At 45.5% G+C, this 122,828-nt stretch overlaps 4 protein-coding genes and 1 pseudogene across 6 annotated transcripts; 4 read left to right on the top strand and 1 right to left on the bottom strand.

Moving 5' to 3' along the window:
* The first annotated feature begins 8,412 nt into the window (after window positions 1-8,412).
* Window positions 8,413-38,503, top strand: ATP1A4 (ATPase Na+/K+ transporting subunit alpha 4). The gene is made up of 22 exons (XM_016214717.2): window positions 8,413-8,562; window positions 8,923-8,982; window positions 10,515-10,718; window positions 11,579-11,692; window positions 13,550-13,684; window positions 13,971-14,088; window positions 17,214-17,482; window positions 19,228-19,426; window positions 19,640-19,749; window positions 19,911-20,045; window positions 23,899-24,088; window positions 24,236-24,408; window positions 27,547-27,677; window positions 28,282-28,432; window positions 28,746-28,914; window positions 30,143-30,297; window positions 30,453-30,576; window positions 31,815-31,960; window positions 35,422-35,552; window positions 35,663-35,764; window positions 38,095-38,186; window positions 38,475-38,503. The coding sequence occupies exons 1-22, from the start codon at window positions 8,413-8,415 to the stop codon at window positions 38,501-38,503; spliced, it is 3,087 nt and encodes a 1,028-aa protein (XP_016070203.2).
* LOC148090947 (U6 spliceosomal RNA) lies at window positions 21,813-21,911 on the top strand (annotated as a pseudogene).
* A 3,958-nt stretch (window positions 38,504-42,461) lies between the features above and the next one.
* Window positions 42,462-51,377, top strand: CASQ1 (calsequestrin 1). Its single transcript, XM_016215650.2, has 11 exons — window positions 42,462-42,740; window positions 44,416-44,500; window positions 45,261-45,361; window positions 45,585-45,696; window positions 45,995-46,068; window positions 46,369-46,499; window positions 47,619-47,664; window positions 48,094-48,148; window positions 48,374-48,474; window positions 49,268-49,342; window positions 50,683-51,377. The coding sequence occupies exons 1-11, from the start codon at window positions 42,462-42,464 to the stop codon at window positions 50,845-50,847; spliced, it is 1,224 nt and encodes a 407-aa protein (XP_016071136.2). The 3' UTR covers window positions 50,848-51,377.
* Window positions 51,378-54,239: 2,862 nt separating this feature from the next.
* Window positions 54,240-63,401, top strand: PEA15 (proliferation and apoptosis adaptor protein 15). Of its 3 annotated transcripts, XM_087828283.1 has the most exons (5): window positions 54,240-54,314; window positions 55,929-56,131; window positions 59,742-59,915; window positions 61,102-61,257; window positions 61,412-63,401. In XM_087828283.1, exons 3-5 carry the CDS (start codon window positions 59,744-59,746, stop codon window positions 61,474-61,476), a joined length of 393 nt encoding a protein of 130 aa, XP_087684409.1. In that variant the 5' UTR covers window positions 54,240-54,314; window positions 55,929-56,131; window positions 59,742-59,743; the 3' UTR covers window positions 61,477-63,401. The 3 variants fall into 3 exon arrangements, with proteins under 3 accessions (XP_087684409.1, XP_087684408.1, XP_087684410.1); XM_087828284.1 differs by lacking the exon at window positions 55,929-56,131 and having other exon boundaries at window positions 54,249-54,314; XM_087828282.1 differs by lacking the exons at window positions 59,742-59,915; window positions 61,102-61,257; window positions 61,412-63,401 and adding an exon at window positions 56,546-59,216.
* A 1,368-nt stretch (window positions 63,402-64,769) lies between these two features.
* DCAF8 (DDB1 and CUL4 associated factor 8) lies at window positions 64,770-105,925 on the bottom strand. Its single transcript, XM_016214729.2, has 14 exons — window positions 105,739-105,925; window positions 104,737-104,810; window positions 88,775-88,855; window positions 84,636-85,306; window positions 83,572-83,712; window positions 82,575-82,669; window positions 77,559-77,669; window positions 73,495-73,567; window positions 72,979-73,036; window positions 72,355-72,462; window positions 70,626-70,756; window positions 66,846-66,965; window positions 66,306-66,422; window positions 64,770-65,714 (listed from the first exon to the last, which is right to left on the bottom strand). Exons 3-14 carry the CDS (start codon window positions 88,821-88,823, stop codon window positions 65,598-65,600), a joined length of 1,791 nt encoding a protein of 596 aa, XP_016070215.1. The 5' UTR covers window positions 88,824-88,855; window positions 104,737-104,810; window positions 105,739-105,925; the 3' UTR covers window positions 64,770-65,597.
* Window positions 105,926-122,828: the final 16,903 nt, after the last annotated feature.

The following is a 122,828-nucleotide window of genomic DNA, read 5'->3' as shown; positions in this document are numbered from 1 at the left end:
TATCAAGCATCTTCTCAAATCACAACAGCATGAAACTAGAAATCAACTACAATAAAAACATTCAAGCACATGGAGGCTAAATAGCATATTATTAAAGAATGAATGGGTTACCAAAGAGATCAAGGAAGATCACAAACTTCTTGCAAACAAATGGAAATGAACAGCAACACAAAATCTATGGGACACAGCGAAAGCAGTCCTAAGAGGGAAGTTCATAGCTCAAGAAACAACAAAAAATCTCTAATAAACTATCTAACCCTACAACATAAATAATTAGAAAGAGAACAGCAAGAAAAGCCCAGAGTAAGTAGAAGGTAGGAAATAACAAAGATTATAAAGAAAATAAGTGACATAGGGAATAAAAAAAAAATACAAAAGACCAATGAAACCAAGAGCTGGTTCTTTGAAAAGATAAAAAAGATTGTTGAACCTTTAGCCATACTCATCAGGAAACAAGGAGAAAGGACCCAAATAAAATCAGAAATAAAAGAGGTGAAGTAACAGCTGACACCACAGAAATACAAAGGATTGTGAGAAAATACTATGAACAACTACATGCCAACAACCTGGACAACCTGGATGAAATGGACGAATTCCTAGAAAAATACAATCTTCCAAAACTCAATCAGGAAGATTCAGAAAACCTGAACAGATCAATAACAACTAATGAAACTGAAGCAGTAATTAAGAAACTCCCAGTAAACAAAAGCCCTGGTCCAGATGGCTTCACAGGGGAGTTTTATAAAACATTCAAAGAAGAACTAACAACTATCCTCCTCAAACTATTCCAGAAACTTCAAGAGGAAGGAAGACTTCCAACCTCTTTTTACAGGGCCAGCATTATCCTAATTTCAAAACCAGATAAAGACACTACGAAGAAAGAGAATTACAGTCCAATATTCCTGATGCTAAAAACCTCAATAAAGTATTAGCAAATTGGTTCCAGCAATATATTAAAAAGATCATATATCATGACCAAGTGGGATTTATTCCAGGGATGCAAGGCTGGTACAATATTCGCAAATCAATAAATGCGGTACATCACATAAACAAATTGAAAGACAAAAATCACATGATCATATCAATAGATGAAGAAAAAGCATTTGACAAAATCCAACACCCATTTTTGATAAAAACTCTCAGCAAAGTGGGAATAGAGGGATCATACCTCAGCATAATAAAGGCCATATGACAAACCTACAGCCAACAGCATACTCAGTGGGCAAAAACTAAAAGTATTTTCCCTAAGAACAGAAACAAGACAGGGCTGCCGGCTTTCACCACTCTTATTCAACATAGCACTGGAAGTCCTTGCCACAGCCATCAGACAGGAGGAAAAAGATAAAAGGCATCCAAATTGGAAAGGGGGAAGTAAAACTGTCATTATTTGCAGATGACATGATATTGTACATAGAAAACCCTAAAGACTCCACCAAAAAACTAGATTTAATAAATGAATCTGGCAATGTAGCAGGAAACAAAATTAACATCCAGAAAGTGATGGCATTTTTATACACCAAAAACGAACTCTCAGAAAGAGAAACTAAAAAAAATCCCATTTACCATTGCAACAAAAAAATAAAGATACTTAGGAATAACCAAGTGTCCCTTAATGAAGGAGGTAAAAGACCTGTACACGGAAAACTATAGGACATTGAAAAAAGAGATAGAGGAAGATATAAACAAGTGAAGAATATACTGTGTTCATGGACTGGAAGAATTAACATCATTGAAATGTCCATACTACCCAAAGCAATCTATAGATTCAAAGCAATCCCTACTAAAATACCAATGACATATTTCACAGATCTAGAACAAATACTCCAAAAATTTATATGGAACTAAAAAAAGACACTGAATAGCCACGGCAATCTTGAGAAAGAACAAAGTTGGAAGGATCACAATACCAGATATCAACTTACACTACAAAGCCACTGTAATCAAAACAGCCTGGTACTGGCACAAGAACAGGCATATAGATCAATGGAACAGAACAGAGAACCCAGAAATCGACCATTATACTCAATTAATATTTGACAAAGGAGGCAAGAGCATAAAATGGAGTGAAGACAGACTCTTCAATAAATAGTGTTGGGAAAATTGTACAGATACATGCAAAAAAATGAAACTAGACCACCAACTTATGCCATACACAAGAATAAATTCAAAATGGATAAAAGACGAAAGGGTAAGTTGAGAAACCATAAAAATCCTGGTTTTTTTAGAAACTAAAAAGTTTCTGTGCAGCAAAAAAAAACAGCATCAATGATACACCTGATAAGGCGTTAATTTCCAAAACATATAAAGTACTCATACAACTCAACAAAAGGAAGACAAACAATCCAATTAAAAAATGGGCAGAGGACCTGAATAGGCACTTCTCTAAAGAATGGCCAAGAGACATATGAAAAAATGCTCAAAGTCACGTATCATCAGATAGATGCAAATTAAAACAACAATGAGGTACCACCTTACACTTGCCAGAGTGTCCACCATCAATAAATCAACAAACAACAAGTGCTGGCAAAGATGTGGAGAAAAAAGAACCCTAGTACACTGCTGGTGGGAATGCAGACTGGTACAACCACCATGGAAAACAGTATGGAGTAGTTTCCTCAAAAAATTAAAAATAGAACTGCCGTTCAACCCAGGCATTTCACTTCTAAGAATATATTCTAAGCATCCCAAAACACCAATCAGAAAGACTATATGCAACCCTATGTTCATAGCAGTGTTATTTACAATAGCTAAGATCTGTAAACAGCCCGAGTGTCCATCGGCAGATGAGTGGATAAAAAGCTGTGGTAAATTTACACAGAAGAATACTATGCAGCTATAAAAAAGGAGCTGTTATCCTTTGAGATAACATGGAGAGGCCTGGAGATTATTATGCTAAGTGAAATAAGCCAGTCAGAGAAAGACAAATATCATATAATCTGGCTTATATGTGGAATCCAATGAACAAAATAACCTGATGAACAAAATAGATCCAGAGACATGGAGACATGCAACAGACTGTTGAAACTCAGAAGGAAGGGGGGAGGCAGGAAGAGATTAACCAAAAAACTTATATACATATATGCATAACTCATGGACACAGACAGTAGTGCGGTGAAGGCCTGGGGAAGGGGCTGGAATGGGAAAGAGGGGGTCAATGGGGAGGGGAATATCTGTAATACTTTTAACAATAAAGATAAAAAATTTTAAATAAAGTAAAATATGTATAACTTTACTACCCATCAAATAGTGGAATGCAACAATAGTGCATTATACAGAAAACTGACAACTAACATTCACTAGAAAAATGATTAAATAATTATTTCAAAAAATCATGGAAGGTTATCAGTAAAATTCAACATCCATTCCTGATTTAAAATGTAATCATGTTCAGAGGAGAGAGAAAGGGATGTGCTAAGTCCAGAAAACTAATAACAACAGCAAGCACTGTTACCAGACAAGAAACCTGGCCTTGAGCAGATCTGTCTAGGGTAGTGTGTGACTTCATGCAGGAAAAATTTCACAATATGAGTCCAGGATACATTTATTAAAGTTGGGGACAGTGAAACAAGGAAGGGCTCAGGGTAGAAGAAGCAAAAGGAGAACACTTGCCCTAAACTCCAGCAGTTTGCAAATGCCATGGATGTATGGAGAAGAACTGAATTATCTGGCTTCAGGATAAAAGATGAAGGGACAGCTCTCTCTGGGACTAAAGTGCCAGCCAGCACCATTGTTCCTTTGTTGAGCCTGCAGACACAGGTAAATGCCAAATCTGAGTTTCTACTAACGGGACTAACATTGTTAGGCCCTTCCTAGTGATTCTCTGAGACTCTGCCACACCCAATTCAGGCTCCAGGCCCCAACCTCTTTCGGAGGCTAATTCACTCAAACTGCCAGCTTGGACCCACACTACAGACTTTTCTAAAATCTCTCAAAGGTCCAAAACCCACAAACAAGCACGGCTGACCTCAGTGTGCCCTGTACCTCTTGCTAAGTCATCCCAAACCAGGCACTGGTGGCAGCCCACCTACGTTCACAGCATAACCACTCCCAGGTGCCTGCCTCACTTTGAAGCTCATACAAGGTGGTCGCAAGATGGACACACTGAGGTCCCTCTCAAGAGGCCCAGAACCAACACGCCTGATGGCCAGCTTCAGGAGACACCAGAGCACTACCCAATTAGCAACACAAATGACACATCGAAAGGGTGGACTCCACAGACACCAGAGGCCCACTAAATCCAATCCCAATCCATAAGGCCAGCCCACATATAACAGCTTGTCCACTGCAGTCACAGTCAGTTCTCACAGCCAGTCAGCCTGAGGTTCAATCCCACCCACTGACATACCAACAATCAAGCCTCAACTGCAAAAGGAAGGCATAAGCAGCCCACTCAAGGGACACCCCTGGAGTACTCAGCTCAACTGACCAGAGAAACTGAGCCACTGGGCGTCATACGGCACCTACTATATAAGGCCACTCTGCCAAGATTGGAAGATGTAGCAGGTCCACCTAATACAAGAAAAAAACACAGGGAGGTAGCCAAAATAAGGAGAAAATGAAATGTTCCAAATGAAAGAACTGAACAAAACTACAGAACTAAACAAAATGGAGATAAGTAATCTGTCAGAGGCAAAGTTCAAAACACTGGTTATAAGGATGCTCAATGAACTCAAGGAAAGAATAGATTATCTCAGTGATAACTTCAACAAAGAGATAGAAAACATATAAAAGGAGATAGAAAACATTAAAAAAAAAAAAAAAAAGAACCAGTCAGAAAGGAAGAATACAATAACTGAAATGAAGAATATATTTTTTAAAAAGAATATATTAGATGGAATCAACAGCAGATTAGATGAAGCAGAGGACTGAATCAGGGATTTGGAAGCTAAGGAAGCAGAAAATACCCGATTGAAACAGATTTAAAAAAAGAATCCCAAATTCCAAAAAAATAAAGATAGTTTGAGGGACCTCTGGAACAACATCAAGTGTAACATTCACATCATAGGCATTCACATCAAACAAGGGATTGAACACTTATTTGAAGAAATAATAACTGAAGACTTCCCTAACTTAGCAAAGGAAATAAATCTATAGGTCCAGGAAACACAGAGAGTCCCAAACAAGATGTACCCCAAGAGGCCTACACCAAGACACTTCATAATTAAAGTAGCAAAGGTTAAAAACAATACAAAAAGTCTTAATAGAAGAAAGAGAAAAGCAGTTAGTGACCTACATGGGAGCTCCCATAAGACTGTCAGCTAATTTCTCAAAGAAACTTTGCAGACCAGAAGGGACTGTCACAAAATATTTAAAGTGATGAAAAGCAAGGACCTGCAACCAAGGCTGCTCTACCCAGGAAGGCTAACATTTAGAATCAAAGGAGAGATAAAGAGCTTCCCAGACAAGAAAAAGCTGAAGTAATTCATCACCATCAAGCCAAGAAATGTTAAAGGAACTTATCTAAGAAGAAGAAAAATAAAATTAAAAATATGAATAAGAAAATATCATGCCCTGGTCAGTGTGACTCAGCTGGTCCTGTGCCCTGGAAGGTTGCCGGTTGCACTCCCAGGCAGGGCACATACCTAGGCTGCAGGATCTATCCTGGTTCAGGGAGTGTACACGAGACTGGAGGCAACCAATCGATGTTTCTCTCTCTCTCCCTCTGTCCCTCTCCCTCTGTCCCTCTCTACCTACCTTCCTACCTCTAAAAAATTAATAAAATTCTTTTAAAAATATATCACCAAGAAAAAATACTGACAAAGGAAAACACATAATAAAAGCAGTGGATCCACCATCACTAAAGCTAGTACAAAGTTTAAAAGGCAAAAGTAGGAAGGTTATGTGTAATTACAACAGTGAATGAAGGGTTACGTACAAACACACACACAAAAGAAGTAAAAATTAATGACACATCAACATGTAGGGGATGAGTAAATTACAGCAATTTTAGAATGTGTTCGAACTTAAGCAACCATAAACTTAAAATGGACTGCTATAAACATAAAGCACGTGATAACCACAAGCCAACAATCTATGAGCTATACAAGAAATATAAAGGAATCCAAACACAACACTACAGGAAGTCGTCAACATAAAAGAGAGCAAGAGAATAAAATAACTACATACCAATCAATAGTTAATTTAAAGGCAAACTGATTAAATGTTCCAATCAAGAGACAAATGGATAAAGAAGTGTTATATATACAATGGGACACTGTATTCTCAACCATAAAAAAGAGTAAAATCTTACCATTTGTAACAACATAGATGGACCTAGAGGGTATTATGCTCAGTGAAGTAAGTCAAACAGAGAAAGACAAATGCCGTATGATTTCACTTATATGTGGAATCTAAATACAAAATAAATGAATAAAACAGAAACAAACTCATAGATACAGAGAACAAACTGATGGTTGCCAAAAGGGAGGGAGGTTGGGGAGCCGGATGAGAAGATGAAGAATTTAAGAAGTACAAATTGCCAGTTACAAAATAGTCATGGAGTGTAAAGTACAGCATAGGAAATATAGTCAATAATATTGTAATAACTGTGTACGGTGTCAAATGGGTGCAAGATTTACAGGGCATCAGTTTTTAAGTTATATAAATATCTAACCACTATGCTGTACACCTGAAACTAATATAATATTGAATGTCAACTGTAACTGAAAAATAAAAAAGAAATTTAGAGTCAATTCAATATCAATTAAAATCCTCACTGTATTTTTATTATTATTATTGATTTCAGAGAGGGGAAGGGAGAGAGAGAGAGAGAGAGATAGAAACACCAATGAGAGCCCTGGCTGATGTGGCTCATTTGATTAGGTGCTGCCCAAGAGGTTGCTGGTTCAATTCTCGGTCAGGGCACATGCCCAGGTTACAGGCTCTATCCTCGGTTCTGCTTGCACATCGATGTTTCTCTTTCTCCCTCTCCCTTCCTCTCTCTCTCTAAAAATCAATAAAGAAAAAATATTTTTAAAAAAAGGAAACATCGATGAGAGAGACACATTGATCGGCTGCTTCCTGCACGCCCCCTATTGGGGATCGAACCCACAACGCGGGCATGTGCCCTGACCAGAAATAGAGCCAGCAACCTCCGGATGCCTGGGACAACGCTCAGCCAACTAAGCCACACCGGCACTGTATTTTTATATAACATGATGTGTTGGTTGTGACATTCAGCTGCAAGAACGATTGGGCAAGAATATCAGAGTTTTTTACAAGTAATAATGAAGCAAATGAGTAGATTACTGTGATGCTGAAATATTTACCCTGATAGATCTTAAAACACAGCAGACCCAAGTGACGATTTTCAAAGCCACACAACTGGTAAGCAGAGGCGCTGAGATTCAGAGTCAGAACTGATTTAAAAGGCGCTGAGATTCAGAGTCAGAACTGATTTACAAGCCCAAGCAAGATCTGACCTCCTAAAACTGGAAGCACAAAGTTACTTGGTGGAGAAGTGCACCCCAGGGAAAGCGTGCCCCCACACAGAGTGCCTTCTTTATTTTTGGAATCAGCTATCTAAGGAACCTCCAAGTACCAAACCAAGGCTTTGTTCTAGGTTTGCCCTCGCACTGAAATTCTCACTGTGGCAGAACCTGCTCCAATCGCTCTCACACCCAGAGACTGAGATCTCGGTTAGAACTTTCCTGAAGCCTTTGTGATGGCAGACCGGGGTGGTTGCCACGGTGACCACAGGGCCTGTGGCTGGGGGCTCCCAGCATGTCCTGAAGCCCAGCTGGCCCCTCACTCCCACTGCATTTCCCACCTGCTCAGGGCCCTGTGGAGTCTTCATCACTAAGGCACGTAGTTACCATCCAGCTATTCCCCCGGGCCCTTACCTTCCTTCCCTCAGCTCCACCTCCTCACCCTTTTGCCTCTGGGTAACGCTTCTCACCCCTCCCTCCTTGTTCCTAACACTCCCTCTGCTCACCTCTGACTGCTGCACCCTTCATTCTCCTCACTCTCTTCCTCTTGAGTCTCCCCCCCTCTGGCCTTTGGGCTTCTCTCTTAGTTTTCTCCCTTAGTCCTCTGCTCCTCACTCCCCTTTCCCTTCCAGTCTTCCCTGTGCAACTTCTCCATTCCCCCTTCCCTTCCAGTCTTCCCTGTACAACTTCTCCATTCCCCTTCCCTTCCAGTCTTCCCTGTGCAACTTCTCCATTCCCCTTTCCCTTCCAGTCTTCCCTGTACAACTTCTCCATTCCCCTTCCCTTCCAGTCTTCCCTGCACGACTTCTCCATTCCCCTTTCTCTATGCTCTTCCCTTGGTCCCCCATCAGCTTCTCCTCCCCTCTCCACTCCCTCACACCATCATTCCCGTCGCTCTCATCCCCTCACCCCCTCTGCTCCCTTACTCCCCGCCTCTGCTTTCTTCCCATCAGTTGAGCTGGGTCAGCTATATCCAGGAACAATCATGGGGCTTGGGGGTGCAAAGGGAACAGTGACTCCTCAGGAGCAGAATCCCAGCCCAAGACCTAAAAAAGGGCCAAAAAGGGGTAAAATGAGGATGAAGAAGAAAAAGAAGAAGATAGATATGGAGGAGCTGAAGAAGGAAGTGGTCATGGTGAGAAAACCCAAAATGGATGCTGACCAAATAGCTTTCTGAAAGCACTTCCCAACTCTCAGCCTTTTTTTTTAATCCTCAGCTGAGGATATTTTTCCCATGGCTTTTCAGAGAGAGTGGACGGGAGAGAGAGAGAAACATCGATGTGAGAGAGACACATGGACTGGTTGCCTCCCACGAGCCTGCAATTGAAGTACATGTCGCTCTAACCACTGAGCCAAACCGGCCAGGACAACCCTCAGCCTTTTAGCATCTTCTCCACAAGCCTGAGCTATCCATCTTCCCCCAGTGTTTCCCCCCCTCCCCTGGAAATCACCAAGGGTCACCACCTCTCCCTCAGTGACTCTGCTGTCTTCTCAGAACGATCACAAATTAACCTTGGAACAGCTGAGCACCAAGTATTCTGTGGACCTGACAAAGGTGAGTGAAAAAGCTCCCCCTGAGGGAGGCTGTCAGGACAAAACCCCTAACTAGTGCTCTTACTCTTACCCTCCTCCCAGGGAAGTTTCACAGGCCACACACTTGGCAAAAGATGATAATGGTAACTATCCCAAAGAGAGCTCAGAATTAGATAAGAGAATAAAAGCATGGTTTACACAGCACTTTCCACACCTTTGTCCCTGGAATCCTTGGACACTCATTAGTTATCAAGGAACCCAAAGACCTTTGCTTACGTGGGTTATGTCATCTATAATTATCATATTAGAAATTAAAATTGAGAAATTTAAAAATATTTTCTAATTCATTTTAAAACAAGAGTAAACCCATCATATACATATTAGAATAAATAATAATTTTATGACAAATAACTTTTTCAAAATAAAAAGTTAGTGGCATTTTACATTTTTGCAAGCCTCTTTAATGTCTAGCTTTTTAATAAATGACAGCTAGATTCTCATATATTTTCAGTATTAAATCTGTTGCAATATCATGTATTATGTAGCCTTCAGAAAATCCCACTATACAGTCAAGAGAATGAGGCTGAAAAAGACAAACAATAATTTAGTATTACTATGAAAATTGTTTGAAGATATGGAACACCCCCACGAAAGGGTGCTTGGACCCCATGGGTCCCCAGACCACACTGAGAGCCACTGGTTTAACAGTAAAACCATATATTCTACTATTACTATTACTATTACTATTACTATTACTATTACTATTACTATTACTATTACTATTACTACTGCTGCTGCTACTAGAGCCACTATTACAGTGACCACAGATAAGAATCTTAAATCCAAGCCTTCAAAATATAAGCTCCTCTTAGATCTAGAATTTCTTCACTGGAGGGGCTTCATCTAGTAACCAAAGAGGAACATAAGAGGCTTGTCTTGCTTTTATTAACATTGTATACTTTTCAGTGGGAGTTTGGGGAGCGGCTAATGGAGATTAAAGAGAGTTTGTCTTACAATCTTCTAGTAGGTTCTACTATCATTTTCTTTCAGAGGAAAAAGTATGCATTCATGTAATTGTTTTTTTCCTACTTCTTAGCTAGAGCGCCAAAGTGTGAATAATCCATATGTTATTGACATTCTGTATTGTATCCCATTATTACATTAGCTTTGAGCATTATTTCTATATTATAAATTATCCCCACTAGAGTTAGAGCTCCATAAGCATAGGGACCATTTTTACTCATTTTTGTATCTTAACAGAGCACCAGGCCCAAGATGAGTATTCAAAAAGGTTTGTGAATCAATCCATAAACTAAAAATTCATCCTATGTAAGCATGCTAAACTATATCCTTTTTATAACACAAATTTTTAAATCCCACTTATCTAGGAAGAACTTCTAGTCTGACCTTCAGAGAACTTTATTGGTCTCTAGGCCCATCCTGGGGCTATAATGGCAGATCTGAGTTTTGAAACCAGGTTCCCCTTTGCTATAGCTGTTTTTCTTTCATTTTTTTCCATGATTTTCTACCCCTTCTTATTCCTTCTTCACACAGGGCCTTAGCCCCAAAGAGGCACAGGAAATCCTGGATCGAGATGGACCCAATACACTCACGCCACCCCCCACCACTCCAGAATGGATCAAATTCTGTAGACAAATGTTTGGTGGCTTCTCCATTCTCCTGTGGATTGGTGCCATTCTCTGCTTTACGGCTTATGGCATCCAGGTGTCTTTTCATGAGGAGACTACCGAAGACAATGTGAGTCTGTTCAACTGCTACTGCCCAGCCCCGTCTCCGCTTAGCACCTGGCACTCTTCTGCTCAGCATCCTAGCACCCCTGAAGCCCTCTGGGCAAAGTCCCTAGTGCTCCCAGGACTTTCTAAGGGAGCCCTTGGTGCCTCCTGGCTTCCCTGGTCTTTTCTCTGGAAAGCTATACCGATTCAGCTCACTGAGATACAGGGTTTCCCCTAGACACTTGCTCTCCTTTCATTACCTTCCCAACTAATCTTCAGAGCACTTTATAGTCCCTTTATCTTTCCCAGATTTTTAATCTCTTCATCTCTTTTCTCCCCATCTCCCTCACTATCTGCCCCCATCCCATAAACAGCCTTTTTAGAGGAGAATGTAGGCCTTCACGGACCTGGGATTTTGCTGGTCCCTCGCCATAGCTCAGGGTTCCTTCACCAGGAAGCCAGGGAAGCCAGCCCTGACTGAGGCTTTCCTCGGCCACTGTACTCTCCACTGAGTCCAATGGCTTCTTTTTTGCTATTGTTAATCCTCACCTGAGGATATTTTTTCCATTGCTTTTCAGAGAGAGTAGAAGGAAGGGAGGGAGGGAGGGAGAGAGAAGCATTGATGTGAGAGAGACACATGGACTGGTTGCCTCCCTCATGCACCCTGACCAGGGGGAGGGAAGAAAGCCACAACCCAGGTACATGCTCTTGACCTGGAATCGAACCCAAGGCCCTTTGGTGCGCAGGCCAACGCTGTAATCACTGAGCCACACCAACCAGGGCCTATGGTTCCTTGAACTTGGAGAAACTATTCTCCTTGCAGTTTTCTGAGAATGAAGAGGAAGAGAAGGCTCTACTGATAAGCCCTTTCTTTCCCTACCCCAGCTGTACCTGGGCATTGTATTAGCTGTTGTGGTGTTCATCACGGGCTGCTTCTCCTACAGTCAGGAGGCCAAGAGTTCCAGAATCATGGAGTCTTTTAAGAACATGGTGCCTCAGGTAAGGTTGGTGTGAGAGGATCCAGTGAGAGGAGGTACAGAATGTGGCACAGTGACTAAGTCCCTGGGAGAAATGCGTCCTACAATGAGTGAGCTGAGTGAGGCCGGCGAGAGTGAGGCTCACTTAGGTTTTTCTCTATCTGGCCTTAAAAGTACCCTGAGAAAGGCACAGCATCATCTATGAAGTGTTCTGCTCTAGAATGCATAATATGAATCTAATGAGCATAATATGAAGCCCGGAAGGAGAACATCTGATTGTTCAAAAAAGGGCAAAGGAAGTCGGAGAGGCTAGATTCTTCAAATGTCAGTGACCTTAAAGACAAAGCACAACTGTGGAAATGGTCCAGATTATTATTCTAGACTGACTCCTGTGCTGGAGGAGAGAAAAATGCTATAAAAGATGTATTGGGTCAACTGACAAACTAGAATGCAGACAGATTAAAATACTGTCAATGTGAAATTTACTGAAATTGATAACTGCATTATGATTATTTGATATCCTAATTCTTGGGAAATGAACACTGAAGTGTGTAGAATAAAAGACCATGATGTGTGTGTAACTAACCCTCAAATGGTTCAGGAATAAGTGTTTACATACACCCATATGTAGAGACAAAGAACAAGTGATGAAGCAAATGGGATAAGATGTTAATAGGTGAATCTGGGTAAAGGTTATACTGGCATCTTTGGTATAATTTTTATCCTTGCAACTTTTCTAAAAGCTTAGGTTATTTTCAGATAAAAAAAAGGTTTTTTTTAAGTACCTGGAAATAATATAACAGTAGAAAGAGGTTCCTAGGCACAGGGCTGGAAACTTGGAAAAGAACAGGTTCCCGAATTTCCAACAACGTGATCATGTTCTAGCATTATAAGCCAGGATCATCTCCTTTTGATGTGAACATAATTTCTTCCTTCAGTAAGAGCCCTGGGGAAAGGTTTCAGTAGAACGAACTATGAGTTTGAAAACTATCAGTTAGCTTTTGCTACCTAACAAACCATCCCAAGACTCAGTGGCTCAAAACAACAAACATATTATTTCTCACAATTCTATGGCTGGGCTGTTCTTCTGATCTGATTTGAATTTAGTTGATGCCGGATGGTATAAGATGACCCCATTCACATGTCTGGGGTCTCAGCTGAGATTACTGGGGCCAGCTGGGGCCTTTCTCTTTATGATTTCTCTTCCTCCAGGAGGCTAGCTTGGGCTTGTTCAGTATGGTGACAGAGGGATTCCCAGTGGCAATAGGGGAAGCCCAAGTGTGCAAGCACTTTTAAGCCTCTGCTTGCATTACGATTGCCAATGTCCTATGGGACAAAGCAAACTATAGCCAAGCCTAAGTGTAGGCTTATAGAGATAGACTCCATCTCTTAGTGGGAGAAACACCAAAATCACATTGGAAAGAGCCCTGCAAACAACAATGGTAAGAATTTGCAATCTACCAAAGAGCCCTTCAGGAATTATATTCTTGTACACCTGAAAATTATATAATGCTATTAACCAATGTTACCCCAATTATTTTATTGATTGATTGATTGATTGATTTGAGAGACAGAGGGAGAGAAATGGATTTGTTGTTCCACTTGTTTATGATTCATTGGTTGATTCTTGTATATGCCCTGACTGGGGATAGAACCCACAACCTTAGCATATTGGGAAATGCTCTAACCAAATGAGCTACCTCCCCAGGGCCCAATGTTACACCAATACATTTAGTAATAATAATTAAAAAATGACGTGTTGAGTGACAGTGTAAGAAAGTGGAGCCAGAAGGGAAGCCAGGAACAGGAGGTTGTAGGCCAGGATCACGATTAGGGGAGCAGAAAGTTTTGCAGATAACCCCATACTATCTTCCCACAGCAAGCTCTAGTAATTCGAGGTGGAGAGAAGATGCAGATAAATGTACAGAATGTAGTGGTGGGAGACCTGGTAGAAGTGAAGGGTGGAGACCGAATCCCCGCTGACATCCGGCTCATCTCTGCACAAGGATGTAAGGTGAGGGGATGTGGGAAGCTGGGGGAGGGAGAGCCAAGCATGACCTTGAGGCACTGTGGTGACCTGGGCTCAGTGAAAGAAAGTACAATCTTATTATCCAAAACCTTGAGACCTTACAAGTGAAGATCTGAGGTTAGAGACAATAAAGTACTGGTGTGTAAATTTATGTTTCTCTCTGCATGTCAGTAATGATGATTGTTGGTGGCAGATAAAGCTGTGACATATTTATAAATGAATCTTTTTTCCCTCCTGCTCACTTTACAACTCCTCCTCTTCCCCATCTCAGGTGGACAACTCATCCTTGACGGGAGAGTCGGAGCCCCAGACCCGCAGCCCTGATTTCACCCATGAGAACCCTCTGGAAACCCGAAACATCTGCTTCTTCTCCACCAACTGTGTGGAAGGTGACTATCACTTTATAAATATCCTAGATTCAAAAGCAGAGATTGAAAGGCTTCAGGAAGTCTCTGTCTTCTAAAGGTAGCAGGGCAGGTGACAGCCTGTAAGTTGTCTAAGCTCTCCATTACTCTTGAACTGATTGACCTTTAGTGAAAGGTCAAAGCCATACTTTTCACATTTGAGCAACGATGATACTAAAAGTCGCTACCCTAAAGATTTTTATGTGGATTAAAGGAATACTACACATAAAATGCTTAGCATAAAGCCTAATACATTGTAAGTGCCCTATTATTCTAAATGGTAAAGGGACTGTGCTCTATGAACTGGAAATAGCACAGAGGGAGGAAAATTATTCAGCCCTGCTAGGTTCTTCTCCTGAGGTTAACCCTCTCTTCTTACTCTTCCAAAGAGGATATGGGCACTGGAAATCTGAGTTCCCAGAGGTGCCAGTCACACTTCAGCTTTGCTCCTAGTATCTAGGGCATCCTTGAGCTGGGAGGCAGCTCTGGCCAAAGTGGTAACAATGTCAACTGATTCTTCATCTCTTCCCCTTCGGGAGGACTGCATGGCCCTCTGGACACACATTAAAATCACTATTCATGCTTAAGAATAAGTTTTTGGGTATCTAAGAAATAGCTATTTTATAATTGAATGCCTAGTATGTGTCAAGTGCTACAGATAACTCTGATTCTCACAGCAGTATACAATAGATATTATTCCTCCTTTATACATGAAAGACTAAGGTTTAAAGAAATTAAATGCAGTATTCAAGAGCACAACTCAACAGAAAAGAGAAGGGTCACAGATTCTAATGCAGGTTTGTCTCCAAAGCACATGCTCTTTCCACAGACCCTCCTCAGGAATAAAGCTTGCTAGTGACCTCTCTGGTAATAAAATTAGTTTATTTGGAATTTCCTTATAGGATAAAGTAACGTTAAGATAGAAGAGGAATCCAACTAGAAAATAAAATATAGATTCAAATAATTTTTTTTTAAATTTGATTGAACAGAAAGATGCAAATTAACAATTTTACTCCCAAAACAGTATATTTCTATTACTAAATTTTGGGAAGAAATTTGCTCAAATTTCTCCTTCCAAAGTAAATTTTTCATCAGCAAAGTATATGCTTCAGATAAGGGGAAAAGTGGATGGTGGCATTCCATCTGAGAAACAAGGATCTGGCTAGAATGGAGGAGGCTTTGGGAGAAGACTGGAGGGATCCAAGAGGTGGCCAAGAGGGTGGAGCTAGGTTGAAGGAGCTTTTGACTGTTAAACTGAGGGATTTCTGTGCAATCTGCAAACTAGTAGCATAACTTTAACCTTTATCCTAGAACTTTGTCTCTCTGCTTTCATCTCTGTAGACTCTGACAGGGCTGCTGCTCCAGGCATCTCTCTCTGGGTTCTCATGCATCTTCATGGCGGGGGGGGGGGGCAAGCTGGCATTATATAGAAGGTTTTAATGGGCTATAGGAGGCTTGGCCTTCTTTACCTTCCCCAAGGTTGACATCAACACACCCTGTCTCTAGATACATTGAGATTAGTTATTAAATCCCTTCTCTCCAAGCATGGGGAAACCATAGCAGAAGGAATGAAAATGAAGAGCTAGACTAAACTAGGGAATAGTCTGTAGATAGAGGTGAAATAGATATAGGTGACACCACACTCTATTCCCCCTAAAAATATAAAACCTTTTTAGCACCTCTCAATTATTTTAGTATTTTCCTTTCACAAAGCTCAATGAGTGCCCCTGGCAACCAGTCTGAAACTCATCTGTAGAGTACCTCAGACTGCGAGCCTTTCCAGAACCTCCACCTAACAGTGACCTGACCTGTCTGCTCTCTGCGCAGGACCCTGTTCTGAGACTCATCTAGCTGAAGGTGACTTTGGAAATATATGTTAGATGTTGTGGGAGCTGCCAGATTAGAGCAGCCTCTACAAATTACACTTATGATTTTATATCTGCACTTCTGGAGACCCTGAATTCATCTAAATAAATAAAATAAATAAACTAAAATTTGACTGCCTACTATGTACCCAGCCCTCTTCCCCAGGCTCTTTTAAAAACACTATTCCTCACAGCTTTATAGGTGCTTCCATTGCAATTTAAGGATGAGGAAACCTGCGTCTCAGAGCATTTAAGTAACTTGCCCCAGGGCACACAGCTGGAACATTAGAAAGTTGAACTCCCAGCCCTGAGTCTTTCCGATTCTAAAACATACTATTTCTATGTTACCCTTCTGAGCAATTCTGGCTGTGACTTTGATGGTAGAATTTCAGCCATTATGGTAAAGCAGGAAGAATTATTTTGAGAAAAGAGCCTTACCAGGCCCCTCACTTCAAGCCATGCAGATGAGTGGCCTGCAGCCGGGGTGTGTAAGGCCAGCCCGGCACCCCAGCGGCTCCCCTTCCGACTGGGCGGTGCTGCTGGAAGGAAGAGCGCGGGAGCCCGGCCGCACGGCCTCTGCTCGCCGGCAGGGGTCAGGCTGGCTCCAGCCAGCAGAGCAGGGAGGGGCTCAGGCCAGGGCAGGGTTGCTCACCTCAACACTGTGGACATTTGGGCAGAATAGTTATTCACTGTATGGGGAGAGGCGGGCTGTCCTGGGCTAGCAGGATGATTTAGCAGAATCTCTGCCCTCTGCCCACTAGATGCCTGGAGCAGCGCCCTCCCACCCAGTTGTGGCAACCAAAAATCTTTCCAGACATTGTCAAATGTCTCCTAGGGGGCAAATTGCCCCCAACTGAGAACCAAGGGGTTAGAGAATAAGAAGATACTGGAACATAGGACTCTAGCAGATGAGTAACCACTATTCCTGGGGATCTAGAAACTTTCAGTTACTGAGGGCAAAATAGGAAATATATAGACAATTGAAGATATTTAAGTGTAATGAAGACCTTTTCGATAGTGAAGACAATCAGGCAATAAAATTGGGTATCTCAGGAGAACTGAAATCTCTTCAGAGTTTTTTTTAGGCTAGGAGACCCTTAGTTGTATAAGCTAAATATGAGGAGAATAGAACATAATGACCTCTCAGAGGCCCTTGAGTTTCCACCTTGTTTTTGACCACTGACAGCTTTTGTATTTACCGGACCCAACATCCTTCCCAACTGAGGCTTCCCCCTTCATCCGCAGGAACAGCCCGGGGCATCGTGATTGCTACAGGAGACTCCACAGCAATGGGCCGCATTGCCACCCTGACCTCAAGCCTGGGAGTTGGCAAGACTCCCATTGCTGTAGAAATCGAACACTTTATCCATCTGATCACCTCGCTGGCCATCTTCCTTGGCATCGCGTTCTTTGTGCTCTCCATTATCTTGGGCTACGGCTGGCTGGAGGCTGTCATTTTTCTTATTGGCATCATTGTGGCCAATGTCCCTGAGGGGCTGCTGGCCACTGTCACTGTGAGTAGCCAGGGTAGGGTGGCCTCAAGGCACACAAACTGCTCCAGGGAAATGAAATCGCTAGTATCTCTTTCATTGTCTAACCTCTCAAGTGCAGAGGACCCCTGATGTGTATACAGATGTCAAATCATTTAGCTTCCAGATTACTTTTACTTTCTCCAACCATATCTTCTGGTGCCTCCTTTTCTTAATGAGAAAGGAAGTGAGTTGCAATGCAGAAAACGTTACAGGGTAAGTCTTGGGGAGTGAATTCCAGTGTTGACTGGTGAACTTGTCCAAATCACTTACCTCCAGGCCTCAATTTATCCATCAGTTTATAGAGGAAGATTAATTTAGAATCACAGAATTTTATTGGAAAGTACTCCAAAGCTCAAATAAATTCAAGTTTCCAACAAATGCTGACTATCCTGTAATAAGTCCATGGGAGATGATGATTGTTTCTAGTCATGGGAAGCCCACCCCTTTTTTTCTCAGCTCATTTCATTGTTGGGTTGCTCTAGTTCGATTGCATTGTGTTAAGCAGAAATATAATTCTGTGTTTGGTCCCAGTTTTCCCATCTGAAGAAACACAAAATAAGTCAGTTGTCTCTCTTCTACAAACCACCCTTTAGATTTTTGACAGTAACCATTATGTTCCCTCAAACTCTCCAGGTAAGAGGTGAAATAATAATCCCTTTCCTTTAGTTATATGGCACAGTCTTCAGGCCCCTTGTCCTGCTGATCACCTCTTTGGGGTATGCTTTAGTTTACTAAAATATAGATGAGAACAATACTCTGGGTGTGGTTGGACTAGCACAAAAACATCGGGACTAATGATATTATGTAAAGAAAACATAACCAACCCCATGATTAGAATTCTGCATTTACATAACCACATCCTAAGAATTCATTAGCTTTTAAAGCAAGATTTTATGCACCTGATTTTTATCAAATGTGTATGGTAAACATGACTTACGGTCAATAAAAATCTGATTTAGCCCTGGCCGTGTTGCTCAATGGTTAGTGCACCAGCCCCTGCACCGAAGGGTCTCAGGTTCAATTCCAGTCAAGGGCATGCACCTGGGTTGCAAGTTTGATCCTCAGCACCGGTCAGGTGCATGGGGGAGGCAAGCAATCGATGTTTCTCTCTCTTTCTCCCCTTAGAGACTCTCTAAAAATCAATGAAAAAAATACCATCCAGTAAGGATTAACAACAACAACAAAATCTTTTGATTTAAATGATTCCTCAACTCCTTTTTAGTGCTGCAATATTTCTTCTCAATTTCACCCTCTCCATTGTTTTTTTAAAAACTATCAGTACAACCCCCACTCCATACATAGCATCTTACACCACAATAAAAGGTTAGCTATTGATGTGGTCCTTGGAAAGACTGGAGACTTGAGGAAGGGGTGTGGCCTGAACTTGAATGAAAAGATGCTGCTGAGTAGAAAAGATGAAAGGATCATAGGAGAGTGGAGTATTTTAGGGACAATAGGGAGATCATTCTCTGTGATATCCTGGTAAAGGAATGCACTCTGGTTTTAAAACTCTGCCTTGAAGCACAAACCAAAATCACTTTCTTAATTTCATTTACTGTAGCCATAGATGGAGTTGTTGTTGTTTTTTAAGTAGGTAAGAACATAAGGGAAATTAGTACAAAAAATTTAAATAGCAACCAAAAGCATTTCAGATTTCCAAAACCCAATGTGGTGTGAATAGCCAATATTTTCTCTCCATTTATGCTCTTGCCTCTTCGTGGCCTTAGGTGTGTCTGACGCTGACAGCCAAGCGCATGGCGAGGAAGAACTGCCTGGTGAAGAACCTGGAGGCGGTGGAGACGCTGGGCTCCACCTCCACCATCTGCTCCGACAAGACGGGCACCCTCACCCAGAACCGTATGACCGTCGCCCACTTATGGTTCGATAAGACCATCTATGCAGCTGACACGAATGAAGAACAGACTGGTGACTAGTGGCATTGGTGGGCGTTGGGGGACGAGTGAGCTGAGAGGGAAAGGTGAGTTCAGGCAAAGAAAAGACAGCTGGAAAGGGAATTTGAAAGGAAGGTGTAGAGGAAAGAAGATGTCGCTGTAAAGTTTTGGGGTACGGACAGGATGGAAATAACTCCCTGCTTTAAACGCTCCTCTCTCCTGCTCACAGGCTGTTCTTTCTCCCTAGGGAATGCATTTGCCAACAGCTCTGACACCTGGTCCATCCTGGCCCGAATCGCTGGCCTCTGCAACCGGGCTGACTTTGGGACTGATCAGGAGGCCCTTCCCGTAGCGAAGGTGTCAGGCCTAAGGGGGGAGAGGGTACCTCAGTGTCCAGGGTATAACCCACCCTCTCCCAAAAACCCCTTTCCTGGCACTCAGTGATTTCCCCAGGCGCCCCCTCCCCACTCTGCCCCTTTCCTTGTCCCGTGGGCTTATTACAAAACCCCACCTGGCAGCGCACAACAACAGGGGATGCTTCTGAGTCAGCCCTCCTCAAGTTCGTCGAGCAGACCTACAGCTCCGTGAAGGAGATGAGGGAGAAAAGCCCCAAGGTGGCAGAGATTCCCTTTAATTCTACCAACAAGTACCAGGTACAGAACCAACAAAGGTAGGAGAATGATTGGGCGGAGACGGGCTCATCTTTTGGGCAAACAGGAGCTTTGTCTTCAACTCACCTCTGAGCAGTAAGATAGAGAGTGGGGCAGAGATAACCAGCGTGTGAACTAGGAAGAAGGCTCACCCCAAGGGAAGGTAGCAGGCCGGTGCGGGAGGAGCAGTGATAAAAGGGAGAGGGGCCCGGCCAGCGTGGCTCAGCGGTTGAGCGCCGACCTAGGATCCAAAAGATCGCAATTTGATTCCCGGTCAGGGCATGTGCCCGGGTTGCGGGCTCGATCCCCAGTCGGGGGCGTGCGGGAGGCAGCCGATCAATGACTCTCTCATCACTGATGTTTCTATCTCTCTCTCTGCCTCTCCCTTCCTCTCTCTGAAATCAATAAAGATATATTTTTTTAAAAAAAGGGAAAGGGGTTCAGGCCTCACCAGAGCTCGAGACTACACCGCTTGTGAAGACAGCAAGGCACAAAAGGCTCTCTTAAAGCTGATCCTTGAATGTCTTGTTTCAGTCCCTGCAGCTGTTAGGAGGCATCTCTGTGGCTATTGCGAGATGAGCCACAGCAGAATCAGGCTGGATTTACAAGACACATCCCAGGCGCGCCTCATTTCATTAGTCATCAATTTCTTTTTTCACTCCATGCCTGCAACTCTAGCAGCTGCCATTGGGTAGGCGACCAGGGGCCTCCAGCATGTCTGTAAATTTCGTTTCCCAGGAGGATTTTGTCCCTTATCCAGGGAGGAGTGGCAAGGGAAAGAGAACTGTGGCGTGAGGGACACTGGTGGCACTAACAGCAAAATCCACGAGAGAAAGGAAACGCAGTATTTCTTTCCCACGTGAGATTCCGAGCACACTTTGAGGAAGGGGTGTGGTGGAAAGGTGGGTGTGGTGGCATTGCCATGACTGGAACTCTACCAACTAAGGTTTGAGTTCTATGGGACAGTTGTGATTTGCTCAGGAGAGTGGGATTCTCTAAGTTCAGGCACTACTGTAAAGGTCAGACATGTGGGTGCACCAACAGACAAGGGAGACTCCCGAAAGTCAGTTTTGTATTTGTGTGTTAAAACACAGGTAATAGTCAATAGCCAAGATACGGAAGCAACCCAAATGCCCATCAATAGACGACTGGATAAAAAAGTTGTGGTTAAAAAAAAAAAAAGTTGTGCTACATATATACAATGGAATATTACCCGGCCCCCCAAAAAGAATGAAGTCTTATCACTGACAGCATGGGTGGACCTAGAGGGTATTACGCTGAGTGAAATAAGTCAGTCAGAGAAAGACAAATATCATACGATGTCACTTATATTTGGGATCGAAAGAATAAAATAAACAAACAAAATAGAAACAGACTCATAGATACAGAGAACAGACTGATGGTTGCCAGAGGAGAGGGGCCTTAGGGGGACTGAGTAAAAAAGGTGAAGGGATTAAGAAGTACATTGGTAGTTACAAAATAGTTAAAGCATAGGGAATATAGTCAATAATATTGTAATAACTATGTATAGTGCCAGGTGGGTACTAGATATATTGGGGAGAACAGTTTGTAAAGTACATGATCATCTAACCACTATGCTGTACAACTGAAACTAATACAAAATAATATTTTTTAAATGATAAAACTATGAGCAGAAATTAGTGTATAAACATTTTTAAATCATAAAAAAAATATTTGGAATAATTTTAAGCCAATACATTTGCAAACTTAGATAAAATTAAAATTTCTAGAAAAAAAGCGCACGTAATAGTGCTTGGGTTCACAGAACATATACTGAAATTGGAACGATACAAAGAAGATTAACATGCCCCCTACAACATGCACATTTGTTAATTATTCTATATTTTTATATTTGAAAGTTGCTTAAGAGGGTAGATCTTAAAAGTTTTCATCACAAAAAAATATTTGTAACTGAAAATAATAATAAAATAATAAAAGCTATATAGATTTCTAAAAGCCCAATTACCTATATTTTCACATTGAATACGAACAACTAAGAGTTAAAGACCCATAGTTTTTTGTCTCAGCTGGCTTGTAGTCAGTGTAATAAGATAGGTCTCTGAGACTCCAACTGCAAACTTATTTCCACTTTTTTCTGATGTTTAGTGGCCTCACTAACCAGACAGGAATTTTGTGCTAGACGAGGCCTGATTAAAGCCTTTGGTCAGAAAAAATTAAGTACCTCTCCCTCTACATGATTCAGAATAAAAGCAAAACATAGTCACATTTGTTGGAATGTCCAAAAAAATAGCAACTTTACCCAAAATGACCATGTTAGTGCTTTTTTTGAGCTATTAAATATAAAATTCAAACAGCAAAATCTTCCTCCATGGTGCACCCAGCGTGCTCAGCAGCCTACCAGCGCCCAGCTCCAGCAGGGCTTGCTTGGAGGAGGCACCAGGAAAGCCTCTCTTGCTACTTTCACTCCCTGCGGACAACTGCCTTCACTAGGGTAGTTAGGCTCCAGGTTACGAGGTGTTTCTTAGCCTGTGATCTTTTGCAAAGTTTGGTCCATTTCCCTCTCTGAGATGGAAACAAAAAAAGGAAGGGTCTCTGTTCTGATATTTCCAGATTTCTCCCATATTTTTATCTGTAATTTTCTATCAAGATGTGATTTTCCTGTGACCAAGGTAGCAGTTTATGTAGGCCTTGCTGTCATCCCCAATAATCGCCAATAAATAGTCTACAAATATGTATTAAGCACACAGAAAATTAAGCTCCTTAAACCTTTACAGCTTCTGCTTAAATAAGTTAAGGTGCTTCCTCTTAACTGCTTAAGCATATTCTGAATGTAACTGAACAGGGTTTCTTTTGGAAGTTTCTAATGGACCTTTTTTGCCCACATTACACACATGGGTTTCCCACGTTACACACACGGGTTTCCCACGTTACACACACGGGTTTCCCACGTTACACACACGGGTTTCCCACTTTGCTTCTCCTTTGGGCAGTGCAGTCTGGCCTTCTCTGCCCCAGCTCATTTCCTTTCAATGCGCTAATTTTGTTACCCAACAGGCTATGTAGCAGGAATTTCCTGTGGATCATAAAAGGACCCCCACAGATTGTTCCTTTTCACAGATCAGAGATCAAGGGAAAATGCAAAACCAAAGTTGACCTTATTTCTCTCTCCTCCTTGGCTGTTGTCTCCTCAGGTTTCCTTCACATGAATATGCTCTTCCCTCCCCCCACGAGCCGCACTGACCCTGACCCTCACATTCGACACCCCCACCTCCCCACCAACACCACGCAGCACCTCTCAGGGGACTTCATGATTTTAAGAGAGTGCAGAGGGGACTGGAATGCCTAACCTATTTTTGAATTGTGTTTCACAGTTTTTAAAGTATTTTTTGCAAATATTAACTATCAAAAACTCAATGAAGTAGGCACAGCAGATCCTTTTACATTTTATCAAAGTCACTAAGGTTTTGAGAAGTCAAATGGATTGACCCGAGGCCATGAAGCATTCCAGCTGGCTCTAGACACAGGTCTCTGGGCTCTCAGCTTTCTCTCCTGCCCACTCTGCGGCGTTTGCCAGCCCCGTCAGGTTCGCTCTCTAGGCATCGAGGCAGGGAGGAAGCAGGGAAAGTGAGTGCGCCAGCCTCTGCCCTCAGCTTCCAGCGGGGCTGCGAAGATAGAGACCAGCATGCAGACAATACCAGGCTGGAGGTGCCAGGAAAGCGAGAGGGGTGGGCGACCCTGAACGGAGGAAGGGCGCAAAGGAAATGGAGGGGCATGAGACAGGTTCCTGCCTGTTTTACCCTCCAAAACCTTTCCCTTGCTTTTTTGCCCCGACCCTGCTCTCCTGTTCCACCAACGCTTCCTCTCCTCTCCCTAGATGTCCATCCACCTCCGGGAAGACAGTTCCCAGGCCCACGTGCTGCTGATGAAGGGGGCTCCTGAGAGGATCTTGGAGTTTTGCTCTAGTTACTTTCTGAATGGGCAAGAGTACCCAATGGACAATGAAATGAAAGAAGCCTTCCAGAATGCCTACCTGGAACTGGGGGGTCTGGGGGAACGTGTGCTAGGTGAGGGGGCTGTGGGAGAAGCCTTTGCAAGAATGGTATCGAAGTGGTTCTGATTTATGGGGTGAAAAATCAAGGCTGTTGGGGTGAGCAGGATAGGGACATACATGGCTAGACAGATGACTCTTGGTCCCTTCTGTCTCTCCCCAGGGTTCTGCTTCTTGAATCTGCCTACCACTTTCTCCAAGGGATTCAAGTTTAATGTGGACGAAATCAATTTCCCCATGACTAACCTTTGTTTCGCGGGGCTCATTTCCTTGATCGACCCCCCTCGAGCTGCAGTGCCTGATGCCGTGAACAAGTGTCGCAGTGCAGGGATTAAGGTAAACTCTTGACCACCCCAGAAGCCCCACCTGTCAGGGATTGGGACAACAGCAGAATTGGTTCTTAATAATCTTGGTTTAATTAATTTCTTTTTCCTTCAGTTTAGGATTTTTAGTTTTAAGAGACTAGTGGTAAGTGTCCTCTATAGACTCCCGTCTTTCATTGAACATTAGAATCATCAAGGGAACTTTAAAAACCTGATGCCTAGGCCACATCCCAGGCCCATTACATTAGCAACTCAGGGTGAGACCCAGGCATCTGCATTTTTTTCTTTTTAAATATATCTTTATTGATTTCAGAGAGAGGAAGGGAGAGGGAGAGAGAAACGTTGATCAACCGCCTCTTGCACGCTCCCAACTGGGGACTGAGCCCACAACCCGGGCACATGCCCCGACCGGGAATTGAACCTCGACCTCCTGGATCCTAGATCGATGCCCAGCTGCTGAGCCACACCCAGCCAGGCAAGGCATCTGCATTTTTCAAAAACTTCCCTAGAGATTCCAATGTGCAAGTTTGAGAACCAGTGTCCTAGGACAATGCCTCTCAAACTAATGTGCATGTGACATTGACACCTTCTATGTTTCTACCTGATATACTGGATCCTGGACTTGGGGGAGGGCAAGTTACAGTAGGGGAGGCGAGCACTAGGTATTTAAGGAGAGTTAGAGGTTATCTGTTAGGGCTGGCTTTACCTTAGACCTTGACTGTTGGCAATTTGGGGGCAGCCTTGGCCATGCTAAGTTCAATGATTGGTCATTAGAGTGGGAGCCAAGGAATGGACATAGGAAGTTATTTTGAGTGAATTCCCTAATTACTACTAGATGTTTGGGGTGATGCAATTCTTTGCAGAGATGGCATTATTATAACACATCTGCATAGGATAACCAAGTTTTCTTGATATTCCTCAAGGATCCTTTAAGCTTCCATATCATATTGGAGATAAATGAAGAAGGGCTTCATTTGAATGACCGAGCTTTGAAGTGGACTGTTAGAGTGAGGAATAACATTGTGGATGTGATCTAAAATTGAACTCATCTGGGAATTCATGGAAGTCCTGGGTTGGCCTCGAGCTGGCAGCCAAAGCAGAAGGCCTCCATGCTTTCTGGGCCAGTCCTTGTTCTGGGCACAGGTTTACAGGTCTTGTAATTTCTTACTTCCCCTGAACTCTAGGCTGACAGGAATTTGGCAGACTTGGTGAGGAATTGTGAATCATCTCTTTTCTTATAGGAAAGTGAGAGATGTATCATGTGTGACAAAATGTAATGGACACATGGGGGGTTGTCCCACAGGGTTGGGCTTTCCAGGGTCCACTCCATCGTGGTGTTGATGAGGAACTGATGCACATTACGAGGCTGCTGGAAGAGGTCTGATAGCATTTGCATGGCAGCAAAGTTTACAAGAAATGATTGTGGTCCTGGTGTTTCCCAGGTAGAACCATATGCGCAGGTTGGAATAAATGTGATTTTTAAAAAACTAAAATAACAATATTTCATTATATTTGCCACTACCTGAGGCTCTCAGTAGTATGCTACAAGCCCAGCCTCCTCTGAGGACTGCAGTAAAGCGGTGAGGGTCCACAGTAACATGGCCAACACTGGAATGTTTCTCTCAGAGGGATCCCATCTGGGGGACAAGGGTACAAAGGAACAAGAGAGCAGCTCGCAAGACTGTGTGGGAACATCAGAGGTATAGTCAGCATGAAGAACTTAGAAATGAAATTCTTTTAATACTTGACAAATTCCAGAAACTGCTAGATGCCCTTTACCTCAAAGGGAGCCATTCTCTGTAGAACTGCGCTTCTATTGTCTGCGTGCATCTCAGCTCTCTGAAACTGTGTCCTAAGAACTCACTCGTGGGGTGACTGACTTTGTGTTTCTATTTCTCCAGCCTGGCATGGAGGTGGTACTGCCAGGAACTGCCACAGAACCGTCCATTTGAATGGCCAAACTGGGCTAGGTGCTAGGGATGTATCCGGACGATACCACACCTGTCATATAGGCCCCAGGTCACTATTGATGAGCCACTGGGAAGCTCAGGGCACTGTGAGCCTGAAAGGCATCACTGAGGGCTCAGTCTGAACCACATCTGGAATCTTCTAACCTTCTGTGAAGTTCCCTCTCACATCTTCACCAGTTATTCCACACTCCACAGCCAAGCGTGGTGAGGATCCAATGCCCCACAACCAAGCCGGGGTGCTGGAAACCAGTGGTGTGGGGAGCAGCTCCTAGTGTGACCCTCAGTCTCTGGAATCACAGCTTAGTCACACTTTGTCATCTTCCAGCAAGCCAGGGGTGCCAATATGGAATGATGAAGGCTCAGAGGAAAGCTTCTGAAAGGCTTATCTCCATTCTCTGAAAGTAAATAGACTGACTTTTCCAGGACCTCTGTTCCTGAAAGCAGCTGGATCATTCAGTCACAGTCAGATAGTTTCCTTCTCCCCCCGTCAGGGCCTGAAAAATGGGGTACTTGGGAACCATGGGCATTGTTTGTTGATGGTTTACTACGTGCTAGGCATTGTGCTAAGGCAGGAAACTTAACAAGGAGTCCTAGACATGGCCCCACCTCCCAGCGCTCCCAGCAGTGTGGGAGAGAGACATGTAAGCAGTCATCATGCGGCAAGTAGAGAATGCTAGGAAGGGACGGAGTGCGGACACCTGATCTTTGGGAAGGAATGGGACTAGGGCTGGTAACAGCTATGCAAAAAGGGGCTGAAATTTAGGGGTACAGGGGGGCAGTGGGGAAAAGAGAGGAAGAATGAGGATCAGAATGCACCTGGGCCTGAATGAAACTTTGTTCGGCAGATGGATTATTGCAGATGTTCCTTTATCACCACTTTGTTCAATGTGTAGGTGTTTCTGACTTTGAGCTTCTGAAGCAATTAAATGAAATTCTGAATATAGAAATACATCTAAATTTCTGATTTATTCCTGGAAAATCTAAAACCCAAATTGTCTTATGTTTTATGATCTAATGATCCTGACCCACCCCCAAGAGTTGAAGCACAAGTTCTTGGGAATGAGCTACTAAAACTTCTATGCAATGAAAGCAGTGACCTGTTAATTCTTAGAGAGAAAGGTGAGGGATCCAGGACTTCCTTGAAGATGATTCTACTCCTCTGCTCTCCCTTCCCAACCCAGGTGATTATGGTAACAGGGGATCATCCCATTACGGCCAAGGCCATTGCCAAGGGTGTGGGCATCATCTCAGAAGGTTCTGAGACAGCAGAGGACATTGCTGCCCGGCTCAAGGTCCCTGTCACTGAGATCAGGTGAGACTTCTAAAGAACTCAGATCTGCCGTATTTTCTGCTATCAGCCTGCTTCACTAGATCCCACTTACTAAAGTTCTTGAAGGATCCTTAAAGATAGATGTGCAGGGTTTACATAGTACAAAACAAAATGTAATTGGAAAATGACCAAGTAGGTTTTCAGAAGACATGGAACAAAGAGGCAGAGAAAAAGGACCAGTGGTTGGAAAAGGGGGAGGGGATGGAATGTGTCAGTCTGGAGACAGTGAATGGTTGGGGACAAGTGAGGAGATTGGGTTGAAAGGAAAAACAAGGAGGTTGGTTAGGGGGCACCTGATGAATTCTCAACACTCTGAACTAAACTTTTAAAGTTCTTTTTGCGCCCTGGCCAGTGCGTCTCGGTTGGAGCGTCATCCCGAGCCCTGAAAGCTGCCCATTGGATTCCTGGGCCAGGGCACACACCTAGGTTGTGGGTTTGATTCCTGGTGGGGGCGCGTGTGCGAACCAATCGATGATTCTCTCATACATCAATGATCCTCTCACCCTCTTCCTTTACCTCTGTCTAAAATCAGTAAAAAAATAAAATCTTCTGGTGAGGTTTAAAAACAAAAACTCTTTTTGCTCAGGGACGCCAAAGCCATTGTGGTGCATGGCTCAAAACTAAAGGAAATGAACACAGAAGAACTTGCTAATGTCCTCAGAAACCACATGGAGATTGTGTTTGCTCGGACCTCCCCTCAGCAGAAGCTCATCATTGTAGAGGGATGTCAGAGGCTGGTGAGGAGACAAAGGAGCCTTGGGAAAACTGGCAGAAATCACGTGGAGTAGCCCAAGCCTCAACCAAGCAGAGGAATGTGTGCTGGGCTAGAGGAGACTCCAGAGAGCATCTCATCTGGAGCCTCAGAAATGGGCATCAGTTTGGGGGCTCCCTAAGAGTTTTAATATCTCAGGAGAGCAGGAGAAGGAAGGGCTAAGAGGCCTCCAACAAGCATGATTATATCAAGAAACAAGGGATGATGGAATCAAACTGATTTTTGGGACTGGTCTTGAATCTGACAGTAATTACTTGACTCCCTCTATGCTTCTCCAGGGAGCCATCGTGGCGGTGACAGGAGACGGCGTGAATGACTCCCCGGCACTGAAGAAGGCTGACATTGGCATAGCCATGGGTATCGCTGGCTCCGATGTCTCTAAGCAGGCAGCCGACATGATCTTGCTGGACGACAACTTTGCCTCCATCGTCACGGGCGTGGAGGAGGGTGAGGAGGCAGTGCTGGGACTTGACACACAGACTCAGGTGGGAGATGGTGTGCAATACCCTCATTCCCATCACTCATCACCCAACTTCGAGGATCCTGTAAAGGCTGGGGGAAATCACTGTAAGACAAAATTTTGCAAACTAGGTTCAGTTGGTACTTAGAACATCACTATCAGAAGCCCTTTTTCATTAGATTGGGGGAAACTCCAGATTATTTAGGGAGACCAGGACTGTGCTGTAGTATTCTATAGTCTTTCTTCTCTCATAGAAATTCAAGCAGGTCCACAATAAATTCCAAGACACAGCCATACCCCTGGGACTACCTCATACTCCATCATCTCAGGAGGGCCCCCCCAGGGACCTGTTCCCTGAATGACATTGACATATCAAGATCAGTTGGAGCCTGATCTATAAATTGACTGCATGAGCCAAAATTATTACCCTCTTTCCCAGAGAATTCTGAAGACAATACCCATTGGTAAACAAGAGAACTCCAGAATTCTGCATCCCAGGCTCCCTGCTTTCTGCCTGAAGCTATCTCTTTAAAACCTATGACAATCCACATAATAGGAATAGTTATCATTTTATTGAGACCTCATAGGATCCTGACACTGGGGAATAAAAAGACATACATCCCTGTTCTCATGTCCTTTCATTTCTAGTGGAACAAGACAAACGATAAATTGTATAGTATATTAAAAGAAGATAAATGCAATCAAAAAAACAAAGCAAGAGTACAGGAAGAGATTAGAGTTTTTAAAGAGTCATCAGGGAAAGAATCAAGCCATCTTACAAGGCAGAAGGAATGAAGTTCAGATAGATGAGGGGTGCCCAAAGTTACAAGCCAGTTATGGCAGAAAATGGGATTGGAACCCAAGCCCAGGATCTTTCCACTTCAGCCTTAATCTTCTAGTGGCTTTTACACTGGTGTTCACAAACATCTCTAAGTATTAACCAGGCCCAACCCTGCTTAACTTTTGGAGATCAGATGGCATTAGCCATGTTGAATCCAAGAACAAAGAGTACACAGATATGACATGCTAATAAATCCTGGCTCTAATTAATAGTCATACAATTTAGAAACAAAACTGGGACCACCAAGGCCTAGGACCTCCAGACCCTTTCATGGATCATAACACTGCTTTGTAGTGGTCTCTCTGTCCAGGAGCTGGTTTGTGGGAGATGTGTCCTCTCTATGCTTCTCACAGAAGGCTGACCATTCTCCCCAGGCCGCCTCATCTTTGACAACCTGAAGAAATCCATTGCGTACACCCTGACCAGCAACATCCCCGAGATCACCCCCTTCCTGCTGTTCATCATCCTCAGCATCCCCCTGCCGCTGGGCACCATAACGATCCTCTGCATCGACCTGGGCACTGACATGGTGAGGCCAACCTGGGACCCAGCTTGTGGAACTCCTGTGAAATGGACGGAGTAGTAGGAAGAATCTGTGTCCAGGGAGAGGGACAGAACTCGAGTTACTTCTGGGTTTTCTTCTGAACTTTGTGTCCCCTGTTACTCCCACCCTCCATTCTCCAGCTCCCGGCTATCTCCTTGGCTTATGAGACAGCTGAAAGTGACATCATGAAGAGGGCTCCACGGAATCCACAGACTGATAATCTGGTGAACCAACGTCTCATCAGCATGGCCTATGGACAGATTGGTGCGGCCAGAATGAGGGGGGAAGGGAGTGGGGAGTGGTTGCACCTGTCTAGCCATTGGAGCCATCTCAGTTTGAAAGTCAGGAAGAAATTTTCTTAACAACAAACTGTGTTAGGCCCTGGGAACACACAGAACCATCAATCTGTGATCTGCCCTTAACCTAAAGTCCAGACAGGAAGGAACAAACACACATAAGATGATAGCATCTTTCCAAATAATGAGCACAGACAAGAGGATAAAAGCAAACAGGCTCACCAATCATAAGGATTGTCAGAGGCCTTGTGGAGGAAACAGGACTTAAACTTGATGTTGAAAGAGAGGGCTTAGATTATCCAATGCATGGTTAAGTGTCGGGAACAAGAGGAGAGGAGAAATTTACATGGTTTGGTTTTTGAAGAGTGAGTAAATCAGTTTATTCCTGATAAAGGAGTAGTGAAAACTAAGGCTATAAGCAACTGGGCCAGCTTTGAAATACATCTGAAAGCCATTAAACAAACTCCTTTGTTCTTGAGTTGCCAGGTGCAGTAGGTTGTTTCAGGGAGTAGAAAGAGGGATGGACAGCAAAGAGATTGAGGACAGGGGAGACCATCCCAATATCTGGAAGAGGAAACACATAGAAGAAGTACAGATTTAGGAGCCAGACCCATGTTTGAATTCCAGTTTCACCACTTACTACCTGCATGACCCTGGACAATGACTGAATCATTTTTGTGCTTCATTTTTTCCACTTATGAGATGTAAATAATAGTTTAGGCTTGTTGTGAGGACCAGTGTCCATGGGTACCTACACAGTGCACAGCTCTGTAGTTAGTAGGCTATTGCTGTGGTCCAGGCATGGGGAATAGAGATTTTAATTAAGGGAGAGACAAGGGCCTGATGGGAGAGAGGAAAGTAGAAGAGAGGGCTTGGTGAGTATTCTAGTGTCAGAGGAAGTGGAGAGGAGGAGTCCAGCACTCATTGGGGAGAGGGAAGAAATCCCCTCTAAGATCCTTTCCAATTTTAAGATTACATGATTGAAAGATGACTCTGGGTTAGAGCTTAGAAACACACATCAGGGCTTGGAGGCCAGTCCTACAGAAATGATGGGATCAGATCATTGCTGGAAGAATCTTCAGCATTACAGCTCCACACACACCAACCTAGCTACAAGCACATCCCAGTCACCACCCCTCCCAAGGTCTGCCTTTTGAAGTCTTTCTCTGAACCAGGTTCCCTGTTCTGTGACTCTACCACTCACAGGGATGATTCAGGCTCTGGCTGGATTCTTTACCTACTTTGTGATTCTGGCTGAAAATGGTTTTAAGCCTTTTGATCTGCTGGGCATCCGCATAGACTGGGAAAATCGATACATCAATGATCTGGAGGACAGCTATGGACAGCAATGGGTGAGTAAAAGGGGTAGGGTAGTAGATAGTGACTAGTAAGAGTGAAGAAGTGACAGAGTCCTGGCTGGTATGGCTCAGTTGGTTGAGCATTGTCCTGTGAACCAAAAGGTTGCCAGTTTGACTCCCAGTCAGGGCACATGCCCAGGCATGCAGGAGGCAGCCGATCAATGTTTTGATGTTTCACTCTCACACCGTTTCCCTCTCTCTCCCCCTCCCTCCCTTCCTCTCTCTTTAAGAATCAATAAAAATCCCGGCCTGGCGTGGCTCAGCGGTTGAGCGGCGACCTGGGATCTAGGCGATCGGGGTTCAATTCCCGGTCAAGGCACATGCCCGGGTTTCGGGCTCGATCAATGACCTCTCATCATTGATGTTTCTATCTCTCTCTCTCCCTCTCCTTTCCTCTCTCTGAAATCAATAAAGATATATTTAAAATTAAAAAAAAAAGAATCAATAAAAACTCTTAAGTAGCAAATTTTTGAAGAGTAGGAGAATAGAGGAAGTAGATAGAGTCAATGCCTTATCTCCAGTCCTATATGAGCATCCTAACATTTGGCCTCAATCTCCAATCATGTCAGCAAATATTCTTCCCTTTGTTTACAATGACTTCCTTTGTGTTCATTCCTACTGTCTATTTGTCTGTCCTTACCTTCCTGTATCTTTTGGCTTCCTGGAAGTCGTCTTTGTCATGTCAACTTTTGGGGTCTGGTTTCTGTTTTTCTACTTTCTAACCATCATTACCCAGAAATGAGTGCTGGGTCCTCTCTCTCCTGTTATACTCCCTCCCTCCATGGCAGTTCAAATAATATAATTTCAAGTCCAAAAACCTGTTTTCTTTGTATATCTTTTCTTCGTCATTCTAAACTTTTTTTTTAATTTTAGAGGGAGAGGAGGGAAGAGGGAGAGAGAGAGAGAGAGAGAGAGAAACATCGATTTGTTGTTCTACTTATTTATGCATTCATTGGTTGATTCTTGCATGTGCCCTGACAGGATGGAACCCGCAACCTTGGTGTACTGGGATGATGCTCTAACCAACTGAGCTCCCCAGCCAGGACTCATTCTAAACTTTTTAACCCAAAAGATTCCTCTCTGTAATAGTCTTTCCTAACACTCAAGATGACTGAGGCACAAACTGAAGCCCTCTAACCAACATTATGTGCTTAAGAATTTTAGTATGTTTTTTGTATTTGTGACTACTTCTGTCCCAAGTTCTAAGACAGTGGGAGATGTGACACCAGTTATTACTAGAATCTTAGTACCGTAGAGGACACATAGGCTACTATCATCATTCTATAAATGAGGAGACTGAGTTTGGAAAGATTTAGTGACTTGCTCAAAGTCCCATGTTGAGTACTAGAAGAGTTGGACTAGAATTCTGGATTGATTCCTGCCTGGCACTTTCCAACTTCACCATAGTACCTCCAACCAAATGAATTGCAGGTTTCTAAAAAGTATGTTAAAATCTGGGGTGTTGAGCCTTAGCCTGTTTTGCTCAGTGGTTAGAGCATCGGTCTGAGGAATGATGGGTCCTGGGTTCAATTCCAGCCAAGGGGACGTACCTCAGTTGCAAGCTCAATTCCCTGCCCTGGTTGGGGCCTGTGTGGGAGGCAAACAAATCGATTTGTCTCTCTCACATCGATGTTTCTCTCTCTCTCCCTTCTACTCTCTGAAAAGCAATGGAAAAATATATCCTCAGGTAAGGATTAAAAAAAAATCTGGGGTGTTGAAAAGATGCCCCTCAAACACACTTGACTTATACTAGCTGAGCCTCATGAGGTTATCAGATGTCAATGTTCCCAGCTGCCAGTACTGCTCCAGGGTCTCAATCTTCAACTCAAGCCCTTGTTAGTTTTATATCTTGACACCATCTCCTTGCTGCCAAGGTGCAGCTTGACATATATTCATCTATAATAAATTAAAGGTAATGAAAATTAATTTGAAGTAATATCAAATCGCATCAACTATACCTTGAGGTATTGCAAAACAGTTTGAGAATAATTGCCCGGAAGCATCAACTCCATAAAGGCAGGGTCTATATCTCTCCCACAGCTGTGACTTTCAGATAACTGAGTACAGCGCTGTCCACCCTGGAAGTACTCTACGGACTAGTAGAAGCAAGGATAGCTCCTTACCTTTTAAATATCTCTCACCAGTAATTCCACTGATCACCACTCATTCACTCATTTAGCAAATCTTTCTTGAGTATCTTCTATGTACCAGGCATTGCTTTGGCCCTAGGGACATGGTAATGAACAAAAATGACCAAGCTACTGCTCCTGTGGAGCATATGTTCTAGTTAGGGACAGGGGGTCAGAGGGGGAAACAGAGAATAACCAAATATAGAACATATTGGGTCAGGTGATGTTGGAATTGAGATATTAGAGTCAGTGAAATGGAAGGGTAGAGATAACGGTCAGAGAAAAAGCAATGTTTGACATTAAAATTACAAAGAAATTCTAGCTATTGAAAAGGACACTATCTGGAGTTTAACCATGGGAACAAGCAGCCCAGGCGGGGAGTGGAGGACAATGCTGCTGGAGGAGGCGTGAACCCATGGTATTGGAAGGATCATCGACATAGATATTTAACTCTCCAGAAAGGAGAACAGTAGCATTGTTAGAGCGGCAATGAGTCAGTAGCTAAAGCCTTCAGGTGATGATGGGAGTAACTCAGTTATCAGCAGCTGTGCAGGGAAAGGTAATGGTGGTGAGATCTGATGCTCACTAAGGAGCTGATCTTTCTAAGTTCCATACATGGCTCATTAATGTTCAGCCTTTGTTTTCTAAATCATTTAAGACTATATTTCTCTCCAAGTACAACTTTGACCACATTCCATGATATGTAGCATCTCATGACTGTTCATTCCTATGTAGCTTCAAACTCTTTGTTCAATCTGCAAGTTATTTATAAACATGCTGTTACCAGTCTCATTTAGATGCACCCCTTCCATGTTCCCATAGCCCTTTGTGATCTCTCTCTTGTAACTCACCTATTGTACTCACCTATTGTAAAGTGTGACTAAAAGGATGAATGAATGGAGGGACGCTGCCTCCTATCTGGTACCACCCTCAGGCATTCCTTTCCCCTCTGAGCTCAGATTCCCCTCTGGCCCCCCCTTCCTTACTGACTGATTTCCTCTGACTCTTCTTTTCTCTTGAAGTCCACCTTCTTCTCTTACACCACCCTTCTTGTTAACTTAGTACTGAGCCAAACTACGTGCCATTCACTGAACTAAGCATAGGGAGGGGACGCAAAGATAAGTAGGACATGGTTTATGACGATTTCAGTTAGGTAAGGGAAACAAACGACTCATATACTATGACATGAAAAGTGCAAAGAGATTGATGAGCAAAGAGCTGTGGGAGCCTAAAGACCTAACAGCCTTGGGGTCTGGGAGGGCAGCAGAGGGAAGAAGCTTTTGGGGTGTGTCTGGATCCCTTCTGACGCTGCCCACCTTCCCCCAGACCTATGAGCAGCGCAAGGTGGTGGAGTTCACCTGCCAGACGGCCTTCTTTGTCAGCATCGTGGTGGTGCAGTGGGCCGACCTCATCATCTGCAAGACCCGCCGCAACTCGGTCTTCCAGCAGGGCATGAAGTGAGCGCCTCCCAAGGGTCCCAGTGCTCCCCCAAATCTGCACCCAGGGCGAGACCACTGTCCCTACCTGTCCTTCCCTGTCTCCAACACTCTGAAACATGTTTCCCCAGAAACAAGGTCCTAATATGTGGCATCCTAGAGGAGACATTACTGGCTGCTTTTCTGTCCTACACTCCAGGCATGGACTTGGCCATGCGAATGTACCCACTCAAGTAAGTAAGGGAGGGGTGCAAGTAGGGGGATCTCAGTGCCCAGGGAATATGTGCCTGACCAGGGAAGGCCCCACTGGGGCCACCTGGGTAAACAGGGTACACTCAATGCTGTGCGAAGAACTGCCTGCGCTCTGACAAATGCTTCTTATTTAGAGAGGGATTAGGGACTGTGCCAAGTGATCAAAGCCCCCTAGGCATGCAAATTTGCAGACTTCCCACAACTTCCAGAGTGGCATCTTTTTTTTACGATGATGTGTGTTTTGTTGTCCAAGGATACATATGCTCAGAGCTGAAGTAATCATAAAATTAACCCAATATGCATGGCTAATTCTACTGTACTTATGCAAATATGTTTGAATGTGCATCTGTGTGAATGGGCATCCTGAAAGTCTTATTGTTTGGTACCTTGTTTTGTTCATTCCCATGTTTTTGTTTTTGTTTTTCACATTAGTATATGCTTGCAAAAAAATTCTAGTTAAAATTTTTGCAGAGAAAAAAGCAAAACTCCCATTGCACTCCACTCCCACTCACCTCCCCGCCTGCATAGGTAACCTCTGTTAATGAGTTAGTGTGTATTCTTCCTGCTCATTTCCTCTGCACTTACATACTTTGCTCACTCTCTGTCTCTTGCAGTGTTTTACACCATGCTTTGTGTAATGTAAGTGCTCAATTAATGTTTAATAAAAGAGACTGTCATTTCCCTTAGATACTGACAATCCCAGTATCAGTATACTGAATTTCTTTTTTAATTTTAAAATTATAGTTGGCATACAATATTATATTAGTTTCAGGTGTACAACATAGTGATTCAACACTTACATACCTTACAAAGCGATCACCACAGCAAGTTTAGTAACCATCTGTCGCTGTACGTAGTTACCCAGGTTTGAATTTCAACTCTACAGTGTATTATTCGGGTACTTTGGACAACTTCTTAGCCATTGTAAGCCCCAGCTTCATCTGCTAAGTCTCAATAATCCCAACCAGGCAGGTTGTTGTGAGAATCAAATGTAGACATACATATAATGCACCGAGCCTGGGACTTGGGGCATGTGGTGCTTTGTTGAAGGGAACGCTGTCATTGTTGCTACTAGTGCCAATGTGTGAGTAACAGTAAGTGCAGCTGAGCATCACCTCTTCTCCCAAACATTCTGCAAGTATATAGAACTCATCACCCAATGTTGAGATGATTTATTTTGTGTGTTTCTCTACCCTCTTTTCCTTGATTGCCTGAGCTCCTTGAGATCAAAGACCATATATCATCATTTTTATTTCCCCAGGACCTAACGCAAACACAGAGTAGACATATGACAATTGTTGTTGAATGAATGGGTGACTGATGTCCATAACTGTTTATATCTCTGTGTGTGTGTGTGTGTGTGTGTGTGTGTGTGTGTGTCTATGGAAGGAACCTTGGCTTAGGCTTTTGCTGTCCAGTATGGTAACCACTATCCTTATGAAACTATTGAGCTCTTGAGACATGGCTAGTGAGATGAAGAAACTAAATTTGTAATTTTATTTAGTTTTAGTAAATTTAAAGTTAAAAACTAAAGCAGTGTCAAATATTTTTCTATTAAATAAAATTCTACTGTTTTGGGTGGACTATATTTTCATTTAACCATTGAAAATTCAGTGTCTGACTTCACTGAATTTCGAAGATTTAGGATTAAAAGAACAAGAAAATATCTCATTAATAACATTGATATCAATTATATTTTGAAATGATAACACTTAGGATATGCTGGGTTAAGTAAAATATATTACTAAAATTAATTGTTTTTTACTTATTTTAATGTGGCTGCTAGAAAAATATTAAGTTTCACATGTGGCTCGTAGCACATTTTACTCAGACGGCACTGGCCTAGGCCATCTCTCTGGCATCCAAGAGAACAAATGTGGTTCTGCTTCAACCCCTCCCCAGAGCTCATCTTCCTGGTCTCTAATTATAAAAGAGGTTCGGAAAGAAAAAACTTTTTCCCACCATTGCAATACGGAGGAGTGTGTACATTCCCTGGAAAAATATTCCCACACGTCTAGTCTCAGATAGACCTCTCCTGCTTGGACAACCTCCCGTTGGTGGGTACAAGGCCTAGAGTACCCAGAAGGCCAAGGGGGCCTCCCTTAGCAACTCCATAAGCTGGTGGATAATCCCCATGAGCACCGCCTATGCCTCTGACGTGGTATTTATCTCTCCTCATGCATTCCCAGATTCTGCCCTCCTCAGAGGTGGGGATCAACCCTACACTCAATGCCCACACACTGTTCTCTGCATCTGCCCTTCTCTGGCCCCTCTGGCCCCAGCCACACTGACTAACTCTTACTTTCTACAGGATATTATGGTGGCTCTGTGCCACTCCCTACAGCCTTCTCATCTTTGTCTATGATGAAATGAGAAAATTGGCCATTCGTCATCATCCTGGCGGTGAGGCTCCTTGCATCCCACTCTGACTGAGTGGTCACCAGCCTCCTAACTAGTTTTCCCATCCCACCTGGTTCCTTCAGACCCATTGCCCTTCTTCCCTCCTCACTGCTTGGGCTGTGCACAGACCCCAGTTCTTCAGTCCTTGATTCTACCGTCCTGCTCCTCCCAGCTCTCGGTGCCCTGCATTCCACCCTCAGGCCTCTCACCCGGTCCTTGCTTACCCTTCTGGTCATCCCTTCGTGCTCCCATGGCCTTTCCCAGTTCAATCTGGTCTCTTCTCTCCCACAGGCTGGGTGGAAAGGGAGACCTACTACTAAACTCAGAAGAGGAAGAGCTTCACATGACGTGGGAGTGTCCTGAGAGCCCGGTGGGGCATTAGAGATTATGAGTTTGGCACAACATCTGAGTTGGGACAGAAAAATGCTGGGATGAATCACCTTGAATGAGAGGGAGACAATCCTGGGTCTGGGCTGATGGCACCATGGGTAGGAGATGGAATGGGTTGAGGGTAATGAAGTCCAGTCTGCCTCTGACTGGAGCCCAGCAGGGAGGGGCCTTGTCCTGTTGAATCAGTAACCAGTCTAGAGAGTAAATGTTTACAACATCTCTCACCTGCTGGATGTGTTGCATCTGATTTTGGGAGAGTGGAGATTACTGTGATGCTCTCATTCTGGATCTTCAAGGCAGCCAGGCAGGGAAAGGCAGGGACCACATTCGAGGCTGGGAGGGGATCAGAATCAAGCATTGTTGCCCCTTGATGGCTATCCCAATCTTAAAGCAACTCTCTCACCCAATGGAGAGCAAGGACAGGACAAGTCAGGCTGGAATCAGAGCAATGGGAGAGGGAGAGAAAAGAACAGCAGAGCCACACACTGCAGAGGGGACCACAGCACCCACATTCAGTGCGGCAGGCAGGCTCATCCAGCCCCCACTTTAGCTCCTCAGATCAGCTTATAGAATCAGAGTTTTAGTGCTAGAAGAGACCTTATTTCATCAATGAAGAACCTGAGGTCAGAGAGGTTGAATGACTTGGGAAAGGTCACACGGTGAGTGGCCAATGTGGGGCTGAGGAAGGCACTGGTAACCCTGCCCTCCACCCGCTGTGGTGGTCAGGTCATCTCTACCCCATCCCACCCCTGAACCCTTTCTTTCTGCTGTGCCTTGAAACAGGCAGAGACAGCGCTTTCTGCATCCCTGCAGCCTTTCCTTTAGCACCCAGCTGCCCCATGCCCCAGACTCCACAAGGGGTGATGGACATTCCCAAAAACCTGGTCTCTGAGCCTAAGCCCACGGGCTTTGCTGCGTCTCTGGTGGGTGAGGAGTCCCCAGGGAGCCTTTCTCTCTTGCCCAGCTCTTCCTTCCTCTTCGCCCATTCACTGGCTTTGCTCTGTGAGTCGGTCCACTTTGCCCTCTGGGTCAGTTCATTCTCAGGCTCCTTTTAGAGGAGAGGGTTGGCTGTGTCCCAAAGCATACTGAGCAAGAGAGAACTGCTAAGGAAAGCTGGGGGAAATCATAGACTGTCACCAAAAACAAAGTAAACGTGTTTAGTGACTTCATACTATGCCCGCAGTGGGACAAGGGCCTTATACCACCCATTAATTCATTCAATAAATATATTCTTGCCACTCCACCCCGTTTGATAGATGAGAAAGCCAAGGTCTTTCAGATTCCAAAACTTGTACCCTTCACCACTTTCCAGACTAGTTTTACAATGATGGCTGGGCCAGAAATATACAAATACAATAAAATGAACAAAAAATAGGGTGGTGATGGAAGAAGGGTCACGGGCAGGTCTGGATGGGAGACCAAAGAGAAGGGCATTGTAAGGTATAGTCAGCCACTGTTCCCCTACACCCACCCCTTCAGAGGTCTCCCCACCCATGCTCCCCTCCCTCCAATGCAAGGTCTCCTAGGGACAGAGCTATATCAGTCTGGGGTCCTTCCCCCAGCTGCTGACACGGCTGAACCAGACCCTGGGAGATGGAGGGGCCAGGGGGTGTGTGAATGAGGTACGGAGGGGCCAGCTCCTCAGGTTTCAGGAGCAAGAGCTTCGGGTGTCTGGTGGGTTAAAAATACAGAGGCCCCAACTCAGGGTCATTTGATACCAGTGGCTGAGCCTGCTGAGTCCAAGGGCCTGAAAGAAGGGGCCCAAAGGGAAGGGACTGAGTAGAAAGAGAGCAAAGCATTAGAGAGCCAAGGTGGGGTGGTGCAGCTACAGGAAAGCATAGGGTGGCACTGAAGAGCCAAGGGCAAAGAGGGAAGGAGCAGGATGGGGCGAAAAGTCTGGTAGCTGCAGGAGAAATGAAGAAATGGAGAAGCCTGGGCCACCATTTAATCCCATTTCACACCCTTGGGGGTACAGAGGGTCAGATTCATCATGGACAAGTCTGATGTTCCAATGTCCCTGTCCAAATGTTTCCCCTCCCCCAGAGTGCAGCAGATGTGAGAAATCAGGGCTGGACGTCATCTAAGTCATCTACTTCCGGCGGGTCTGCCCATCTGTCCCACTGTCTGCTCGGTGTGGGACTGTGAGCACATTCGTCCCTCTCCTGTGAGCCCAGGAGATGGGTCCCGAGGTCTTCAGCTCCAACACGCCCTGCCTAGGCTAGCTCTGGCCCCTCCTGCCCGGTGACAGCTATCCCTCTTGGACTCACCCCTGCCACGGTGCCGAGATTGTGTGTGTCCTGCCTGCCTCAGCCGTGCAAGGTCTGCCCCACGGGGGTGTGGAAAAGTTACTCTATCAGAATCTCATGCCACTGCCTGAGGGCAAAAGAAACACGGTCACTCCAAAATCCCAGCTATGTCAGGGTGGGGCCGGGGGTTTCTGACTTTGATCCAGCCCCTCCTCGATCTCCCTCATGCCTCATTTTACCTGTGAATGGTAAGAGCCCTGAAGGGCTACGAAGAAGGTCCTTCCTTCCCAGGTACACAGAGCTGAACTCATCCGCTTGGCCCTCACCCCCAAGATGGGCTCCAGAAAGTTAGAGCCTCTCCCTCCCAACTCGGGTTGGCCCTCAGGCGCACAGGATTCATCCACATCCCTGGCTCAGTGCACACAGCCCACCTCTTCATGATTTCCTGGTGGTAATTTCCCCCCCCCAGTGTTTATACCTGCTCTTGTAAAAGACATAGTAATGAATGGCTGCTTTCCGCTGCTCTCCTTGGAACCACTCAGCCTGGGACCCTCCCTCTCCGCTGTGCCCAGAAAACCCGGGCCCATAGGATCAGAGTCCCCAGCACAGGCAGGAGGCCGCACCCAAGGGCTGTCTCCGCGCGTCGTGGGCAGAGGAATCCCGAATGCCCATCTCTCCAGGATGGATGTGGCCAGCAGGCCTGGCCCACGCCCGCCCTTCCCCTGCCTTCCCAAGTTAGGAGTGTTGAGTGCAGCAAAGGAAACCAGCTGGAACCGAGCCAGGGCTCCGGTGCTGGACCTGGCTCCATCTTTTATTCAGAGAATGACCTCATCCTTGGTCCTGGTTCTTAAAAGGGAAGTGCAGGGGGTCCCTTTCCTGCGGCCTGGGTCGCATTTTTATTGCCCCCTCTTCTCTACCGGATAAAAGAAGCAGACTTCACCCAGAAGGAATTCCAGGTTTTAGGACTTAAGAGTTGATATTGCGTCTGTCCCTTCTCTCCTGTGTCATGAATTTACCCTCTGACCCAGAGTATCTCCCTCTTTACCCCCCATTCCTTCTCTCTGAGTCCCCTTGCCCTCACTTCTCCTAATTACCCCAACTCGCCCCTCCACCAGCCCCAGTTTCATTTACCTTCGACTCATCTGGTCTTATTTTTAGCTCCAGCTTTTTCCTTTCTTAATATGGTGCTGAGCTCTCAGGCTGGTGTGGGGACAGGGGCTGGAGCCCTGGACATTGTGGGGAGGGGAGAGGGAGAGGTCTCCGGGAGCCTGGGGGAGAGGGGCAGGAGGTGGGAGGGTTCCAGTCTCATGGAGCTGTCCTGGTCTCGGAAGGTTACCCCTCTCTCCTGCCAATTTTGAAAACATATTTAGACAGGACCAGGTGGGGCTGAGGAGTGCCAATCTCAGGGGCAGCTCGGGTTCCCTCCCCGCCCCCGCTCCTGTTCCTCCTCCTGACCCTTTTTCTCTTGGCTCTGTTAACAGTGTCTCCAGGACCCAGCAGTGTCCTCTGTCCACTGCCCTAGGCTGTCCCGACCCCACCCTCACTGTGAGCCCCTGACTCAGGATTCAGGACCCAGGGGCCCCTCCCCACCCCAGCGAACCTCTTCTGGACCAGGACAGACAACCCAGGTCTCGCTACCTCCATGCGCGCTGCAGACAGGATGAGGGCCAGAGCTGTGCCGGGCCTTCGGCGGGCGCTGCTGTTGCTGCTGGTGCTGGGGGCGCCTGAGGCAGGGGTGCAGGCGGAGGACGGGCTGGACTTCCCCGAGTACGACGGAGTGGACCGTGTGGTCAACGTCAACGCAAAGAACTACAAGAACGTGTTCAAGAAGTACGAGGTGCTGGCACTGCTCTACCACGAGCCCCCGGAGGACGACAAGGCCTCGCAGAGACAATTTGAGATGGAGGAGCTGACCCTGGAGGTGAGTGCTGGGCTCTGCAGGTCTGCAGAGCACACCTAGCCCCTCTCTGCCACTCCCCCATCCTACAACCCCAGGTAGGCCTTTCGGGGTGGGATCTGGGGCCAGAAGGACCCAAATGGCATGTAGCCTCAGCCAAATGAGAAACAGAGGTTTGGGGACGCACAAGGACCAGTGGAGTCAGGCAATTTGTGGGGAGAGGGGGACTGTGAGGAGTGTCTCCTCCATGCTACAGGAGGCTGGTAGGACTAGGTTTAGCTAGAACTGAGGGGCTCTTAGAAAGGGGTAGAAAAGGAAAAGAGGTTCTTCAGGGGAAAGGAAGAACTGCGATGCAGAGGACTGCACCCCCAATCTATATTCCTAGCCAGGGCAGCACCCCAAAGAGATCTAAACTGAGTATAAATTTAAATGCTGTTAACACCTTGCATGTCCTTTATTTCATGGCTAACGGTTTACTAGAGACCACCACGCCTCCCACGTGTCTCCCAGTCCCTCTCTCTCCCTCCACTCCCTTACTCCCCATCTGCCCCTTTGGATCAAGCTGGATATTCTGATGGGAAGATTATTGTGGCTGTAGGAGGCTTCAGAATGCCTTCCCCAACTTCTCTCCTCAGCCCCCTCACCCCCAAGCTGATCTCAAGCCCAAGGGGGAGAGAGGCTATTATAACAAGAGAAACACCTGAGTTTGGGGATGCAAACACATGCTCCTCCAGGAGCGGGCACGTGTGCCCGGCGCCTTGTCCAAGCTTCAGCAGCCCCTTCTCTGTCTTGCCGTACAGATAGGCCCCAGCTCCCCCAGAGCTTGGAGTATTTCAGGGCAGGATACCAGGACCGCGAGCCCTCATTTCTGTGTGCCCCTGCCAGGTGCTGGAACCTGCCATCTGATTAATGAGCTGAGTATTTTTATCCTGAGTGCTCAGCATCCGTGGCCATCCTCCTGCCAACTGCCTCCCTTCCTGTTCTCCTGAAACGGCAGGAGCTGAGTCTGTGTTAGGTGGGCTTAAGCCGAAGGCCACACCCAAGGCAGAGCACATCAGGGCTGGGAGTCTGGCTGTCAGGCTGAGGGACAGCCACCTGGGGGGTGACTGTCCACAGCCTCAGGACAGGCTGAGGTGGAGGGGAAAGTTCACCTGGATGAGGGGGGCCCAGCTCATGTTCCTCTAGTCTCTGGTTCTCTCCCGCTGAGGGTAACGAGTGCTGGCCACAGTGACTCTCCTCTCAGCTGTCAGGCGTTTTCTACTCATCAGTAAGGTGACCAGCCCTCCCCCCACCCTCCTGCTCTCCAAAATTCTTCCCATTGTGGGTCACTTGTGAGAATCCCAGGGACATCACCCCATACTTGGCATGGCCTTTGATGAAGATGGAGTGCATGGGCTCAGCCCTGAGCGAGGGAAGGGCCCTGGTTTCTCTAAAGTCAGGCTCCTCAGCATTCCTGAGGAAACAGGAATATCATGTAATAAGCACATTGCAAGCAAGCAATAAGTGTTCAGGCATTAAAACTGAGCTAAGGAACAAAAGGATGGGTTTCAGGAAAGGGGAGGTATTCTGGATCCTTGCATAGCATCAAGGTCAACTCTTCAACTCCCTGCAAACCAAATAACCAGGTTTGGAGCATGAGACGGGGCATAGGGGTTCCTAACAACTCCAGGGGCTGACTTCATCCTAACCCTCCTTGCAGTTAGCAGCCCAGGTCCTAGAAGACAAGGGTGTTGGCTTCGGGATGGTGGACTCTGAGAAGGATACAGCTGTAGCCAAGAAACTAGGTAAGGGCAGGGTGGGAGCACTAGGAGGGGAGGTGGCAGGTGCGACTGGACAGGCGGCCCTCCCATGGGCTGGGAACTCCACCAGGCCTATTCTGAAAGGGGGAGAAAACACTGAGATTGGAAGGGTTATGGCTGAGGGTCCTGGCCTCTTTTTTTCCTCATAGAGACCCATGCTCAACTCCCAGAAAAAGGTGGACATGGCCTTCTTTATATGTTTTTCAGATATCTAAAACACGGGGCTAGGTGCTGGAGGAAAGGGGAAGCAGGAAACTCAGGTGGGGCTGGACCGGCCTCGGCAAACGCCTCTTCCCACCCCTCCCCCTCCAGCCCGTGGCTAAGTGTCACAGCACAGGCCACCAGGGGGCAACACAGGACTGAGACTGGACACTGGATACTGATGGGGGGGCGGGGTAGTGAGTGATTAAGTCATCTAGTAACAGCAGAGGGTTAAAGGGCTGAACTGGCAACTGGCCACTGGAGTTCTCAGAGGAGGTGACATGAATCTCTCTCTAGTATGGCAAACAGAGAAAGGAGAAATCGTCCTACATACTCCCCTAACACCCCTGCCTGATGCCAGCTTCTCCCTGGAGATGGGCCCAGGGGTGTAGGGCTAAGGGGCATGGGGGTGGGTGAGGCTGGGGAAGCGGAGGGGGAGAATGTGGGGTCCAGGGGGATTATAAAATGGGCTGTCGCCCTGGATTTGGACTCTTGGCTCCGTGGGAAGGTTGGGGTCATGGCTCATGTCTGGCCTGCTCCCCAGGACTAACTGAAGAGGACAGCATCTACGTGTTCAAGGGAGATGAGGTCATTGAGTATGACGGGGAGCTTGCTGCTGACACCCTGGTGGAGTTTCTGCTCGATGTGAGGATTCATTACCCTGGACCTAATGGCCCTGCTTTAAGGCTTCATGCCTGTCCTCGACCAACCCCAACCTTACACACACACACACACACACATACACACACACACACACACACACACACACACACACACACATCAGCCCTCTTCTCCCTCGCTCCTCTCCCTGCTTCCACCAGTGAGGACAGAAACTCACTCTCTTCCTTCGATGTCCCTGCTCTTCCAGGTCCTAGAGGACCCTGTGGAATTGATTGAGGGTGAACGAGAGCTGCAGGCGTTTGAGAACATCGAGGATGACAACAAACTCATTGGCTACTTCAAGAACAAAGACTCAGAGCGTGGGTAACCCTCAGACTCCACGGTTCCCCTCCCTGGGTCTCCCACTTAACCCACTTCACGGCCCCTGTCTCCTAACTCCTCTTGCCACAGTCATCTCCACCACCTGCTCTGATCTCCTGCACTTGGGGGGTCCCCAGAGGGGCACCTCCAGCATTCCTCTCCCCCCCACACACATGTTTTAACCACTCTCAGAGGGTTAGAGGGGTGGGTCTCAACTAGGGGAGACAGACAGACAGACGGGAGCGGGCTCCTTGGCACACCTGCTCTGCCAGAGACTGACTCTGCATCCCCCTTCAGATTACAAGGCTTATGAGGACGCCGCAGAGGAGTTCCATCCGTACATCCCCTTCTTCGCCACCTTCGACAGCAAGGTTCTCCACCCAGAACATATTGGGTCTCCCTCACCATCCTCAGCCCTCCAACCCCTCTCCCAGCATCTACGGGACTTATTCCCTCCCTACACACCACACTCCCACCTCCACTCAGGCCTCTCCACCCCAAAGATTTTAGACTATCTAACCCACTCCTCTCATGTCCAACTGAGGCCCAGAAAAGTGAAGACACTTGTCCAGTGTCACAGTGGCAGCCTCACTCCCTTCCTCACACTGCTCCCCCATCATAAGGCTTCTCATCATAATCCTGCATCCCCTGCTCCACCCCCACCCCCAAAGGTGGCAAAGAAGCTGACCCTGAAGATGAACGAGATTGACTTCTATGAAGCCTTCATGGAAGAGCCTGTGACAATCCCAGACAAGCCCAACAGCAAAGAGGAGATCGTCAGCTTCGTGGAGGAGCATAAGAGGTAGGGGCAGGGGCAAACCTGGGAGCAGGGCTGGAGCACCCGCCCTGGACGTGGGCCGGGGAATCTCGGCCAACCAGGAGGCTGCTCTCACCTCGCGATAACCCACTCTGGGTGCCAGTGCTCGTGGTACGCAGACCCTTTTCCACAATATTTTGCACCCTGACCAGCCCTGAGCCCTAACACGTCAAAGGTTCTCCATAAATGTGTACTGTGGATTGTGATGAGTCTTGAGTGCCTGTAGTCTGCCAGGAGTTGAGAGGTGCTTTCTATCTCTGTTATTATATTTAATCCTTAACAACCTGAAGTAAAGAGGCTCCACAGGCAATAAGTGCCAGAGCTGACTTCCAACCCAGATCTGGCCTGTGGTGTTTCCCGTAGGCTACCCTCCGCCAGCGGTACTCAACAGGGTGGAGGGATTGGCGGAGAACTTCGCCCTCCAGGGGATATTTGGCAATGTCCTGAGAGATCTTTGGTTGGGGGGAATGCTGCTGGTGTTTACTGGGTAGAGGCCAGGGATGTTGCTAACCCTCCTGCAGTGCACAGAACAGCCCCCACAACAGAGCGTTACCTGGCCCCAAAAGCCAATAGTGTTGAGGTTGAGAAGCCTTGCCTTAAACTCAACACAGTTCTCTTCTTTCACAGTACTTCACAGCTGGAAATACCCTCTCAGTGCAAACCACACTCCCTCTCTCCCTCTAGATCACGGTCCCCTTCATCAGGGCAGGCATGCGTTTGCTTTGTTTAATCGTACACACACTTAGCATAGGGCTCAGAACATCTCAGACACCCAAATTTATTGAATGAGTAAGTGAATGAATGAATGAGTGAATGAATGAATGAATGCATGAATGAACGAATGAGCAAATGAATACTCCAATGCCCAGTTCTTACCGTCCTCATGAAAGTATCTCTTGCAGCCCCCTTGCCCACCTCCATTCTCCCACCTGTTTAAACTGTGCGCTGATCTGAGCCTGGTGCTCAGAGCTTAGACTTTGCCAGGTGTCTCTGTCCTGGGCTACATGCTGTCTGTGCCCTAGGCATGGCCCACAGGCAGCCTCGGCTAGGGGGACCCTCTGGGGGGGCCCTTCTCACCCACTGAGGAGTGACTCTCTGTTCTAGATCGACCCTGAGGAAACTGAAGCCTGAGAGTATGTATGAGACCTGGGTGAGTAGCCCTAGACAGGGCCAGGCCCTGGGGGAGCAAAGGCGGACGCAGAGCCAAGTCCTAGAAACACCCCCCCACCCACACACACACTGCTCCTCATGCCTCGCTTGTAGGAAAGACACCAGCAAAGGTTGGGGGGGGGGGTTTGTTCTGAAGATCGTGTCACATATAAATTGATGAAGATGACAAGTTCTGGGGCTGAAGGGTTTGCCAGAGGAAGTCTGGGGCCCTAGAGCTGAACGGGGCAGTGTCATTTGGAAAAGGAAATGGGAGTTCCTACTCCCGTTGCTGTGGGAGTTCCTACCACAAGACTACACCTGATCCAGAAGCTGAATTTCCATAAAATTCAGGAACAAGGAAGATCTAGGGTCTGTCCTGGGCTCTCTGACTTCAGGCGACAGCTAAGGCCCTCCTCCTTTCCCCACACAGGAGGACGACCTGGATGGAATCCATATCGTGGCCTTTGCAGAGGAGGCTGACCCCGGTGAGGGAGGAAGATGGAGGAATTGGGGGAGCTGGTGAAAGGAGGAGTCAGGGGTGTTTGCTAGGGTATCTGCTTCCCTGAGGAGGCAGTCCTGGGAGAGTAAAAGTGGCCTGGGGCTAGACTTGTGAAGCTGTGGGAGGTGAGGGAAGAGATCTGTACTCTGTGTTCTCGATGTCCCTTTTCTCTCCACCCCACCTCATACTTCTTGCTTGTGTTCCCTCCAAGACGGCTATGAGTTCTTAGAGACTCTCAAGGCTGTGGCCCAAGATAACACTGAAAACCCTGATCTTAGCATCATCTGGATTGACCCTGATGACTTTCCCCTGGTAAGAGGCACCGCTCAGGCACAGCTGTCCTAAGGGCCTAGACTATGGCATGTTGTGAAAGGAGCTTGTTCCTGCCCTATCTCCTAGCTGGAGGCCCTGGGAGATTACACCTGCTGCATGCTCAAGGACACTGTGGCCATGGGGAGAGCCTGAGAAAAGGGGGCAGGATCATAAGCGAGCCACATGGGACATCACCCACATGACTCCCAGAGCAGAAGCTGAGCAGGGAATCATGCCCAGGGTTGACTCCTTCTAGAGAAAGCCAGAATTTGGGGGAGCAGATGAACACGTTAACCCTGCACGTGGATGTACACAGTCATCGAATCAAAGCACAGAGATTCCCTGTTTCAGGGGATGGCTTTTTTCCCAGCTTAATCCCCAACACCCAACCCTCATTGTTGAAAGACTAACTGAATGAACAAGCAGAAATGTGAGGAAATTGGCAATTACCAGGTATAAATAACTACCTTAGTTTAGAGATGTAGAAACTGAGGGCCAGAAACAAATGACTTGCACAAAGTCACAGGGTCACCCAGTAGCAGAGCCAGGATCAAAACAGGGGTTTCCTATCTAGTTTTTCTTGGGAAGGAGAAGTCAATGTCCCCAGCTGGTCTTCCTGACACTCTCCCTTGGGGATTTCTACCCTTTAACTGCTTAGCTCCACCTATCCCCTGGGGCCCTGCAGCTGGACCCTCCCCATCTGCCCTGGGTTCAGTGTTCTCTACCCCGGTGCTCACCCTCACACCCAGTGTCCCTCAACTCCATTAAGTTGCCCCCTGTGGTCTCTCCACAGCTGGTTCCCTACTGGGAGAAGACCTTTGATATCGACCTGTCAGCCCCGCAAATAGGAGTCGTCAATGTGACTGATGTAAGTTCCCCTCCCTCCCCCCTGGTTGACCCCCAGCTCTGCTTCCCAGAGTAGCTGGCTCTCCTCTGCTCTGCTGAGGTGCTGAGTCAGAACCAGACCTGCCCGGCCAACCCTGCCCTGCACGTGGCTGCTTCCACCTGTTAGAATTGGCTGCTCCTCCTTCAAGGCCCAGTTCCAACACTCTCTTCTCCATGAAGTCTTTCCAGATCTCCCACTTGGAATCATTTCTTCCTTAGCACTCTCAGAACCCTCTGGGCATTGAAAACATGACTTTCATATGGCTATTTTTGTATCATGTGTGTCTCTTCCAGTAGACTTTGAGCTTTAAAAAAAAAAAAAAATTATATATATGTTTTTATTGATTTCAGGCAGAGGAAGGGATAGAGAGAGATAAAAACATCAATGATGAGAGAGGGTCATTGATTGGCTGCCTCCTGCACAACCCCTGCCGGGGATTGAGCCACAACTAGGGCATGTGCCCTGACCAGAATCGAACCTTGATCTCCTGGATCCTAGGTCAATGTGCAACCACTAAGCCACACCAGCCAGGCGATTGGGGCTTTTTGAGGGCAGAAATCTCATTCACACACGACAGGTGCTTTGGTAACGTTTGCTGAGTCGAACTGATAAGCCACTGCCTTTGCTTTCATATAACTCTCAGTCTAACTAGGGAGGCAGGCGTTCCATTAACTACCGAGCCAGATCTGATCAACTCTCTAATAAAGATACAAATAAAGTGCTAGGAAGGCGGAGAAATCAAAGTGATTCTTGCTTAAGAGAATCGGAGAAGGGTCTAAAAGGAGTGGCATTCCAAGGGGAGATTTTACAATGGAGAGGAGTTCTCCAAGTGAAAATTATGAGAAGTCACTTCCAAACCGATGGAAAAGTTAGTGCAAAAGGTCAAAGTAGGAAAATGAATATCAGGATCAGAAAAAGGCAAATAGTTTTCTGTGGCTTGAGAGTCTAGAGATCTCTGAGGCGCTGGGAAAGCAGGTTATAAAAAGCCTTGAATGCCGAAGAGTTTCTGCCTTTCTTCTCCAGGCCATGGAGAGCCACCAGTGGTTTTGCGTCAGGGGCGTGATAGCGAGGTCTGTTTTAGGAAGCTCAGCCTGCCAAGGGCATGGCAGAAAGACGGAAGGGAGAAGACCCATTTGCCCATCCAGCAGTTCTTTCTACTCCTACTGTCACCGTTCTAGCCTAGACCTTTTTCCCTGGCCACTGGCACAGGAAGAGAGGGGACCAGATGATGTAGGGAAGGCCGGACAGAGCCCACTGAGTAGGGGGACAGCCCAGAGACCTCAGTGAGGCCTAGCTCCGGGCCTGTGTCTGTGCCCGTCCAGGCTGACAGCATATGGATGGAGATGGACGACGAGGAGGACCTGCCCTCGGCCGAGGAGCTGGAGGACTGGCTGGAGGACGTGCTGGAGGGCGAGATCAACACAGAGGACGATGATGACGACGACGACGACGACGACGATGACGATGATGATGATGACGATGACTAGCTGCTATGACAACCATCCCTGTGCCCCACATGCTCTCCTCAGGCTCCCTCCCGCCTTCCCTGAAGTCCTCCAGGGATACTAGGTCATCTTCTGCCATAGGGCCCCATGGGGTCTATATGCTGAGTGCTGGGACCCTGGCCCCCCTCACCTGCTGAGGAAAGGAGCTACTTTTCCCTACAAAACAGCCCAGCTATCTCTGACTTCCGTCTCCTGTCCCACAGTGTCCTGTATCTATCCACTGCTCCCCAAACTCTTTCTTGTAATTTTTCCTCTTGCCATATCTCTGGGCCCCGGTCTCTCTTCCGTTCCCGCCATCTGTGCACACTCTTCCCTCACTCTCTCAAATCCTATATCCTCGTGACTGTCCTCTCCCTGGCCAAGAGGAAGGGAGGGCACTGTGTTTGGGGCTGTATCTCAGCAATCTTTTGTTAATGTATTTGGGTCAAACAAGAAGCCTCAATAAAAGATCTGGGGCAGCTGAGCAAGTGTCTGCTGGTAAGGTCTCACCCCTGTGGCAGGAGGGAGCCAGCCACAGGGGGTAGGTTAGGTGTGAGTGCCTTTTAAGGGGCTGCCATGTGGGGGTGGGGGGAGGTTGGGCTCCCTCGGGCAGTTGTCCCAGAGGGGCTTGGATTATTTATCTGCTGCTAGTCAACAAGCCTTTTCTGAACACATGGTGTTCGTCCAGCACTGCTGTGAGGCTCTGGGAGAACAGAGTGCTGGCCCGCCTGATTAACCTGACTGGGAAGTCAAGACAAGCACACTAAACAAGTGAAGAAAAATACAAAGCAATATGTAATTAAGTGCTTGTGAATTGCTTGATAGCACCCTCCCTGCAGCTCTTATTTGAATGTCAAGACTGAGCCCAAACAGCATTTCTTGTTGAGGCCTTTCCAGAGGTGGCCCTTTCTGCAGTTCCCGCCTCTGGGCTCACACTGCACCTTCTCTATACACCTCTGTTCTCTAATCAGCAGTTCTATCCTAGCTCTTCTTTTTCATGTCTGTCTGCCCCCACTAGACTGTGTGCCCCTTGAAGGCAGGAACCCAGAACCCAGGCCTTTTGTCTGTGTCCACAGGGCCTGGCACCCAAAAAGTAGTCCCTAGTAAGTATTGGTTAAAAGAAGGAACGAATGAGTGGAATGGGCTTAGAGAGATCAGAGTGGGCTTTGACGGCTTCATAAAGGAGGTGAATAGCTTTCTAGGCCTTAACTAAACAATGGGATTTGATTAGGGGCCAAGGAGTTGGGGAGGAGACATTTTAGCCAGTGGAAATGTCAAAAGCACCAGAAAAATCTGTGTGTCCTTTTAGAGACACAGAGGAGACCAGAAAGTCAAAAAGAGAAGCTTAAGTGGTGGCTGTGATATGAAGTGGGCATGACAACCTAGATTGTAGAGGTGTCTGAATTTAATCCTGTGAGCTGGGGAGGAAGGGCAAAATTGAATCTGGCAGTGATGAGCAGGATGGATCCAGGGAGGCGACATGTCAGATACCAGAGACAGGGAGCCCAACTCTTATGACCAGAGACTATTATAATAATTGGGGTAAAGTAGGGAGAACATGGACCAAGTGGTGGTTATGGGTCTGGAGGAGACATTGAGTTTTGTGCGCTGAGGAGCCCCGAGACCGGGGCCTGCTAGAGTTCCCGGCAGGAAGGATGCACATTTTCTCCAGCCCAGCCCAGCCCAGGCTGAGGTGCCTGTAAAGGAGTCAGGAGTGGGGGTGGGGGAACCAAGCAGCTGAACAAGCCCATAACTAACAGTTTTCATGGATCAGGGATAAGAGTGTTGCTGGGAGACTTAGAAGATTTCTGGGTATGGAAGAACGAGACCTGAGGTTAGAAAAGTTTTCACCCTCCACAGACAAATCCAGAAAGTGGCAGACGTGTAGAGTAAAAACCAACTTGTGCCCATGTAATAACAGTACGGGCACTGGGCCAGTACAGTATCGTGGAGCTTACTGTTTAGCAGAGGTCAGTGGAAGGCCTGGACTAAATAATAGCTCCAGTCTTAAGCCCCCATCTGTGCGAGTCCCTAGGGACTGACAATTTCTAAATCTCAGAAGAGCCCTGTAAGATGGGCATCGGTGCCCTCGTCTCACCAGCAAGGACACCAGCGAGGCTCAGGAGCACAACCCGCCTGAGAAGGGGGCCGAGGCGGCACGCAGCCCCAGTCCCCTGTACCTGGCAGTGTCTGGAAGACCTGGAATTCCCACTAATGTGGACAAATCATTTTGTTTGAGTGTCAGGCATGGGTCCACGGAACAGTTTTCACCATACCACACAGAACAACTGAGATACATACAAAGGCAAATTATGCAGGTGCTCCCATCAAGGGGCAGCAACAGGGCCCCCTGGGGGACAGAGCGAAGAGCAAGAAGAGCTGTGAAACCCAAAGCGGCCAAGCCTGAGCCTCTGCTCGGGGCAGTACCGGCCCTAGAAAGGAGGACTCACTTGTGGCTTCCTGAGGGGTCTCTACCAGGCTGAACTGAGGGGGAGGCCGGGGCAGCCCCAGAGGTGGTCCGGACACTAGAGGGGCTGAGACCTCTCCCCAGGGCCAGGCTCTGCCAGAGCTGAGGCGAGATCCTTTATGTTGGAGATGGGGGTGAAAACAGATGCTCCCCCACTTCTTCCTTCCTTCTTTCAGTCCGGCGGAGAGTCTGCGGGAGGAAAGTCCCTGGGTGGAAGGGAAGTGAGAGCTGCCCTGCACTGCACAGGCCTGGGCAGAGGGGCAGAGCTGGGAGGCAGAGCTAAGTGAGGCTTTGCACATTGTCTATATTTGCATGCTGAGCTCACTGCTGTTCTTTTTTCTCCCTAGAAAATAAAATGACATCATGGTGGGGGGAAGGCAGCAGGGTGGTATATTTGAGAAAGGTAACAAACAACAACAGCAAAAGCACACACGTGAAGGGGCTGGCTGGCTGCATCTTGGAGACCTAAGGCTCCAGGTCCAGCGAAGGCGGCCCCGGAATTGCTTCTGGCCCCCACCCCTACCTCCCCCCCCCTCCAACGTGGGCCGTCTGAGCGGTCATTACCCACGACCCAGAGGTGGGGGCAGAGCTTTCGCCAAAGACCAAGTCAGGCAGCTGAGAGGACCCAGAGGCCAAAGGCCTTCCAAAGCCTCGTGTCTAAGTTCCTGCGTCCCCAGGGCCCCAGCCTTGCAGTCGTCGTAAGGTCCCCAGGGAGGAGGGTGTCCAGCGGAAGGAATTAAATCTGAGACTCGGGTTTTGAGGCTTGGGGAGCGAGGCAGCCCCCCCAGCAGCCTCGCGGGTCCCAGCCCCGACCCCCCCGCGGCGCCGCGCTCCTCCCCGGCTCTGACGTCAGGCCGGCGGGTGGGGCGAGGCGGCGCCGGGCTCGGGCTCGGGCTCCGCGGGCGGAAGCGGCGCGGCGGCGGGAGCCGAGGCGGAGGCGCGGACGCTGCTCAGGACCCGGGACGGCGGAGCGAGCGCCGCGCGGCGCACCCAGCCCGAGGCGGTGAGAGGCGCGGGGGGCGGGGGGCTGGGCGCGGGGCGTGGACCCGGCCGCCGGCGCGGCGGGGAGCGGGGGCCCCGGCTCGGCCGCGGCGGGGCGCCTGGAGCATGTGCCGGAGGCGGCGCGACGCCGGCGCCCGGTCGCTGCTGGCCCGCGGCGGAGGCCGACGGGCCTGCTCCCCGCCCGGATCCCGGCCCGCCCGGGGCCCGCGGCCGCGCACCCCGCCCTCCGCCCGGGAAGAGGTGGGTTCGCCTGCAGCTCGTGCGGAGGGAGGGAAGGATCGGGAGCGTAGTGAAGTAGCTAACGTAAACCCTGCATTAATCGCACCTAATCCGCGTCAAAACTGACAGGGACGCACGCCTACAGGGACACGCCGGCACCCACGGTGACACACACCCGTGTGACTGCTACACGTCGCGCACCAGCAGCTCACACGCGCCCCTGCCCACGCGGCCGGCCCCGCCGCGCCCCGCTCTCCGCGCCCCTGCGGGGACGTTAGCCCAGCAGGACGGCCGAGCGCGGGACCCCGCCCCCAAGCCACCCCGATTTTCTGGTCATCTTCTCCCGCCCTGGGCTTCAGATTGCCCCTCTTTAAGGCAGCGGGGAAAGGCGGGGAACAGTTTTTATTCCAGGACTGGGAGACGGGAACTTGAGGGTGAGTGCGCCCGGTGCTCTGAACCCCAGCGAGCGGGGAGAGTGGGCGCTGCTGGTTACAGTCAGAGCCTGGGGTTCTGGGAGTGGCTGCTTTGGGGGCCCCGGAGTGGCCGAGGGTTGGAGGAGTGGAAGCAAAGCGGAGAGAGAAAAGGAAAGAATGAGTATGAGTCAGCCAAGGACGGAGCCGGAGTCAGAGAGAGAGAATGAAGGGAATGTGTGTGAGGGACCGAGACACAGTCAGGAAACTGGGAGGAAGTGAAGGACAGAGTCAGAAAAGCGGGAGCAGTGCCGGGGTATGGATGACGGAGCTCAGAAACCAGCGGAGGAAAGCGGGATGATGGTGAGATGTGGTGAGACGCGAGGCCACAGGGAGTGGGGGAAACATGCTGAGTCTGCGTGTTCTGTTTCTCTGTCTGGCCCCAGGCTGTCAGAGCGATTAGCGTTAATTGTTCTTCCCTTTGTGGTTAAACATTGTGTTGGGGAAATTGCCAGATATGCCCTAGGTTACCTACAGCCCTGATTGCCTACTTTCTCACTTCCCTGACACCTGTGCCCATCATGTGTGCATGTGTTGCCATGCCTTGCCCTGCCCTCCTCCCTGTCACGCAGATCCTCACGCACAGTGCAGTGGGCATCCTCAATCCCTATGCAGCCAACAATCCAGGCTCCTCCTCACCAGACCTTCTCTGTCTCTACAGCAGGGAAGCTACTCCTTCCCAACAGAATAGTAGCTCTGAGTATCCAGATGGGGACACTGAGTCACAGAACCTGGGAGTCCTAAGTATTCATGGGTACCACCAAGTGGGATAGAATGAAAGCCCCTGAAAGGAAAGGAGGAAGAGACACAACCAGAGGAGGGGCACAGGCCCCACCCCTCCTCGCCATCAGGTGGTCCTACTCTGCCCTGCCTGGTCCAGTACCTAGTATCTCCTGATACCCTCATCTCCGTCTGTCTTCTCTTAGACTAAGGGCCAAGGGCTTCACACTGTCCCTGTGCCCAGGGGTGACCCATTTTGGACTGAACTGAACACCCAGAGACCCAGGTATCCTGCCTCCTGTCACTCCCAGGCCGACTCTGGAGTCTCAGAGCCCTGTTTTTCATCGCAGGAATAAAGATCCCTCCCCTACCACCACCACACATACACAAAAGCTGAATAGAAGCTGAGGTAAGAAGTCAGCTGAGTATGAGTATGATGTTAATGAAGTAATTAGGGATGAACTACAGAACTGCTTGAATTTGGGGGCCAGGTAAAATTTAAAATAGGAACCCTGCACTCTGCCCACCTCTGCTTCTCCTTGATTACCGACCCCCCACCCCCACGAGACTGGCAGACTTGAATGCCTACAAGCCCCTTTCTGCCCGCTGCAGGGACCTCCAGGTCCTTGCAGCTGTGTGGGATGGCCCCTCCCGAGCCCTAGACAGCTGCTGCAGATGTGAGGGAGGGGCAGCAGCTCCTAATCCTCAGGCTTTCTTCTTAAATTTATCGAGGATTTGTAAGCAAATGCTCAGGAGAGGGGATAATCGTGAATTAATGTCAGAATGCACAGAAGTTCCTTTGGTGCTGCCACCTCCTCCACAGGTGGTTATGCCATTATGCCACCTTGCCAGGCTTCTCCAAGTGCCCCCAGGCCTGCTCCTTCCTCCCCCAGTGTCCGTGAGTGCCTACCTGTCATGCTCCCAACTTCTCCCCTAAAAGGTCAGTATATAATGATTCTTACCCCTTCCCCTCTGCTTCAGTGTCCTAAGTTGGTCGGACCTTTGACAGGGCTCCACCTGGGGCCAGCTTGGAAGGAGAGGGAGGAAGGAAGGAAGGAAGGTGTGAGGAAGCCATGAGCAGAGCACAGAATGATCTGGGAGGGAAGGGGCTGACTTCCTGGCAGCCTCGGCTCCGGTTCCCGGTTCCTGCCCTGGTATCCTGTCCCAAGAATGGCCTCACCCAGGCTGCCTGGTGTTCCCTGGGCAGCCTCTGCACTGCTCCTGAGATCTGGAGGACTCTTCAGAGCAAGGCGGCAGGAGGCTTGCCATAGGCCCCTTAGGGATTCTGAATCTTGGTGAGGAAAGTGACATGGGGGCTGAAGGAGCCAAACTTCTGCCAAGGCCCAGCATGGCCAGGCCACCCCAGGGACAATGATCAATGAGACTTGAGAGCCATGGAAAGAGATTCCACCTCCTTGCATCCCCCAAACTATCCTGTTCTTGCCTCAAATGTGATCTCTCCAGGGAGGGAGGCAACCCAGCTGCCTTTTCCTGCTCCCTCAAGGAGCCTTACTCCTGTTTTGTGTCCGTGTGTTCTTACAACTCCCCACACACTCTCCCATCCACTGGTGTCATTGTCCTGACGACTGAGGTAGAGGCACCCAGAACAGAGGTTGCCATGGTAACTGCTGAGCTGAGGCAGCAACCTTCTCCTGGACTCCGTCCTCCCTGCCCCCTCCCCCAAGGATTCCTCATTTGCAGCCTGGACTCTCCCAGCCTCAGCGCTCTTCCTCCTGTAGGATCCCGTCACCCCTTCCTTTTCTCTGGATGTGAGCCTGTGGTTATCTTCCACCTTACACACACTCTGAGCTGGTTCAGACACCTCCCCCCACTGAACCAGGCACTGCCTCCTCCCATACCTGTGCCCATACCCAGGGGTGGGCATCCACAGTGGCACCTGGCGTGCACACACTTCCCTCTGCCACTCCAACATGCCCACCCCATTTCTCCTTGTATCTGTTTCACTCTTAGAAAGCTCCTACCCAATGTGGGTGATTATCTACACACATTAATCCCTTCCCTCCCACCTCCCTATAAAACTGTTTTAGAGTCACAGCCCCAAGCCTTACCTCCTCCCAGGAGATTCATACACACACACATTTCCTCCCACCAGATCTTCTGTGTGAAAGCAAGGCAGGATGACCCTAAATTCTGGCCCATCTTCCAGCTGAGGGCTTGGTCCCACTGCCTCCTCCACTGGGGCAGGGTCTCCTTGGGGGCATCCTGCCTCCTCCCGTGCTGCCCCTTCCTTTTCAGCCCTCACACCCCTGCCTCCATTGATCTCATCCCTGGATGCCCTCCCTCGTCCCTGTGCCCTCAGCCTCGGATTATCAGTGGAGGGGGCAGCTGGGCTCGAGTCTGCTGCCGTGACCTAGATTTCAAAGCAGAGAGAGTTCCTGGTGCTGACAGTCAGAGAGCATTGTTCCTGGCCCAGCCTGGCAGGGCCACTGCTGGGTCCTTCTGTCTGGTTGCACCTGGGTGTGCAAGGAAGTGTGCCTCCAAGTGCCTGTTGCTTGTGGGGGTGGTGCTGGCCCTGCTGTCTGGCTCATTGTGTATTTGTTCCACACTGCCTGCCACCAAGGGAGGCTTGTTCTGGTGCAAGTAGAGGGCTGGGAATAGGGACTTCTGTATGCCATGCCTCTGTGCCTCAGTTTCCCTGCATATAAGCCAGAAATAAGGAAAATACGGGGTGTCAACCAGCCCCCTTTAATCTGCCACATTCTCAGCCCATTGTTGGTGTGATTTGTGGGTGGTCTCAGTCAAGTACAAGGTCATTTTCGTCTCACTCCTTGGTCTAGCCAGTGTTTATGACAATTTACTTTTAAGAATGCTTTACTTTTCTGATTATAAAATATATACTCATTGTGGGGGAAAAGTCCCCTTTTTGAGAGTCACATTTTATCAAATCCAGAAAGTTCATTGTAAGGTCTGACCTTTCTTCCTGTCTTATCCACAGTTCCTATCTTAGTGAGTAGGAGGGCCTTGAATGTTCTCTACCTTTCACCCACGGATCTTCATGGAAGAGGGGTGGGTAAAGGCTAAGGAGATCTAGCCTTGCCCAGCCCCTTTTGGGAGGCCTTGCTGAAGGTTGTGCCAGCCGGATGTTGATGCAAGCAGGAATGGCAGCCCCCTTCCTGCCACTCTCCCAGTGATACATCTAAACCCCTTCCCCCTGCCACCCAGCCAGCCTGGGAACTGGGCAGGGGGCCAGAGCCAGCCGCTTGGTATTCTTGGGCGCTGGGGCTGAAGGCACAGCACAAAGGCTAGGAGAGAGGGCTGTGTGGAGGACCAGCAGCAATCAAGGGAGAAAATGAGCTCCACAAAAGGTGGGGGTGGCCAGTTGCTTCCCCCCTCCCCGTGCCTACACCTTGGACCCTAATGACAGAATACAGGGCTGAGCAAAAGAGGGGTCAGGGAACCATTAGACCAAGCAACCAGGCATCCATCCAAAATGAGTCATTCATAGGGTGGTGGGGAGTTGAGGGACCCCTTTGCTTCTGGGGGAAAATGGAAGCTGGACCACCAGATCCAGCCAACCATCTCCAGCCCCTTCTGTTTAGCTTCTCACTGTCACAGCAAGCCTATCCCTGTGGTCATTGTTTTGAAGTTTTTGTTTTGGTTTGTGTGTTTTTTATGGGTTGCAGGTGGGTGAGGTGATTCTGGGGGGGACTTGGAAGCAGCTGGTGAGAAGCTCCAGCGCAGGTTGCCATGGTAACCGCCTCCTCAGTCTGGGGAGCTGTTGCCAGGGTTACTGTCAGAAGGGTAAAATGAAGAAAAAAGATGGTGTGTGTGGGGGAAGCAGTGTAACTTCTCCAGGCTCCAGCCTGGTTCCTAGCTCCAGAATATCTTCCTGTCTGCTCCCCCCTCCTGTCTTTTCTTCTCTCAGCCCTGGCCCTCCCCAACCTCCATGTTCTAGGCACTTGCCTGGTAGGGTGGGAGGGAGTAGGAAGTGCTGGTGAGTAAACCAGATTCCACACTTCAAGCTTAGCCTCCTCTCCCTTTGTTCCTCCCAACCCCAGTCATGGCTGAGTACGGGACCCTCCTCCAGGATCTGACCAACAACATCACCCTTGAAGATCTGGAGCAGCTCAAATCAGCCTGCAAAGAGGACATCCCCAGTGAGAAGAGTGAGGAGATCACAACGGGCAGTGCCTGGTTTAGCTTCCTGGAGAGCCACAACAAGCTGGACAAAGGTAGGGCAGGGGATACGGGCACCCTGCCAGCAGCCTTTCTGGGGCTCAGTTCATTCAGCAATAGAAATGAACTTGAGCTCCTACACACAACCGTGTACTCCCCTCTGACAAGGCAGGACAAAATTAAGATGCTCTAAGAGTGGAGGGGCTCTAGAGCCGTGGTCTTTACATTCTTTAATATGTCCCTGTGGGTAGAAAACATGATTCAGATATGAGTGTGCTATTATATATAATAAAATATTAAAATATAAGTTGAAAGTGGTAAAATTTAAAATAGAACCACAAATTCTAAGATTTTTATCCACTTTTAGAGACCACTACTGTGGGAGGGGCTTTAGGGAGGAATTGGTATATAAAGATGACCCTGAAAGGCAAGTGGGATTTCAAAGGCAGAATCCAAAGGAGGGCATGCTAGGCCAAGGAGCCTAGTGATAGAGGTGGGAGAGTATCTGGTGTGTTTGGAAAAGCAAGAGGCTCTGCTTTGCTTGCTGGGGCATAGAGTATGTATAGAAGGGACTGGAAAGGTTAAGGTTATGCTTAGAAGGGCCTTGAGTGATAGAGTATTTGATAGGTCAAGTGAGTGACCTGGATCTTGAGTACCATGGATAGCTGGGAGACTGAGGAAGATGTTACTACTACAGTAGCCAGAGGGGAGGAGCCAGGGAAAGGAGGTCTAAGGGTGCCTGCGATCTCTTAGAACTGGCCAAGTCGTGGAAATCATTCCCTGGTCGTGGCTGTGCCTTCTCTCATCCATAATTGCTTTTCTTATTGGGCGCAGTAGTCCTGGGTTGTCTGGAGATTCTATTCCTCCATCATACCTGTGTTATCAGGAAATTTTTTCTGAAACTTACTCGGAGGAAGAGTGGAAGAGACTAAGGGTGGGTGAGGAGTATGTGGAAGGCCAGTTTTTCTATTTTGTCTTCCTCCCCATCAGATGTGATATTTAACCTAAACCCCTCATTCTAAATATGTAATCTAGAAACTTCACTGATTGATGATCTGCCCTTCTCAGGAACAGTCATCTGTACCACTCTGGCGCCTTAAGCTTTCTTTTCTTGGCTTAGTGGCTCTTCTCCTTCTGCTGCCCCCTCTGATAACCAGTGTGAGCAACTCAGCCTTGGTTCCAGAAGCCTGGTCTGGTAGAACGGGGGAAGCTGATTCTACCCTGTTTCCTGCCTTGCTCCAGATAACCTCTCCTACATTGAGCACATCTTTGAGATCTCTCGCCGTCCTGACCTACTCACTATGGTGGTTGACTATAGAACCCGTGTTCTGAAGATCTCTGAAGAGGATGAGCTGGACACCAAGCTAACCCGTATCCCCAGTGCCAAGAAGTACAAAGGTAAGAGGCCATGCCTTTACTGTGCACTTTTTCCCCTCCCATGGCTCATCCTTGGAGTTGCTTGGATTCTGGGAGCATGAAGGCTGATGTTCGGTGGACCTGCCTGGTGCCTCCCATAACTTCCATCCCTGGACATGTCCCTTTTTGCCCCCAGACATTATCCGGCAGCCCTCTGAGGAAGAGATCATCAAATTGGCTCCTCCACCGAAGAAAGCCTGAGCAAGGGGGAGGAAGAGGAGGAAGGTTGGACCTTCATAGGACCACTCCCTTCCCCCAGCCTCCAGGGGAGGGGACAAGGGCACCCCCCCACAAATCTACCCACTTACTAACCTGGTCCTAACCCCCTTACTGTGTGCGTGTGTGTGTGTGCACACGCTCTGGCTGTCTGTCTACATGTCTAGCTCATCTAGCTCCTCTTCCTTGTGAGGGGCTGGGGGTCAGAGGCTGGGGTGGGGGGGCCAAGCTTTCCCACTCTAGGGAAACTATGCATATAGAAATGGGCACATTCCTCCTACTTACCCTTCCTGCATTCTTCCCCCACATCTCTCAAGTGTGAGAGCAGAAAGGACCTGCATTTTCCTACATTGAGGGGCTGAAGTGGGAGAAAGACACAGGAGAGGCAGGTTGATCCAATAAAAAGCAGTGGGAGGGAAGATGAAGAGGCTACCCAACTCCCACCTGGCAGGGGCAAAGAAAAGCCAGAGTTCAGTGTTTGTCCCCATGCTGGACTGGCTGTGGAGTCGTTTCCAGCTATTCCTCAGGTTGAAGAGCCTAGGCACCAGCAGGTCCCTTTGTGCTCCCCTTGGATGGGTATGATCCAGGATCTAATGACAGGACCATGGATCCTTTCCTAGCCCCAAAGTTCTAACCCAACAGAGCACCCAGCATTAGATACCCCCCACCCACCTCTGCTCTGGAGAGGCTGTGCTGGGAAAATGCTCCACTGAGCCTGAGAAGGGGCTGAGGGGCAGCAAGAGGGGCTCCTTTTCAACTCTTTATTCCTACTCAGACTGTTGCACATACTGACCCCAAACCTCAGGAGGTTGGGGAATGAGATCCTTAGGTTTTAACTCCAATTCTGCCCCCACCTAGAGTCCCAGAGTGGTTATTGTAGGAAACTTTCCCTTTTCCCCTGGTCTAGAACACCCCAAGCCCAAAATAAGGGAGGAACTACTGTGTTTTCCTTTGCAGTGACCCCCAACTCAATCCAGGAAGGGACTTGGTAACCCCTCTCCCTCAATGTCCTGGTGCCTTGGGCTTGTGAACGCATCCTAGCCAAATCACTACAAGTACAGTGACCCCAGCCTCCTGCCTGTCCCAAGATGCTCCTCCCCACCCTGACCGTGCTAACTGTGTGTACATATATATTCTACATATATGTATATTAAACCCACACTGCCATGTCTGCCCTTTTTTGTGGTGTCTAGCATTAACTTATTGTCTAGGCCAGAGCAGGGGTGGGAGGGGAATGCCACAATGAAGGGAGTGGCAGAGTCAAACTGCTACATAGAACAAAACTTTTTCTTTTTACTTTAAATTCACATGCAGTCTCAAGAGACTATTTGGGGAAAGTTTAAGTTAGGAGCTTTTAGGATATGGGAGCAAAATTCTAATGGGAGGGGAGGGCTAGCTGTTGGAAGAGAGAAGCAGCCAGACTGGTTGAAGAGCACCCTCTACTCCTAGCCCAGCCCAGCCTGCCTGTCCCTTCTGGCTACTGCTGCGGACACCTGCCTTAACACATACACCTCCAGTTTTGCCTTAAAGGACCTTCCCAAGTTCCCCCATCCCTGTCTGGCTTCTCCCTCAAGGAGAGAGAGAGACTTGTAGAATTGGGAAAGGGAAATGAGCATGAATTGTCTTTCCAGTAAGAGTATGTTATATGAGAGCAAGAGAGAGAGAGAATGAATACGAATGAGAATAGGGAGCCTTCCTTTGACTAGAGGAGAGGATGAGATGGGGAGAAGGAAGACAGGGTCATTTTCAGCAGTCTAGTAATTTCTAGACTGTAAGGCAAAATAATCTAAAAAGACTAACCTGCCCTCCCACCCTCTGTACTGTGAGACTGCTCCGTCCTGTGCTCCTCTATGTGTAGTGTGCACGGCCTTGTTCTAACCCTGGAATAAAGGTGATTGACTATAACTGTATCTGACTGATTCAAGAATTTATATGATCAGGATTTCGGAGACTCTAAATGACTGGCAAGGGAGGGGAAGCAATATTTACCCCCAAATCCTTCACTGCAGCCTGGAACAGAGGCCAGGGAAACACCCGTAATAGTATATCTCCCCTCCCCCATCTCCTATGTATCACTGAGCTGTGGAGCCTATTCCACTTACAACAGTCTCTAGTTGGAGCCCAAGCATTGGAAACATGGATATCCCAGATTAGACTTCCTAAAATTGTAATAAGGGCAGGGCCAGGCACCTATATTGGAAGGAGCAAAAATAGCCTATCACAAATGAATGGCCCACATATTACACAGAGCAGCAGTCAGGGGAGGGGAGGGGGAACTTCACTAAGAGAAAACATACAACCAATTCTGGAGTGTATGGTTTTTAGCCCACTTCATCACCCAACCCATGAGCAATAGGAACACAGATCACTCAGCCACCACACATTCCCTACCTCAGAAAGAAGTACAGTAGCTAACATCTAGTATGAGCTGCTAGGAAAAGGGGCAGGAGGAGGGAATGTCTGGGAATTCCATCCTTTCACTCTTCTCTGCATTCCTAGCCTATTTAGTAGAATGTGACTGTCTCAGGATGCAGAATCCTGGTTGGGGCCCAAAGAAATAGCAGCAAAAGCATTTAAGGGCAAGAATTCAACTGGGACTTTCATATTCAGTGATCAGTGATTACTGATTAAGAAAGGTGTCCAAGGCCCACCCACCTTAATCCTTAGATTAATGACTTGACCCTTAACCCCAAGATAATCAAGATGTGGATAAGGTATAAAGTAAAACCTAGGAGGTCTTTTCCTATATATATTCTTCCATTATTAGGAAGACTGCTGTTGTGGGAATGGATGGTGTAAAGAATCAAGCAGCTAAAAAAATAAAGGGCAGCAGCCTCTAAGGCTAAGAGAGTGTCTTCTGTCACACATGGTACTAGGAGAGGCAGTCTGCAGTGGCAGGACCTTTCCTGAAATCAAAGTTCCATCAAGTTTTAAGGATAGGCCAGTCGCTGGTTAAAAGAACCATCCTGGGAACCCCCCACAAGAGGTAGGAGATCTGAGGCAAAGAGCTGGAAGCAATTTCCTGTTTCCCCAACCCAGAAACAATGAATGACAGGAAAGCAGGGAATGGGAAAATTGAGGCTCCTCCCATTCTTGAGCCTCTTACAGCCCAAGGGGTTAGCCCCAATCTCTAAAGGCCATACACAGAGGGTAAGCTGTCCCCAGGTATCACCTCCACATCATTACTCTTGATCACTCTCTCCTGTAAGTCCCTTTATTGCAGTCATAGAGAATATGTAGGTATTTAAACTTTAACAATAATTTTAACATGATACATCCAGGTTTGACTTGCTTTTTAATATATTTATAGATATAAAATTAGGCCTCTAACAGTGATAGGGACAGGGAGATTGCTGCCACCAAACAACCTTTTTTTTTAAAGTAACAGAAGAGGTAACACCCTATTCTTCCTCCACTTCTGCCCCTCTTCCCACCAACCTCCCTCACCAGACCTATTAGGGGGTGATGGGATGAAGAGAAGAGAGTAAAGGATATGTAATCAAGTGCAAAACACTGTGATAAGTACAGAGGATGAATGAGTGGAAAGGAAAGTGAAGAGTGTAGGGTGGTTAGGGGCTCTAAGGACTTCCCAGAAAAACAGGATTGGGAGGGGGGGTGGACAGGGGGCGAGGATAATATAACTGTCATAGATTTTTTAACAATAAAGAGAAAAAAAAAGTCAAAAACCTAAGCCAAAGAGAGTGTGGCACTTCTACCACCCCACTCTGGCTCCTGGTACTGAACAGCCAGTTATATCCCCCACCCCCCACCCAAGAAAAAAGGGAGAGTAAAGAAAAGGAAACCCCCATTCCTTATCCCAAACCAGGTAACAAAATAGGCTCCCCTTCCCACCCCCCAAAAGGCTTTGGGGAGAGGCCATTTCTACTGAGTCCTATGTGCCTTCCCATGGAGCCCCACTCCAGGTACTCAACCCCACTCCTAGGTACTCTGTAGGTCACTCCTCTGGTTTGTCCTTCTCCTGGGATGTCTTTCTTTTATCTAAAGCAAAAAGTCCAAAGTGCGTTTCTGCTGAATGTAAGGACAGGAAAGGGCTCCCAGGCAGGATCAGGTTGGCAGCCCAGCCCGCCCCTCCTGGGTACGAGGCCTCAGGACGGCATGCACTGCACCCGGTCGGGGCCCTCCTCCTCGTCCGATGTGTCTGAGGAGCTGGGAGACTCATCAGAGTCTGCATCTGTGGCCCCGACCCCAGGATCTCGCCAGCGCTGTAGAATGGGAAAGGCTTGTCAGTAACTTCCCTGCGACAAACCTGTTAGGTCTTAGCTATATCATTCAGATGCTCTAGGCCAGGGGTCAACAGAATTTTTCTTAAAGGGCCAGACAGTAAATATTTTAGACTCTTGGGCCATGTAGCTGTCATAAGTATGCAACTCTGCTGTTGTAGCGTGAAAGCGGCCACAGACAATACATAAATGAATGGGTATAGCTGTGTTCCAATAAAACTTTATTTACAAAAACAGGCAGCAAGCCAAATGCCATAGTTTACCCTATCCTAGGCCTCTTGTGGCATGACAGGGAAAACAAAAGGGTCACTCTGAGACTTACTCCTTCTCAACTCCTTCCCCACGATCATGACCTTGCCTTTTTGAAGACAACACTGTGCATGCATGCATGGCAATGGACAAAAAAGCAGATGCCACCCATTTTTGCCGGTGGCTCTTCCAACGCTACCTCAGGACTCTGATGGGAATGGGGGGCGATGGATAGGAAACCCAACCAAGACCACCTGATTCCTCTTTAAAGCAGTGAGGAATTGTGCACTGGAACCTGGGGGCTCACTTCCCACCCCAGCTTACCCGATGATGGCGTCTCTGTCTCAGGTGATGCATGAGGAACCAGAGCATGTGGCTATCAAACAGGTCAGTGTGATGCAAGCTATCTTCATCCCGCTCCCGCTTGTTCTTCTTAATCACCTGGAGCCAAAAAGAGTTAGGGACATGGGGGGTATGTAATGAATGGGGACCCTGGACCTCATGAGAAAAGGCTGGTGTTCTATCCAATAAAGATTTCCCTTAGGAACTGTTAAGCTGAAGTGGGGCTAGATTAGATTAGGAAAGGGTGCCCCAGGTCCATCCATTAAGAAGGTGGGAGGCTTTAAATAGAATGATTCTTCCTAAAAATGTCCCCTATCCCCACTCTAGCATGAACCAGGCACCTCAAAGCTTCCCGCTGGACTGGGACCGTTCCTAGAGATGCAGGGACAGGAATGAAGGCGAGGGAGGGTGTCAGAGCAGTGCCTTTGACTACTGGGCAGCAAATCATTTCCTCCTATGACAATGAAAACTCAGTGGTATGTAGATAAGAAGACAGAAGAACATTTGCAGTCAGCTACTTACGTCCTTTAACCCTGTAAGTTCAGTGGAAGCTTCAGCTGTGGGTGCCCAGATCTTGACATCATGGTCTAGGCCGCTGGTTGCCAGCACAGGCAAATGAGGATGGGGCTCAAGACAGTTTACCTAGCCACAGGAGGAAAGCATAGGCTCAGGGGTGTGTGGGAACAGGGTGTAAAAACCACTATTCACCTTGAGCCAAATAGCTAGCTATCCTTGATCAGGGCTGAGGCAGCTACTGGAAAGGTAGGCTCACCGGTTACGAGGCTAAGCCAAAGAGCCCTGGAGGTGGAAGAAAGTCTGGACACAGACTGGGTATAAGACCAGGCCCATTTCTCATTTCCTGTGTATAGGCAGTGGTGGCCTTGTCCCCAGAAATAGCCTTAGGGGTGGGCGAGTGACTGGCCGAGCTTACTGCTGGCTTCAGAAAAAGGCAATGAGGTCCAGATGACCTCATTCACTAGATTCCACAGCTCCAACTTATCCAAGGCTGGAAAAAACCATCTCAGGAGCTTTCACCAAGTAGCAAATAAATTTTTAAAAATGAAGAAAGCAGCAGCTGCCACTAAGCACCCAGAGAAGAGTAAGAGAACAATTACATTCACTTGGCACTGTTTACTCAAACTGGAGGAAGGCACAGGCTGGGAAAAGGCCAAGGTGGGGAGGGTAGGCACATTTATGGCTGATGGGAACTCTGCACATTTCAGGGGACAGCATCCTGATACCTGCCCTGAAAGCATAGTAGGCTTAGCTATAGGGTGGCAGAGTATACCAGGGCAGCGTTTTAGGGATCCCACAGCCTCAATCTCAGCCACCCTCTGGGTGTATTCACTGAGCAGGAGAAATGAACTAGGGCGGGCAGGCAGGCCTCTGGCTTAGGCAGTTCCCTCCTGTCAGAAGGTCCTGATGCCCCCTGCTGTCTGACTTGGAAACTTCAGCCTTCCTAACAACAGAGCAGGGTAGCTCCCATCCCCACTGGGAGTGCTGGTCCAGATCTAGCTACATTTTCAGCCTTTTAGTCCGGTGAAGGATAGGAAAGGCACCAAGAATGAAGAAGGTGTGGTCCTAGCCACGCCTCATCTCACCCCAGCCAGCTTTGCAGCCTCCCTACAATCCAAGGAGACAAGCCCTGGAAAAAAGCCTCTCTCAGTTCTCTCTGGACCAACCTCCTCTGCTTCACCTGACCTTGCGAGCAGGTGAGGGGAAGCCAGGGACAGCATGGAAAATAAAATTGATCTACAGACTCCCAATCTTCTTCGTCTTCCATTTTAAAAATAAGCAAAACGCTAAAAAGAAGAGCCTAAAAGAAAGTAAAAAACCCCATTTCCCTTCTTCTCTCACTCCACATATCAGCTCACTACAAAGTTTCTATTTGGGCTCCTTCAGCCAGTGTGTAAAAGGTTCCAGCACCTAGAATATGAGGCGGCGCTAGACAGAAACTCCAATTCCCAGGAACTTTACCAAAAGATATGTGACAGCTTATACATACAAACCTTGAATTCATTCATCCACCTCCTGATAACTCCCTTACCCCTCTACTCTGACCTAGCTCTGCTTGAACGAGTAAATTAAAAAAGCACAGGGGAGAAATTCTTTGGAACTTAAGACTAAGGACAAAGCCAATGACAAAAGAAACAACAGAATAAGTTACATATAGTACCTAAGTTGGAGCCTGCTGAGGGAGCCAACAGAGAGCTTCTGGACCAGGGTACCTGATCACTTCACCAGACCTGTCTGAATGCCAAGACTTATCTGGTCAATGCTGCCTGAACAGAGAAAAGAGCTCTGGCCTTAGATGACTGGGATGGGGGGAGGGAAGGAAGAGGGGATGGGATGAAGCAGCAAAATGGTTTTTAACAACTAAGGATTGTCCTTTGACATTACCCCCAATCTTTGTCCCTGAATGGGAACAAAGAAAGGACTAGAGTTTGAGCCCAAAACAGGGTCGAATCCTAGGCAAATGTGGATAATCATTCCTAAGACCCCTCTGGTTCTAATATTCTACTTTATGATACAGACCTGCTCTCAGTCTGCATTGAGGCTGATGCCTGGTGACCCCATTGCTAGGAAGTTAGGACAAAAAAACAACAAAAACAGAGGGAGCCAAGTAAGGACCACATGAATCATTCAGCTTACAGAGGCAAGAATAAGTCAGAAAACACTTTAGGGTGCAGTCTTTATACCTCTTGGTCTAGTCCCTCACTCTTACGACTACTAAAACTCAGGCCTGGGGCCCACCCAAACCCAAGCAATTGCCCCCCACCTGAGCACCTGGCTTAATCTTCAAAACCTAGTATTGGCAGAGCTGAAAGCAAACTGGCCTGAAAAGTGATTTTGGAGAATGGACAAGAACAGCTCTGCATCTCTCTGGAACAGGATTCAAGACAATAGTTTATAATGAAGAAAGGACTGGCTGGCCCATTTTGACTTCCTTCTGACTATATGCCTATTATAGAATTCTCATTAAGACTCCATTATTTTGGGTTTGTTCATTGCAGATGATAGGTGAGGACTTAAGAGTAGAAAATGAAGCAGGCAACAGTGAGTCACACCAAGTTCTAGACTCCTCTCTATACTCAGGCCATAGAAGTCTTGGATATCTACTGGTTTCAGATCCCAAAAATTTAGAGGAAACCAGAAGAAAATCTCAAACAGCCTCACACCAGGGCAAAAAACACACAGAAGGAATGGGATCTTGATTTCAAGAAATCATTCTAAATTCTAACACCACTCTCTGGATAAACCTCATCAAGGGATGACTGGGCTCTTTGCAGCTCTCCACAGCTTAGAAGGATGAAAAGGAAGAGAGACTAAGCTGTCTCAGTCATTCCTTACAGGCTCTTAACCAGACTATCTTGGGTAATCAGTATAATGTAGTCTCCCAAACTGTCTCACTTCTGCAGTCCAAAAACCTTACAACAGAAAGCTATTCAACTCCTTTGTGACTCTGGGTCTTAAAAAATACAAAAGGTTAGCTAGGTACATCTTAAGAGCTGACCACCTTTCACTCCCCAACCCAGGATCCTCATGCTTCCTTTGTGCCCTAACTTTATGGAGGTTGTCTGGAGAATTCAAAGGACAGGCAGACTGAAGTGATCATGGTTTGTATAAGCAAGCTGTTCAGTCATTCTTAAAAAATTTTTTTTGCCATATTTGCTCTCTCCCTATGTATTCATATATATTGTGTTTGCAGCCATTTGAATATAAGCCTACCACTTGACCCTTAAATACTTAATATGTATCTCCTAAGTATAAGGATATTCTCCTACATAAATAGAATGCTATCATCACATCAAGTAAATTTAATATTGAATACTACATTATCTAATATATGGACCTTTTTCTGATTTTCCCATTTATCCGAAAATGTTCCTTCCAACTTATAGGCCGGTTCAGAATCTAGTTAAGATCGCTACTTAGCTACTCATAAGGGATGAGAGAGACACAGAGACATCTTTGGCATTATATAGGATGGTGTTCTTTCAACTTCAGTGCTTTTCTTTTGGAAAAGGTCCATGCCTAGAGATATCTTACTCAGGCCAGAGGTGATTCCCTAAGATCCATTTCTCTTTTTAATAAACCATATCTTAGATGGGCAGAAGACAGGAAAAGGAAGAAAATATCCCATCAAAACCTCAGCACTCCCAGGCCACAATGCCTTTTAGCTGGCTAGCCCTCTAAGACATGGTAACATGTGTGTCACAGTGAGAACTCAGAGCCCTGACAAAACCTACCTTAATGACTGGAGAGAGTAGGGAGCCAGCCAGCCCAGTATACCATACTCACCACGCCTCCCTTGTCCCCCTCCATGAACTGAATGATCTGGCAGGATGATTTCTCCCAGAGGAAGATATGCCCGCAGTCACTACCGCTCACCACAAACTCACTCTTGGGGCCATAGAAATTGACACCTTTTACTGAAATGATAAATGAGGGAATAAACCACATGACAGTTGGCATCAGGCCTATATATATTTACCTCAGAGGGAATTTAGCTATTCACAAACTAGAACAGCTAAGAGCCAAAGAATTCCTTTCATTTTCACAGAACAATCAAGGGAATACATATGTATAATAGTCATAACAAGAATCACACCAGCCCCAGAGGCTATTTCTATTCTCCCAAAGAGCTCCAAGGGCTGAGGGGTTGGCAGTCCCTAGCAATAGCCTAAATTTCATTACTCTACACTCTTATTGAGCAACCACAGGCCTCACTAATGCCTTAGTGCCCCAACCTGAACTGCCCCAGCTCTGCCTACTCCTAGTCAGCACTGTCCTATGCCCTAGGATTATTCTTGGGATGTGTACTTCACTGGCGCCTTGTCAATGCTTCCTGGGTCAACAGCTGACCTGAGACTGATGGAGGTACAATCACAACTGCCTATAGAAGCAAGCATCTGAACTGTGTTTGTTACCAAGACTGTACAACAGGGACCTACTCTCTGAAATTAGTGAGAGAAGCCAGGAGTCCCAACTATGATGTCCACTTCTTGTCCAGGCATGAGAATGGCACTGCTTCTTTTGTCTGCCATGGACTAAGATCCAAGTACAGATTTTTCCCTTTCTTCTCACCAGCTCAAGAGAAAAAGGAAAACTAACTGCTCTCTCCAAATCAAAATTATGACAGATACCTGTTAGGAGTGGTAACAATAACAAAGAGTAGTGATTCCCCAACTTTTCTGTATATTAGAATCATGTTAAGGGGCTTTTAACATCCCAATCAGACCACATCCCATACCAATTAAATCAGAATGCCTGGGGATGGGAGCCAGGCACCAGTATTTTTAAAAGAATGTCAGGTGCCCAGCTGGCATGGCTCAGCAGTTCAGCATCAACCTATGATCCAGGAGATGGAGGCTTGATTCCCAGTCAGGGCACATGCCCGGATTTCAGGCTCAATCCCCAGTGGGGGGCATGCAGGAGGCAGTCGATCAATGACTCTCATTGATATTTCTATCTCTCTCCCTCTCCATGCCTCTCTCTGAAATCAATAAAGACATATTTAAAAGTAAATAAATAAATAAATAAACTAAGGATAAGAGTGAGATACAAATAAATAAATGTTAGTGACTCCACTGTGCAAAAAAGAACAAAAAAGGCCAGGCTTCATTGCAAACTTGGGCAAAGTACTACACCGTTCCTCCTCCTCCTCTCGAGAGGTACAAATTCACCCTCTTTCAGGCAATTCAGTACCACTGACTGAAGAGGGCTTTCCTGGACTCCTTAACAAGCTTTTTAATCCTGAAGCTACCTGAAACCGTAAGAGAAATAGTCCAGTCTCCTTATGCTCAAACCAAATGATGTCACTGCAGTGATGATAGATGCCCCCAAGCCCTCTCTCCTCTGGCATAGTAGGCCCACGACAACTCCAGCCCAAGTAGGCATCCCCTCCCACAGCCCTCAGTGGCAGGCAGTCTACTTCTTTAGGTAGTTCCTATTTGCACAACCTGAATGAGACACTGTGGTTCTCCAAGCCAACAGATTTGGCTACAAAAACCTCAAAAGACAGCCTCACCTGTGGCGTTATTTCTGTGGCCCTTATATCTCTTAACATACTGGGCCCCATCACTGTGAGAGGAGTTGAAGAGATAAATGTCTTCATCATTGTAACTGGCCAGGAGCTCTGCCAAGAACAAGCACACAGCAGTGAAGGCAAAGGCTGAAAAAAGCTGGGATCAGGAGCTGGGGGTTGGGGGTGGGGCTTCTTGCCAGTAGTGCCCCCTCCTAATACCCAGGTATGTAACACCCATCTTACTCAGTTGGAACAGCAGGCAACTCAGGTGTCTCAAGTAGACTAGAACATGCTGCCAACCCAGGGGTAGCAGAATGATCAAAAAGATCACACCCATTAACTCAGGAATAAGTCATGGCTTAAGAACCTGCTCAGGCATGTAGTCTGGGCTTCAGGACAGGCCCTTGCCAAACCTCATCTGCAGCAATCTGCAGGTGGTACCTGGCATCTCCAAGGGTCATCTGCTGCATCCTCCCACTGTGTGTTCACCATCAGCAACTACTTCCCAGTTGCTCCACTTGGAGCTATAGCACAATGGTGAGCACTAGAGGACACATGCCTCACTGTTCAGCAGCTTCCTAGACAGAGGGGGCATGCCAGCCTAGGAGCTGGGCCCTGCTCACGTACCTGTGCCGTCGTGGCTGTACACAAGACAGGTGATGTTTGCTTTGGACTCACTGTTCACCTGCAATAAGGAGCAGATACTGACTGATGCCCCACCCCCACCCCTCATTTGTTACACCATCTTCAGGAAAAAGGTTTTCCTTCAAACTCCCATAATGTTCTCTGTTCAGAGGTTGAGAGAAAGAGACAAAGAGAGGAGTACAACCGATGAAACGTGACCATCTCTGTGGGAGAGGGCTTTCTGTTGGCTGTCCTCTGTGTGCTAGCCATTTTATATATATATTATCTCACAGGCCTTACCATCACGGTACAAGGCAGCTATCTCTATTTTGTAAGAAAACTGGCCAACAGAGTACGGTGACTGCCCAATATCACAAGCTGGTAAGTGATGGAGCCAGGATTCAAATCCAGGTGTTTGACTCAAAAGTTCAAGCTCTTCCCACCATAGCAACAAGTTTGGGAGGAGCCTTGGGGTCAAGTTAGGGAAGCCTAGAGCCACTGGCCCTTCATGAATCTTACCAGGTGATGAGGACAGAATTTCTTGAGTACTCCATTGTTCTCATTCTCATCAATTTTCCTCTGGTCATAAATCCTATGGTGGAAGAAGAAATGAAAATGTCAAAAACTTACAAACTGATTGCTTGAAGACATGCAACTTAATGTAGTGGCAGGAACAGCAGACACCTGGATGTCAGGTCAGATGAAAAACATTCCCTAACCAAGCTAGAAGGTCTCCCCTCTTCTACCTTTCTTCCAAACCCTACCTCTTTTATTCAGGTATTTCCCATCTCAAGTGGTTATCCTCAGTTATACCAGTTTGAAGTGGCTTATCTCTCTTCTCAGCTTTGTATCACCTACTGTTTATTTGCATGGAAATAACATTATCATAGAGCTTTTTGTGCGTATGCTATCTTCTCAATATGTTACTCATGGGCAGAGACTATACCTTGTATGTCAGTAGATTTTCAATTCCTTCTTGAAATATTATTTGGCCAGTTCTCCTTCTTATACCACACAACTATTACAAATCACCACCTATATCTCAAGACGCCTGCTCTCCTTCCTTCATTCCCATCAAGCATCAAACTATCTTCATCTTCCCTCATCTCTCCAATTCAAATTTTAATCATTCATTCACATTTTTATGACACATATCATGTACCAAGTATTATCCCAGGTGCTGGAAATACTGTGAAGAATAAGACAGCTCCAATATCTGTCTTCACCTATTATTCCCCTTCGATCTCAGAACCTCCACAGCTGGTTGATTCCTCTCCCCCAATTTTTTAAATTGATTTCAGAGAGAGGAAGGGAGAGGGAGAGACAGAAACATCAATGATGAGAATCACTGATCATCTGCTTTCTGCACGTCACTCCCCCCCTCCCCCCCCGGATGGAGCCCACAACCCAGGCATGTGCCCTGACTGGGAATCGAACCTCGACCTCCTGGTTCATGGGTTGGCACTCAACCACTGAGCCACACCAGCTGGGCTCCACAGCTGCTCTTAATCTCATCCCTCCAAGGACTCTGGTTGATCAGTCCATTCTCAATCTCTTCCTCATCACTGTCTGCCCATTTTCTAAACATCCTCCTACTAGTGGCGGTCCTTTGCTATTATTGCTCTTTCTGTCCTTCCCCTTTAAAGTCAAATTATGAAAAGAGTGATCTACAATCAGTATTTTCACTTCCTCACTTCCTACTCACTTCTCAATCCATTCCCGCCTAGCTTTGGCCCTCAACTCACCACTGAACTTCTCTGGCTAAAGTCATTAGTAACCAAATTGCAAATGCCAACCAGATATTCTTCAGGCCTTCCTCTCTTGTCCTGACATGGTTCATTACTCCTTCACCTGAAACACTTTCTTTCCTTAATGTCCAACCACTCCTTAATGCTGGTGATAGGCTTTTCTTTGTCCATCCCTTAAATATGGACATTCCCCAGAGGTTTAGTCTTAAGTTGTCCTGACTCTATATTAGGAAACTTTAACTAGTGTCTAAGTAACATGTGAACATCCAGAAACTGCTTATGTGCATTTTCCAGGGAGAAGGGTCATAGTTCTCCTTATATTCTCAAAGACGCCAGAGACTCAAAGGGAGATAGGAGAGAGAATTCTGATCAATACTTTCCATTAGTGATCAAATTCCATTATCAATGCTTCAACTACCACCTACATGCGAACATGTCTCATAATCTGTGTCTCCAGACCAAAGTTACTGAGCTCCAGAATTATACCTACATGCCAAATGAAGTTATAATAAGATGGCCAAAAGTAAACTCATTCTCCTAAAACTAAACCCATTCTAAATTCATCCCTTCTCCTGAATCTCTGTTAATGGCATTATCCTAAATTTAGGTGGCGAAGCCAGAAATCAGGTCCTTTCTCTCCTACAGAACTAATTTCTTTCTTGTCAATTAGACTCCCTGGGTGTATTTCTTGATGATACCTGTTTTCTCCACCCTTAATCAATTTTTGCCTAGATAATAGATAGTATCCTTCTAAACCAATCTCCTTGCTTATACTATCACCAGAATTATATCTAAAATGCAAAATTTTATATTAATTTCCTGCTTAAATCTCTTCAGCAATTTTGTACTTTCTACTAAAAACTATCTAAACTCCTTAGTATGGTTACCTACTACTTCTCAAAGGTCCCATACATTATACAAAAAACAACAAATAAAAACTATGCTTCCTTGAACATACCATGTCATGTCACATCTTGTTAACTTACCTCTAAACATACTGTCCCCTCTACCTAAAATACTAATTTCTCATTGTCTTTAATACTTCCTTTGTGAGGAAGAACAGCATAGTGAAATGGTTTTTACTACATTTAAGGAGTGTGATCTGAGTTCAAATACTAATTCTGCCACTTACTAAATGAGTAATACTGAGTACGTTACTTAACATTTGTAATCCATATGTATCTTTCTCCAGAATCCTCTTCAAAGGCACAGACTCTATCTAGTTAAGTATGTATCTAACACACAGATGTTCAGTAAGCGATAAACAAATGAATAAATGAATATATGTTTGTATTCTCCACAATCCCTTGCTTAATATCCTACTTAAGAGAATAGCCAGGAAATGTTTGCTAAATGAACCAGAGAAAGAAAAGAGGGCCCTGGTCGGGTAGTTCAGTTGGTTAGAGTGTCCTCCCAATATGCCAAGGTTGTGGGTTTGATCCCTGGTCCGGGCACATACAAGTATCAACTAATGGCCCAGCAGGGTGTGGCTCAGTGGTTGGGCATCAACCTGGGATCCAGGAGACCGCGGTTGGTTCGATTCCCGGTCAGGGAACACGCCTGGGTTGCAGGCTTGATCCCCAGTCGAGGGCGTGCAGGAGGCAGCCAATCAATGACAACTCTCTCATCAGCGATGTTTCTCTCTCTCCCTTTCCCTTCCTCTCTCTGAAATCAATAAAGATGTATTTTAAAAAAATCAACTAATGAATGCATAAATAAGTGAAATAGATGTTTCTCTCTCTTTCCCACTCTTCCCTCTTCCTCTCTCTCAAATCAATAAAAAAAAATTAAAATAAAAAAGAGGAATAGGAGACTGCTATATTACCAGTTACTACTCTTCAGCAAATATGTATTATCTGATAATCAAATTTTTCTTCGAAATTAAGTCTAAATCACAGCTCTCAAATGTCACTAAGCCATCATAAACTTCAGGAAGTCAGTAAATTAGTAAAAACTATTTAAATATTTAATATTTTGGTGTACGGACTATTCTTTATTCCTCAGTATCTAACACTCTTTGTCCTTCTTCTTTATGGAGAAATACTTACTTTTAAAAAAAAAAAATTTTAAATTAACTTCAGAATGGTTGTAAAAAATGTGCTCTCATTTAAAGGCAGATAACACTTTTCACCCACTACCAGGAAAGGAAAACAAAAAGTCTTTCATTTATCTAGTGATCCCCTCTCTCCTCCTTTTCAAACTGATAACCCCAACAACAAAAATTATAGCTCAAACAGGCCAATTAGACAGGGATGGGATAGTTTATGGCTAAGGGCCATGGGAACTAATTGGTACACCTGGGGATTGAATCCATAAAGTCTGTTTCCTTAGGATATACCTCAACAGCCAGTGTTACAACAGATATTGACAGTAACAAAAATATCACTACAGATAAAGAAAAGTGGTTCAAGACAATGGGAGCCAAAAGTGCCGACTTCACACAGAGTACTCCCAAGTCAAATAATTTCTGTATCTGAAACCAGCATTCAAAACTTCTAAGGCATGTTAGCTTATACATGAAATGGTGGAAGATATTTACAATACAACATTTGCTAATAAACTGGGGATTATGCCTTAACTGCTATGTGGGGACCTTGGTCAATTCATCACAGTTCTTTAAAAATTGATAATCCCTGTTAGGCCATCCCTCAGAGACTGTTACTTTACAGAGCAGAATACCTCACAAGGAGCTAAACTCTTTTGGAAGAGGGTAAAAAACTCAAGATGGTAGTTAGTGGATCCTAGGCAATTCATGCCTTTCCATAGGGACACCTGACAGTACACAATACATTAGAGTCTCAAACTCTCAAAGACACAGAAGAGCCACAGACTCACCTTACAAACTGATCTCGTCCGCCCACTGCAAACTGGTGAGTATTGGCAGGATTTACATAGATTGTATACAGCCCCACTTTCTTCTCCTTCTCTTTTGTCACCACCAGCTTCCTTTAAGATTAGAAAAGCATCAAAGTTATATTCTCCCAAAGGTACAGATAGTCATGGCAAGTGAGAGCAAAGAGAACAACGTTTGTTTTGAACATAAGACAACAAAACCCCCCTTCACATATTTACTAAATGCTACTTTGAGGATGGGGAAAAAATGTAGTGAAGTCATTTTTCTGGTGTTCCTCAAGAAGTATAAAGGTATATGAAAGTATTGCTCCTCAGGTAGTTCTCAGTTTAGCTGGAATCCAACATGATAACCAATCATTAAACAGACAATACTATCCACATCTCCCCATCCTTCATTTGTAAATACATACTCCCTATCATCTGGGAGCAGGAAATGAGGGGAGGATGAATCGCAAAAGAGTCAGAGTCTATCTCCTAGATTCCAGAAAAGTGTAACTTAAAATCCAGTGTTAAAAATGCACAGCAGAATGACAAGCCACAGTTTTCTAGCACAGAGGCAATCCAAAAGAAAAAAGCATTCTTCTTTCCTTATCTGAAGCAAATTAGGAGAGGAGGTTCTTATGAAGATAGCTGTTCTATCATCTATATTAGTTTCAGGTGTACAACTCCATGATTAGACATTTATATAACTTACAAAGTGATCACCCTGAAGACAGCTGTTTTTAAATCTGGAAAATAATTTCTAAATTATTCTTCTGGTTGTACCACCAAAAAAGGGGGATCCTTAGGAGGACATGGGGCCCTGAGAAAATGCTATAAAATTTCAGAGTTTTAGCCACAAGACTCTGGCTTTTAGCGATAATTTGTCCCACCTTAAGGGTAGCATTATGAATACTCTTCCCAGATCTAAGCGTCCAACCAGTCAAATATGACATCATAAAGATTAGTAAATTTACAGAGAAGGAAAGACATACAAGAAAAGACCTGGGTTTTAGCTTTCGTTTTTAATCTAAGGTTTTGCTCACTTCTGTTGCTATGGAAACTGAAAGAAATATAAGCATGACAACAAATTTCTTGTAAAGAAATGATTTCTAGCATCCCCTCTGCATGGTCAGTCACTCTAGCCTACAGACCTGCTTCTAGGCAAAGCGGAGAAATTTTACTTGCTTTTAAAATCTCTGCAGCCTTCCATTAAAAGAATAGTATACAGAGGTCATTAAAAAGGAACGTCATTAGGGAAAACACAAGCACCCTCAAAAACACTAGGCAGAAAACATATCAAGGAAAAGTTTCAAGAACACACTAGCAATGGAGAAGAGAGCACTTTAATTGGGTTTCTGATGGAAAAACGGTGGGAGAAGCTGCTTCTTTTCACAGGACTATCTCATTTTCTCAGCAATTTGGATTTTCAAAAGGGTCAAATATAAAGGTTGCCAAGTGGAAGCAAAATGAGGAAACTGTGGGGATTGATTAGGAAGTACTGGCTCCACTGTCATGTAATCCTCACAAAGAGCTTAATCTTTCTATGCTGCAATTTCTCTACCTAAAACAAACAATTCTCTTTCCCAGTGGATAAATGCACAGAGCACCTTGAGCTTTCTGAAGAACATGTAATGGTGCCATAAAACTGATTAATCAGCCCTGGCCGGGTGGCTCAGTCATCCCATACACCAAAAGGTTGCAGGTTCAATTCCCGGTCAGGGCACATACAGGAGGCAACCGATCAATGTTTCTCTCTCACACTGATGTTTCTCTCTCTCTCTCCCCATCCTCTCTCGAAAAATCAATAAAAACATTTCCTTGGGAGGGGGGATTAATCATGGCAGAGGGAAGCAGCACACAAAACCGTATGAAACAAATCCACCAAGTTTTATCTTAAAATTTGCAGATTTTTTAATGAGCAGGTATGTTCCAGCAAACATGGAAAAATAATTACAGATCAGACCAAAAATTCCCTTCGAAAAATATCTCAAAACTCTCCAACTGGCTTCCACTGGCTAAAGGAACATCTACCCATAGCTCCAAATTGACCTCTTTCCCTAAGATGTTAGCTAATTTCACCAGCTTCCAGAGACTCAGCTATCATATAGGGTGGGGCAAAAGTAGGTTTACAGTTGTTTGCATGGAAAATAATACTATAATAAATAATACAAGAATAAACTTGTGTGTGTCAGGTACTCATAACTGTAAACCTACTTTTGCCCTACCCTGTGTACACACAGAAGAAAAATTCCCCTATGCCAACTTCACATTCAGCCCCTGACCTCATTCCAGCCTTCTACTACTTTTTCAACCCCTAAAGCAAAACCTTCTGAAGGCCCACTGTACCTTATTGCCCAAATCCAGAATTTGGGCATCCTTCTACGCAAAGTTTCTCTTATGTTCCCCTTTTTGTTTCTATCCCATCTATTACCTAGATCCATTGACCAATGGATCTCAGCCAGATTTTCTGCCATCATTTCATTCCAAATTCAACTATCTGCCAAAGTTAAGTACCCTGGTTCATTACTAGAACCAGATTCCCAATTCCTTGTGGCCTAACAATAGTTTTCCTCTGATCTTAATCCACAGGATAAGATCTCATTCTGCTTCACAACTCTTCACCAGAGCAGACCAAACTCACATCATTTTTTGCATCTTTGTCCTTCCCCTCCCCTCTCGAAAACTTGCTAGTGTTCCATTACCACAGAACCACAGAACTTTAGAACTGAAAATAACAAACATCATTCAGTTCAAGAGATTAAATTATTTTCTCAAAGCTAAATAACTACAGGCTAGTATTGGAAGGGAGATCCCTTGTCACCCAGTCCTGTTCCCTTTCCAGTATAAACCTAGTATCTATCAACCCTCATCCTCTTGAAGGTTTATATAAATAACCAGTATATCCTTTCTGCAAGCCTAAAATATTTCTATCATTTAAGCAGTTTTTGAAATTCTTCCACAATCTAGACCACTTTTTCTACACATATGCCTAATAATAATCAGTCTTAAGATTATATTCCCTAAATTAACTTATACTATTTTACTTGTATACTATGTAAATCAGTGTCATCCCTTACTCAATACTGGCATACAGGATTTGTTATAATGATTTTTAAGACTAACAAGACAATAACTAATCTAGACAATCCATCAACAAGGTCATGGTTAAATAAATAATGGTACGCCAATGTTATAATATATATATGTCATGGTTAAAAGTGAGGTAGGCCTTTATGGTCTGACAAGAGAAAGATCTCCAAAATACATTATAACACGAAAAAAGCAACTTGCAGAAACAAATATGTTTCTATATACACATATGATTATATATATATATTAATTATCCCATTTATGGGGAAAGTGTGTATATTAAGATATATAAAAATATACAGTCAAAAAAATTAGAAATGGAGCTGCCGTTTGACCCAGTGATTCCACTCCTAGGAATGTATCCTAAGAATCCTGAAACATTCATCAGAAAGAATATATGTACCCCGATGTTCATAGCAGCACAGTTTACAATAGCTAAGATCTGGAAACAGCGCAAGTGCCCATCAGTAGATGAGTGGATAAAAAAACCTGTGGGACGTTTACAGCATGGAATACTACACAGCTGTAAAGAAGAAGGATCTAGTACCCTTTGGGACAGTATGGATGGACCTTGAGAATATTATGCTAAGTGAAATAAGCCAGGCAGCAAAAGACAAATATCACATGATCTCGCTTATACGTGGAATCTAAAGAACTTAATAAACTGATGAACAGAATAGACTCAATGACATGGAAGCATAGATGAGACTGACGAATGTCAGAAGGATGGAGGAGGCCGGGTGGGTGGAGGGTGAGAAAGTAACCAAAGAATTTATATGCATATATGCACAACCCAAGGACATGGACAATGGTGGGGAGAGGGACTGGGGAGGGGGAAGGATGGGGTGGAACGGGTTATTGGGGAGAAAAAGGGACACCTGTAATATTTTAAACAAAAATAAAATTAAAAAAAAAAAAAATATATATATATATATACACACACACACACACACACACACACACACACACACATATACATACAGGATTGGAAAGGTATTTTAAAAAGTGTGTGTGTGTTTTTTAATCCTCACCTGAGGATTATTTTTTCCACTGCTTTTTAAAGAGTGTGGAAGGGGGTGGGTGGGAGGTGAGAGAGATCGATGTGAGAGACACACATTGATTGGTTGGCTTCCACATGCGCCCCAACTGGGGATGGGAATCAAGCCTGCAACCTAGATATGTACCTTTGGCAAGAATCAAACCCAGGATCTTTCAGTGTGGGCTGATGCTCTAACCACTGCGCAAAACTGGCTAGGGCAGGTATTCAAAATTTTTAACAATGATTATCAATAGCCAGAAAAGTGGGTCATGGGGAGGTGTGCATGAGGGAACATTTGCATTTTGTCCATATGCTTTTTATTTGAATTTCCCGTGTGTGTGTGCACGTGGGGGGAGAGGGACACACACACACCAGGGCTGCCTGGATCCAAACAAGATGCTATGATATCACATAGCTGAAAAAGATACAATTTACCCACAAGTCTCAAAATGATGTAAAAATGAACTGTGATATGACAGTTCTATAGCTACCAATATTTTTGTTCAAAATTGGTTTGTTTACATGTTTTGATATATAATTGAATTGAAACTATATAGTACCATATCTCTAAGCTGCTTTGTAGAGTAATATGCTTCTTGTGGGTAAGTTGAGGGGCACACAAGTGAATGGAAAGTTGTTAAAGCCCATGTATAATAAGATAACTGATTCCTGCTTTAGAAACAAAGTTAGACTGAACAGTACTTCACTGCTGACAGACAGACAAATAACAACAAAGTAGTAAGGAACTCCCCTGAACCCTAATCTGCTTCTCATAGGAACAAAGGGACCATTCTTATGGACCAGAGAACTGAGCATTACCTAGGCCATGTGAAATATTTTCAAGACCAAGAGATCCAGTTCTGTAAAAGTACTACTGCTATACTTACGAAGCTGGCCGGTCTTGTCTGAGGTCAATGGTGAAGACAACTGCATCTTCACCTGCAGATAGAAACGTACAGGGAGAGTCTGGTTCCAGGGCCAACTGTAGGAGAAAAAAGGGAAAGGATGAGGTTTCTAAAGATTAGAATTAGAGGCTATCTAGTTCATCCCTTTATCTTTTGGAAGGGCTGCACTGAAAATGTCTTAGCAAGAAAGATCATTTAAATAAGCCCATCCTCTCTTGTTCTCTATAAATTACTTACAGCTTACTTACTCTATACAAGTCAAAATGACAGGTGATTTGCTATTTTAACTAAGTCCCCAAGGGATGTGAACAGTGATACCACAGGAAAACATTAGTCATCAGGGCTCATTCTCCAATAAAATCAATTCCACACCCTTATATGGGGAAAGAAATGGTGCCCAAGTTTCCTTTCCCTGCATCTTAGTTCTAAAAAATAATCTAGTGCATTGGAGGTACACTTAAGATTCAAAGAAATACATAATTTTCACATTGCCTGAGCCATCCAGAAAAGGATACTCCGTCCGGGTCCACCTACATATTTGCTTAGGTTTTTTTAAGAGGACCATCCTCTTTCCATGGCATGGAAGAACATGGTACCTACTCTGAGACTAGGCAGCTTCTCACTGGCTGCCACCATGACTATTTGGCCTATATTCCCAGGTCTAAACAGAGCTTCCAGAAATAGTGATCAGAGTAAAGTTTAAAGGTTTGGAAGGAACAGGAGACCTCAAGGATCTCTAAACTATGGTTCAGCTTACAGACTAAGTATAATCAACTAAATACTACATGTGCAAGATCTACAGATCTCTCAAGTACTTGCTTTCCAAGAAATTTAGAATGGTGGCTGCTTTTTCTCCCCTTATGTACAAATTTTAGATTTAAAAGAAGGGAGGCAGGTGGCTACAATAAAAAGAGATATAAGAAGCCTTGATGAGATCCACAGAAGAACTGGATTACACATCCTTGGGGCAAAGACTTACCTTATGGGATGCTCCCTTATGCTGGGCCACACGCTTTGTATTCTTGCAGCACTGTGTGGCAGACAACTCTGCTACCCGCACCTGCCCATCACGGGCACACATGGCCAGGGTAGAATCACCACTATTAGGAAGGAACTTTGCCTGGGGTGTTAAGAATGAAAAAAGGGACAAACAAAAGAAATTGAGGCGATGAATTTGAGAGAAAAAATATGAGAACCCCAACTCACCCCGTTGTTTCCAAACAGCTGAAAATTTAGCTTGCCATCTTTTACATAATTGGTTAAAGTCTAATTTCTTCCAGGAGTTAGAGGAGAGGGAGAGACAAAAACTTCTCTAATGTAAAAGGGCATTTCAGTTGATTCTGGAAGGTTGAACTGGTACAGGATAAGTGATCAGGTGAACTAGGACTCTACCTACCAGGGCAGAAAATGAAGAAAAATTTGCTACAAAGTTAATGAAAGAGGATGTTGGGGAAGGAGAGAACCTGCTTAGGAATAAATGGCCAGTACCAATATGATGTATTGCACTGATGAGTAAAATCTCCAGAGAATAACAACAATACTAACTAACATTTATCAAATTTTACTAAGTACCAGGCACGGTTCTAACTGCTTAGCTTCTATTGCTATTTAATCCTCATAACCCTCTATGTTATTAGCCCTATATTATAGATAAAAAACTGAGGATAGAGGTTAAATAACTTGCCCAAAATCACACAACTAATAAAGGGTAGGGCCAGGATTTGAACCCAAGCAATCTGACTCAACAGTCTCTGCTCTTACACCATATGCCTCCTATCAGGGCATGTGTGGTACCTTCCTGACGATTTCTAAGCACCCTACCTATTTTGAGACTTCCAATAGTCTTTATGTTCAAGGAAAGAAAAGCTTGCCATAGGTCTTTCAGTGTATTAACTCCTCTAAGGTATTACAAGAGTCAAGATAGGACTGAGTTCAATGTCTTAATTCCTACAACTTACTACCAGTTCCCACTATAGGCAACAGCTCAAATTTGTCTAACTCATGTCTGATTTTCTCAGTTGCTATTCTGCTCCCTTGCCTCACCTGGAAGACATTGCTTTTGTGGCCACTCTCAAAGTCCAGGACTGGCTGCCGCCGCACCCAGTCCCAAACCACCACTTTCAGGTCATCACTGCCACTGGCCAGCCAAGTTCCACGCTGGTTAAAGTGCAGGGTATTGACACAACCAGTATGGCCCTCAAGCCCATGCTGCAGGCGGAAACGCTGCACAAAGAGTCTTGCTCCACAAGCCTCATACACAAAGCGGGAACTTGAACCCAGTTCCCGCTCCCGAAGGGCAGGAAGGGCTTGCCAGCGAGGTCGGGGAAGGGCTGTTGTCTCCGAAGACACCCAGTCCTCCAGGGCCCGTTCATCATCTGATGAGTCCTGGTCACGGTTGGCCCGTTTACGCTGTACACGACGCCGAGGATGCTCTTCCTCCTCCTCTTCTTCCTCCTCCTCTTCGTCTGAGCGATCATGGACTTGATTTTCATCATTGATGGAGTAATGGCCAGTGTCCTCCATGCTGTCAGAGTCCTTGTCTTCCCCTGAGCTCTCTGTATCTGTGTCTCGACTTTCTGTGCTGGTGCGATTGGGGCCACCATCATCCCCCGTCAAGCTCAAGCTCAGGTCTGAGGCCTCTACTTCAATGCCTGAGGATGTCTCCCTCCCCTCTTCAGCTCCAGACATCTCCTCTGGACTGCTAGACATGCTTCCTGCGTGTAAGGGAGAAACAGGTAGGTCAGGGAGGAAAAAGAAGAAAACAGGATAGTGATCAGAGCATTTCCCCACCTTAGTCTAAGAAATCATCACATCAAAAGAACCAGAAACCAACTCTGGTCAAAGTGTTTTCTGAAGGGGAATCTTGGCCAAGAAATTGAAAAGACTAAGATCAAAGCCACACACAAATAAAGGGACTTCAACAGAATTAAAGAAATGCAGAACCTAAGAGTATAATAAATTCTCAAGAGGCAAAGCATTGGCAGACTATATGGAAGTATGCTTGATACAACCACCTTAGGCTCTGTTCTGTGGGATGGGTATCCATTAGTTACAGTAAATAATTAAACTAAATGTAAGAAAAAGAATAGCCATCCCCAAAAGAGCTGGCATAGCCATGTTCTTAGAGAAGGATGGAAAATAACTGATTAAAATCACTACTGACAGTAGATGCGGAGTTGTATTTTTTCCCACTTCAAGAAAGCACCACTACCTCCTAGCTCCTAAACTCTAAACTTTCTTTCCCTAACATCTTAAAAGTCCACTAAGAATCCAGAAGTGGGAATTGTAATCATTTAAGTGAGTTCTTGCTCACTTTCTGCTAATATATGTATTCTGACTTACCTCTATTAATTTAGTAATTTTAATACTACTTTTAGATATACAAACTGGACAAAGTTCTATCAGGAAGCACACATAAAAATGATAAAAAGAAGGGGGCCTGGCCATCATGTGTCAGCTGCTGAGCATTGACCTATGACTTAGGAGACTGAGGTCATGGCACATGCCTGGGTTGTGGGCTCTATTCCCAGTGGGGGGGGGGGCGCGTGCAGGAGGCAGCTGATCAATGAATCTCTCATCATTGATGTTTCTCTCTCTCCCTCTCCTTTCCTCTCTCTGAAGTCAATACAGATATATTTTTTTTAAAAAAGGGGGGGTTACTACAGTGGCACCTGAGAAGTTCACCATCTTCTAGGCCTGCCTTGTTGGTAGTTCTAAAATAACTGGGTCATGCTGAATGACCTAATCCCCTACAATTAGATATTGCATTCTCCTATGGAAAAAGAGTCAAATCGAGCCCAGCTGGCGTCGCTCCAAAGTTGAGCGTTGACCTATGAACCAGGAGGTTAAGGTTCGATTCCCAGTCAGTGCACATGCCCAGGCTAGTAAGGGTCATGCAGGAAATAGCCAATCAATGACTCTCTCAACACTGATGTTCCTACCTCTCTCTCCCTCTTCCTTCTTCTCTCTGAAATCAATAATATATTTTTTAAAAAAGAAAAACAGCCAAATTGTATTCCAATAAACACTTGGCAATGTTCTACAGCACAACTTCCAACCTAAGGTCTAGGTGTGAAGGAAGGGGGGATGAGGATTTTAAACACTCCTCATGCACCCAGCTGGTGTGGCTCAGAAGTTGAGCATCAACCTATGATCCAGGAGATCAAGGTTCAATTCCTGGTCACGGCACATGCCTGGGTTGCAGGCTCGATCCCCAGCTGAGGGCATGCAGGAGGCAGACAATCAATGACTCTCATTGATGTTTCTCTCTCTCTTCCCCTCTCCCTTCCTCTGAAATCAATAAAAAATATATTAAAAATAAATAAAAAACACTGCTCACATCCTTCCTTCTTTTCTTAGATAACTACAAATTTTATCTTGCCAGAAGTAAAGGCTGTCAGGAAAGGCAGACCAGCTGTGGGTGATTCTGGTATGAGTTATTCAACTCCAACACCACACTAATGTTTAAAAATTCAAAGGATTGGAGTACCTTACTGCTTATTCATCTAGAATAGAGCAGTAACTTCTGAAAATCTCTGTAGCAATGGAAACCCCTTTCCAACGAACTCTTAGACAAAATCAAATACAGAAAACAGATAAAATAACTGCTTTGATTCAAGCAGTGACAGAAGGTTGGGAGACATATAAACAGCTCTTCTTAAAAAGCACCTCAACTAAGAACACAGTGTGAAAACAACTAGGCTAGGAACTAGAAGATAGAGGGGAACAATATGGCAATTTGCTCCTAGGAACAACTGCTGGAACTGCTGTATATGCTAAGAAAGATTAATAGTGTGGTTTTTGAAATGCAATTGGGTTTAAGATTTGGAGTAGTGGGATAAAATATTATACCTATCACTGTGGAGATAGAAAAACAAAGTCAAAACTCCTAGTACTTATTGTTACAATCATGATTAAAAAATTAAGACAACTTTGGGGCCCTATCACATTAACATAAAGGCCAGAGCATATCACAAGCTCAGCAAGAGGACCCTAACAGTCAATGACCAAGATCTAGCTCAAGGGCTAGCAAATTTTTTTCTGCCAAGGGCCAGATAGTAAAAATTTGAGGCTTCATATGCCACATGGATCTCTGTCACAACTACACGTGGTCACACCAAAGCAATCATAAGTACTATGTAAATGAATGGGGAATGACTGTGTTCCAATAAACTTTAAAAAAACAGTGGCAGGCTGGACTTGGCCTACAAGCCATAGTTTTTCAATCCCTGATCTAGCTAATGGCCAAATAAACTGTATACCTCAAACCCCTCTAGAACACTTTGTCTAGCAACTAAGCCCAGTGAAAAATCTGAAAAACTTTCCTTTACAGAAGATGAATGGCAGTGGTAAGAACAAAAGGGCAATAAAACAGCATGTTGGAAAATCTCACATTCCACTCCTCAATTTCATTACTCTGCCAATCACATCAACTAGAATTTAGCTTATAATCCTGACCTGCAAGGTGCTAAGGAATGCTAGACACTGTGTTGCCCAACTACTATATCCATTTGGTGGATGTTACTCTAGATGTTGGCTCACAGGTGAAGCATTGGTTGAATAACCCAGGTAGTAGCTAACTCTATCAGAATCTTGATATCCTGTCTTCAAATCTGCACTAGATTCAATGCTGTAACACTTGGCAACACTGGGAAAAGGAAGGAAGGATGGAAGGGAGGATGGATGAGTGAATGGAAGGAGGGCAGGAAGAAAACCCCAATTCCAGTTGGTTTAGGCTCTAACCTCATTTCTTATCATAATACTTGTCAAACTATGATCTACCATGAAAAGAGACTTCTCATTATAACTGGGGAACCTCACCTGCCCAACAACGCTCTTGTTCCCACAGCCAACTGGATCTTTTTTCTCCTTTATTATAAATAGCATCTCCTAGGTTTTACCTACCCTTACAACCTTTCAAAATTCCAAACCACCTGACCTCTTAGAGACACAACTCTATTATTGATCTTCTGAAAACAATCAGATAAAAGTTGAAGCAGCAAAAGTTCCAGACAATCCAAGGTATTTCCTATGTAGTTTCCTGTACTCCAAACAACCCAAGAAAGGTTCACTCTTAGGAAAGGTTTTCTTCTCTCCACTAAAATCCAGGTCTCCACTTTCTTTGGGGGAGGAGAACATCAGTTGATAGCAAAAATAGCTTCACCTTCATTTTGGCCCCTTACCATTAGCTAAGTCTGTTTTGCCATCTGTGCTGCTCCCTTTTCTGGACATCTTGACTGATGTTTATTGTAGCCAGCCTGGATCTGCAAGGGAAAAAAAAAAGCAACAATTAGAAAACAATCTGGGAAAGATGATAGAAGGGACAAGGAGATTTAACAATATACACCTTTGTCATTTTTATAAAAATGATTTTTTTGGTATGTGCTCAATAGGGCTTCTCAGCTGCTGAAATCATCCCAGATTTCCCCCCTATGTTTAAATTCCATAAAGAGACATATCTTTGGGAAGTTGACTGCAGTCTCTTATCCTTATTTTGTAACTAGCAGTGTTTTTTCAGGGGAAAGAGGGAACTGAAATAAAACCTAAAACACCAGGCATGTGTCAAATGACATATACTATAAGCAGAGAGCCTTAACTCAATACAAAGAGCTAACTTCAGCACTGCCCTCTCCACAAAAATCTTCTGTTATAAATAATAGTCTTATGTATCCACAAACTATTACACTGTCTTCACAACATGAAGAGGTAGGTCAGACTCTTTATATCATTTTACACACAAATCAAGAGAGAGGAAAGCCTGACCGGTGTGGCTCAGTGGTTGTATGTCCACCCATGCACCAAGAGGTTGCCAGTTCTATTCTAGTCAGGGCACATGCCTGGGTTGAAGGCTTGATCCCCAGCAGGGGGCATGCAGGAGGCACCTAATCAATGTTTCTCATCTATGTTTCTCTCACTCTCCCTTCTTCTCTCTCTATAATCAATAAAAAAATATTTTAAAAAGAGAAAGATGAAAGAAATCAAGCTTATGAGGTAAGAGCTTGGGCTTTATGTTCACTCGGATGCCTAGCTTCATATTCACAGGTGCAGATACAGCATTAACTATTATAAGAAGCAGAGATGAATTAGGACTTGGGGGCTCCCTACCTCTAAGAAAGAACATAAAAAGGTTTTTTTCTCCTGTTACAACTAATAAGTCACCAAGTACAAAGCTGGGGAAGAAAAGGGCAACTTTTCTATTAAACCAACATTTCTATTAAACCATTATTTCACAATCCCACCAACTTTCACCAGATTTGTCTTTTTGGCAAAACTATAACTAGGAATCAGAGTACCTAGCTTTTTTCCTTTTATACCACTGTAACACATTCATTATTTTTTCAGGGCCTCACGTCCACCTCCAGCAAATTCCAAAGAGCAAAGAAAAATATTATTCAGGCCAGATTTTGTTAAGCCCATTCAGTGCCTTGGACAAAAGGCGCTGGTAAAAGACAAAGTATGATTATGACTCCAGGCCTGTACCCAGGCACACTGGCCTCTAATCTTTCAACAGCCCTTTCATTCCCATAACAATGATCCCAGAGGCAGCCCCATCCTTAATCTTACCCCCTATTCTCCTCTACAGAAATCCAAGTTGCTAACAAAAGTGTCCTCTGCCAAGAGACAGCTGCCCAAAGCTTGCTCATAGTAGGCCAAAGCAGGGGAGTGAAAATAATACAAGAGCAGGACTGAGGCTGAATCTGAGGAAAGGACACCTGGAAGGATGATGATGAAAGACAAAGCCAATGAAAAACAGATCTGTGAAGCCACATAAGGAAAAACAGTGAAGAGTTGTTTGCAGAGCAGGCTGTTTTCCTCCTCCTACTTCGATGATATATTTTTGCACAGCATTCCTCACATGGCACTTGTTTTTCCCTCATAGCAGTCCCTGTTTATGTTCTTTAGTATCTCAGCAATATCTTCTTCCCCACCTAGGGATTAAGTTAATTACATTAATTGTCAAAGTCCTATGAAGTGAGGAAAATAACTGCACTGCTTTAAGACTCAAAACTAAGGTCACGCCCGGCTGGCATGGCTTAGCAATTGAGCATCAACCTATGATCCAGGAGATTGCTGGTTCGATCCCGGGTCAAGGCACATACCCAGGTAGTGGGCTCGATCCCCAGTAGGGGGCATGCAGGAGGGAGCTGATCAATGACTCTCTCATCATTCAGAGAGTTTCTATCTCTCCCTTCCTCTCTCTGAAATCAATAAAGATATATTTAAATAAACAAATAAATGATACAATAAAAACTAAGGTCATAAGTATACCTTATGATCAATTGAGAACAAATCTGATGTTTTCTCACCTCCAGAATCCAAACTGTCAACCATATCATACTTCCCACCCCACTATTATCCACTCCTAGAGAATAAAGCAGCTCCAGAGAACCTTTCTCAAAACTGAATTTCATCAACTTCTACAGAAGCCCAGACTGCCTGAACTTAAGACATAATGGTTCTAGAGGCTTTCCCAACCTCTATGACCAGGAGGAACCAAAGCCTAGTGCCTACTTAGCTCTGAGAAGTAGGCAAAGGAAAGTCATGAGGATCAACCCATACCCAGTGGCTATAGATCTCATCTTTTGGGGAAACTGGCTTAAGGTTCTTGCAAGAAGGGATCTTCTCTTTAAGGGAAAAAGTTAACAGAATTTAGTGCTAAATTCAGAAACAGAGAAAATCCTCTGAATGCTTATGTTAATTCTAATCGCTAAGTAATATAGGCAGATAACTTCTAAAGGTCACATTTTAGGGGCCACAGAGTTTAGCAAAATTAGTCTTAGACTAAAAATTTGAAGTCAGGATTCTAGTATCAGCTAAGCCATTAGCATATTTTGTAACCTTGGGTAAGCTGTTTAATCTTCTCTAGACTTCATTTTCTTTTTTTATAAAATAATATTAGTAATTCCAGAGATGATACAGATAGGTATATGTTAAAATTTCTGCAACAGGGTGCTCCAGAGCAGTGGTCTCAAAACTGATAATGAACTGTGTCAATGAAAACTTTGAGAATAAACCTTCAATATGAGTGTACATATACACTCACACTTAATCAATTCACATTAAACATTAAGCTTTTTCTAGAAAAAAATAGATATTTCAATTTTCTTTTTCTATATACCACTGGATCATCTTCCATACTCCTTGGGGTGCACCTATTCCTACTTTGGGGACCACTTCTTCTAGAAAGCCAAGAAATTATGACAATAATAAAATACAATTACTTTGGGGATGAGTTATTACTCTTATCATATAAACTTCAAAGTACAGAAATTTAAAACGATCTCAACTCTGGGGCAAGAATTAAGAGTAAGTGCCCAGATTAGTCGTTGAACATCAACCTATGAACCAGGAAGTCATGATTCAATTCCTGGTCAGGGCACATGCCCAAATTGTAGGCTTGATCCCCAGCAGGGGGCACGCAGGATCCAATCAAAGACACTCTCTCATCATTGATGTTCCTATCTCTCTCCTCCCTTCCTCCCTCTGAAATCAATAAAAACATTTTTTAAAAAAAGTTAACTGCCCAAATTAAAGCAGGTTAAGATCCTATATACGACTGTGCCCTAGGTCTCAAGTATGGGAGCCACTCTAGAATCTCTTCCATCACCAAGAAATACAACCTGATTTTATAATCTGAGGTTAGGGACCATACCTGACTCTAACTTACACTACCTTCTTCATTCTTTTTGTTGTTGTTGTTAATCCTCAGCAGAGGATATTTTTTCCATTGAGTTTGAGAGAGAGTGGAGAGGGGTAGGGAGAGAAAGAAAGATCAATGTGAGGGAGACAGATCAACTGGTTGCCTCCCACATACATCAGACGTGCCGGTAATTGAACCAGACACCCTGTGGTATGAAGGCCAAAGTTTCCACACTAAGCCATACAGGCCAGGGCCCTTCTTCATTCTTTAATATACTACACTGCCAACAAATCCAGTTTTAACTTGATCAATCTCCATGTAAAATCTAGTCCAGAACAAACCAATCTGAGCTTGGAAGAGCTGATGAGCTCATTGCTCCAGGTAGCTAGGGGAGCTTAATTAGATTAGCTCTGCTGCCTGCACTCTAAAAATAACCACAGCCCCTGCCAAACTGAAGGTTAAGGAGTAAGCTATTGGGGGATGGAGGAAAACAGACTCAGGTATCATTTTAATTTCTACCTAAGAAATTCCAGTGACCTAGATTTCTCTTGACTTAATAAGAAAAGGTCTTAAATTTTTAACCAAATAGATGACAAAGTATTAAGTAAAAACCAAAAGGGAGAGTTAATACTATATGTAAGAGTACTTTCTAGAAGAGGTACCAAGTATCTCCTGTTTAAAATCACTGAGGCTGCTTCCTTTTCCTAATATTAATGAAAGATTTGTACAAGAGACTATTTATAGTAGGGCAATAAGACATCCAAATACAACATACATACATACATATATATACATATATACACACACAAAGACTTGACTCCTATGTTTTTACAATATACAAAAACTAACTGAAAATGGATCACAGACCTAGATGTAAAAGCTAAAACAATACAATTTACAGAACAATGGAGATAATCTTTGTGACAATGGGTTAGGCAAATATGTCTTCAGGTAGGTCTCAAAAAGCACAAACCATAAAAGAAAATATTAACTGGATATACCAAAATTAAAAGTCTACTCTTCAAAAGACCTGTTAAGAAGATGAAAAGACAAGCTACAGACTAAAAGAAAATATCTGCAAAAGACACATTAAGGGTAGCAACCAGAATATATTTAAAATCTCTCACAACTAAATAAGAATCACTAGAAAAGATCCTCAATATTATTAGTTATCAGGGAAACACAAATGAAAACCACTATGAGAATCCCCTACATACCTATTAGGTTTAAAATTTTAGAAATAATAATGAAAGCTTTCTTTATCAAGTGCTAACACGGCAGATATACAAAATGGTAGTCAATTTGGAAAACAGTTTGGCAGTTTCTTATAAAGTTAAACATACATTTACCACTCTGGAATCCCACCCAGGTATGTACTCAAAAGAAATGAAAATGTATGTCCAACCCAAAGCCTGTAGGTGAATGTTTTGGTGGCTTCATTTAGAGTAATCAAACACTGGACTGGATAAACAAATTGTGGTCTATCCACACAATGTACTACTTACTAAGCAAAAAAAAGAAATGAATTATTGATACACACAGCAACACGGATGGACCTCAAATACGTTATGCTAAGTGAAAAAAGCAAGATTAAAACAGCTACATAATATGATTCCATTTATAGGACAATCTGGAAAAGATAAACTATAGGGACAGAAAGCAGAACAGTGGTTGTTAGGGACTGGGGGTAGGGAAGGGAATGACTAAAAGCAGACGTGCGAAAACTTTTTGGAATGATGAAAATGTTCTATGTTTCAATCATGGTGATGTTGAGTGACTATGCACTTGTCAAAATTCATAGAATAGGTCATTGAAAAAAAAGGGTAAATTTTATGCCATATAAATCATACTTCAATAAATCTGGATGGGGAAAAAAAGAATGAGAGAAGTAGAGGAAGGGGAGAAATCATGCCAAGTGTTAAACAAAGGATAAAACCCAACAACTAAAAATACTAAATTTTCAAGGCTGTGATTATTATTAGTATTATTTTTTTAATCCTCACCCGAGGACATGCTTAGGGAGAGGAAAGGGTGGGGAGAGAAACATTGCTGGGTTGCCTTCTGTACACTCCCCACTGGGGATCAAACTCACAACCCAGGTTATGTGCCCTGACTAGGAATTGAACCGGCAATCTTTCAGAGCACGGGGCAATGTTCAACCAACTGAGCCAATCCAGCGAGGCAAGGCTGTGATTAGTAATAGAAGTTAGCTAAAGTGGTCAATAAGCTGCAGTAAATGAGAGCAAAATGTTTGAAAATGAAACTGCAGAGGGATTTTTGCTGCAACCACATTTGAGACAAGAGGAATCCTAAATTCATAAAAAGTCTCTAGCCCAGCCGGCATGGCTCAGGGGTTGAGCATCTAGCTATAAACTAACAAGGTCACAGTTCGATTCCCAGTCAGGGCACAGGCCTGGGTTTCGGGCTCGATCCCCAGTAGGGGGCATGCAGGAGGCAGCCAATCAACGACTCTCTCATCATTGATGTTTCTAACTCTCTCCCCCCCTTCCTCTCTCGGAAATCAATAAAAACATTTATTTTTAAAAAGACTCCAACCCTATTTATTATCTTGTTGACAGCTAAGACTATCAGGAACTTCAAGTACTTCAAAGTAATTCTGAATATTTATGCTTTCCATTTATATTTTTTAAATTTCTCTCAAGCCCTGGCCAGTTTGGCTCAGGGGTTAGAGCACGGGCCCAAGGACTTTAGGGTCCTGGGTTTAATTCCACCCAAGCGCACATACCTTGGTTGCAGGCTCAATCCCTGGCTGTGGTTGGGGTGCATGCAGGAAGCAACCAATTGATGTGTCTATCTCACATCGATGTTTCTCTCTCACACCCTCCCTTCCACCCTCTCTGAAAAGCAATGGGGAAAAAATAGCCTCAGGTGAGGGTTAAAAAAAATAAGTAAAAATAAATAAATAAATAAATAAATAAAATTTCTCTCAAATTCATCTTAACTGCTTTGGAGTCTACAAGCTCTGAAAACTGATAACTCTACTTACTTTACCTCATATCCAATGGAAACTTCATCATCTAAATATTAGTCCTTGATCCCTTCATTAAGCTCTGAACTCTCAGTGAGTTTCCATGAGTTACATAATCCCAGCACTCTCTCAGGCCAGTCCAGCAGTCTTGTTTCGCATGCCTTCATTTTGCAACTCAAGTGCCCAACTCTCCTACATAGACACCCATATTTACATGAGACAAAGTTTTAGAATTTCCTCTGAAACTAAAAGGTAATCTTAGAAAATGCTTCAATTATTAATAAGACAGATATCTGAGAGCCACACAGTCCTTGGTTCCTCTTGAGAGGACAGATGTCCCATACCACTCATAACTGAACAGCTGTTCATCAGGGCTGATCTCCATCCAAAGTACAAATTTGTTTTTTCAGTCCCAAGTCCCACAGTCCATCTGGAATCAACCAGTCCTACTTTCCACATCCCAAATTTTTGTTTTCAAGCTGAAATGTCTCATTTTAAATTCATTCTCCTTACCTTACTATTTTTCTACTTAACAATAGACACTTCTCCAAGTCAACTTTCCTGACTCCTGCCACCAGCCACTTGCTGGCTTCTCATTTATGGCACTTGATTTCCTCTGGGCACCCAGCCACTCAAATCACATAGTGGTTATTAATCAGACAGAGACCCTCAGGCACTGAAATTCAAAGGGGTGACTCCCAGGAAGCTGAAACTCATACTATATAAAACATGTTTATGGGGGGCAGGCCTGTAGTTCTGGGCTACTTTCTATTAAGTCCTTCGAGGAGTTGAATATACTACTGTCTCTTCTGGTAAACCGGAAAGGGGTGCAGAAAGAAACTATGAATGTTTCTGGATCAGGGAAATTAATCTCAATTCCTATTGTGCAGAAGATTGACAACACAGGGCAACTCAACAGTACATCCAGCCTCCCTTGTTTATCCAAATTATAGGCATCTGGCACCACCCAGTGGACGATCTGTACAGAGACATGCTAGTAATGCAATAATGTGCAAGGCAACACAGGAGCTACAAAAATGAACAAGGCAGTCACCATCCATTTTTTAGCCAATAGTCAATTAAAAAAAAAAAGAGCACATAACTAACTATAATACAAGAAATACGAGCATCAGTATCATTAAAATATATATATTCCCCAAAAATGTATATACACATTTTGAATAATTATAAAGGCAGTGTTTACTGTTTTTTTAAACATATAGTTCTATTCTTTTTGTTTTAATATGTTTATTGATTTCAGAGAGAAGAAGGGAGAGGGAGAGATAGAAACATCAATGATGAGTGAGTCACTGATCAGCTGCCTCCTGCACACCCCTTATTGGGGATCTAGCCTGCAACCTGGGTATATGCCCTGACCAGGAATCAAACCAGCAATCTCCTGGATCATAGGTCAATGTTCAATTGCTGAGCCACACTGGCCAGTGTTCATTAAAATGTTTCATTTTCAAAACTGAGCTATCAGCTGTTAAAGTATGTACACATTTTTCTGGGATACCCTGTATATGTAATGCAGTTGCAATTGATCAGAGGATTATATTTAGTTTCAGGGAGAAAGAAAAAGCTTCCATGGAGAAATTAGTTTTTAAGCTGGGCTTTGAAGGAAGGATAGGATTTTATTTCCTAAGATTTTTAAAATGATTTTTAGAGAGGAAGGGAGGGGGAAAGAGAGAGAAACATCAATGTGAGAGCGAAATATCCACTGGCCACCTCCTGCACGCCCCCACCAGGGATTGAGCCTGCAACCTGGGCATGTGCCCTGACCAGGAATTTAATGGGCAACCTTTCAATGTACAGGTCAATGCCCAACTGAGGTGGCAAGGATAGGATTTTAATGGGTAGAATTGAGAAAGACATTCCACCTGAATCAGAATAAGACATGGAAAAGAAAAAAAACCTGGTATGTTCAAGAATAGACCTGGATAGTCTGATTTGGCTAGATAGTGCGGTATAGTTGATTGTTAAGAAGTACAGAAGGTGTACTTCTGTACTGGCCAGTGTGCTCAGTTGGTTGGAGCGTACATCAAGGGTGGCAGGTTGAATTCCCAGTCAGGGCACATACCCAGGTTGCAGGATGGATCCCTGGTTGGGATGCATGTGGGAGCCAACCAATCAATATTTCTCTCTCACATGGATGTTTCTCTCTCCCTTCCTTGCTTCCTCCAAGATCAATAAAAAAGAAAAAAAATTATATATATTAAAAAAGTATGGTCCTAGCTGGTTTGGCTCAGTGGTTAGTGTCAGCCAGTGGACTGAAGGGTTCCAGGTTTGATTCCAGCCAAGGGCACGTACCTCAGTTGCAGGCTCAATCCCCAGCTCCGGTTGGGACGTGTGCAGTTGGCAACCAACTGATGTGTGTCTCTCACATCGATGTTTCTCCCTCTCCCCCTTCCACTTTCTCTGAAAAGCGATGGAAAAAAATCCTCGGGTGAGGATTAAAAAAAGAAAGTATGGGAGGTATGTATGTGTTAGGCATCAAGAAGATTATTTTGTCAAGGATAGTAAGAGGGACTAAAATGGACAGAAAAGGAAGGAGAAACAAGTTCAAAAACTGTTATAGTTGCTGAGGTAAGAAGCAATGAGAACCTGTCTTAGGTTGATGGCAGAGGAAATTAAAAGGAGATCAATGTAGAAAACATTGTAGAGGTAGAATTAACAGTATCTGACTCAATAAGCTGTTTTAAAGCTCAAAAAATCAAAAAGACAAGTTTGAACCTGGGTTCCTAGAGGAAATTAAGTGCCATAAATGAGAAGATAGCATGTGGGGGAAGAAATTAGTTTATTTTAATTATGTTTAAAATTTAAGCTGACATGTCAGGAATGTAGGGGGAAACCAATATAGGTCTGAAACTTGAGAAATAAATTAGGTCAGAGATACAAACTTGTAACATACTTCTACAGAAAAGCTTCAAAATCAAATACCTTGTAAATTACACCTCACTTTAAAAAAAGGAAAATAGCCCTGCCCTGTGTGGCTCAGTGTTTAGCGCATCCACCCATGCATGCACCGAAGGGTCTTGGGTTCAATGCCTGGGCAAGGACACATACCTGGGTTGCAGGTTAGTCAGGGTGCATGCAGGAGGGAACCAATCAATGCATCTTTCTCACACTGATGTCTCCCTCTCTCCCTCCCTCTCTAAAAATCAATGGAAAGAATATCCTCGGGTGAGGATTAACAAAATAAAAGGAAAAAGTAAAAACAAACAAATTAAGTACCCAAGAAAGCTCTAAGAGAAAGTCCAAAGAAAGAATCTCGGGGAATACCTACTTCTAGGAAAAAGAAAGGAGAGGGAGACAGAAATGCACAGGGAAGTAGAAAGAATAATGAGAGTTAAAAGGTTTCAAGAAGGTGGGGATGGTCCATGTTTCAGATGCTACCGAGAAATGCAGAAAGATGTATACTGAGAAAAGGCTTTCAGAGTCAGTATGGAATTACCTCAGTTACTGAGTGAGAATCCTGATTTTCTCCCTATTCAAGGATCATAAAAGGATAATCTCCAGTTTAGTAAGTCCATTAAAATTATTTCCTTAAAAAACTCACTGGCCTACTAATTAATCCTAACCTGAGATCCATGTTTAAACAATTCAAAAATGTTTTTATTCACACTGTCATTTGAACACACCTTAAAAAAATTTTTTAACTTATTAGTTTTTAAAGAATATTATGTTTTTATTGTTTTTTAGAGAGAGGAAGGGAGAGGGATAGAGACAGAAAGATTGATGAGAGAGAAATATCCATCAGGGACTGAGCCCGAAAACCCAGGCATGCGCCTCGACTGTGAATCGAACCATGACCGCTTGGTTCTAACCACTGAACCATACAGGCTGGGCCAGACCTTTTTATAATTTACACACTTTTATAAAAACACTGAATTCTATTTTTCAGTTCATTTGCTTCATCACTTGACATTAACAAGACAGCATATAGTGCAACAGAAAATAAGGGCTTTGTTGTCAGTCAGGCCTGGTTTGAATTCTACTTTTTTTTTTATCCTCACCCAGGATATTTTATCCACTGCTTTTGGGGGGGGCAGACAAGACACTGATGTGAGGGAGACACATCAATTGTCTGCCTCCGGCACGCACCCTGACCAGGGCCGGGAACGAGCCTGCAACCAAGGTACATGCCCTCAGCTGGAATCAAACCCAGGACCCTTTGGTCCATGGGCCGACGCTCTAACCACTGAACAAACAGGCTAGGGCGGAATTCTACTTCTACTACCCACTTTGGTTTCTTTTTTATAAAATGGGATGTCATTACCCTGCAGGAGTTAGAAGATTAAAGACGTTTGCAATCTGTACTTGATAGCATTTATACTATTTATTCCTAGCTTATCATCTCTGGTTCGAGACCACATTTCCTAGAGAAGCCTGGGATTATCTGTCACTCATCAGTGATCCTACAGACATTGTACGGAACACAGGATACAGTTCCAAGTCCATATCTGCCAGCCTGCTCTCACTGGCCTTTTAAAGAATTCAGAGAGCTCTGTTAACATCTTCTTTTGAGGACATTCATGTCCTATGAACTAGGGTAAACAATATGCCCAGGAACCCACAATATAAGCCTCCTTCTCTCTGAGGTATTCTTCCTCTTAAAGGTTCAGAGGATAGCCAAGATGAGAACTTCAAAGCAACCACTACAGATGGCGAGAAGGAAGATAAGGAAGTCCTGCATCAGCTATCTTAGGAACAAGAAAATTTGTTCCTCCTTTCAATGGATGCCTTCTCTTCCTGTTGGTAATACCAAATGCCCCTGGTGTTTAGTTTACTGGCTTTGGTCTCAATAACAGTATTTCAATGTCAGGAATGCATTCTAACCTGTCAATGCTATCTCCAGCTGTAGAGATAAGGAACTTTTCATAATAACTGTTAAGCCTATTTATCTCATTTTAAATGATTCTAAGGAAAGTCCATTATCTACGGAAATTCCATTGTTTCCACTATAAAATTGTTTATTTTACATCAGAATCCAGTCCCCATTACACATTTTGCCATTCACATTTCAAATTTTTCTTAAATTGTTGGAAAGGACACTAGAGAGATAAAAGGGTGATACTCCAAAGGTACAATTTATAATGAAACAACAAAGAGGCTAAAAATATCAAGAAGTGCCCTCCGACCTGCACTCAGTTAGAGGGCTGAGTTAAGTAAGGTTAAAACATACTTGATAATGTGGCACTGCTTAAAGTACACTAGAAAACTATATCCTCTTGGCTACCGGTAAAGGTAAATCATAGTCACTTTCCAGACAGCTAAGGAAAACCAGGAACAAAAAAATGACTTGTGGGACGGACATGGATGCTTCATATTAGAACTTGGCCTGACTTCCTTAAACAGTATCCTCAGAGGATAAGGGCAAATACCTAACCTCTCAAAAACAATGATGAAAATTTTTGCAATAACCCAATCCATTAGAGGTACCACATTTCATTAAAAGATGCCATCTCTGTCGTATTAATCATGCCCCATGCCCTACTTGCAAACTCAGGGCAGACTCAATTCATTAATTTATCTCTAGCATACACATTTCTGGGGTTAAGGTAGTGCTTGATAAATTGAGCTTCTGGCTCAGAAATTATGTCCTGTAGGGATAGAGATAAAAGACTGCTATAAATAAGTGACGAATTCATAAAATTCATCACACACTAATTCTTAAAGACCATTCAAGCACTTCCTTCTCACTCCAAGAGAATAACTGAATCAGTAAACAAAAACAAGTAGTCCCTTTTTCTGACCAATTTTAACAGCAATGCACAAGATCCTTTTTTTGTTTTTTGGTTAATCCTCACCTGAGGATATTTTTTCCATTGATTTTTAGAGAGAGTGGAAGGGGGGAAAGGGGAGGAGAGAAGGGGAGAGGGGAGGAGAGAGAGAAACATCTATGTGAGGGAGACGCATGGACTGGTTGCCTCCCACACGTGCTCAGACTTGGGCTGGGATCAAACATGCATCCCAGGTGCGTGCCCTTGATCAGAAATCGAACCCGAGACCCTTCGGTGTGCGGGCCGATGTTCCAGCCGCTGTGCATACCAGCCAGGGTGAAGATTCTTGTGTATATTCACGAAAACAAAAGATAAAGTTTTCAATATGACTGTTAAACTAATCTAAAATCATTAACATTTGGCTCTGTAATTAAGATATGCATAGTTACTACCTCCAGGCCTGTTGCTGATTCAATTCTTTCAGTTGCCTGAGTTTCAAATGGGTAAGAGTTAATAACAGATTATCTTGCCTCACTGATAATCTGCTTAAGAAAAAAATACCTAATTCAATCTTAAAAACTAACTCTAACACCAATGTTATGCAATAAAAACTCTGTGTGGGTAACTCTGTCTTTTATAATCTGGACATTTCCTAGACGTGTTTGGAGTAACTTTCCTACAGTAGAAAATATCCAGAAATAAATCATATTTACTAAAAACAAAGTTTAACTAGTCACTTCATGATTTTAAAAGCCTGTAACTCACTGATAGAACACAGGACCTAGAGTGTGAAACTGATAATCTCAGGCTCCCACAACAGGGCACACTTCTAAAGAATGTCTTCTATTAGTGTCCCATTTGCTTTTGAAATGCCAGTATTGTTTTAAACTGGCAACAAAAAGGCTGCTTTCTTTTAGCTCTCTCTGAAGACAGGCTTCTGTCCTAGGTTGAGCCTAGTCAACACCAAGGATTACAGCACTGAGACTAAATCTTACACATTTAATGGAGTGCTGTATTAAATGCCCTGTCAGGCTAGGAACTAAAGTCAAAGGTCACAAGCATACCTAGCCTCCCACTTCAGCCATGCTAAGAAATCCTAATAAGATGCAACAATTCTTATGCAACACCTTGAAACATAAAATATCTTCAGAATATGTGAAACCCTTCAGCGGAGGCAGGGGAGAGGGGATTTTTACCTAGCACATAGAATAAGGAACAAAGTTATGCCTCTTCAAACATATTTCCTTCTCTACTCTTGCCCAACACAGATCTACAGATCTTCTAAAAATAGTAATAAAAATGCAGTCTCAGTCCACCTCATCACTCTCCACCCTTCACCTTTCAAAAGAGAGAATTTAGATCCCGCATGATGGTAATGCAAATTGATCAGCTCTAAGTTGATCACTGGCCTGAATGAATATAGCTGCTTTCCATCACAATGTAATCAACGCTTTCTTACTTTTCATGTGCGCTTACCTACCCCACAAATGTGTGGAAGAAAAAAAAAGAAGGTTAAAAACTTTTCATCTGTGCTGTCATAGTATTAAGATGGTCCAACTGGGGAGACAAAATAAAAAACTCTGTACTCTTAACTCCCTAACCCAGATTCACTTCAAAAAGAAAAACCTTGCCCGGATGGGCGTGGCTCAGCAGTTGAGCGTAGACCTAGGATCCAGGCGATCAGGGTTCGATTCCCGGTCAGGGGACATGCCCGGGTTGTGGGCTCAATCAATGACTCTCTCATCATTGATGTTTCTGTCTCTGTCTCTCTGTCTCTCTCTCTCTCTCTCCTTTCCTCTCTCTGAAATCAATAAAGATATATTTAAAAAAAAAAAAAAAAAGAAAAAAAAATCTTTTCATGGTCTAGTTCTTTGATAATCTATTGATGAGGATCACGGCAGAGCCCAACAACTTGGGGGAAAAAATGTAGTCCCTCCACGGCAAAAAGGAAAAGGCATAAGGGGTAGCTACAGCAGAGGTGGTGAACAACACTGAAGCAGGAAGGTAAGGAATTACAGGCATACCTCCTTTTATTGTGCTTCCCTTTATGGTGCTTCACAGATGTTGTGTTTTTTACATAATAAAAACAAGACCCTCCACCAGCAGAAAGATTACAACTCACTTTACTGCAATACTGGCTTTGCTGTGGTGGTCTGGAACCAAACCAACAGTATCTTGAGGTACGCCTGTATAATACTTGTGTCAACTCTGATCAGGTGTACTAAGAGAGAGACCAAGAGGAAGAAAGCAATGAACAAAGAAAACTTATTGATATTTGGTTTAAGAATGTATTTAGAGCCCTAGCTGGTTTGGCTCAGTGGCTAGAGCATCGGCCCTCAGACTGAAGGGTCCCGGATTTGATTCCAGCCAAGGGCACATACCTTGGTTGCAGGCTCAATCCCTGGCCCTAGTTGGCTCATGAGCAAAAGGCAACCAATCAATGTGTCTCTTTCACACCGATGTTTCTCTCCCCCCCTTCCACTCTCTCTGAAAAGCAATGGAAAAAATTACTCTTGGGTGAGGATTTTTTTAAAAAGTGCATTTAGAGATATACATACAACAACATCTAATATTTCCGCTGTCCTCTGGTCTTGAACTAACCTGAATCATGTTCAGAAGGTAACTCTAGGTGGGCACACACAATTAAAAATGAATTGAAAAAATAACCAGGAAAACATGTTCAAAAGCAAAATGCAAAGAGGTGTAAACTAATGTACAATTTATTCTAAGCCATATCAATCAATGATGTATAAATAGAAAAAAAAAAATTAGTGTCTATCATGTGCTAGCCATAATTTAGAGGTTCCTATAAGTTCCTTCATACAATACTAATGATGACCCTAGGAGGTAAGTGGTATTTATCCTATTTTTTTGGAGATGTGGAAATGAAAGGGGAAGTTTAAATAACTTGCCCATGGTCTAAATCTTAGTACAGTATTTAAACCCAGGTCTGTCCAGCTCTAGAAACTGTACTTTCCCCTTTAAATCTTACTGATACACAGATGAACCACCAATAATAATCTTACTCCAGTTCACAATGAGCATTTTCTAATTAGAACACCATGTGAAATAAAACTCACCGGTGTCACACTCAACCTTTTCTAGTATAAATCTGAGATATTAAGAATCAGCTAGGCCTCCTTCACAGAGACACTTAACTCCAGTCACATCCCATAAACTCCAACCATAGCACTATTCTCTGCTACCAGAAACCCAAGAGTCTCACAAAAATTATATTTACAAGTATGTTCTGACTCTCTTCCACACTGGTTCATGTTGCTGACTGTTGACCAAGAATTCTTCAGACCAGCTATAAAAAAAGCAGCCACTTTTTTTAACCCAAAGTTTACCACGATGTCCTGAAGAGTTGGAATTCTGAGGTGAACTGAACCCAGGCACTAACTAAAGGCAGCATATCAGCTTTTAGTGACAAGCAGCTAAATATTCTCCTCTAAATAGCAAGAAATGACAACCCAAACTAATTCCCAGCTTTTAACAATGTAAGAAACATGATCCACACAAAGGCAAAACACAATGCAAATGAGGTAGACAGTTCGTATTGAGGCTTAACTGGAGTTTTGAATATACACAGCAAGAGTTTATGACAGAGAAGGTGCCCACAGCCCATTCAACTTATAAAAGTAACTTAACCAGAACCAGAACACAGTTAAAAATAATACCCCACCTGGGAAATTGTGGTAGGAATTTTATGACTTTAGTGGTCAGCACCTGACCATCAGGGCAAGGTCTGCCTTGGACTTAGGAATTTAAATGCTCTCAACTCCTACTCACCTTTCCTCCTTTATCAGGGTAGTAAGGGCCAGGCTGAGCTCCTGAGAAAATAGGTCTGTAGATTCACTAAAGGACTGAGAAAAAATAAAGTTTAAATGGCAAAGGTGTCTCTTGTGCTAAACATAATAAAAAATATTTACAAGTACATTTTAGTACTTTTTAGACCTCCTTACAACTATTTAAAACCAGAGTAATGTATCTAATTCTGACTAGTCAGTAAATAACCTACAAACATAGTTACAGAAATAAAATGAATCAGGCAAATATTCTCCCAGCTCCACTAACACGTAAAAAGTCACTTAAAAGGAAAACCTGAATCTTTTCAACCCTAACTAACCCATATCCAAACCTCTCAACAAGGAGCCCCAGAGCAGGGCGGAGGGGGGTGGATCCTGGGGAGAATGTGATAGCTCTAGTGCCGGTTTGTTTACAGACTCCAGCAACAATCATGAGTCAGAAATTCAAGCCACCAGATGCTTTCCAACTAACAGGGACCAAACAGGACCGTTCTACGGTGTCCTGGAAGATCTGGGGGTGAGGGGAGGTAAACTAAGAGAATTACATTACAAAGGGTACAAGACCAGCCGGCAACAACTGACTCTGGGGTTCTTGGACCTCGGCCTTCCGTACAAGGTGCTGGGCCTGAGAACTCGGGATGCTGGGGGGAGGGGTGGGGTGGGCAACGCGCGGTGGCCCTGAGGTGACGGAGACGCAGGGAGAGCCGCGTCCCCCAACTCCAGTCTATGGGGGTGGCGGGGGAGGGGGGGGCACACAAACCGGTCGACACCCAACGAGGCAAGACGTCCCGGTGGGTTGTGGGTCAGGCCCTTGGGGGCAATTCCAGGGCTGACCGGAGGAAAGGGCAGCCAGTCCTTCCAGTGGAGACTCGGGTTAGGGGAAGGAAAAGACCTGAGCCTTGAGCTTGTTAGTTAGTCAAACCTATCCTGAGGGGAAACGGGACCGGGGAGAGAGCGGCAGGCCGTGCCGGAACGAGACACGGACCGGGTAGGTCGGGGGTGGGGGGGTGTCCGGCTGGGGCAGTTACAAGCACGGGAACCGGCGAGGCTCAGCAGCCTGCTTCCCGTCTCGGGTCATCCTTCTGCTAGCAGCTGCTCCAACTGCTCCAGGCCCAGCCGTCCTGTCCACTGCCGCCAACAACGCCGCCGCCATCTTACACTGGCCAGCGGCCGCCACCGCCGCCTCCGTTCTCTGCGCTTGCGCCTGCGCTGCCACGCTTTTCGGCCCCGTTTGCGACGACGTGCTGTGGGGAAGACCGAGGGGAGAGTGGTCGCGCGAGCTCACCGCTTCCCAGCCCTCGGGAAGGACGCACGAGGGGCGGGGCTTACGGCCAACGGCAAACAGGACGAGGGGCGCGTGCGCGTTACGGAGGGGGCCGAGTTGTTGGAGGGTGTTTTGGTAGTGCCTGCAGGGGCTTGCATCCCTTGCGACACTCGAAACAAATGTGCCTTCGCGGCCTCCCTGAGTTGTGGAAATAAAATTTATTTCTTCTGGGCGACCACCATTTCTAACGTGTGTGAACACGGGGAGCAAGCAGTTCTCTCGCCAGATTTCTTCTGAAACCCCGATTTCTTTTGAGGACCATTTTCTTACGTGGTTTCTGTATCTCCGAGGCCCCCTTCACCGGGAGAGCCTCCATTTTCGCATTTTTAAAGCAGGGATTCAGGGCCTTGACTTGCAGCTGAGCTAGTCAAGAGGCGCCATCTCTGCTGTGGCGGGGTAGGTGCTGAAGGTGCCCACCAGTGCGCCCGGTCATGCAGTCTGCTTCCCTCTGACCCCTGACGGACGCATGTGGAAAATCCCTGGCATGGTTACTCCCTGCTGCCAGGCTGGAGGAATTGTATGTTTGGGTTTTTTTAATATATCGATTTCAGAGAGAAATGGAGAGAAACATCAGTGATGAGAATGATTGATGGGCTGCTCCTGCACGCCCCCTGCTGGCGATGAAGCCGGCGCCGGCTGGTGCCCTGACCGAGTCCAGCTGCGCTCTCCCGGGGCCTGGGCGATGCTCAGCCGCTGAGCCACGGCCGGCCGGCGGGGCCGCAGGATTTTTGATCAGAGGACCGGGGTGTGAGTCTGACCCTGCTCCTCTACCGCTACCCTCTACTGTAAGTCATATTGCTTAGACTGTTGCAAGAGACACCTAGCTGGTTTGTCTATTTCCGTGATTGTCCTAGTTAAATATAAGGCAGCCAGAATGCCCTTTTAAACCCAAGGCAGGTCACGTTATTGCCCCGCTCAAAACTTCCAAAAGTTTCTCATGACACAGTAAAAATAAAAGTGCGCACAATACCCTTCAACGCAGGCCCGACTAGATTTGGTACCTAGTTCTCTGATTTCGTCCCCTCCCACACTGCCTAGCTCTACTCTAGCCTTACTGGCCTTCTTGGGTCACTCCAACCAAAACATGTTCCAGCCCCAGGGCTTTTGCACTTCTTTTCTTTTTTTGGAATGTTCATCTAACAGATCTTTAAAAAAATTTTTTCTTCTGATATTAGAAATGCAAATTATTTTGGTGTGTTGTTCTTGTATCCAGCAATCCTGTTAAACTCACTAATTCTAATAGTTTATTTGTAGATTCCTTCGTGTTTCTACATATACAATTACAGTATACTAGTTAAGAACACTGGTTTCATTTTATTTACGGTCCAAAACCAAGCTTTTCCTCCACCACCATCCTCAACTTCCCACCCCTTTGGCAACCATCAACTTGTTCTCTATGAGTCTGTTTCTGTTTTTCCGTGTTCATTAATTTGTTGTTTTTTTAGATTCCACATATAAATGAAATAATTTGGTATTTGTCTTTTTCTGACTTATTTCACTTAGTATAATACCCCTTAGGTTCATTCATGTGGCAAATGGCAAAATATCACTCTTTTTATTGCTGAGTAATATTCCATCGTATGTATACCACATCTTCATCCATTCATCTATTCATGGACACTTACGTTACCTCCATATTATAAATAATGCTGCAATGAACACAGGGGTGCATATATCTTTTTGAATTGTTTTTTTGGATAAATACCCAGAAGTGGAATTGCTGGGCCATATGGTGGCTCCATGTTTAATTTTTTGAGGAATCTCCATACTCTTTTTCCATAGTGACTGCACCAATTTACAATACCACAGCAGATCTTTAGTATAGTAGGCTTGAACTCACCACTTAATCTCCACAGATCTCTACTCAAATGATACTTCCTCAGAGGCAGCTCTTGACTATTCTAACTAAAATGGTACCCTACACCACGACCCTCCTCTGTCCTTTTAGCTCTGCATTGTTTTTTCCATAACATTTAAAATATATATTTATTGACTTTTAGAGAAGAAGAAAAGGAGAGAGGGAGAAACATCTATGGGAGAGAGAAACATCGATCAGTTGCCTCCTGGGTGCCCACCACCAGGGATTGATCCTGAAACCCAGGCATGTGCCCTGATTAGGAATCGAACCAGCAACCTTTCCATGCATGGAACAACGCCCAACTAACTGAGCCACACTGGCCAAGGCTTTCATAACATTTTTTTACCTGTAACATTTAACCTATAATTATATATTTTTAATCTAAATGTACTATTAGAATAAAACCGTGAGGGCAAGGGTCTTTGTCTTTTTCATCTTTGTAACACCAACACCTAGAAGAGTGCCAGAGCACAAAGTAGCTATCAAATGCCCTACCATTCTAGTCATTCATTTATTCCATGAGTGTTGAATTCCTACTACATGTGAGGTCCTGTTCCAGGTGCTGAGCTGCAGCAATAAATAAAACAAACCAAGATTTCAGCATTCATGGAACTTATTATTAGTGCAAGAGTTGGGAGTGTGGGAGGAGGAGAGGCACACACAGACAGTATTAAGTTATGAAGGGCATTGTAAAGGGAAAGAAAGGGTGTGCTCCTTTGCATAGGGGGTCCAGGGAAGGCCCCTCTGCTGAAGTGACATTTGAACAGAGATCTGGAGTGAGCTTTGCACACTGTGGAAATAACCTTCCAAGAAGAGGGAACAGCAAGGTTAAAAAACCTGAAACTTGAGTGTACTTTGTGTATTCAAAGAACAGCAAGGAAGGCTAAAGAGCAGGTAGGAAATTAGTTTAGAGAAACAAGATGGGAGCCAGATGAGTTCCGAATTTATAGACCAAGGAAAGGACTTTGGATTTTACCCTAAAAGTGCTAGGAAACCATGGAGGGTTTTGCATAAAAGAGTGATATGATCTGATTTGTCAATGAAAAAATTTACTTTCGTTGATTTTTTGCAAACTGTCTGCAGGAAGGCAAAATAGAAGCTGAAAGGCCAGTTAGGAAGCTATTGCAGACCTACAAGGCTAGTGTTGCAGTTTAAGTGGTAGGAAGTGGTTGGATTCTGGATATACTTTGAAGGTGGCTGAGGTGGTTTGCTAATAGATTGCATATGGGGTGCAAGATAAAAAGTCAATATATCTCAGTTTGGGGGTTTTTTCGACTTGAGCAACAGGATAAATTTCACTGAGATAGGACTCCTGGGGGTGGGGGGACAGGAGCACGTTTTAGAGGGAAATACCCAGTTCTCTTTTAGACATGTTAAGCTGGGGATGCCTATTAGATTGCAAATGAAGCTACTGATTAAACAATTGAAATATGAATCTGAAACTCCCAGGAGAAAGGACAATTGGTGGTATGATTTGGGGAGTCATTAAGGTATAAACGGCACAGATAGCCATAGTGCTCACTTAATGTGGAAAAAGAGAAATAAGGCTCCCCCCACACACACACACGCACGTACGTTACCTTTAGCTTCCTCAATCCCAAGCTTCAAAAATAAAGGATACCTGGCAGTGTCTAAGTTTCCTAGGGAAGGCCGATTTGCCCTCAGGGCCAGAGGTGCTGTCTCTGGCTGGCCAGCCAAGCTAACATACATAGGTCACTAGGAATCTTCTCTGGTCCCTGAAACCAACTTCTATGAGAGCCTCGGGGTTAATTTACCAGGGCTCTCCCTTCCCTTCGAGGGCCGGCTGCTGCTCTCTCTCCCAGGCCTCTTGAAGGCCCAGTGCTTTTGGGAACATGAGAGGCAGGGCAACATGTTACTAGCCAAGCACTAAAGACGAGAGATGTGGGATGCGTTTTCTAGGTACCCCTTGTAGGGACAGATAGGATGGGGGCACCTCAGGTAAGGCTGCTAAGTGCGGAGGCAGACAAGCAGGGACGCCTGGCTTGGGACTGGTTCCGTGTAGAGCGGAGCCCACCTGTCCGAGCGGAGTGAGTCCGTCCTCACAGTGTCGCAGTGCCAACCATCACTGCAACCGCTGATAAGTCTACCCTCAGGGCACGGGGTACAACTCCACCCCCGGGTATTTCCCGGGTGAAAGGGAACCTGTGCTCCTGTGGTACTCAGACCACAGGACAGCGGCCAGGACAGCCCAGAGACTAGCAGGGAGGCCTCTCACTCTCGGCTAGGCGTTTGTCTGTCCCTCCGTAGATGGGGAGCCAGCCCCCGGTGCCTCAACACACCCCTTTTGGATGCATATTTGCCAACTGGGAGAAATTTGACCCTGAGTCCCTTAAGCTTCTTTTGCCACATAGTCTGGCCCCACTTTAAAGTGGGCAATGGAGAGCTTTGGCCAGTTAATGGCACCACTGAGTTTAATACTATCCTCAGTTAGACCTGTTCTGCCATTTCCAGGGGAAGCGGGTGGAGGATGAGGCCTTGTGAAAGCAATGTGTCTTTTTCATATATGCGAGCCATTATAGTCCTCAGAAATGACCCTCAGCTATGTGCTACCTAAGAGCCTGAACAAAAAATATGCCCAAATGAAAAAAAAATTCATAAATGGGTGAGTGAATTTGTTTGTCCTTTGCCTACATTGCCAATCCTTAAGCTATTAAAAATGTCCTTGTTTTATTATTTTTTATTTTATTTATTTATTTTTAATCCTCACCTGAGGATATTTTTTCCATTGCTTTTTCAGAGAGAGTGGAATGGGGGGGGTGGGGTGGACACATCAACATGAGAGAGACACATCTGCTGGTTGCCTCCCGAATGTGCCCGGACTGACCAGGGCTGAGCCTGCAACTGAGGTATGTGCCCTTGGTCGGAATTGAACCCAAGACCCTTGAGTCTGAGGGCCAATGCTCTAACCACTGAGCCAAACCGGCTAGGGCGACTATCCTTGTTTTACAAAAAAGTCTTTATAGGGCCAGAGATGTGGCTCCAGAACATCAAGACCCACTAAATCCTTTTACCTTTCCCCAAACCTCTGCCATTTGTTTCAAAATGCTTATAGATAATTGGCTTTATGAAACCAAAGTCCTAGGGCCTTTTGCAAATACCTGGTCAAACTCTTATCTTTTAAAATGCAAGTTCCTGCCCGGCCAGCGTGGCTCAGAGGTTGAGCATTGACCTGTGATCCAGGAAATCACAGTTCAATTCCCGATCAGGCACATGCCCAGGTTTCGAGCTTGATCCCCATTTGGGGGCGTTGCAAGAGGCAGCCGATCAATGACTCTCTCTCATCATTGATGTTTCTCTCTCTCCCCCTCTCCCTTCCTCTCTCTGAAATCAATAAAATCATATTTAAAAATAAAATAAAATAAAATGCAAGTTCCTGGGAGGTAACCCTTATTGAAGGAAAAAACAAAACAACCAACCAAACAAAAACCTTAGCCATCTAAGTAAATCAATTTAACTTATTTCAACTATTCCTTTTTAAATTCATGAATTTTTAGTCATTGAATATCTAGATATTTTGAAATAACATGAAATACTGAAACATGGATTGCTAGACAAGTCTTAAGTTTGCCTGCTTTTGGCTTTTTATTGGGGAAAGTCTGTAAAGTGGATTTGGAGCTGTTGATGTAATGTCTTGTGCTTTGTTGAACGTGTATTTCTTGAAACTGAGAGTGTTTAAAATGTGTTCATAAAAGTCAGCCTAAAGAATGCTAATTGCTTACTTTTTAGTGGTCTAAGAGTTAAGAATTCTAGCTAATTGGAAAGAAATTGTATGGTTTTGATAACAGAACGCAGCACAAGCAGAATAGGGAAATAGACAGTTAAACAGCAGTGTGCAGCCATCTAGTAAATCTTATCTTCCCTAAACCAAGGACACTTTAGAGTAAATGGTTTGCACCTCTCCTCCCCAACAAGAGGGTAAATAGCTTAAATCGCCCTACTCAGGGAGACAGCAGAAATCCAATTAGTGCCATTGGCCAGCCACACCCAAGGACAGAGGAAGTTAAAAGAATAAGTCTCATTTTGGTATATAGCATAAATCTGATGAATTCTATTGAGATCCTCCCCTAAACACCCAGTCTTTAAAACCCCTTAAAATGAAGGCCCAGCATGCCTCCTAAATAATGAATCTAATTAAATAAATAAAATTAAAGATAAAAAGTAAGCTAATACAGAGATAGAATTTAGTTGTTTTCCACTTTGTTAAAAGGACAAGAATTTCCCTCTTGCTTTTCAGATATAAGGAGACTTATTTTTTTTAACAATTTGGTAAATTACATATTTTTCTCCCTACCTGATCACTCCAGAATTTGGTAATTTCTTAATGAGTGAGTCATGGCAATATGTTTCTTTGCATGAATTCAACAAAAGTATTTTCCAATTGTGGTTTTATTACCCAAGACTTTGACTGGAATGTCATGTAAGAGAGACATGCCTAGTTCTAGATCTCACCCGAAAGCCTCAAGAAATGAAGACTGACTTTGAAGCCAATAAAGGCCCCTTGGAGAAAGCTTGGTCACGTGGTTCATGGCAGTCTTTCCAGGTAAGGAACGAAGGATGCTTTCTTGAGAGTTGGCAAGTAAGGAACCTCAAGACATCATTGGGAACCTCAAAAACTTAAGGAATTCACCCAAATCTATAGGTATTGTATGCAAACCTGATGGTAACTAGGTGGCTGGCTTCTTTGCCCTGAAAGACTAATTAAAACTCAATAATGAAATTCTAACAGCAGATTTAAAAGAAATACTACATAATCAACTGCTATTCTTCTTGTGTTCATGCAAACAATCAGGCCAAATTGAAAAAATAGACTTAATACAATAAATAAATTGGTCTTAATTTGGCTCCTTAATAAAAATGAGGGTAATTTTAGAGGGGGGAAATTATATTTCAATAGACTGTATAATACACAGTTGTGGACATTAGACTCTAGTTTAATTAATTGTCTTCAAAGTTTTATTTTTCACCTATGAATTGAACTGAATCCTGAATTTATCTAGTTTTCTTAAATATTTGGCTACAACCCTCCAAGCTAATGCTTCATTTTTCTCCCATCCTTTGACTTGGAATTTTTAAGAACTAAAACATTTTCATTCCACCAGACCATTTGTCATAATTCTAGTCAACCTAGCTTTTGCCCCAGTATTACTAAAATTGATAACAATTTGTCTCCACCAAGTTACAAGCCCTACTCGCATTCAAGGAGTACCACCACCTCCTTCAGTGCCCAGGCTTCATCATCCCTCCAACAGAGAGCAAGGATCTCTTGGCTCTAAAGAAAAACATCCTCTTCAGCAGGAAGCAGCTATAGAAGAGACCCTGCACCTCTTTTCTCTGAAAGAATTCAGAGCGAAGTTCCTTGAGGGGGGGATGTGGTAGGCAGACAGACATGAGCAGAACAAGGACAATGGGCCAGGTAGAGGTCACCAGGGTGGGAAGTCCTCCCAGGTGCCTAGCAACAGACAATTGTAGGGTGGGACCTCACCCCCAGGTGGCCTTTTCTCCCCTAGCATATCACTGGTTATTCGGTTTGGACTCCCTTACCTTTCCTCCCTAGGCCTTAGCTATATTTCAGCTCCAGGCCCAGAAAAGCAACAAAACCTGCCACAGCTGACCTCAGGACCAGCTGCATTGAATAATGGCCCCCCACCCTGGCGCCAACCAATCAATCAGTGGAGGCGGAAACCCTGACAGGACACACCTGGAAAACTGCTGAACATTCTTTTGAGATCTTCCTCTGGGACCTCCCTAAAGTCTCCACCCTTAAAACCTTTAGGACCGAGGACCCAGGGCGCTCTCCCTCCCAGGAGCACACCTGCACCTTTCCCTCTCCCTCTCCCTCCCCCTCCCCTCTCCCCCCTCCCCTAGGCATGTAACCATTACCTTCCTCACTCCCAAGCTCCTAGGGCCCTTCCTTTGCCTCTATAACTTGTTTATTATTTATTAAATTTATTGGGGTGACAATAGTTAATATGAACATACAGGTTTCAGGTGTGGGTTTCTATGTTACAAGATCTGTATATTGCTCTGTGTGCCCACTGTTAGGGGGTTTGCCAAAGACGACACATACGAGGCTTGTTGAGAGTTAAAAGCATTTATCCAAAACTACCTGAGTGCAGGTGAAGTGAGGCTCAATGGGCAGTCACCCACCCCTGGGGGGGGGGGGGGGGATAGAGACTGCTTTTTATAGCGCTTAGGCCGCTGGGAGGGGGAGTAGGGAGTGGGAGTTGGGTAAGGAATCAATCTGGTTCCTTCTTTCTGTCCTTCCTGGAGCAGGGTGCAGGTGTCCTCACGGGTCCTTTGTGGTTTCACAGGGGCTTGTGGTCATTGTGGTTTGTCAGTTGCCAAGTTCCCGCATCCACGTTGGTTGCAAAGTTCCTGCTTCTGTGACTGCGCATACCAAGGTGGGAGTTTTGGACTTGGGTTGCCAGGCACCTTATATTCCCTACTCTTTGTTATAATAGAAAAGAGGGGGTGTGTAGTTGGGGTAGGGGCAGTGAGCCTTTTGAGCTACTTCCTGTTGAGTGGGGGCAGCGCTGTCTTGTGGGAGACAGAGCTTTAGAGAGGTTTTAGCTGGTTTCAAAATATTGGAGTGAGGAGGGGGTGCTTTGGATATTTGGGTATTTGAGCTGTAGGAGTAGCATTTCTCCCCTCAGTTTGTTGCCATTGGTACAGCTTTGTACATAAAGTCCCTTAGGAGTCTTAGTAGGCAGGGCCCGAAGAGTAGAATTACTAATAAGAGAAGTAGGGGAGGGACGAGAGGAAGCAAGAGGGATTTTAAGGTAGATAGTATAGAATTCAGTGTGAGGTCTAGGGTTTGCAGAGCCTTGATGCTATTTTGAACCTTGTTAATGGATATTTGTATTTGGCCTGTTTTATTGACACAGTAGCAACATTCTTCTAGGAAACTGCAGGTTCCCCCTTTGGAGTCAGTGCTCTTCTATTTCGGAGGGTTACTGGAGCTGAGTTTACTTGAACAGTGAGATCCTGTGTAGACTGTGTTCGGGAGTGGAGGGCTAGGGTGGTAAAGGCGAGAGCTTTCCTGCTGTAGGAATAGTGTGTCTCCCAGTGACCACGCCTGATGTGGCTAAGACCAGCCCTGCGGAGGCAATGGCTGGGCGGCTGTTTCCTGATTCTGGAGTGAAGGTGTAAGGGTATTGGGATTTCTAAGGTAGGGTGTCCTTTATAAATGTTGGGGGCCAGGAGTATGAGGTTGCAACATCCTTCCAGGAAGGAGGGACGGCTAAATACAAGGAGGTGTTACAGAGGAAGAAGAATCCCCGTCCTGGGTTTATTGAGAGGCGAGTGGCGATTGTTCCTAGGTGACATGGAGTGCTGGGATTTACCGGGCTTTTGTTCCAGGGAGCCAGTTCATAAAGCGGGCCCGTGGGGGTGAGTTACCTAGGCAGGCCTTTATGGGGAATAGCTGAGCTGTGATGGCCGTGGCTCTAAGGAGGGAAGTGGGTCTATCTAGATGGGGTTCAAGTAGAGGTGAGAAGGGGCAGAGGAAAAGTGAAGTTTCTCTGAGACCTTGAGGGGGTTGTATAAAAAAGGGCATTGTGTGCGGGGAGGTTGGTTGGTGGCCCTTGGCAGTAGGCCTTGTGTTGGGGAGTGGGGGGGATCCTGTGACAGGGGGGAGTCCGTAGAGAAGGTAGTACTTTCCTGGCTGTTGAGAATTAGTGGACTTTGAGGGAGGGCATATGGATTTGGGATAACCGGGTGAATGGTTAATGAGTTTTAGATCCTGGACTAGAGGGAAGGAGCCATAATGGGGGTGTTGTAGGGGCAGTTGGTAGGTCGTAGGAGACCTTGCAAAAGTAAGCGGGTTGTAATAGGTTCTAAACCCTTTGTCCCTCTACTGGAATCGGGTACTGGGCTTGACAGGGGAACTTAGAGGGGTCTCTTAGGATGCGGATGGGACTGCGATGCGCGGCGATGGGGGGGGTGGAAGTGTCGGGGACGCTGGGGTTTACCAGAGAGGCAGGGACGCGGGAGGTAGGAGAGGAGGGTTCTGCCAGCAGGAGGGGGAGGGGGGGTAAAGGGGCTGGACAGCGAGGGAGGCTGAGGAAGGAGTGTGTAAAAACGCTCTCGTCCAGCTAGCAGGTTAGGACGGCGGTCGCTAAGGGGATGGAGCGGAGGCCGTGGACTCCAACTACCGAGACCGAGGAGGCGCGGACAGGCCCGTGAGATTCAGGAATCTCAGAATACGTACCCCCGGGCCAATGAGAAAAGAAATGGGCTTACGGGCCACCAACAAAGTTAGCCGGGGCTCCGAGGATGCGACCGGCGTGGGGCTGTGGGTCCCGGGCACCCTCGGTCTTCAGCGGCTCGGCCCAGGAGGCTCGGCAGGGGGGACTCGCCGGCCCCCTCGGGGGAGGGGATGGAGCCTCACCTAGGGAGGCGGGGCTGGTCCACCTCCAGGGGCTCTGCGTCCCCGCAGGCGGGGGTGGGGGTGGGGGTGGGGGGGCGCGGTCCCAGAGCTCGGTATCCCCGCAGGGGGGGCACGGTCCCAGAGCTCCGTATCCCCGCAGGGGGGGCGCGGTCCCAGAGCTCCGTATCCCCGCAGGGGGGGGGCGCGGTCCCAGAGCTCCGTATCCCCGCAGGGGGGGGCGCGGTCCCAGAGCTCCGTATCCCCGCAGGGGGGGCGCGGTCCCAGTGATCTGCGTCGGGCAGAGGCGGCGTGGCCCGGGAGGAGGCCGGGCGTGGGCACCGTCTTGCCCAGGGCCCGGGAGCAGCCTCAGGCCCCTCGCCTCCTGGGGCTGCTGAGCTCCCTGGGGCTTGTTCACAGTGGCAGCGAGCATTTGATATTTAGCCTGACCCCGTCTCTGTTTTTGGAGATTTTGTCCCTCCTCCCGGTTACTAAAGACCTTGAAGACCAGGTTTAGTAGTTCTCTCTGGGGGACCTGGGGGTCTCCTAAGTTTTCGAGTTTTCGCCTGATGTCGGGGGCGGCCTGAGAGATAAAATGCTTATGGAGAAGTGGGGCGCCTGGGAGTGGAAGGGCCCAGAGTGGTGTATGTTCGAAGGGAGTCTGGAGGGAGAGGGCGGGATTCCCGTCGGGGTCTGGGTGGCCTCCGGCTTGTCGTCATTTACCGCCTCCTGGCAGCCTGTCTGAGGCCTGCAGCAAGGCGGGCGACCCTGGGACCGGTTTCCTCGCCCCGAGGGCGGCTGGCGTCCCGCCGGGTAGTCCCACGAGGGGTGTGGGTCGGGGACACAGGGGCGTCGTGTCTGCCCATCGGGGAGAGGGGGTTTGTCTATGTATGTCCTCGCCACGGCCTGAGCGTTAAGCGAAACCCGCCCCCTCCTCGGAGGAAGGGGAGAGGACAGGGGGCCTGAGGTCGCGCGGGGTAAGGTCGCAGGCGAGTTCATGGTGTCGGTGACAGGGTTGGCTGTCTACTGAGACGGCCGCGCGCGTGGGGATTTGAGAGACATGGGGAAGGGGAAGGGGAAGGGAGCGCGCACGGTGACGCCTCCGCCCGCAACCCTGCGGGACGGCGGACACCCGACGGCGAGCCCGCGGGGGGGGGGGGGGCGAGGGGTGTGTGTGAGCGGGCTGGGGGGAGGGGGACCCTGAATCCGGGGGGAAAGAGGACGGGAGCGGGTGCTGAGGTGCCTGCGGTGAGGAACCTCGGACCATTCTCCGCTGCGGCGACAAAAAGTGTCTAGGTCGTGGAGGGTGTTGAAATCGAAAGTTCCATTTTCGGGGCCGTGGGAACCGTCCGATTTATGCTGCGGCCAAGCAGCGCTGGGAAGGAAATGAGCCGCCCGGGCCGGTGTCCCCCGAGACCCAGGCGGTCAAGCTGCGGCGGGACCGCGAAGGGCAGGTTTGGGAGGGGAGGCTGAGCACTGCCCCGGTCCGAACCGAGGGGGGAGAGCCGGCTGGGGGGGGGGCTCTTTCACTAGGCGGGGCGTCCCGGGGAGGGGGGGCTCTTTCACTAGGCGGGGCGTCCCGGGGAGGGGGGGCTCGTCACTAGGCAGGGCGTCGGGGGAGGGGGGGCTCGTCACTAGGCAGGGCGTCGGGGGAGGGGGGGCTCTGTCACTAGGCGGGGCGTCCCGGGGAGGGGGGGCTCGTCACTAGGCGGGGCGTCCCGGGGAGGGGGGGCTCGTCACTAGGCGGGGCGTCCCGGGGAGGGGGGGCTCGTCACTAGGCGGGGCGTCCCGGGGAGGGGGGGCTCGTCACTAGGCGGGACGTCCCGGGGAGGGGGTCTCTGTCACTAGGCGGGGCGTCCCGGGGAGGGGGGGGCTCTGTCACTAGGCGGGGCGTCCCGGGGAGGGGGGCTCGTCACTAGGCGGGGTGCCCCGGTAGAAAGAGACGAGAGAGGACGAACGGCGTGTCCGGGCCAAAGGCCTCCCTCCCCGGCAGGTCTTTCCGAGAAGTTGGGGCAGATCCGAGGGACCCGAGAGGAGAGGGCGGGGAAAGCTGGTCCCACTTTCGGAGGATGGAGGAGCCGTGGGAAGGGGCCGCGGTGCGGGCGTCCAAGGCCAGTCGGCCTTCTGCCCTGGCTGGTTCCGAGGCCCGAGGGGCTCCCGGCCCACTAAGTGGGGGACCTGAGCCTCCTCGGGGCTCCCGGGTTTCGGCACCAAAATGTTAGGGAGATTTGCGGAGGGAGAGACGTAGGAAGCTTGTTGAGAGTTAAAAACAGATTTATTGAAAAGTACCTGATGCAGGTGGGTGAGGCTCAGCGGGCGTCACCACCGAGGCGGCAGAGGCTGCTTTTTATGGGGCTGTGGGATGCGAGCGGGAGCGCGGTCGGTTCGATCGGGCGTGTTCTGTCATCCCTGGGGCAGGGGCAGGGGCTGGGGTCACACTGTGGTTTGTCGGTTGCCACGTTCCTTCTGTGACTGCCGGTACTGAGATGAGAGTTTTGGACTCGGGTTGCCAGGGACCTTATACCCACCACCCAACATAACTGGTTTCCTAAGCCCATTTCTCCTATGAATTACTTCTTCCACCTGTGATTTTATAGATGTTCCCTTATAAAAAAACAAACTAACAATCTATAAACTGAGCCCTCTAATCCTGAGGCACTCCAGCTAGTAGAGGTCAGAGAAAAAGAAAAATCCAGCAAAATTTATTTAAAAGGAGCAACCAGGAAATAGGAAGAAGTAAATACCAAGAGAGCAAGGGATCTTATAAAAAAAACTTTTAAAAAATGTTTAAGAGTTTGAGGTTGAAAATGACTGAAAATTGACCACTGGATTAGGAAACATGAAAGTTATTTAAGACCTTGAGAAGAGTGATTTTTATTTTTTCTAATTTATCTTTATTGTTGAAAAGTATTACAGGCCCCCCCCCCCCCCCACACACACCCCACACCCAGGCCTTCCGCATATTATTGTCTGTGTCCTTGGGTTATGCATTTATGCATATAATTTCTTTGATTAATCAACAGGAGTGATTTTAGCAGAGCTATGTAGAAAAAACCTCCCCTTCTGAGATCTGGTTTCTGTGCTGTTTTGATGGACACCAAATTGCTACCACCGCCAAATTGCTATTACCACCAAATTGTCTTATTTTGGGCTTTTCTATTGCATTTAAGGTTGTGATGACCCCTGCTAGATAAATTCAATCCCACTGATTTCTGTGACACTGTATTCCATAGTTCTATTTTTCTGTCCACTTATTTCATGACCTTCTACATGCTCTTCCAAACTGATCTTATCCATCCTCACTGTATAAACTACCATCCACATAATGATGATTCCTAAGTATTTATTTCCAACACAGGCTTCTCCTTCAAGCTTTAGACTCACATACTTAATAACCAATGACAATTTTTAAAAAGAACAGCTTTATTGAGATGAAATTCACACACCATACAATTCACTCATTGAAAGTGTACAATTAAAGGGCTTTTAGTACATTCACAGATATGTGCAACCACCACCACCAGTTAATTTTCAACCGTTTTTATCAGCTTGAAGAGAAATGCCTATCAGATTAGGTTAGCTACCAGGGCCTAATCTTCCTACCCCCTCTAGTCCCAAGAAACCATTCATCTACCTTGTCTCTATAGATTTCTTTATTCTGGACTTTTATATGAATGGGATCCTATGGAATAGTCTTTTGTGACTGGCTTCTTTCACTTAGCAGAGTTTTCAAGGTTCATCCATGTTGTAGCGTGTATCAGTACTTCATTCCTTTTTATAACCAAATATTCCATTGTATGGATATACTATATTTTGTTTGTCCACTTGTCTGTTGATAAACATTTGGGTTGTTTCTACCTTTTGGCTCTTATGAATGCTGGTATAAGCATGCATGTGCAAGTTCCTGTGTGGACGTTTCATTTCATTTCTCTTGGGTATATACCCAGGAATGGAATTGCTGGGTCATGATTAACTCGGTATTTAATTATTTGAGGAACTGATAGTCTGTTTTTCAAAGCCATTATATCATTTTACATTTCATACCAATGTATGAGGGCTCCAGTTCTTCCCATCCTTGCTAATACTGGATATCTGACTTTTTAGTTCTAGACATCCTAGTGGGTCTGAAGTGGTTATCTCATTGTGGTTTCGATTTGCAATTCCCTGATGACTAGCAATGTCAAGCTTCTTTTCATGTGTTTATTGAATATTTTTGTCTTCTTTGGAGAAATGCCCATCAGATCCTTTGACCTTTTTTATGTTGGGTTGTCTTTTTATTATTGAATTACAAGTTTTTTATGTATTCTAGATACAAGTCCCTTTTTAGATAAAACTTAGAAATGTTTTCTCCCATTCTGTGGGTTGTCTTTTCACTTTTTTGAATGGTGTCCTTTGAAAGACAAAACTTTTTAATTTTGATGAGGTCCAATTTATATATTTTTTCTTTTGTTGCTCACGCTTTTGGTGTCATATTTAAGAATCCTTAGTCAAATCCAAAGTAATGAAGGTTTTACTTCTTTTCTTTTTTTACAGATTTGTGAAGAAGCAAAGTTTATTAGAACAAAAGGCCACAAAACATTAAGATTTAGTATGAAGAAAGTAAACTAAGCCAAATATCCTTTGAAACCTGTTTTCTTCTAAGAGCTTTATGGTTTTATTACTTTTAGGTCTTTGATCTATTTTGAGTTAATTTTTGTTTATGGTGCAAGGGAAGGATTGAACTGATTCCTTTGCACATGGCTCTATTCAGTTGTCCCAGAACCATCTGTTGAATAGACATTCTTTGCCCATTGTATGGTCTTGGAACCCTTGTCAAAAATGATTTCATCATAGTCTGGCTGGCATGGCTCAGTGGTTGAGTGTCAACCTATGAACCAGGAGGTCATGGTTCAATTCCTGGTTAGGGCACATGCCCAGGTTTCGGGCTCAATCCCCAGTTGGGGGTGTGCAGGAGGCAGCTGATCCATGACTCTCTCATCATTGATGTTTTTCTCCCTCCCTTTCTTCCTTCCTCTCTCTGAAATAAAAGCATAAAAAATAATGATTTCATCATAGATGTATGGGTTTATTTCTGGGCTCTTAGTTCTGTACCATTGGTATCTATGTCTATTCTTGTGCCAGTACCACACTGTTTTACCATTGCTGTGTAGTAAGGTTTTTTATTTTTTTATTTTACTGTTGACTCTATTACAGATGTCTCCCATTCCCCCCCCCCCCCCCCTTGCCTTCCTCCACCCAGCCTCTGTCCCTTCTAGGGAGTAAGTTTTTAAGTTGGAAAGTGTGAGTCTTCCTTCTTTATTCTTCTTTTTCAGGATTTTCTTATTCTGTCTGAGTTCACTGTGATTCCATGTGAATTTTATTATTATTTAAAAAAAATATCTTTATTGATTTCAGAGGAGGGAGAGGGAGTGAGATAGAAACATCAATGATGAGAGTATCGCCATTGATTGGCTGCCTCCTGCACCCCCCCGACTGGGGATTGAGCCCACAACCCAGGCATGTGCTCTGACCAGGAATCAAACTGTGATCTCCTGGATCCTAGATCGATGCTCAACTGCTGAGCCACACCCGCTAGGCCATGTGAATTTTAGAATTAGCTACTCACTTTCCACGAAGAAGTCAGCTGGGATTCTGACAGGGATTACATCAAACCTGGAGATTGTTTAGGGAATGTTGCCATTTTAATAACGTTAAGTTTTCTGTTCCATGAACATGGTTTTTCCATCTTAGGTTTTCCTTCTTTCAACAAAGTTTTGTAGTTTTCACATTATCATTTCGCACATCTTTTGTTAAAATTTTCTAAGTACTCTTTTTTTCCTTAAGCATTCTTTTTGATGCTATTGTGAATAGAACTGTTTTCTTCATTTCATTTTTGGATTATTCACCGCAAATGTATAAAAATACAATTGATTTCTGTATATTGATCTTAGGTCCTGCACCCCTGCTGAGCTCATTAGTTCTTATAGTTTTTTAGGGGATTCCTTGGCATTTCCTATAGACAAGATCATGCCTTCTGCAAATATAATTTTATTTCTTCCTTTCCAATCTCAATGCCTTTTACCTGTTTCTTAGTCTTTTACTATTAACTATGATGTTAGCTGAAAGTTTTTTGTAGATGCAGTTTATCAAGTTGAGGATGTTCCCTTTATTCCCACCAATGGCACTTTAACATTACCAAACTGAACTCACCTTTGCTCTACCTTCTGTCAAACTCAAACTGCTCCTATTCTTATCTCTTAGTTGACACCACTGTTCTCCTGTCTTAGGTTGGATTCCCTAGAAGCAGAGCCTGAGAAAGTGATTCGGTGCAAGTGGTTTACTGAGGGACTGCTCTCAAGTAAAACCTGTAATGTAGCGAGAGAAGCAAGATAAGACGGGAAAAACTTAGGCAAAGATAATGGGTTCAACTGATTAGTTTAGCTTCCACTGGGAACTTTTGGCACATACATGGCACATTTGTTCCATCTTGAGGAAAGGAATTTCGTACCCTAGTATCATTTGCAGGTA

This window comes from Miniopterus natalensis, chromosome 19 (genome assembly GCF_054644295.1).
Source record: "Miniopterus natalensis isolate mMinNat1 chromosome 19, mMinNat1.hap1, whole genome shotgun sequence".
NCBI lineage: Eukaryota > Metazoa > Chordata > Mammalia > Chiroptera > Miniopteridae > Miniopterus > Miniopterus natalensis.
This window is presented reverse-complemented; position numbering and strand designations above follow the sequence as displayed.

What these genes read in the sequence shown, in the direction of transcription:
- ATP1A4 (XM_016214717.2), top strand. Translation starts at nt 8,413, where the DNA reads ATGGGGCTTGGGGGTGCAAAGGGAACAGTGACTCCTCAGGAGCAGAAT. An exon ending in CTCCACCAACTGTGTGGAAG is followed by an intron (nt 14,089 to 17,213) that starts GTGACTATCACT and finishes CTTCATCCGCAG; the next exon opens with GAACAGCCCGGGGCATCGTG. An exon ending in GTCTTCCAGCAGGGCATGAA is followed by an intron (nt 35,553 to 35,662) that starts GTGAGCGCCTCC and finishes ATGTTTCCCCAG; the next exon opens with AAACAAGGTCCTAATATGTG.
- CASQ1 (XM_016215650.2), top strand. Translation starts at nt 42,462, where the DNA reads ATGCGCGCTGCAGACAGGATGAGGGCCAGAGCTGTGCCGGGCCTTCGG. An exon ending in AGCTGTAGCCAAGAAACTAG is followed by an intron (nt 44,501 to 45,260) that starts GTAAGGGCAGGG and finishes CCTGCTCCCCAG; the next exon opens with GACTAACTGAAGAGGACAGC. An exon ending in TGGTGGAGTTTCTGCTCGAT is followed by an intron (nt 45,362 to 45,584) that starts GTGAGGATTCAT and finishes CTGCTCTTCCAG; the next exon opens with GTCCTAGAGGACCCTGTGGA.
- PEA15 (XM_087828282.1), top strand. Translation starts at nt 57,101, where the DNA reads ATGAGACTTGAGAGCCATGGAAAGAGATTCCACCTCCTTGCATCCCCC.
- DCAF8 (XM_016214729.2), bottom strand. Translation starts at nt 88,823, where the DNA reads ATGTCCAGAAAAGGGAGCAGCACAGATGGCAAAACAGACTTAGCTAAT. An exon ending in GGACGAGATCAGTTTGTAAG is followed by an intron (nt 73,568 to 77,558) that starts GTGAGTCTGTGG and finishes CTTCCACCATAG; the next exon opens with GATTTATGACCAGAGGAAAA. An exon ending in AGGGGGACAAGGGAGGCGTG is followed by an intron (nt 66,966 to 70,625) that starts GTGAGTATGGTA and finishes TCCTGTGGCTAG; the next exon opens with GTAAACTGTCTTGAGCCCCA.